We start from the raw sequence: 127,798 nt of genomic DNA on the forward strand, positions 1-127,798 counted from the left end.
GGGTCCGGACGAAAAGATACGTCGTCCGGACGGATGATGTTGGTCTGTCTAGCGTCCGGACGGTATGACACGTCGTCCGAACGAATGGAGCAGTGGACAGATGGGTGTCCGGACGGGATAACACGTCGTTCGGACGGCTGACAGGGAATCTGAAATCTTCTATCTTTTTCATAGTGCAGAGTCTTCTGAAAATGCTCTGACAAGTGGAATCCATGTTTACAGCATCTTTACACATAAGTGATTTTGTCCAAACACAGAATGAGGCCAAAATACTAACAATTAGATTTGTCATTGTTGTTACTGATGGATGTGCAACGCACATCTACTATTATTGCTAGACGCACAGTTACTATATATTATTGCTGAATACGTAGCTCTCATTACTTCTGGATGCGCAGCTATTGTTACAGTTGGATGTGTAATGCGCATGTACTGTTATTGCTGAACGCACACGACAAAAAAAAAAAACAAAAAGGATAATTATGGACGGATTTTTTCTAGACGGTTTCTAAAACCATCTAGAATTAAAATTTTACAGACAGTTTTTAAACAACCATATGTAAATAAATAAATATGGACAGTTTGAGTAAACCGTCCATAAATGAACAGACGATTTGAAAAAAGCCGTCCGGAAATATAAATTTTTAGAGGGTTTTGACTTTTGATCAAACCATCTATAAATTTATAGACGGTTTGGAACAAACTGTCTGAAAATTTACATTTCTGAACGGTTTTTTTCAAACTGTCTGGAATTGATTTCAGATGGTTTTTCTGCATTTCTAGACTGTTTTAAACCGTTCAGAATCTGCTTCTTTTTTCTTTTTTTTTTTTCCTTTTTAGTGTAGTGGCGCATCTACTATTACTACTAGACACGTAACTACTATTACTGATGGACACACAACTACTATTACTAATGGACACGCAACACACATCTACTATTACTGTTGAACATGTAATTATCATTACGACTGCATACTGCATACGTGCATCACTATCATTGTTGAACCCGCAACTACCATTATGTTTAGTGTGCTTCTACTATTGCTAATGAATGCTCAATTACTGTTACTGCTGAACATGGCTTGCATCGTTATAACTGTTGAAATCATCGATATTGCTGTTATTGAACATGTACGTATTCTCGCAATCGAAACAACCATTTTCATTGCCATTGAGTCTATACTTATCATTATTAATGGAACTACAATTACAGTTTATCTCTGCCGCTGCAACTAAATATGAGGACTATTGATTGCATTCATATGGGTTTTCTTGTTTTGTTGGACTTTGAGCTTGAGTCTTTTGCAGGCATATAGTGCTCCGGTAGCCGCCAGCTCTTCTAGTTGGCTTGAGTTCCGTGTTAAACTCACACTCTAACAAACTCAGGGACAAAAGAGTTGTCTACCTGATTTTTGACATTCGGACAACGACAAAGAAAAGTGTCTCTAACACTGATCACATCATTAATCTTCACATTCCATACTATGTAACCAATTCATATTAAATGATAGGAGATACGGCAAAGCTGATTGTTAAAGTTTGAATTTCAAATGCATGATGTTAAATGGTAATTGACAGCACTAAATGTTCTAGCTAGTCATGTATCTAAACGCATATGCACTTGCTTGTACATTTTCTCAACGTTCATTTTGGTGGCACTTGCTTGTGTTTTGAAAAGAATTATTTGAAAACACAACTCTCAGAGCCCTCTCATAATGGATTGGAATTTCCTGAAATTTTTTATCTCAAATTTCTGAAAATTTGTATAGTAAATAAGAGAGAGAACCTTGGATCCCAAAGTGCTGAGCAAGTGAGATTTGCATCCGGACAATCTAGAACTTGTCCGGATATCTCAAGATCTATAATTTTCTCTCTCATTATCTGCCCGAATTTTGAGCAGAGAACTTTAGAGATCTCTATCCTCTCATGACATTCTTGTTATTTTTAGATCGAGCATGTAAGACTTTATGACCCCTTCCAATTTGGTGAAATGAACGGCCATCGCCAATATATACACCCATGTCCAACAATTTCAGGGATCTTTATCTTCTGACAACAACTTAGGGACGTTCATTTGGTTGGATTTTTCTCACTCATTATCTGCCCGAATTTCGAATTTTCGAATTTCAGGAATCACTATCCTCTCATAACGCAGCCTTGTTATTTTTAGAAAGAGTCTGTAAGACTTTTATGACCCCCTTCCAATCTGATGAAATGAGCTGCCATCACCAATATCCGGCAACAGACCACAAGAGAATTAAATGGAAAACAGTACTGGGGCAAATGTAGCACTCAGTGGTGGCATATTATTGGTTTCCTAGGAGGGGTACTTATCTGAAAGACAGCTGGGATGGTAGGGAAAAGACCCCATAAGGATGTGTTTGGAATAATCTTTTGGTAGGGATTGTTTGTTTGGGTAGGTGGTGATTGCAATAGACTCACAAGAAATGGTGTGGAAGAGGGGAGGCAGCCCATGCTAAAATGACCCATGATAGGGTTTGGGGTCCCCTACCCTGCCTTCACCTTCACCTTTTGGGGTCACATTTTTTTTCATTCTCATTTATTGGGATATATTGAATGCATTTGTTCATGGGACAAGAGACCCATATGCATGTGGATCTACACATGTATGGACACTAGTAGAGAATTCAATTCCTAGAGCTCATAGTGACAGGTGGCTTCCTTAACTTCATTGGGGGCCAAATGTGGCAATTGGGTTTATTGGTTTTGGTTGTAAAATTGTACAACCAAAAATGCCCAAATCTTTGAGAAGATTCAAGGTTCTGGAGATCATTGTGGGGGTGTCCTTAAACTTAGATTGGAAAAAGAGTTGTGAAGGACCATGTGTCAGATCCCCGTACAGATCTGGGAGAACCGACAACCAAAGCAATAACAAAGCTATTGGGATAAGGCCAGATTTGATAGCCTGTTTACCACTCACAGACTTAAATTTTTGGACAGTAAATTGTTGGAGATTTCAAATTTCAATCAAAAGATATTGTAGTTTTGGTTAAGGTCTTTGATATGGTCCGTGGTAAATAATGGATCAAATCTGGCCATATTATGTGGGGCCTTATTCAGGCAGTCCCACAAAAAAGGGAGGTTAAGAGGCCATCTCCCCAAGCTATTTAGGTAAGTCAACCCCACAGCTCTCCTATATAATTTGGGCAGCCAAATTACAAGGATCCTTCCGTTCCTTCGATAGGATTAGTGTGATGCCCCAAAATCCCTTGCAATTTCTCAAAATAATAGGGCCAATAGAAATCCAAAATGAACTGCCTTGATTGAGCCACATCATCTACAAAATAGTTTAAAGTCAAAAAAATTATAAAAAATAAAAATAAAAAGCCCCATTAGGTGGCTGGACTGCCACTTGAGGCAGTGGCCGACCACCTCAAGGGGCAGTCCAGCCACCCTTTTACTTTACAATTTTTTTAAAAAAAGATGACGTGGCTCAATTAGAGCTGTTTGTTTTGAATGAACGACTTAGATTTCCTGAATTACAAGCCCTGCAATTCGGGGTAATTATAGGAGATTAAGATCCATAAATTTTAGATTATCAAATTATGTGAATTCCGACAATTTTTTTATATCGAATAGCGTAAAAAATACTATATATTAAAGATATGACATATTATCGAGGCAAAAAAAAAAAAAAAAAGTCATTCCAAAAAGCTTTTTCTTTACTTTTGAAGAATCGATGCTTCTTCTTTACTAAACCAATAGACAGTTTTTTGCTCAAAGCTTTTATACGACATAAAATATAAGAACCTGATAAAAGTATACTCGATTCTCATTGCTAACATGTCATATTTTTAATATGTAGCATTTTTCATGCCGCTCGATGTATGAAACGACCTAAATTCACATAATTTGAAAATCTACAATTTCAAAGAAACTGTAAGGGATCATAATCCATTACAGGGACCTGAACGAGGGTTTATACATTCGTCTTGATTTGTTAACTCGTAGCCTTGTCCAATCAAATCCTTCAGAGGTAAGAAATTCAAGATTGCTAAAAACAGATGCATGAACTTGTCCCTAATCTAAATTAGTTTATACCACAAATCCAGCAAGTTGGAATTAAAACAAAAACTGCTCAAGCAGTCTATTTCAACTAGCAAAAAGATACTTGGCATTATTAATTATTCTTTTTGATACACCACGATTTATTGCTCTCATGATGGTGCATAAAGCAAAAACTGGATTCAAAGAACTCATGCCAGACCAAAAATTAGCATTATATATACCATTCATTTTTGCAAGTGGCATGAACAAGATTTCGAGCAACCCCTATGAGCTACAAATATTGCTGGTTTACAACAAAAAAATGAAACCACAGTTCAACTGTGGCGCCTAGAAACCATTTGTTCTAAGCTGATGAATGACTTGTATAACTCAGTTGTCTTTACAATTTCTTGTGTAGCTCAAAGACAATCTGGATTGTGACTGAAAGAAATCAAATGGTGTTCCTGATCCAAAAGACCTTCTAGTATTTGGAGAATCTGATAGTAGAGGTTCATAAACTGGATTCCTGTTCTTGGGTTGGGTTATAGACAAAGGAGAAACTTCTTTCTCTAAAGACCTTGCCTGTGGTTCGATGCTCCCGAGAGACAAAATAGGCCCACCCAGGCGTTCCGCCTGCTGAAGTGTATTGATTTTACTCGGCCTGTACGTATATCGGAAGTACTTGAGAGCTAGAATTGGACCCATCCCAACGGCAACTATGAGCTGCAATCGAATTTGAAGTGTCATCAATATCTGCTTTGCACTAATAAAATGTGTCATGGCAGAGAAAAAAAAAAAAACATTAGGCAGAAAGAAAAACTTACAAACACAGTTGTCCAATAAGATGGTTGTCTACACAACCTAAACATAATTGTGTACATCCCTGATGATGGAAGGGCACTGAAGATCCAGTTGATGACATAGAAGGCAGCCAAATTCCCCCATATGGCAATATGTTGAAGTATTGTAAAGGAGCTGCATGTGTCAAACGGAAGTTCAAGCAGTAGAGCAACTCGAATAATTTTTAAACTGTCTAAAAAGGTTTGAGGAAAGCTTTTGGGGCATCAAATCATGAGAAATACTAATCGTTTCCATATGAATGTAGAAATTAACCACAGGAATGCTGGTCTTCCATTCGTGGTGATTGAGGAAATACTATCACAGCCCTCTTTTCACGCTGCATTCATTTTGATGTAAATTGTTCTCTGGAAAAATTTTCCACATAAATATTTGCACAGAAAATAAATCTATTTTCCCTTCTTTGGTTGGAACATAGAAAACCAAAGAATATTTTTTTGTTTGCTCTTGCCTGAAAAACCTTTTTTGTAAATACTGAAAAACACCAAAAACATTAAGACTGTGAGCAGCTGGCGGCATAGGGTACGGTGTGAGAAAGGAGCAAAGTGGAGGTGGTGCAGAGAAGGTAGTCCCAGAGAACAGGTTTGGAAAACGGGCAAATTTTGGAAGGTTCGTCAGATTCCAGCAAGTTATCACTTGAAAAGCGCCGGGTGAGATCAGCTTTTGAGGCCAGAGGGCCAATCCAGCCTAGGCAAGTCTCAAAGAGATGAGAAAAAGCTCGTGGGACTCGGATCTAACTCTACTCGGTTAAAACCAGTTGAGTTAGGCTGCTTTTCCGGTGAGATTTATTGACAGTGAGGTTGGTGATTGACAGCAAAGAGTCAGGTGGCTACGGGCCAACGGCAGCCCATCAAAGGGTTTTGGAATTCTGATTGGAGAGTGAGAGATAAAGGGAGATGGTATGTTAAATCACGACTTATTTCAAAAGCTCAAGTTGATAGGTATAGTGAATTTAATAATTTAATTAATATTCTAACATTCTCCCTCACGTTTGAAACCAAACAAAACGTGGTATTTTAATTGAAATGGGAAGTAAACTATAGAGTCAATGTTCAATCTCAAAAGAGAAAAAAGAGAGTTTGTTAGAAAGAGAGGACGCAGAATTAGGGTTCCTACTCCTGCTAACATATTATTTATATTAGTGTTAAATACACAATTCCATAATTGCCCTCTAATAATAATGATAACAATATTATTAAAATATTACAATACATCAACATGGTGTTGGTGTGAAAGAGAAGAAAGCAGATGGATCTTGAGAGAGGGGAAGTAAGATCTGAAAGGAAGAGAAGAAAGAAAAATCTAAGAGAGAGAAGAGAGGGGGATGTGAGAAAAGAAAGCGAAGAGAGGGATGGTGCACTAATGCTTGAAGTGTTGAGTCGTTTTTCCATTATTGGATGTATTTTCCATTGACCATAACAACATTTTCTGTAGACTAACGATTTTTGGTTGCACCAAAAGTGATTTCCAGAAAATGTTTTATATTGAAATAAACAGAGCCCTAATTTTCTATTGAGGTCAAAAGCATCTAAATATAGCCTACTAGCCACCTTATATGAGGCCATATTTAGTTGAGGACTACTGTGATAGGCATTTGCAACCATGGGTAATGAGATTGAAGCTTACTTGGTCTCCAATGCCACAACAAAGGCCTGCAACCAAATACATCCAGAGAGTGCCACCATGGAAACCTCTTCCATTTCACTTTTTTCATAGGCATACGCATGTATACTGATTACAAATACAACAATTGCCTGCAGATCACAGCCAGCATTAATAGGTATAAAATTTTCACAAGCAAATCAACTCATAAGGAGCTCAGGAAAAAAAAAAAAAAAAAATCAACTCATAAGGGCAGAAACTTTAGTTGCTTCTGCACCAATTGGAGAGGGGAAAAAAAAACTCTTACATACATCATGAAATGATCTCAGATGAACTTTTTTCTTTTTCAATGAGCAATTAAACATTATAAAAAATAATGCCAAGAATTGTAAACCCTTTGTATGCAGGAGGCATACAAGAGTAGTACCAGAAAAAACGAGAATGAATGAATTCAGTTTTCTTATTTAAACATCTATCAAATTGCACAGAGAAAATAGGGGGCACAACTCTAGTACACATGAAATTAGTAAGAGAAACACCAAAAGTGAAAGAAAATATGCTCAAACTAAGCTAACAAACCATGGGTGCAACAATAATAGTAACAGAAGAAAACTAAGCTAGCAACAGAACTCACATGAAACAGAGATCTCCCAAACCATCCAGCGAATGTGCTAGGATTTAGTAGCCTGTTTAGAAAATGATACCGTGTCAGGAAGCATAATTTCCTAATACAGAAACTCTAAGCACACATTCCAACAAATAAAACAGTTATAGAATCAACTATACGAAATGTAAACAAATAACGTGGATAACTCCATAAAATCAAACCTCCCCGCTTGGCAGTAAAATAAAATTTGTGGGTGCTGCATGACAGTTTCTTCACTAAGATCTTTGTCAAGGGCACTGACTAGAACGGGAATACTAGTGTAGAAAACATTATAAGCCATCAAGCTGACAGAGTTGAAAAGGCTGGTTCCAGAGACACCAGAAATAAAAGAGAAACTGAAAATTTTTGAATGTCAGTTCATCAGAAAAAAAAAACCCGAAAGAAGTCCGATCCACTGATGATATTGGAGCATGCAAAATTGTAAAGAACCAAACAGAGAAAATCATGAAAACAAGGGACAAGGGACACTATATGTGTAAACTTACAAGATTTGGATGAAACAAATTAGTAGGGATTTATAAAAGGAATACTGGGACAGAAATGCTGTACGGTTGTATGAGTACCGCCCATGGACCAGTATCAACCTTTTCAGAAACCTGAACTCTGGAAACGAAAAGCAGTCTTAATCAAAATGCAGATTATTCAATTTGACGAGGAATGAATGAAATAAGATGAAGGCAAATGATCCTATGCAGTCAAAAAAATTTAAGTCATCATATTAAGAACATTTTCTTAGTAGTGAAGTTCTAAATTTATCCATCATAGAATCCCAAAAAATATATAATTTTTTGAGAGATAACAAGAGACATGGCCCTAAATATGGTCAAGTGGCATAAAAGGGTCCATGTAGCCAACCCCAAATAGTTGGGATTAAGGCTTCATTGAAACGAGTACAAATTCCCAAAAGAGAAGGAATGCTCGCAAGGTTTACTTCCAAGAAAGATCGGCTGCATTTGGAGGAGCTAAAATATGTCAGTAATATAAAATAAAATCATGCAAAAGACATTGCACTTATTGGTTTACGAAATATTGTGGCTCACTGGATCTCCTATTCACAAAATCTTCAGGTTTTGACAGGAAATTCCGAAATGAACTTCATTTCCAGTACTACACCACAAGCATGAAATATGCTCAGCAGACAAGACTTAATTTACACGATAATCACTAAGTTACTACTATTAGCCCACATGGTAGATTCACAATCTGATGTGAGCGAATAATTGCTTCTTTTTTTTTCTTGTGTTTTTTTGAGCAATATTCATTGTTGACCACTAGCCAACTAATTCTATGTAGCTTTAGTTCTGTAATAACTATTGGAACAGTGATTGTTATCACTGCCTGTCATAATCTAACTGATACGGTTCAACTCGGTCAAAATATAGTTTTTTTTTTTTTTTTAAATTTTTTTACTCAATACAAACTTGAATAGTTTCTCTTATGCTTCCCGGTTTTAGCTCAAATATGTTGAGTGCTTCAAAAATCAAACAGGCATCAACAAATCGGTAGAGCTACAGAGAATTCATTTGAAATCTGCAAAATATTTAATTTTTCAGAAAGAAAGCATCGAAACTTCAAACAAGCATCAAGGATGTTCATATGCAAAACCAATAAGAATAGCCACTAACATTTTGCGTTCCAGATTCCTTTTACAGAAATATAACAACTCAAGAGTATGTTAAAAGATATTGGTAATGCTATGAACGAAAAGCTCAAATTTATAGAAGTTCAATACAGGTAAGTTGCCTACAAGTTTCTATCTAAAACAACTTTCTCATACAGATATGCACTCAAAACACAAGCAGGCATGCATGGACAGCTATACATTAACTTACTCCCAATACTATAATCAGCTGCCCTCGCTGCCTGCAGTCCTTCTCGTCCACTAATGCCAACACCAATATCAGCTTGTTGTATCATCCTCACATCGTTCCCACCATCCCCAATAGCTAATATTCTATAGTCACATGATTTTAAGAGCTCCACAAGCTGCAAAAATTTATGTCAGAAAGATTAAGTGTCCACATCACTGGACTGAAACAGTAACCTTTACAGTTGGTGTTATACATATGAAAATCTCCCAAAATTGGCTCTTTTCCACGAAAAAAATAGTTGATAAATGTAACGAACACGATTCAAAAACTTTTCAAGATCACTAGGATACAGAAGATCTTAGCAATATACCTGATATAGAGGATGCAGTATCAAGAGATTGAAAGCACTTAGTCAACTGAGTCTTAAAAATCTTCAAATTCGTTTTGTTTTTTAATATGGGAATAATACATTAAAAAGCAAAAAAAAAGAGGGGCAAACCCTATAAGAAAAGAGACACCAAAGGGAACAGAGAGAGCGTAACATCGGATATTTAGAACATCCAAGAATCAAGCAAAGAAGTGCAAGTGAAGCAAAACATAGCAGCCATCCTGTAACGACCCACCCCCAATGACACAATATTGTCCGCTTTTGGCTCTCCCGAACCAGACTTCCCAGGATGTCACCCATCCTGGTACTGCTCTCGCAGAAGCACACTTAACTGCAGAGTTCTGATAGTTTCATAGTCATCACGGCTTTAAAACGCGTTGTGTCATAAATGGTGCATTTATACATATAAACACATCCACATTCCCAAGCGATGTGGGACGTCACAATCACCCCCTCTTTGGACCTAGCGTCCCCGCTGGCGTCCCTCATTGGCTTGTGCACCCTCCCACTATCTCAGGCTGGGCAATGGCTCTGATACCATTTGCTCTGATACCATTTGTCACGACCCACCCCCAATGACACAATATTGTCCGCTTTTGGCTCCCCCGAACCAAACTTCCCAGGAGGTCACCCATCTTAGTACTGCTTTCGTAGAAGCATGCTTAACTGCGAAGTTCTGATAGATTCATTGTCATCACGGCTTTAAAACGCGCTGTGTCATAAATGGTGCATTTATACATATAAACACATCTTCATTCCCAGGCGATGTGGGACATCACACGTCCACTTCAAAATCTTCAAAATTTTCAGCAATCAATTATTCAAGAACAAGTTGCAGCCATCTAAGCATTAGTATCAAAACTTGCAATGAAACATTCGTGGCCAATCCATAACTAGAAGAAAAATCGTGTTCTCTTTCTTGCTTTTTCTTCACTTCAGACTCCACATCCCTAGTAGTGACCACAAAAGAAACTCTTGCAGCAAAACAGTTGAAACAGAAGATATACACCATATAATCAATTGGTCTAAACTTAACTTCATTCTCCATCTCCATTGATGCTTTAGGTTATGTTGATCATTACTAGACATGATCAACCATCCATAACAGATTTTCAATACAGGTGCGTCCCTAGGCCCGGGAAAGGCAAGGTTCATGTTTTTTAGCAGCGGGCATTCTGTGGGTTTCGGGGTTTTAGGGTTTTAGGACTTTTGGGTGGGTTCTATATGGTGTTGGGTTGTTTGGGTCTTTAGTTTGCTCGTTCTTGTTAGGTGTTCCCATTGTATACTGCCCATAAACGTAGGGGCGCCTTGCGCTTTTTTTTTTTTAATAAAATTTTCTATTACTTATCAAAAAAAATAAAAATAAAACTAAAAATTCAACACAATCATTTATTAGATTTAAATAACTTGGGGAATATGTGGAATTTGTTTCTCTTGGGGTTTAGTTTTTAGGTTAGAAGATCTGGAGAGTCTTGGTCTTAGACTTTACGTATAATTTAAACCCTTTGATTGCCTTAGTTCACAATCATCATCTATTTGAAGCTTAATCCATCTTATATTCACATTAGTACAGCAGAGAACCTCAATAGGGGAGAGGAGAAAAAAAGATAAACTATAAGAGCAAGAAAAAAGAATAAAAACAGAAATAAAATCTTTAAATATAGAGTACTCAAATTGTATGCAGATAAAAACTGAACTTAACAAGCCAAAATAGGTAGGAGGAAAATGAAAATAGAGCAAACAAAAAAGTTTGATGGTGCCACCTGTGCCTTTTGTGATGGCGTCACACGACAACATATAGCAGTCCTTGACAATATTGCCAATTCGGTAAAAGCTTTCCGATAATACGTAAGTGCAATTTCAAGAGCCCAACCATCAACAACAAATGCCACATCCTGTTTAAAAAAAAAAGAAGCAAAAATGAAACAACTGATTATTATAACCTTTAATGGGAGCCACTAGCAAAGACAAATTACAAGAAAAAAATTACGTTAACCAAAGCACAGCTTGCTTAAAGTTGATACAAGAATAATTGTTCCTCCTCAATTACCTTAAAAAATGCAACAAACCAAGATAACCATCATCACCTTGCTAAATGTAACAGCTCCCTCCAAGTGGTATGATATTGTCCGCTTTGGGCCAAGCCCGTACGGTTTTGTTCTTAGGTTTTACCCCAAAAGGCCCCATACCATTTAGAGAGAGCATGATCTATATAAGCACATCACATTTCCTACACCTAGGCAATGTGGGACGACACACTAAACATATTCAAATTAATTACAACTTAAATATTACATCTTCCACAAATATAAATGCAATATAGGCAAACCTGTTTTAGAGTGGGGTCAAATTCGATATAGTGACTCTTACGATTCTTAAGTAATTAGATTTCTATAACATAAAAAGAGTCTATCCCCACCTCCCTCCACATATAAAAATATACAAGTCTCCATCGGAAAAATAACCTTTTTTTAAAAAAAAGAAAAAGAAAAAGCCCCACTAAAGGGGAAAATAAAAACAAAAAACCATACAGGCCTAACAAACGTAAAAAGAAAGGATTACTTAAGGAAATATGTGTTACTGTTGCACTAAAGGTAGGATTAGCAGGAGCAGAGTTTGATGAAGCACACATAATGGATGGTTTAATGGAAACACCACTGTATACCGAACCTCTACAGAATGGTGATCTTTCCTTGAAACTCTCCAGATTTTACTTTCAGTGTAGATTCATTGTCCACAAAAAGGAAACATTTCATGGGTTCTGTTCAAATGTCTTTTTCTTCAATGCACTTTCAGATACCTGCCTCTTGTATAAGTTTTGCTAACTAGAAAATAAAATTCAGCTACTAATTTCACAGAAGTATTAAAACCTTCCTCCACAACATGAAACCATACCTCCCCTACCCATTTATCAACTTCCTCCTTGTCATTGAGAACTTCCATCCGATATACAATTGTGGAACTGCTCTTTTAGAACCCACAACTTTTTTTTAGAATTTACATTACATCGAGCACATTAATCACCCTATCACTTATCAAGCACCCAGACTGAGTCATCAAACCTACCAATGCTCCCTTAAATGATACGTTTATTTTATAATTGGATGGACAAGGTTTTAATAGGTTTTTTCCGACAGAGGGTAAGAAAATATTTCCTGCTGATTACATAAGAGCTTTCATCTTTCCTTATGAAAAAAAAAAAAACAAAACAAAACAAAACAAAACACTTTAAGATGTAAGGAATCCCTTCAACATTGGATCTTTCCTGTTCCATTGTACATGAATGCAGCCATCTTAAGCATGATCATCATAGTACAATGAACTCTGAATACTTTCAGCTCCTCCCACTGCTCAGATGTAGATGGTTCAAAACATCAATAAAGTGACACCTATTATCTCGAAAGCTCAACCTGAAATCAAGGACCATGATTCCCAACTTAAATCATCTAGGTTGTTTCCATGCACCCAATGGATTATCTTATATATGCCGAGTGTTGGTATAAATAATTTTGCCCCCTCATCAGAATGTTGGACACAAACCACTATATACCCAATTCCATTCACAATGTTGTGATTCACATGTTTATTAGATCCAGATCCAATTCATATGGCAATCAATTATTAGAATAAGAAACATCAAGTACTCATTCACTAATAAATTACTTAGATTTTCAATAAAATAGCTCCAAAATGTAAATGGAAGCAAAGAACCCGTGACTTAATTTGAACTTTTGATTGACAAAGTGAATAAGCTATACCTTAGGTTCTGACGCTGTTATCCTCATTGTAAGTAGAACTCTCTCTAAACTTGTACGAACTTCATCTTTAGTTTTTCCATCAATTGACAGAAGCTGACCTTTTGGCTCTGTCAAATTACAGACAAAAAAAAAACAAGATTTTATGGTGCATGTACTTGATAATGTTATAAAATTATTTATATCTAATGAGAAGATTCAATCATTCCACCTAAATCTTTCAAAAGCAACAACACATAATGTAGTACATGTTAAACTAGAAGCAAAAGTACCAACGAGATCACGTATTCATACATGCATGCAGGAGAGAAATAAAAAATTCTACCTGGTCCACACCCTGAACCTTCCCACCCCCCACCCCCACCCAAAAAAAAAAAAAAAAAAGCCACTACAAAAAAGAAATAAGAGGAAATTGCTGGAAAATAGAATATTAAAAGTTCAGCACCTAGAACACCAATTAAAAGAGTAAGTTGAGCATAAGGGCACTTTGTTCCAGGGCAATATTTTAAACAATAAAATGAGGGGGCATTAAAAGCTCAGCTAGATGTCACATACTCCTTTTAAGTTTTACGCTGAGTTCTCAATTTTCATAAACTTACTCATTAGAAAAAAAATAAAAAAATAAAAAATAAAAAAAATCCACAAAAATATAAAATTTGAATCTGTACCCTTAGGACAAGTTAAAACAGACACAATTTGTGTCAAATAGGGAGATGGATGGACAGAAGTGTAGACACCCAATACTTAAAAGTCAACAGGTCAAGCCTTGTAACAAGAGAATCAAACAATGCTTAATAGTTTGGATCACAGCTTCTCTCATTCACCAGCATATCTCAAAATTCAAAAGAAAAAAGGGGAAATACTACAAGAGAGTAACTACCTGGAGAAATAAAATTGCATGAGAGAGCAATCTGTATGGCAGTATTCTGCTTGTCTCCAGTCAGCATCCAAAAGTTTATTCCTGCTTTTCTTAATGTTTCTATTGTTTCTGGTACACCATCCTAAATTATAAATGACGTGTCAGAATTTAGAAGAGGATAAACTAGGAAAGCAATACTGTTTTTGAAAGTTAGGCTTCAACTGTCCAACTACAGAGATTCACCTGTAGACGGTCTTCTATTGCAGTTACTCCAAGAATTTCCAAATCATGTTCTAACCTTTGGCAAACATCAGCAATTCTCCACTGCAAAAGTTGGCAGATTTAGGGAAGCACATGTTGATATAATTGGATAAACCTAACTATCTATCTATCCACACATAAATATGTGTGTGTGGTACAACATGCATACATATACGTTATGTGTGTGTGTGTGTGTGTGTGTGTGTGCGTATTATCTATATATATATATATATATATACACAAAATCTAATACATTGAGATGTACATTTTACCTCCCTATCAACTAAGGTGCTACTAGCCTCTTTATACAACAAAGACCATTCTCGATATTCATCTTCCCTTAATTCACGCCAAGCCAAACACAGTGTACGCAGCCCCAATTGAGCATAATGATCCACAGCTTCGATAAACGCCCTTGTTTGCTGTCCTGAAGTGAACTCAGGGTCACCAAAGTGATATTGATTAGTTGATATTTTCTCTAGAAACAGTAAAAATAGCAGGGTATTCTCAGCTAAATAATCAATAAATTACTATCCAGAATCCACCTTTAGAATCTCCACACACACAATAGTCATGCCTAGCGAGACATAACAAGGCACCACTTTCTTTCTTTCTTTCTTTTTCTTTTTCTTTATTTTACAAGTCAACAGAGGAACCAGATTAGTATAGCAGCATATAACTGATTCCAAAGCAAAAGAATAAGTCATGCAAATGCATGGAATGTATGTTTTGGTCAAAAGGGTAATAGTAGACTACGCAATATGACATAAGCCTTATCCTCCGAAATCCCTCCCCTCTCATGGGTGAATTCAATAACTTCCCTTACATAGTTCTAGTGATTACATTAAAATTTTGAAAATCAGTACTTCGCTACCACTTAATAGTTGATGTACTACCGTCCATCTCCAACAAGAATGCAACATAAAAACAATCAGATTATGGCAGCAGATTACAACACTTTCAACAGCACCCATGCAAGGGCCATCAACCGCAAAGCCCAAGCAACAGAATTAGAGTTCTGAACTTGTAGAAAACTTAGGACAGACTGAGACAGACAGCACCATATGAGTTTTAATCAGCCATTCATTCCCTTTCCCAGAAAGAATAAACACCACCAACATTGCTGCTTACCATAGATTTATGACCCAATTTATTAAGATAAAATAGCATCTGCTATTCTGTTCTCTAATGTAAGAGAGTTTATCAACTTTAGGAGTGAGAGAGAATTCAAGGTTTGATGCTTTCTATTCTATATGTTAGAATACACGTTATGTGACACCTCAGAAAGCCCACATTGAATGGGTGAATTGCCCACATTGAATGGGTGAATTATAAAGGTACTCATGAATGTTAAGTTCCATATTGATACCTTACTAGATGAGACTGAGCTTTATAAGTGATTCTAGGAAGCTTCAATTATAACTTGACAAGTCCTTTTGAGTGATAGTATAGATGTGGCTAGCACTTTCATTGGGTCGTTACACATTAACTTTTACTATCCAAATAGAAGTGATTCAATATATCAAACCATTCATGTTTCTCTTCCTCAAACTACATAATAAATTATGTTTCTCACATGGAACTTAAGTTTGGAAGGAACTTCCAAACTACACATCTTATAATGTTTCCCTACAGCTAGGGACGAAATTGGGGGGTAGCCGGTGGGGGGCCATGGCCCCCCTCAACTCTATCCCGGTTAATAAGGCCCCATGTAACTCATTTGCATGTGGGCTTGTGATTATCTATCTTTTAGTGAATGATATATGGAAAAACATGTTTCCCAAGATCTTAGCTCCAACTTCCAATGCTTAAGTTCTCACTAGCTTTTGTCTAGAGCAGTAAAGACTTGATAATAGTCAAAATAATAATTCCCCCTCTCCCTTTCCCCTCTAAATTGCTTTGAAAAAAAAAAAAGGTCAAAATAATAAGCATTGGGCTTATATATATATATACACACACACACACATTTGGGCTTAAAAATTAGGCTTTGTTTCTATCAGAACTAGACTTTGGCCCATTATTTATGCTTTGGTTTAGCTCCCCTTGAAAAAAAAGTCCTGGTTCCGTCCCTGCCTACAGTCCTTGTGGAAGAGAAATAAAAAGCACCAATAGGTAGGGGTTACCAGCACATGCATGAGGTAGAATAGATTCATCTGCTCCTTTTGTCAAAAGGAAGATCTTTCCATTCTGGCAATCTTTCACAACTACAGACATTCTTTTCCTATCATAAGTGAACTCGAGAGTCTCCAAGACTTCATATTGAATTGTTGAAGTATTGAACTTGATCTCTGCAATATAGTTATGTAAACCATATCATTAACCCCATTATGAGCACCGTCTTTCTATGACAGCCAAAAGCAAATGACTTTTACCAAGAATATTTGCATTCTTATTTACAAAAATCATATGCAACCGAGCAGCAGCACGAACAAGAGCATCCTCATCCTGAGACTGTGCCTTGTACAATATATCTCCACTTTTGCTATAGGCAACAAAAGAAACAGACAGGAAAGATTTCAAAACTACGAAATATGTGCACGTAAACCTAAAACACATTAGGGTTTTAGGCTTGCGCTCATCTGCGCTTTTTAATGAATTGAATTACTTATTAAAAAAATAAAAAACCTAACACACTAAAATGAAAATGTTCCATGATTTGAATCTAGGGTAAATCTCAAAATCCAGCAAGAATTTAACCACAAAATGAAGCTAAAATGAAAATGTTCCATGATTTGAATCTAGGGTAAATGTCAAAATCTAGCAAGAATTTAACCACAAAATGAAGCTACGCACACCTTCGTATCGGTATAACGGTATTACATATTGCCATAACCGTAAGAAAACGTATAACATCTGGAGAGCCACTGGAAACAGCATCAAGCAGCTCCACATCTGCGTATGAAAACATGGAGCTGATCAGAAGACAAAGTTTTGCAATCTAAAAGAGTTTCTAGATGTTTGAGACACACAAATACAGGAGAATCAAGAAATTACAAAAGTAAATAAACAGCCAAGTTTGATGAATTAATCTGTTAGCATAAAAATCCTACATATTCCTATAAATTTTTTTTTTATCTGTTATGTTTGTTGGATGGATAAATCAAGGCATTATAAAGTGATAGATTCAAGCTCATAATCCAGAGAAGTAAACATGTTCATGTGAAGCAAGTAGTCAAGTGACTCAATCTTACAAAAACAAAGACTATGAAATTTGGTGAAAGGAAACCGATTGAACAAAGAATCAAAAAGCAACAATGAAAAGCTTCAGCATAACTGAAGGCTGCAACATAAGATTAACACAGCAATGCTTGACTTAAATTAGGCCCAACTACTTACAAAAAAAAAAAAAAAAAAATTGCTTGGGGTTGAAAACATAACAAAAGATCCAACTTCATACCTAGACTTTCTACTTGGAACAGAAATACGAAACTCAAATTTGGCTGTAATGTGAACCACAAGAAAGAACCTATGTGTCATTTTATATTCTGAAACAGTATTGCGCCCTTCAGGATAGGGATTCCAGACAGGTCAATCAATATAAGACAGAAATAACTTAGCATGAAAACATATCTAGGAGTAATATTGACTTAACTATATCTCCTAAAACCCCTTTTTGATTTCTGTACAATTACATGGTGTATTGAAAAAAGTTTGCCATGCAACAAGTACATGTGACAGAAAACAAGGAAGAGCTCCATTGCTGCAAAGTTAAAAACCAAACCTTTCAACGCATCCCCACTCTCATTCCCATAGAAAACACCATTGATGCAACATCTTCTAAAGATCATTTTATTTTCAGTTAGGGTACCAGTTTTGTCAGTTAAAATGTACTCAACTTGTCCAAGGTCCTCGCTTATTGCTGTACTGCCACATATAACAAAAACCTCTTAAAAATATATGCAATATAACTACATTTTTCATATAGTTAACTTCATTGAAACTTTTACCTCATATCACTTACTTTGTTGCATGGGCTGGAGTACCACTTTCTCGGTCAATCATCTGGTTGTCCCAATCAATAAATTTTGCATATAAGCTCTTCACAAGATCCAGAGATACCTGTCAAAAGTAAACACTTCAGTTTGCAGTTATGCTTGTGCTTCACATCTATACATAACCTCATAATGATCCTTAAAATCACTCATTAAACAAACCTACACAGAGCAAATTAGTCTAACTGACAATTTGCAAGTTAGTACCATGGTCTCCCTCTATTTAACTAGCACTAGCAAGAATATATGCAACGCCAAGGACCTATCCTATACGGAAATTATACAACTTAGGTTTGAGAGGATCTTCAACATGAGTAATATTTCATTGAGACCACAAAAATTGAAATATTCATCACCCTCCTCTCTCTGTCTCTCACTCTCTAGCTTTATACTCTCCAAACTCCAAAGAACTACTTCTCTCATATTGCTGAATTTGTCAAATATCATTTAGCTTCATGTTAAAACATAATAATAGCAAACATGCCAAACCATGATAATGGCAATGTAGATAATCTAAGATTGTAAGCATGATATGCAACATCTTACCTTAATTGATATGGGAATCATGATGGAACATAGAAGCTCAAAGCGAAGAGGGATAACCAACAGTTCAAACCATGGGCCTTCCTTCGGATATTGTACATACCATTGCTACGAAAAAAAAAAAAAAAACATGAAAGTGGGTATACGTTTCAAGATAATAGTTCTATCCATGAAAATACTAAATATCAAACTCATCTAAAATTTCAGATTTCAAGTAGAAGGACAATGTGCTTCTGGATAATGACATGAATAAAGAGTTGCATATGGAGTAAAGGAAACTAAATCGAGAGAGGAAAACAAAAAAAAGAATGAACAAAAGAGGTATTGCAAAGAGGGCAAATCCCCACTAATGGAAACAACAAGAAAATAATAAATGAATGTCCGGAATTATAAATAAATTAAAGTCACTGTACAGGACAAACCAGTTCACTTTGATTCTATATTACATGGACTAGTGTATGAGCATCGAGTTATGTGTCTAAGTGCCGGACTCATCTAAAACTTGGGACAAGGGGACAAGGATACAAAATGGGTACACGAACTTGGATACGCCATGTCAAAAATACTTCCACAATTTTATTTCCTTTAAACTTATCAGTTTATATATCTTATAAAGTACATCGTCTTTATTTTAGGGGAACTTTCTATTTAATTTTATATTTGTTTAGCTTGGCAGAGTGGGTAGTTAAAATTTTAAATCATTTTACTTGAATATTCTAAATGATCCCACTTTTTAACAATCTCAATTATGGTTTAGATACTTTTTATTTATTTAGGTCATATCAGATTTAGATAGACACAACAATCAACTAAAGAAACAAAGAAAGAAAAAAGATATATGATATCAGCCAACAGAATTCAACCAAGTGCTGCAATAGGTTGGAGCTCACCACATTCGATCATCACTTTTACACAACTAATGCAGTATGCATGAAACTTCTTATTCGGCTAAAGAATTCATTCCTAAACCCACCAGATTTTGCAGAAATTATACTCCACATTGAAGAAGAAGAAAAATCAGATCAAAGGCAGTGCAACTAGCAAACATTACATAGAAATCCAGCAATTACACGCAGTATTCTTGGTCCATCATCCTACTCAAAATTACAAGATTATCTTCAACAGAAGCAGGGAATAGGTCCTTTCAGAAGCCAAAGAATGACAAATGCAAGGTATTAGTCAACGTCACAATCAGTAGCACAACTTATTAAAGGACATACTAACAACTAACAAGTCGCTATTCAACAAGCAGCGGTATAAATGCTTGCTATCAGGGACAAGTCTTCAATAGAGGAAGGTTCAATGAGGTTGTTATAATGGATGATTGAAATGCCGAGTGGACAAGAAAGACAAATACTATACATCCCTGAAAGACATGCAAACTCTTATCTAAAAATGGCATTAAGTTCACATAAAATAGATTTAACTGCATAAGAAACAAAAGGATAATTGTGACATACCTTCCTTGCTTCAGTGTCCTTCCAAACATTACCAGCTATGCCTAGAACAATAACAACCACAATCTGGAAAACAAATATAGCTCCAGTCAACTTGTCAATCATGGCATCCACAGCTGTAAGCTTTGGTTCGGGTATCCCCCTACTCATGCCCAGCTTGGTTTCATTGCCTGGAAAAATAGAATATGTAGAAGTTTGTAAATCCAGCAATTGCTGCAACTGCTCTTAACAACATCATGGCAACTCATGGGGTTCAGAAATTGTTCCAAGCCACCCACAGCAATTTTCAACTTCTCTAGAGGTTGCATACATCCAATGCTGAACAACCCCAAAGTTCTTCAGATATTGAAATTGTCACTTTGATTCAGGACGTATATTACTTGCTTGAAAAATGAAAAGGTGCAATGAATCGATTATGTATTTGTCATGTTGACGGTAGCTACAGTCCAAGGTAGACAACATTAGATTTTATACAAGTTTTGCTGTTTTAGAATATTATAAATGCTTTTGCAGCATCCAACAAGTCAGCAGAAACAGCAACCAGAAACCCCAGTCCTTTTATTCTTTTTCTTTGGGAGAGTATCTTGCTCATTTGTTTACGTTATTAACAACTCCTAAAATAATTAAAGGGCAAGGAATCAGTATGCTTTCACAACTTTTTTACTTTTTTTTTTTATAAGTAATTTCATTATCATTCATTAAACGCAGAGGGGTGCAACCATAATACACAGAGAGTATACAAGCGTACCCTTAATCTGAAGAAAAAGAAGAACAAAAATTCAAAAAATCTGCAAAACTAGAAACAAACAACCTATGATGGGCAAATATCCAAGCATAGAAAGTATTGAACATAATCTTCCGCAACTTTGTCATGTTTGCTGCAATTAAAAGCCTCATTCTTGAGCTCCCTTTAAGATTGAACTGTTTCTTTTGTTCCTAATTTCTCCTCTTTCAATCTTGTAGATTTTGTTATAATCTTCGAGCGTGTTTGATAAACCCTTTTGTAGTGTTCTTCTGTTTTTTCACAAAGGTTATGCTACAATCTTTGTATGCATCCTTTCCAGTCTTCTTCTCCAGCTAGCTTTCCAGTTAGCTTGTTCCTTGGTCCTTTATATGAATTCTTTTTACTTCTTTCTTTTTAACACTACTGTCTGGTTATTGTCCTCACCATGGGCAGAATCTTTTATGTTGAATAGAAGTCGTTTCAATTTTAATTAGATTTGGGGGGTAAATCTTTATGTCTCAAGATTATCGAGCGGGGTTTAGGCTCTGTTCATTCAGGTCAAGAAGGCATCTTCTGGCTTCTGTCGACGATAGAGGAGGTGGCAAGGTTAGCAAACAATGCGGGCTTCTTTTGAAAAATCAGAACCACACACAACGTCTTCCTTTGCCAAAGAAGCTACAACAATGTTTAGGGGGATTACTTGGCCATCGAGGAGTTCAATGGAGGAGGGAGGCGGGGGATTATTCTGCTCCCTAAAGGCAGAGAGAAGTGGGGTTGGTGTGGCTTTGGGAAGGGGCTGCGTTTTATGTTGGAACCATACCTCACTGTGAAACAGTTTCCTTTGGCATTTCATGAAGATCCCTGCGTTGGCAAGCCCTTCACTCAGACAACATTGGCTATTAAAACTCCATTCACTTCTGCAATTCTTGGTGGATCTCCTGGTTTTGGTGCTACGTGGAGCTCGGATACAACGCCAATGGTGGATGGCGAGTACTTCAAGACAAAACCAGAAGCGGCCATGGAAACACACTGCACTGGGAAACAGTTCCCTCCAGCTGTTCATGGTGATCCCTGCATTGGCATGCCCTTCACTCAGTCAGTCTGGGTTGCTAAAACTCCATTCATCCCTGCAAATCTTGGTGGAGCTATTGGTTCTGGTGCAAGGTCGAGCTCGGATGCAGCATCAATGGCGGTTGGCCAGAACATCAGGACAAAACCCAGACCAAACATGAGGACAAAAGCTCAATAAGACCCAATACCGAGAGCTAAAAACAACGTACAGATTCTGTTACACTCAAGAAGGACGTGGCTTTCCATCCCAAATTTCATTCTCGCCCATGTCACACAAATTCTGGAGCTAGCGTTGGCATAGAGACAACAGGGGAGGTAGCAAAAAGGTTGGGGCAGTCATTTTCCCTGCTTGGAAGATCCTCAAGTCCTTCAAGGACAGCTGTCGCCCTTTCGTGGGTAGCAAATTACAAATCAAAGTGGATGGGCAGGGTGTGAGACACAAGTTCGAAGACACCACATGAACCCCAAATTTGGAGAAAAAAGGCGCAGAGGCTTGATAAATTGGACTTGGTGGTTTTTTCTGAACCCAGCCTGGGCCTCTCTTTGGGCTATACGAACCTTTGGGTTCCCACAGTACTAAGACAGGGCTCTTCTTCCTTGGGCCAGCCTTCTGACTGTTCAGCCACCAGCGTTGGGCCTGATGCTTTAAGCTCTTTTTCTGTTTCTGTCCCACATCAGAGCTATCCTTACTTCTTGGATCAGCCTCTTCCCACTTCTAGTGGCGCTGGCCCTCTAACCCATGACTCCTAGTCTCACATTAGTGATTCCTGGGACCCTTTTGGACTTCCTTCGTTGCTCCAAAATCCAGTGGGTCCAAACCCATTTCTGGTTTCAGGTTCTTTCTCCTCATCGGTAAGCTTTGGGTCGAGGGTGAAGCCGGCTATTATGTCTTCGTCTTCGGTAATCCTTCCGATGTTGTCTCCAATGAGCTATGGTTTGGTGGAGAAGCTCGTGCCTACGAGCTTGGAAGCGCTTCAGCGTGCACTAACGAGCTTGGAAGCGCTTCAGCGTGCGTTGACGAGCTTGGAAGCGTTTCAACATGCACTGATTTACTCTATTGTGATTTCTCCAGCGAACAATGGGTTGTTGGTGTATCTTGCGCCTGTCCTTTTGAATTCTCCTCAGAGTGCGCCGATGAGCATGTAGCCGGTGTTTGCACTTCATTTTCCAGTGAGCTTTGGGTTGATAGAGAAGCCCACACCTCTTTGTTTAGATATTCTTCAGAACACGCCGGTGATCTCATCGCAGGCTTCTGTTTGTTGTTATCCAACTAGCAATGGCTTGATGGAGAAGCTCGTACCTACGTGTTTGGAAGATTCTCAAAGTAGGAAGAATACTTCAGAGAATGGGCCCTCTCACACATCAGTGACGGAATCTTCAAAATGGAGCACACGACCGTTGTATACTTTAGAGAAATTCTTGGGTATTTCTTATGAATCTGCTTCAGAGCAGGAGGCTCAAATTCTTTTCTCTGAAATTAAATCCAGACGTAAGGAGCACATCAATTCCACCCTGGCGAAATCTCCCATCAAACCTTCTGGAGGTCTCTAAAGGTATTAGAGAACTCAACAATCTGGCTAGCTCAGTGAATTATGATTCCAGTAGTAAACGTTCCATACCCCACTCTCGTGCCTGTGGTAAGGCCTCCTCCCCGTTATGAATTTAAAAATTGTTAGTTGGAATGTTAGAGGTATTAATGATGCAGGGAAAAGATCTAGCATTAGCAATCTTCTTAAAAGTTGGAAGCCAAATGTGGTTTGTTTACAAGAAACAAAGATGGAGTCTATTCCTATGGATACTATTCGAAGCGTATGGGGTGGTCCTTTCACTGGTTGGGTGGTTCTTCCAGCTTCTGGAACCTCTAGTGGTATTCTCTTGATGTGGGACAAACATGATGTGGAATGCATAGATCAGGCAGTAGGCTCATTCTCGTTATCCTGCAAGTTCAAGTCAGTTTTGGATCAGCTTGTTTGGGCTTTCTCAGGGGTATACGGCCCTAATGATAATTCTGAGAGACTTCTATTTTGGGAAGAATTATTTGGTGCATTGGAGGTGACTTTAATGTTACCCGTTTCATGAATGAGCGTGTTGGTGTTCCCCGTTCAACGCCTGCTATGGGGGAATTTCCAGACTTTATTTCTGAGCTTGGTTTTGCTGGATCTCCCATTGACTGGAGACTCTTTTACTTGGCCACACAATCAAGTCCCTCCATCCATGTCCAGGATTGACAGAGTTTTAGTTTTCCTCCTTGGGAAGAGCATTTTCCAAATCTGCTTCAGCGTTGTTTGTCGCGCCCTTTGTTCATTTCCCTATCTTGCTTATTGTGGAGGTATGACCAGGGGTTCGGGCTCTTTTAAGTTTGAGAACATGTGGCTGAAAGCTGAAGGATTTGCAGAGCTTGTTAAACAGTGGTGGGATTCTTATCGTTTTTTTGGCACCCCCTGTTTTGTCCTTGCCAGCAAATTAAAGCAGTGAAGGTTGATTTGATTTGCTGGAACAAAAAGGTCTTTGGGAATATCGAAGTTCGGAAAAAGGCCTTGTTGGAAGAGATTCAAACTCTTGATGGTTCAGAAGAGGAGAGAGAGAGTTGGCAGCAAATGAGAGAGATAGGAAGGAAAAGGCTAAAAATGATTTGGCAAAAGTGGCCCTTATGCAAGAAATCTGTTGGAGGCAGAAATCTAGGGCTACTTGGCTTAAAGAAGGTGACAAAAACACAGGGTTCTTTCATTTTCTTGCTAATTCTCACAAAAGACAACTTTATCTCTAGCCTGTGCATCGATGGCAATGTCACTTTCGAGATAAAGTTGATTAAAGAATCTATCACTTAATATTACTCAAATCTCCACACCGAATCAGCACCTTGGTATCCCTCTTTAGATGGTTTAGCGTTCACTTGTTTAGATTCATCCAAAGCGGTTTGGCTGGAAAAACCATTTCAAGAGGAGATTTTTCAAGCCTTGTTGAGTATGGAGGTAGACAAAGCGTCGGGTCCGGATGGCTTCACCATTGCTTTTTTTTTTTGTTCCTGTTGGTCTATTGTGAAGGCGGATCTCATGAATTTCTTTCATAATTTTCATGAGCATGAGAGGTTTGTGAAGAGTCGTAACGCCACTTTCATTACCATTATTCCAAAGAAGCTTGGTCAATTGGAGACCAGGGACTTCAGACCTATCAGCCTGATAGGGAGCGTTTACAAGATCATGGCAAAAGTTCTTGCGAGTAGATTGCAGCTTATAGTGGGAACCCTTATTTCTAATAGTCAAAATGCTTTCATTGGGGGGCGTCAGATTCTAGACTCAGCTCTTATAGCCAATGAATGTCTAAATAGCAGATTAAGATCAGGAATTCCTGAGGTTTTATGCAAACTTGACCTAGAAAAGGCTTTTGATCATGTTAATTGGGACTTCCTTTACTATATTTTGAGGCGTACGGGATTTGGCCCTCAATGGAGGAAGTGGATTTCAGCATGTATTTCCATGGCTCGCTTCTCGATCCTAATCAACGACAGCCCGCATGGCTTCTTCGGTAGCTCTCGGGGTCTTCGCTAAGGGGACCCTCTATCTCCTCTTCTCTTTGTTTTAGTCATAGATGCCTTCAATTGAATGCTTTCTAGAGCAATGGAGGGGGGCTTTCTTTATGGCTTCCGAGTTGACAATCTCAACAATTCCCCCTTGGAAATTTCACACATGTTGTTTGCAGATGATATTCTTATTATGTGTGATGTTGACGTGAATCAAATCCTTAATTTGGACCACATTCTTTTGTGCTTCGAGGCCATTTCGGGTTTAAAGGTTAATCTTAAGAAATTAGAAATAGTCGCAGTGGGGGAGGTCCCATTCATTGAGGAGCTAGCGAATATTCTCAATTGTAATATCTCTTCTCTTCCGTTGCGTTACTTGGGTCTTCCTCTTGGTGCTCCCTTCAAATCTAAAGCCATTTGGGATGGGGTGGTTGAGAAAATAGAAGAAGAAAAAAAGGCTAGCGAGTTGGAAGAAGATTTACTTGTCCAAGGGACGACGCCTTACTCTCATCAAGAGTACGCTTTCAAGTATTCCCACTTATTTTATATCCCTCTTCCCCCTACCAACTGGCATAGCCAGAAGACTTGAGTGTTTTCAAAGAGATTTTTTGTAGGACAACCCAGGCAGGGACCACAAGTTACATTTGGTAAACTGGAAGATTGTTTGCTCCCCAATTGCAAGAGGAGGATTAGGTTTCAAAAACCTTATTCTGTTTAACAAAGCCCTTCTCGGTAAATGGCTTTGGAGGTTCGAGAATGAACAATATTATTTATGGAGGCATCCGATTGCTTCAAAGTACGGGATCCAAAGAGGGGGTGGTGCTCTGGAGGAAGCGCGAGGTTCTTATAGAGTGAGTCTCTGTAGTTTGGGGAGCTTTTTCCAATTATGTTTCCTATAAGGTTGGGGATGGCCTTCGCATTCATTTCTGGCATAATATGTGGTGCGGTGATAGTGCTCCAAAGTGTTCTTTCCGTAAATTCTTTTCCTTTGCTCATAACAAAGAGGCTTTGGTATCAGAGTACATGGATCGCTCCAGTCCCCACACCCTTTGGAATCTCAATTTCATTCGAGATGTTCATGATTGGGAAATTGAATCTCTGGATTCTTTTCTCACTCTTTTATACTCTATGAACTCACTTCCGGGAGCTATGGATAGCTTGATGTGGACTCCTTCAAGCCAACATAGTTTTGCAATGAAGAGCTACTATACCATGCTAAATTCTCCTAGCAGTGAAGAGCTTAGTTCATTCCCCTAAAAAAGCATTTGGAAGGTGAAGGCCCCTCCGCACAATGCTTTCTTCTTATGAGCTACAGCTTTAGGTAGAATCCTCACGGTGGACAATCTTAGAAGGCGGGAGTTTCAGCTGATTAATCGATGTTGCCTTTGTAAGAAGAATGAGGAAACTATTAATCATCTTCTCCTTCATTGTGAGTTTACCGTTGACATCTGGCACTTAATGCTTAACAGCTTTGGGGTCTTTTGGGTCACAACTGGTAACATTCTTCAACTTCTCCATTGTTGGAAATTCATTGGGCATGGACATCCTAGAGAAACTATCTGGAAAGTTATTTCCGCCCTTTTAATGTGGAACATTTGGAGAGAAAGTAACCGTCAGCTCTTTGAGGATAATGAAACGAATGTGTTACTTTTTAAATCCTCCTCCTTGAGATCTGGAAAGTTATTCCTGCCCTCTTAATGTGGAGCATTTGGAGAGAAAGGAACCATCGGCTCTTTGAGGATAATGAGACCAATGTGCTACTTCTTAAATCCTCCTTCCTGAGATCTCTTCTAGATTAGGCCCTTGCTCATGTTCATAACTTATCTTCAGGGGATTTGGGAGATCTGATTTGTTTTCTAGATTATAATAACAGCTAGTTCTTTGGTGCTCTTGTTTCTCTTGTATCGCAGCTAGTTCTTTGGTGCTCTTGATTTTCTTGTATACTCTTCGTGTACGAGGAATTTCCCTTTTCTTCAATAAAATTATTATTATTCATCAAAAAAAAACTGTCACCTAAGTCTCTACATCTTCAAAGTTCTGAGCATTTCTCTCTCACCAAAGACACCACATTAAACACAATGGAGCCAACCTCCATACTTCCATAACTGTACCGCACCCAACCTGCCCTCCCCAATTGACCAACAAATCAATCACCTGTTAGGCATAAGCCACTCTACACCAAACAAATTAAGAATGGAACTTCATAACTTGCTACTTTACAATGAATCAGCAAGTGATCAACAGACTCCCCACTCTTTTTGTATATGCAACACTACTCAACCACCACAACATTCATTTTTCTTGAATTATCGTGCATCAATATTTTCCATAATGCATGTATACAAAATTATTTTCCTGTAACTACCCTTTAAAAAAATCATACATATGCATTCTTGTCCAAAACCCAGTAACATTTCCATCCACTGAAAAATGTTAGGACAAAATTTTGGCAATAATCTTTGGACATAGGAAGTATGCCCTATTAGGTATGATCTGATACAGCCTATCTACCAAAGCTCCTTAGAATCCACCACAAAATTGACTGGAATCTGATTAAACACATCACAACTCCTTCCTAAAAGAGAGTCTCAGGCAGAGCAATTTTACCCATACCGCGTCATTAGTCCGAATGGTCACATAAAACCAAGAATAAAAGGATGGAGCAAGCCTAAACCTCCAGATCCCAGCCAAGTTTAAAGCGCTGATGCCATAACAGAACTAGATTAAGTCAATAGTAAATTTGTCCCACTAAGATAGGTCCAAGTAATTAACCCAACGTCCTGCCTCACTGCTATACCAAACTTCTAATATTACATGCTTATTTTGCTCCCATCTTTGTCAAAAAAATATCAGGTGAAAGCATTTTGCTGCTTAAGTAACCATTTTTTACCTTTTTTTTTACCCTTTTTTTTTTCACTTTTTCAAATTTTCAAAAAAGGATAGAAAATAAGAGGCACACATAAGAAACAAACTAATATGTTGTTAGCTATGACCTTGAAGTTTCTTATACATAAGAACTTACCAGTGTAAACAGCTACTCCACAAGCCCACTCTGTATTCCGCAAGTAACATGACTGGAGAATTGTGTTTTTTATTGTTAAAGGGCACACATCATTATCAAGAAAGGGGGGGAACAACCTAAGATTTCCATCAAATCTCCTAATGTCCTTATCTGGGCTAGGACACTCAATAACACCCTGTCAAGGAGAGAGAATGAGAGCAAGAATATTATAATCACCAAGGGTTGCAATATGAGGGTAAATTAGCAACATTAATGAGTTACTAGAAACTTGCCTTGATCTTGTGCAATAGTTCATAATCTATTCCCACACAAGCAGAGGGTATAACCCTTGTCTTCAAATCAGTTTCACCATCTAGGGCAGCAGTCTGCAAAACATTTTACTTCGTCAGATACTGGAAATGTTCAAAAGGACATCCCAACCAAAAAGAAACCCCAATACTATCCTTCACAGCATAACACATAGAGGCTCCACTCAGTTATATTCAAAGTTACGGGAATATGAACAATTTATCTTTTCTCAGATATTGCAGGACTGTAAATTTGTCAGAAGACATGAGGTATTAGAGAACATAAAAAATAATAATAACAACAAAATAGGAACCCTAAGAGCCTGGCCACAAATTAAAATGAACAAGCATAATTCTGCCACAGAAACTTAATTTGGGCTGAGATCAGATGATTCTTAGCTCAGCCCAAAAATGCCCAACTTGCAATCTAATCATCCTTGAATATATTTGGCTATGACATTGTCAATCACAGTTTAATCTACAAGCCAGCCACAGAGTTTCTCAATCAGATAAAAAAGAGCAACTATGATACGAACGAAATGTAGAAGAAATGTAACGTCACTGAAAGTTACTATTTTTGTAACTGTCTAGTACTATCATCTAACCAACAGAACCTAACAAATGCGAATTACAGGCTAGACTGCATAACAAGAACAGATAGCAGCATTAATCCTGTTCCAACTTCCTCCACCACATTTAGGGCTCACATCCAGGTCCAGGCCAATTACTGCTGTCACAGTTGACTTGGACAATCTTAATGAAACAACAGTTTAAATAAGGTCCGTCAAGCCTTTGCTGATAAGCAGAAGCCACAAAGAAGCATTAAAATCCATATTGATCACACAACAAAGCACCATGTAATTGTGGTTGTTCGCTACTTTCATACTTTAGTGGTTAATTATATGGCATTAGAAAGCAGTGATGCTCCACAAAAGCAATTTTGACACCACATGCATCATGATGAGCATAGGATACCAGCTATTTCTTCTAGATACGCAACATCCACCATTCAAGCAATCAGAATCTAGTGTCCTTAAGATCCACATTATATGGGGCCTTGATCCAAAAGCAAGCAGCACCAGAAGAGTCTTACTCTTAAAATATAGATTTCTTCTAAAATTCAATTAAGAAGCAACAAAAACAACACCACCTTTTTCAACTAGAAACAGGGACAGGCAAACTGAAAGAAAGACATGCATCCAAGAATTCGAATTGATGTAATAATATAATATGGTGCAATTCTAATTTCAATGTCCTTATTTACTTTCTATAATCAGGTAACACTTTTAATAGCACAACTTTCAGAATTGACTTTAACAAAATCAATAAGTGAAAGTAAAAACATGACTTTAACCCTAACCAAACTCTCAATCAGAATGATAGATGGAGCAGCAGATTTACCTCTATATAGCAAAGGCCCTGTGGATCTGAAGTACCAATCAAAACAAGATCACATGGTACTTCATCATTCTCCCGGATCCATACAATATTACCTACATGAACGTCCTGTGCTTGGACCTACAAGTAAATGCACCAATGAGAGATGACCAACGTACAGTTAGATTCACAAAATTTAACAAAAAAGAAATAGCATATGCCTAATCCAGGAGATAATTAAATTAGACAAAAATCAGTTCTTTTTCTGGGCAAATTAGACAAAAATCATTTGAACAACTAAATGATTGGACCATCTCACCTTCATAATGTAATAGTGTAGTTTCCATTTGAAAAGCTTATTTAACTCTAGTAGTTAGGAACCAAATATGATCTACAAATGGTCATTTTAGTTTTGCCCCACTAGAGAGAACAATAGGGGTGTGCAAAAAACCACACCACCGACTTCTGACCCGGCTCCGATCTGGGTAGATCAGCTTCGAACCAAAGTTGGGCTAGAAGTCGGAAGTCCAAATTCAATTCCGAATCAAGTCAGATCGGAAGTCAGGAATGGGTAAAAAAAAGTCCGATTACTTCGACCCGACTATTAAATTTGATATTTAAAAAATAAATTAATAAATAATAACTGAAACGGCATCATTTTGTACTTAAGTTTTGAAATCAGCCAATAAGACAAAACGGGCTGTAGAGTATGATCACTCAGTAGCTCTAGAGAATTGAGGCATGATAGTCCTCTTCACTCCAGTTAATATGGTGTAGAGTATGATGTTGCAGCAGGCTGTAGAGGGGTTTACTTCTCACGCAACTAAATGGCTCCAAGGAGAACCTTCACATTTATCCCCTCTTTCTCAAGTGTAGCTTAATGTTTTGTTTTGTGATATATCTATAAGCAACTAGAACATAAGGGTGCTTTATAGTGTTCTGAACTAGTATCTCCTCTCCCCCTCCACCCCCCACCCCAATTTGCAAGAGACTGGGAGCATGTCAACAAATTCATTTACCATATGTTGATCATTAATTGTTTTGGTTCTAAATAAAGGATGACAGCCCATAACTTTGATAGCTAACACCCATTAATGAACTTTACTAGGAACCAGTATAAGAGGTTTGCTCAAAGCATTATTGTACATGGCATAAAAGTTCATTTTGCTCCATGTTTTAGCTTCTGATTATTGGCACATAAATGACGTCAGAATGGCTTTAGGACTACATTTTAAAGGAATACCGGTTGCAGAGACTAAATAATTCCAGAGTGGGAATTGTGAGAATGCAAGGCTGTAGGTGTGGCAAAAGAGAACAGGTTCCGTACCCTTTACGCTATCGCTAAAATCAGGAAAGGTGGATTGGCTTCTCATAACTACCAGGAAAGTTATTCTTGGTTAAATATTTCAAATTTTATGAAATGGAGGACAGGAGAGATCATCAATTTTTTAAAGTTGGTCAATGACATTTGCAGTTATGTTACAGGCAAGATAGTAAATATTAATTCCCAAAACTGAGGGGTTGTTTCTCAGACCGCTTCCTCAGTTGATATCTGTTTTGAGTGTTGGGAACTCCTTGCAGACAACACCATTTCTCTTTTAATAAAATCCTATTACTTTTACTTTTATGTCTCATAAAATACACTTTTTCCTTTTGGTTCGCTCCTCCGTGTAAACAAAACACAATATTGTGCTCCTTGGAATAAAAAACACCACTCCATTTTGTATACCATCTAATCAATTATCACTAAACAGATAAAGTACTTCAGTTATAGCAAAAAAGAAATATGCAAAAGCATGTAAATCGCTGGTACATGAACAGATCTATGCACAAACATAAAGAAAGAATCCCTCCAACGGCAGTCCTAATTTTTCAAGTTATCTCCAGCTATGTGCATTGATGGTATCATCCTGAGAAAAAAAAATCCACTCCAATGTACAATGAAAAAATAGATGATGTGATCTTATCAATGAACCAATTAATAATAGTAACTGACTAACTGCTAATGCAGGCATCTCCAAGTAACTACAGAGTAGAAGAAGAGGTGCTAGGCAAGCCAACCCATTTGATCAATTGCCAACAAATGCAAGTTAACTTTGCTCGTTTATTTGAATTTGAAATGTAAATAACAAAACAAACCACAAAAGGAGAAAGAAGATTTAGGAAAAGTTTCCATACAAGTTTTCTCATCCCCTGCCTAACAAGCCAGACTTCCTTCTCATTTGCCTTCTTGTCTGATAGATATCTATTGTAGTCATCCCATGCCTCTTTTGTCGCAGAGACTGCAAAAATAAAGATAAGGGGACCCCATGTGCTGGCAGGATTCACCGGAGTGATTAGTGGCCATAGCTGAAGGCAAGCAATCAACAAAAAGTATTGGTTCATGAACCGGCTGAAAACAGAAGAAATCAAATTAATTAGATTACGGAGCCAAAGAAAAGAGGAAAAAATAACTCTTCGTAAAATCATACTAGATAAATAACTATTCTAACACAAAAATATGCACTTGTTTTTTTCCAGAATATACCTGACTTGTGAAATAACAAACTGTATTCTAGACAAATCTTGAAAATTCAGAAGAGGTGCTAAGCAAAAGAACATGTGATTGGCTCATGTTCCAAAGAAATCTTTTGAACAGTCCGTCATACTCGGCCACAAGAAATGAACATCATCACATCATGGCCAAATGATCTCCACACATATAAAGAATATAACCAAAAACTTAAATGCTATAAAGGATGTCCAAGATATCTAGAGAAAGAGAGTGTGTGAAAGATGATTAATAGAGTACACTACCCAAGCAAACTACCATAGAAGTCGGGATGCGAATCAAAATGAAATCAACAATCTCAATCAAAAAATCACCTGAACTGTTCCCATAGATTTTTTGGGAGGAAGTTCAATAAAGTATATTTTCTGTTAGATATGCGGTTGTCACAGTAAAGATCATGTGATGATTCATCATCATTAATGTAGACGTAACGCTTCATTGTTAAATTAGAAGCATCTGATCATGTTTAAATGCTCTTTCCAGGTTCAATGCAGAAGCTCAATTGAAGTTCAATACTTTGTATCCTGCAAAACCAACGAAAAAAAAAAAAAAATCATCTTATATAGCACAAATCACTATTTTCATCTATATAACACATAACTGGGGTTTATATGGGATCAAAATAGTTGGAGCTGAGTTATCGGAATCAACATGTCAGGCTAGCTATGTGCATGTGGTGCATAATTTTATAACTCTATGAGTACATCAAAACACCATGAATCTCTCTATGGGAATTTTAAGAAAGTACTTTTCTCAATGAATATGTCTATTTAAATACCATTTCCATTTAATAGAAGGAAAGTTCCTTTAAATGCCAATGCAAAAAAAAAACCACGTGTTGCAAAACACATGCAGGGATGCTTAAGCTTATACAGACACACATCACAAAAGATAAACAATAAAATAGAAATTTACAAACATATGATTAGAAATGCATGCAATTGGAATCATAAAAGATTTGAGTAAAAAAAACAAACAAACAAAGAAACAAATTGATTACTCCGATTCATTCAAGGAAAATAATAACACTGTCCTCGGGATTCAACTAGTTTTAAACCTTCTTTAAGTTTCCAAACTACTCTAAAAACTCTTGAAAATAGTTCCTAGGCACAGTGCTGAGAAATAAAAAGGCAGGGGGAAAGGAATTTATTTACACCCATTAAGACAGTCAATCACGCAATTCAACTCAATCGCAGTTTCTTCAATTTGTATGTCACAAAAGAAACGGAAAGACAATGCAATAGTATACTACAATTAAATATTATAACCCAATCTTGAAATTATTTTTAAAAAAAAAAAAATATCACATTCAGATTCAGGTATAAAAGTATTCCAAATCCCTATAATGGGTCTCAGACAATAGCACAACTGCCAAGCACCCAAATCATCTACATCAAATAACTCTAAACATTCCATAGGAACTATCATACAGGCTTAAAATCTCAATCACCAAACCTTTTTTTTTATAACACGAATTTCCAATCACCAATATTTCCTAACATTTAAGGGAAATAAAGCAACACTTTAAAAACAAATTAAAAAAAAAAAAAACTCCCATAATTTTAACCAAGAAAGAACCCCATTAATTAAAATTAGTTTCCATTAATGGGTCATCGAAATTTGACTCAAATTCGACCCAATTAGATCCAAATGCAACGAAATTTCATCGAATCCCTCACTTGGGTACTATGTTTTCGGACCTAAAACTGAAATATTGATTCAGATAGATATATGGAATGGTCAAAGATCAAACCTCTGTTGTTGTTATGCTCCTTGTTGGTGCTGGTTTGGGTCTTTGGTCTCTCTCCCTTCTCGCAATTACCTCCTCTGTTTGAACGAGACGGGCAAAGCTAGTGCGCCTCTGTTTCTACAGATTGACTTGTGGAAATGCACTATGCACACCCTTGGATGCCGTGGAAAATGGGGGATAACCCAGTAACCGTCTGATATCTGATCAAAAGTAACAGATATATTTATATACCTAGATCTTGCCATGTCAGCTTGCATTGACTCTTTCTTTTTCTTCTTCTTTTTCGGGCGATAAGAAAAAATATGAACATTTCTTTTTCAAAAACAAATAATAATAATCCCTTCAAAAAAATAAAAAACAAATAATAATAATAATTACTAAAGGTCCAACCGTTTAACATTTGAAATATGTTATTTGTACAACTCTTATATAACAATTATACAACAAAGCTGATGTGTCCAACATTTTGTTTAAAAAAAAAAAAATGCAGAACACATTAGCATTGTTGTACAGCTAACATATCTCTTAACATTTTATCCACTTTGGTGCGGTAAAAAACCTATGAGATGTATTAGTTGCACAACAATTTCGTACAACAATTACACAGTAATGTTGATGTGTCCAGCATTTTTATTTTATTTTTATTTTTAAAAAAAAAAACGTTGGATACATCAGTATTGTTGTGAAAGAGTTGTGAAAATAACATATCTCAAAACCTATAGCGTAGTTGTCGTAGTTTTTTCAATTGTCAATATCTAGTTTTAAGTATTTTATAAGAAAGAGAGAAAATAAAAGCACCTAAGCATAATCCTCGGTATGACTTAAAACACATAAATCACTTCTTAAGATATGCATTGTTATCAAATCACTTCTTCCCTTAAATTTTTTAAAGGTATATTAAATTAATGGTTACGTCATATTCAATAAAATTTCTCATACATATATGTATTAACTTTGTCGCATCATTTAAAATTATTGCATCAAAAAATAAAAAAATTCAAGAAAAACTAATAAAATAAATAAATAAATAATGTAGTTAGCGGTGGCAGAGTACCACCACCTTGGTGTTTGCCATACTAGCCTTATAGTACAGGCTAATTATACCAATATCCATCTACAAACTATAGGAAGATAGACCGCTAGGATAGCAAAAACCTTCTTATGGTACATTTGACATTGCAATTTTAAACAAAATTGTAAAAAATATATGATTTGGAAGTGTGTTTTTTTTTTAAAAAAACAAATGTGATTTAAAAATGTAAATATATATATATATATATATATATATATGTGTGTGTGTGTGTGTGTGTGTGTGTGTGTGTGTGTGTGTGTGTTTTCAATCGCAATCGTGTGTTTTTAAAAACACAATTTTAAAGATTAAATTGTAATTTTAAAGGTCAAACTATGATTTTATCAAAAGCTTAACTATGTTTTTAAAAATTACATTTTCAAAATGTATGTTTTAAAATCACTATTATTAAATCTCATATTTTGAAATTGCAACTCAAACGAACCCACAAAGAAGACACTTCCCATACCCACTTTGAAACAAAGAAGGTATGAAGGGCTGCCATTTTTAAGACATTGGAAAAAAGCCTCATATAAATTGAAAATGGATTCAAAATTGGTAAATTGTGTGGCAAAATTATACTTCTTTGGCAAGGGAAAACATAAACACCTTAATGTGTTGTTAACAGAAGAAAGCCTGAGATGTTAAGTCAACAGTTCTCTGCTAGATATAGGTGTGTTCAGTAACCAACACATCATTTACTTCTCTTATTTTCACTTTTTTTAAAAACAATCAACTTAAAAATATTTTAACTTTTTTCACTTTTTATATCAAATTATAATTTTTTATTATTATTCGAATAAAAAAAATACACTACAAAATGAAATTTTTTCACTTTTCCATACAAATTATTTCTACTTTATATCACATCAATCACTTCTTATTACTACTCAAAAAAAAAAAAAAAAAAATTCAACTCACAATCTTTACCCCACACATCCACTAACAATCTAGAGTATGGAAGAAGTCATTGTGTCTTTAACCAATACTAATATTTATTATCAAAGACCATCACCGGTAGACTTGAGAGAATATGTAAGGCTGTCTGTTATGATGGACACTTAATCCAAGAATGGTGTATAGATGAGTTGTAGGAATTAGGGATGTACAAGCAGGGCGGTTTTTAACCAGAAATAACTGGTAACCATTAATAACCGCCAACAACCGCTAACCGGAAAAACCAAAAAATCGGAAATAATGACAACCGGATAATCAGGTACCCGGTTGCGGTTACCAGTTATAGCATATATTTGTGTATGTGTGTGTGTGTATATATATATATATATAACAAACGTATCCGCAATTAAACCAAAGAGAACAAATTTGATGTTTGAACCCAAAAAGAATGAAGAAGCAACATGCACATTTTTAAGCATAACCACATGCCACAACAAACTAGACAGGCGGTCTAATTGAGCCACAAGTCTCGATTGGTTTATGCATTAAAAATGTCGTGCCATCTGATAGCTCATTACATTATATTTATTAAGTACATACATATAATTAACAATATTTAATTGAATCAACGTGACTTGTCGCAAACGAGAGCTGCACCAAGTATTAGCAGTCTTAATATTTTAAATAACTTTTTAGTTAACGTTCAATCTAACGAGCGCTAGAAGGTGTGATCAATTAATTAATGGGTTATTGGTTTTCCTTTAATTAAATTTATTAGTTGCTCTTGGTATTATAGGAGGCCTCCGAAATGGAACATACCAGTCATGATTAAGAAGCCATGCTCATGATTGAGACGAAATGTGATTCAAGGTTTGGTTGTTAACTTTGGACTACAACACAAGAAAAATGGGAAAAAACGAGGTTAGGAAATTGCAGTATTTATTTGGGAAGGGAGAAAGGCCAAGCTCATCTTACATGATTTTATTTGCAATCATTTTATTTATATTGAATGAATGGTGACAGTAATATTTACTATTTACTATTTAGCATTGAATATTGAACGGCCAAATATTGGATTAATAAAAGAACAAAAAAGATTCAACAATATATGAAAATCATTTATCCGGTTAATAATCGGATAACCGGCGATTGGTAAAAAAGCAACCGGTATAGCCGGTTGTGGTTGCAGTTGCGGTTATTGAAATGGGAATAACCAAGTACCTTGATTGGGGTTACAAATGCGGTTATGACCAAATAATCGCAACCGCAACCGATTGTATACCCTTAGTTGAAATACTGGATTCTAAACAGCTTAAGGCATATGATCAAGCATGTCTTTGCTCTAAAATTGAATGCCAATTCTAATAAGAATATATATATAAAGGATGGTGGGAAAAATACCTCTAAGAAGAAACAAGAAAATTATGTTAGAAATCTCTTAATTATAAAGTGTGGTCCATATGTCACATTTGATTTAATTAATCATAGTTAAAGGTGTTAAATAATTTATTCCATATAAGAAATTATTTGTGAAATCAAAATCAAAATTATTTCTTCATGTGAGGAATAATTAAGGAAAAGTTTTAATTGAGGGTCCTTGACTTAGATTATAAATATAGAGCATATATACTCCATCGAGAAGAAATTAGTGAGCATAGGTTAAAAGACACCTCCATACTAAATATTTCTTCAGCCTTTCTATTATTGAGGTTCTTTGATTCACTTTAGCAAATATTGTTAGAGGTAATTATGAATCTTTTCTGTTGCATATTTATAACACCTCTGCCTAAACAAGAGTTAAGAAATTAGTAATTTAGATCCAAAGGTTAGTGGACATCAAAGTTGAATTAAAATAATGGAAAAATATACCCAAAATGACACTAACGTCATTTTTTGAGTTGGTTATCGATCACAAGGGTGGCATGATATGGGGTGATCGATCACAGCCCAATGATGTGTGATTTCAAGTGATTTTAAAGCTCTTAAACGATGGTTTATGCCTATAAATACCCCCCACCCCTTAAGCTAAACCTAGCCTCAATTTCGTTTTCCTAGCCTCTTGGAGTGTTCTGCTGTGACGCCCAAAAAATTATATCTCTTATAATAAATGACAAACGCCATTTAAATGATAAAAAGATATTATCATTAGATTTCTATGTGTTTTGAACATGCTATACAAATAAGAGATTGATACGGCTATGTTTAGGGGTCATAAGAAAACCAAAGTAAATGTGTGACCCGAATCTTTGGTCACACGAAACAACAGGCAAACAAACTCCAATTGCTTTGAGGAAAGTGATTTTATCGCCCTCAAAATTAAATAATTATATTTATTTAACTTGGAGCATTACTCGTAGTGTCATCAAACTAATTAACTGGTAATTTTCTGCATTCACTACACTACAATAATTATCAAAGTATACTATAGCATAAAGCGGAATTAATAATTTGAAAATTATAATAGTAAGTCTTTAAGCGAAAAATGTATTATCAATCAAAGACTTAGAGCTTCCAAACAAATATTTCCATCACAATAACAGTTAACCATTACTAATTGAACCTGACAATATGAGCTATTCACTTGGCACCTTTATCCTAGCGAATTTCTCACTCTACTGCCTAACAACCTGCTATTCTTCAAAACGCCGAGGTATTTCATAGTGGAAGAGAATAATTGTGTAAGTCTATGACTTTGAAAGTAAATTATTACAAAATCAGTTATGCATTAAGCCTTTAGGTGACAGTTCATAACTCTGGAATATTAAATTTGAGTTTTCACAAAAGCCTCTGCTATTATGCCATTAAAAATGTAGTTTCATTTTTAAAGAATGGTGAGGCATGATTCCGGTAAAAATCATTGATATTTTAATGCATGAAAATCATGCTATTTAAAAATGTATACATATTCATTTAATTATAACTATCCTCCATATGGTCTATTCAAGCCCTTAACCTCTTCTTGGTAGGGTTGGCGCTGTCCCGAGGGACACGTAGTACAATATCAGTGCCTCGGATATTGCTGCATGCCATCTTATACTAGCAACCCGACCGAATCCAACCACAGATGGCCACACTACTAGCAAAGCCATAATGGTGACACCATCCATACATGTGGCACCGGTTACAAAAAAATCATTAGATCTAAGGCCAAACATAAAAGTAAGTTTCTTTGACCATATGGTCAAGCTCGTATAATAGTAAGTCATTTACCATTATACCACACGGACTGGTCATTTCATACGATGCAAATACTATTCATTTACTTTAAGAAAATCATATATAAGCATTTATCCATTTGAAACAGTAGAAATATGTTATAAAATCAGTAAGCTCATAACATATTATTTTGAAAAGTAAAGCATGCTCATTCTTCTGACATATCACATGTTAAAGTGAAATCAATTTCGTTAGCATTTACTTACCTCAATCGCGCATCCACAATCTGGGACATCGTAATCATCAAATCACTACAAATCACACTTTATTATTAGACACAAACACGTTAGAGGTCCTAATCTCAATATGCAAAACCCTAAACAATCGATAAAGACCCTAATCCTTCATAAAAATTATGTAAACGTATTCTTTTAGATAGGAACGTTTGTTTCTTGATATTCGAACGTTCGTTTGCTAGCTATCGAATCGTTCATCTATATGGGTCAATCGTTCATTTCCTAGTAGAAACTATAACTTAACCTCCTTAATTATCTATTCCCTGGCAGGTTTGATCGTTCGTTCCTCAAGGGTCGAATGTTTGTTACCCTGGATCAAGAATTAAAACTTAACCTAAACACCAATATACATGCAATAATCCAACTTCTCAGAACATAGAGGTTACTACTATCTTTTAGAAAATGAATAGCATAATATTAAGTCCTCATATTCCCGTGTAAAAACTTAATAACAAAACTATTTTTATCAAAACCACATGTTTTATTTAATCAAACAACTAAGCAAGTCGTAGCATGTATTTAAATAGTAAATCACACATGAAAAAAATAAGAGATTGAAGGTGAGGTTACCCTTAGGTAGGAATCCTCCAAGCTTAGAGAGATCAAAACCTCCAAAAGTACCCTCCTCTTTCTTTCTCTCTCGTCTCTCTCACAGTCTAAGGTAGGCTGAAAAAACTAATGGGAATGGTCTAGAGTTCATATTAGCCAGTCTTATAGGGAAACATTCGCATGTAAGGTCAAGAATGGTCCCCCTTCTTTTTTTAGAAAAAAAAAATTACCTGCGTACGAGCGATCGTTCGAAGGATATTTTGAACATTCTTCAGCAATCGTTTGAAGCAAACTCCGAACATTCTCTGTTGATCGTTCCAATAAAACTTCGAATGTTTGTGCGTCGTGGCTTTTGAAAAATAAAACAATTTAATCTTCTTCTTTGTAAGGAATTTGCAGTATTTGAAACTTATAAAAATTTGTGTAAGGTCATTTTATTCTTTCATAAAAAGGTTATTAATTATTTGGGATATTATAGTCAATTTACATTAGCTTAAAGAGTGACCTAAAGGAAAAAAAAATATATATATATACAATTTGCTTCAATAGGCATGTGATATTTTTTACACGACACTATTAAAAACAATTGATTCCACTAAACAAAAGTGACTGCACTTTAATATGTATTTTTTATTTAATGAATTAATCAATGTGACATACTTATTTATTACATATTACTTATTACATATTACCCATTCGTGAAATCATTCTGTAGTTAAATCAAAGTCCATATACTGCTAATTTGTTCAATTCATCTTTTTCTTGATAACCTGATTTAATTACATGATTATCCTTTTGCACTCTATGAGATGTCATCTCACCTTTTACATATAAGTTTTAGTAATCCCACTGAAACACTCAAGCCGGAGCTTTAGAGTAATCATTCTCATTAAATGTACATTAAGTGAAATATTTCCTATCACTTTGTTGTTGTCAAAAGATTTGGATTCCTTCTTGAAGAGGATGTTCCCACAATGCTACATGCGATCATCCAATGGATGGAAATGTTAACAATGGAAAGATCTCCCTCATGAATACATCAAAATAACCTACACTTTACATCTGAATTCACAATCATCTCAGAATTTAGAATAACTATTTATAAGTCGCCATACACGTACACCACTCTTTATTATGGTGTTAAAAGAATGATAACTCACATAGTCCGTTTGGTGTATGTCACTACCTTGCTCTTATACCAATATATCAACCTGAAGCCCTACTTGCTTCTCCTAATCAAGACAAATCATTGAGGTTGACATGTTATAGTCTAAGTGGATTTCTCAATTTCATTTACAACTACGAACAATCTTTTATAAGTTACAAGGGCCTATGACTATGATCTTCTGTGTGATAATTCCTTTACTCAGACCATAGTGAAATACAATGTAACTTAGGTACCTTATATGTATATAACATAAAAATATTCAAACATATATGTACATGTAAAACATTAGTGCATATTTCAAATGCTCAATATTATACAATTATATAAAAACATCATTAAACCAATTGAAGTTTTGGACACTAGTCTCACCAAAGCAAGTAAATTGTGAAAAAAATTTAACAGAACTTAGTCTAATTAGAACCATGCCTCTGTATTATCTTCATAAGAAATTCTCCCTAAGAGATATCTCTCTTTTGAGATAACACTTGCGTCTCATTGAGCCCCAAAACACTTTTGGTCTAGTATGGAGTTAACAACTCCCTTGTTGTTATATCTCTCCAACTTATTATTTCACTTACAAAAGTAACCACTTTTATTTTTTAGGCAAACCACTATGAGAACTTTTCAACAATCCATTCAAACAATGTCTGGATTTTGACTGTTGATAGTATTGATACATTATCATCAATGATAAGGGTCTTATCAATACTGGATATTACCGTTTTACTTGATATCTCATGCACTCATGGCTATATCATAGTTTTGACCTAAAATTAGACTTATTAGATCAAACTTGATATTCAATACTTGAATGCATGCATAAGTCCAACAAAGTACTTTTGCATCTTGCATATTACATGAAATATGCATGCTTACTATGCATGCATACTTGGATACTGTCATATCTTTTTGTTGGCATATTATTTTATATATGAAATATGCATACTTACTACTTGCATGAAAATATTTTGTAAACGATGTGCACTCTAAGGATGTGCTTATATATATATATATATATATATATATATATATATATATTCACACCATTCTTGACACAACGCGTTTTAAAGCTGTGATGTTAATGAATCTATCAGAATTCCGTAGTTAAGCATGTTTATGCGAGAGTAATACCAGGATGGGTGACATCCTAAGAACTCTGGTTCGGGGAGCCAAAAGCGGACAATATTGTATCGTTGGAAGTGGGTCGTTATAAATGATATCATAGTTATTGCCCAACTTGAGATGGGGGGAGCGTGCACAAGCCTATAAGGGTCACCAGCTGGTAGTTGCTGGAATGCCAAAAATGGCGTTATCCTATAATGGTTGCTAACGAGGACGCTAGGTCCCAATAGGAGGTGATTGTGACGTTTCACATCGCCTGGGTATAGGAATGACGATGTGCTTATATGTACATTCGCATTATTCTTGACACAACACGTTTTAAAGTCTTGATGGCCATGAACTTATTAGAACTTCGCAGTTAAGCGTGCTTATGAGAGAGTAGTACCAGGATGGGTAACATTATGTGAAGTCTGGTTCAAGGGAGCCAAAAGCAAAAAATATTATGTCGTTGGGGGGTGGGTCATTACATTTTGGAATGTGAAATATTGAAAGGATAAGAAATGTCATGTAAGTATTTATCATTGCATTCAGGTAAAAGATATGGATAAATTGCATAGTATGACATGACTTTCATGCATGCATGACAATCATGAGCTTATCATTATCCAGGCATGACCCTATGGTCTAGATTATGTTTTTGTTTTTGCCACTTGGATCAAATAGGCAAGATAAGTGACCGACGCAACCATTTACTGAGTTTGAATGTTTATTCAGACCATAGTCAAATACAATGTAACTTATGCTATGTTTGTTTCGGCGTAAAATGATTTCGGCATTTTACGGTGTTTGGTAAGGGCAAAAATAATGATTAACGAAAATTATTTTCAGTTTGACCGTAAAAGCTTCTTTAATTTTTGGAAAAGGATTTATAGTTTTAAAAATCGTAAATCGTTTTCCGAAATTAAACTCTTCGTCCTTGCACGCACGTTTGATATTTGATTGCCGGAATCCGGCAATGGTCGGTCGTCGAAATCTAGGCAGCCCCGAAATCCGCCAACATCTGGCCACAGGATTACTGCCGGCGTTGGAATTCGACAACATCTGGCCACCGTCACCGGATGTCGGCAAACTAGATTCCGGATGAAATTGGCCGGAATCCGGCCATGGTCAGAAGCCGGCCGAATCTGGCCAAAATGGTCGGGATCCAACCGGATCTGACTGGATCTGGCCAAAATGGCCAGGATACGGTCGAATCTGGATGGATCTGGCCAAAATGGCCAGGATCCGGTCGGATCTAATAGGATCCGGAGGAAATGGCCGTATGCTGGCCAAAATGGCCGGGATACGGCCGGATCTGACCAAAATGGTCGGGATCTGACCGGATCTGGAGGAATCTGGCCATTTTCGCCGAATCAAGCCAAACATATGAGCCGAAATCAGGCAACGGTGACCGAACGTTGCCGAATTCCGGCGGCAGTTGCATTTTCGCCTTTCGTAATTTTTTTGTACGAGTCAAACGCCGAAAAATATTTTCAAGAAAATCATTTTTTCTAAAAATGATTTCGTCAAAAATATTTTACAACGGAAAACCATTTTAAGTCGAAACAAACGGAGCATTAGGTACCTTACATTTATATAATATGAAAATATTCAAACATATATGTACATGTAAAACATTAATGCATATGCCAAATGCTCAATATTATACAATTATATAAAAGTATCATTGAACCAATTGGAGTTTTGGACACAGTCTCACCAAAGCAAGTAAGTTGTGAAAAAGACTTAGTCTAATTAGAACCATGCCTCTGTTTTATCTTCAGAAGAAATTCTCCCTAAGAGATATCTCTTTCTTTTGAGATTACACTTGCGTCTCATTGATTCCCAAAATACTTTTGGTCTAGTATTGAGTTAAGAACTCCCTTGTTGTTATACCTCTCCAACTTATTATTTCACCTACAAAAGTAACAACTTTTATTTTTTAGGCAAACCACTATGAGAACTTTTCAACAGTCCATTCAAACAATGTCTAGATTTTGACTGTTGATAGTACTGATACATTATCATCAATGATTAGGGTCTTATCAATACTGGATATTACCATTTTACTTGATATCTCATACACTCATGGCTATATCATAGTTTCGACCAAACATTCGACTTATTAGATCAAACTTGATATTCCAATACTTGGATGCATAGATAAGTCGAAAACATTCAAGCTTAGAAAGCTTTCTAATCCTGCGACAGACGCAACCAAATGAGCAAGATTAGAAAGCTTTTTACTTTTATTGAACTCAAATCATTCTTATTTTCTGTGATTATGAGAGTGATGATTATACAACGGGTTTAATTGACATATGATCAAGAGGGTTAGATATGCTATATTCAGGGAAGACGGATCGTACTATACCCTAGTATAGTGTAATTTAGGTAGACGGTTCGTGCCAGCTGAAGATGAGTTATACCATTCCATTGATTATATGTATCCTATTAAAGAATTAGATAATCCATATCTAGGGAAGACGGGTCGTACTGCATCTTAAAGGTTAGGTGAGCAATCCGTGCCAACCGAAGATGGACTATACTTATTCTTTAATAAGGTACTTTCTTGTTTATTTATAGCATGCATAGAATGAATTTATTTGATTAATCATTGACGTGCAGATAGCGGTGAAGTCAATACTCTACTCTCTCTCTCTCTCTCTCATATTTCAATTCCTTTTTGCATTCATTTTATGCACTTTAGTCAACAACAAAATCAACAATCTCTTCTTAAATTATTTTTAATCTTCATAAACTTGATAACAACACCCTTACAGTCGTTGAGATTTGACACTCTCTCTATAGCCTTATCCTACAAGGATTCGTTCTATTGCGAGTGGTAATTTATTATTGATATATTCTTGCTTGAAAAAAACTACATCATCATGCTATACATGCTTATCATCTATTTTCGTCTCATTCTGGTGCCGAGGGACATGTAGCCCAATGGTCTTTCGTTTCATTGTACCTAGGGGTACGCAGCCCAAGGGTCTTTCATTTCATGGTGCCAAGGGGTACACAGCCCAAGAGTCTTTCGTTTCATACTGTCAAGGGGTACGCAAGCCAATGGTGTTATTGCATGGTGCCTTGGGGTAAGCAGCCCAAGGGTCTTTAGTTCAGCGTTTTGTTCCACGTACATGCTTGTGCTTTCGTGACTTACATCATACGTGTTCATGCTTTCAGACACTTATGCAATTTTCAACATTTCATGCTTTTTACATCATTCTCATTGTAACATAAATCCTTAACTCATTTGAAATCATCTTAAGACATAACTTAATATAATTGAAGGTATTCAAATCAATCACAAGCATATATAATCTCAAAATATTATTGGCTCGGTTTTATCATAAATCTAACTTTCATTTCATCGTAAAAGCTTCACAAAAGGTAATATCTTTTCTCAGTGAGTCGAATACTCACTTAGGTTGGTTGACAATTGGCTATGAAAAAATCTTCCTTGTAAGCCACGCAATGTATCACTGTACAATATATTGTGATAACAATTAATACAAACATATAGTATTTTATAACTCTAAATTTCCAATTAGTTCTTGAATTGCACAAGAATTAAGACCCATGGAAAACCCACAAATTTATAGGGTTCCATTTGACAACCCCTTAACTAATAACAATAGCCCATAAGATTATCTTAGGGTTAGAAACACAAATTGCTAATTTTACAACACTTAGAAAAATCTAGGGTTTTGGGTCTTACCTTGCTTTCTCACCAAAAGTTAAACCCAATGCTTGGAGATTGTGTAAAACACTTCAAAATACACAATACCTAAAGAAACTTGAGAGATCAAACTCAAACTCTCAAAAATCTACACAAAATCTAGAGGAACTAGGATTTTCAGAGTTACTTTAAAATGATCGGAGAAAATGTAGATCTTGTAGCAATGATCACGTTTGTGGTGTCAGATTTGAGTTTGGAAGCTTCAATCTACCAAAATCTAGGGTTTATTTTAAACCCTAGGAGAGAGGATGGAGAGAAATCATTTGAGAGGAGAGAAATGGGGAAGAAATGAGCTAAAAATTCGCTTCCGGCAAGTTCTACTAAGGCCTGTCTGGACACTTTAATGGGCTGTCCGAACACTCGCTAAAAATACAACTTTCTGCCAAGCCCGTCCAGACACAAGATTTGCTAGTCCAGACACGTGCCGAGAAGTGAACCTACTACCTAACCCGTCCACAAGCCATCCGGACACGCCAGGGGACATGATTCTACTGCTTGACCTGTTCGGACACAAAATTGGTCCATTTGGACGCATAACTCAGAAACTCAATTCTAAATGTTTCCTAAGTGTTTTTTTTCCTTATTTTACCTAATTAATCACTTAATTACTTTAATTCATATTTTTAACACTTAATTAACATCTTTGACGTTACATCTTCAAACTATATCATGTGCCAACAAATGGCCAAAATGAAAGCCAACAAAGGGCTGAAATGAAGCCAAGTATAGCCTTAAATGGGCATAGGTCTTTAAACAATGCCACAATGGTCAGGCCAGGGTCATTAAACAAGACCAACAATGCCAAAATGTTGGGACAACAAAAGGCCAAAAGATGGGCCACATGGGCCAAACATATGCCTCTTGGGCCTTTTTTATTTTATTTTATTTTTTTATCGATCTTCTTTTTGGTTTTTCATTTTGAATGAAACAAAACCCTAAATAAGCCTACAAATTGTTCAAAATCCATTCTAGCTATCAATAACATAGTTGCTTAATTGGATCCACAAATTTAAGGGCAAATAGAATTAGGTGCCAAAAAGAAACAATTAGGTTGATAGATGCTGAAACTCGAGTTGAGTGGTTTGATGATGCAGCCAAACCTCAAATTGAAGCAACTATTCGTGAAGAACAGTAGGTCTGGCAGAATGAGAAGAGGTGCTGGGTCAATACGGTTTAGAGACGATGACATGGCTACTAGTGCTAGAGCCGGAGATAATAGTATAACAGTGTTTGAGAAGCCTTCACCAGCTACTGAAAGTTGCAGCAGAGTAAGTAGGGTAGTTGCTAGCGAGGAGTGAGGACAAATGAAAACAGTGGATGGTAGTGCTGGGCCATGGGCGGTTGGCAAAGACACAACAACGGTAGACCGTAACGGCAAGAGGATGGTCATTGGAGGAAGCATAAGGCTGCCGGAAGTGGTGTTAGTTACTCTTTGACCAGACGAGATTATTATTATTTTTTTTCTTCAAGAAAACTTTATATGTCTTGTACTTTGGGCATGAACCCAAATTGCATCTTGTGTGTGTGGTCAAGGACTGACGAGATAAAATGAAGAGACACAAAAGTGAAGCAGAAGGATTTTTGTGTCTTGAAAAGGAAAATGAAAGAAAAGAGTGCACAAGACTGGGATCGGACATTGACTTTAGCCTAAGGCTATGATACCACGAAATAAAATTGAAGTGGAATAAAAAAAGTAAACACAGAGATTTATGCGATTTGGTCTATGGCCTACATTCACAGGACAAAGTCCTAAAGGCTACATTCTAATTTAAATATATTCAAATATGATTTGATTTGATCACAATCAATGCTGAAATCAATCCCATAATATAAAATCAAATTTCGTAATATATTTTAACATGTGGAACCTGTAAAATGGGGTTACATCAATGCAAAAAGAGTTCAAAGCCCTCATATTCTTACACGCATGAAAACCCTACTTTAAGTATGTTCGAAAAAGATAGTTCCCTATGAAAAAGAATAATTGTTTGTGTGTTATCCATGGTCACTAGTGGCTTAGTAATTCTTGTTTTATTTTAGTTCAACTGGATTTGGCTCCAATTTGTGGAAAACATATTGTTTCATTTTTTTATAATACTTTCAAAACTATGCAATGTTGACTTCCTTTGGATGATTGTATGTGTTCCAGATCAAGTCTATGGCCTAGAATATGATTATGGTCATTTTGTATTTTAGTTCTTCTGATATGCATAATATTATTTTTGTTCATTAGACTGACAGTCAAAAAATTGCAGGATTTCTTTCCACAAAACAACACCAGAAAGTTGTTATGGCAAGTATTTGGCATAGAAGCTGTAAGCATGAAGAAATGATGTGGAACACATTCACCATGTAGGTCCTAACAACTATATTGACTCATAACGAATCAAAAAGACACAAACGTTGTAATAACGTAAGTGATTGTCGCCACTCTCTTAAAAGCCAACCCAACAAAACAATCAAGAGATGTTATTTTATATCATTTTACATGTGTTGTGTATGCAAATAACATTTTGTTACATACACCTTTCTTTCCCACCACATTTCTTGCAACTTTTTCCTATCCTCCCTCTTCATCTCTCTCTCTCTCTCTCTCTCTCTCTCTCTATATATATATATATATATATATATATATATATATATGTGTGTGTGTGTGTGTGTGTGTGTGTGTGTGTGTGTGTGTGTGTAACAAATCTCCCCACTATAAAAATCCATTGAGATAAAAAGTTTGTTAACGAACTGTGGAAAGTCGAACCATGCCAGCCTCCACAGCCGGGTCTCCGAAGAAACCATTGGAAAAGATGACTTCTTTGGGTCATTTTCTTTATTTGTTTCTCTTCTCCTTCTTTCTTTTGACAGGATTGGCCTCCTCTTCCACCTTCATTTCAAGTAAATTCTTTTTCTTTTCCCATATAATTTGTATACATATTCTTTATGAGTTCTTGAATATAGAACATAATTAAATGGCCATTTTTTTAATGATTATTTTTTCTTATTTACTATTGCAGAAGAAATATTTGAATCACGTGGATCTGCTAGCCGTGCTCTCCTTCAGATCAAGAAACGTACCATTTTTTTATAACTATTCCTGTTTTGCTCTATAGTTTTCGTTTTTCCATTTATTATGATACTAGTGATGCAACTGAAAATATGTGCACTAATTGTTTACGATGAATTGAGATCCGAGGCAATACATTTTATTTGGGTTATCCATTTGAATTAATAAACGGCCCAAATCGTGAAAATAATTTTAAAAACAAATAAATAAAGACCAGATCGTAGTTGTGAATATTGGGTGGCCAAACCACCCAAACGAGTGGTTTAGCCGCTCCTAAAGGGTGGTTTGGGAGTGGTTCTTGGCCACATGGTGGTTCTGCCACCCACAATGTCTGGTTTAAGGGTAGTTGAACCATCCACTTGGCCAAAAGGGATGGTTTGGCCACCCCCGATGGTCGATTTAGGGGTGGTTGAACCACCCATTTTGTAACATCCCCAAATTAACCCCTTGCCTAATCTCCCTTGGTACTTAATGGTTTATTTTATTCACTTTTCCTAATTTCCCCTCAGTATCCTCTAAACCCTTAAGTAGTAAACTTAATCATTATGTTTCTAAGTAGGGTGCTACACCCTTGGTAAAAAAGGGTGGTTTGACCACCCCCGATGGTCAGGTTGGTGGTAGCCGAACCATTCCTTATGGCCAATGGGGTATTTTGGCCACCTTAACAATCACACAGAAGCTCAACATCTTTTTTGTTTTTTTTTTTTTAAAAAAAAAGTAATAATTATTGTCTATATCTCAGCCATCCATTGTAAATGGACAATCTAGATAAAGTGTATTACACCGGATCTCAATGTGTTGTGAATGTGGCTCTCCTCTCTTGGGTTCCTCATTGATAAATCGATCACAATTAAGGATGATATGTTAAATTTTTAATGGTCAAAATAACATTGGTAATATTGTTGAATAATTTTGGATGGTTTAATTTCTTATTTTATTCATTCTCTCTCTCTCTCTCTCTCTCTCTCTCTCTCTCTTTCTATCTATCTTTTCCTTCTATAGAGTTTAAACTACATTTTCTTTGACATAATATGTTTAATAATGTAAAACATTTCCTGTTGAAAATATTTTCTAAGAAAATTAATAATTTTCAAGTTTTTGACTATCATCCTAAAAATATTTTATGTAATTCTTTTTTCGTGAGGGAAGGTTTGGAAAGAGCAGTTTTGAACAAAAAATGTTTTTGTCTTAAAAAAGTGTAAATTGTTTTACGAACAATAATGGGGTGTTTTACGGCTGACTATGTTTTTTAAGTGCAGCCAAACACCAAAAAATATTGAAAATATCTATGGAAAATGTTTTTTTGTCGAAAGAAAAGGATCTCTATTGTTGACATATAATCTTTATTGTCACTAGAGAAGAGGAAAAAGAGGATGTGGGCCTATGGTTATCTCTTGCTTAATTTATAATTCGCATCTAATCCATTGTATCTAAAATGTAAAACTTAACGCATTTTGACAAATACTTGAAATATAGATATAGATTCAAGCATTCAAGATACTTTTGTTAAGTTTAAGTAATGGATAATGAATATGTTTTGTCCATGAAAAGTTATCCAAATTTCAAGTTCAGCTCTTAGAAATTTCACGGGCCAAGTTGGTTCTTATGTTTTTTTGCATGGTTTCATTTTGATAGTTATGTCTTATACCATTTAATGAATTGACATGATAATTTTTTTTTTTTTTATGTGTCACAATTTTAGTACTTCAGAAAAGATAAAAGAAAAAAGGAAAGTACCCGCAACGTTTTGAATTTGGATGCTTTATCTTCCACTTTACGATAAAAAAAAAAAGTATTGTAAGAAAAAGCAAAAAGAAATTGGAAGCAAATAGAGTGTTAGTTTTGACTTTATAATGTCATTATAACATGATTAGGTTAGTCGAGGAATTTCATGTTTCATTATGTGCAGCATGCAGTGTAGACTTTCAGTTTAAGAACTATACAATCCTCACAAGCCAATGCAAAGGACCCAAATTCCTGCCAGCAGGTTGTTGTAACGGTTTCAAGGACTTTGCATGCCCTTATGCGGATGATATTAATGACATGACAAATGATTGCGCCATAACCATGTTTAACTACATCAACCTCTATGGGCGTTACCCACCAGGCCTATTTGCCAACATATGCACAGAAGGAATATTTGGTCTTGAATGCACCACAGAGATAAGAATCTAAAATAAAATGTAGTTTGACTTATGAGATATGTGATATGAGAACGTGAGATAATGTGATAAGTGAATATGATTGGTATATGTATTATGGAAATAAGCATGACATATGCTATGTATTGGTTTAAGTTTGAAATGATGTTTTACATTATTATGTTATAAACTGTTTTACTGCTCTATTTTATGGTATGTGGGGTTATTTACATAGTAAATAAATTGCGAAGGAAAATATGTAGTTTTATTGTTATGTATACACAAACCTCTAGGCTTGGTTTGCAAACAACTATGACTTTAGAAATAGACCCTTTAGTGAAAACCCAACTTTGTAATAGTTGTTTAGTAAACAAAAGTTAGAGAAATTTTCAAAGGTAAAGGGAGCTCACATCACACACATATTGGTCAGAATGATTATGCTTGTTGATCCGTGGACTCACACATCCACCTCTAAAATTGTGGTAATTTTACAAATGTCGCCATGGAGGCATTTGGCGTAGACCCATACGCATGTTTGGACTTTTGTCTATGAGGCTATCAGGAGTCCTCCATTTTAAGGGTTGACTTACTATAAGTCAAATGAAGTGTTTGTCTCATCAAAAATCGTGTTTCATGATAGGGATGCTTGCTTAAGTCCATAAATGGACATTTACAACTTGCATACCATATTTTACTGGTTCTCAACTACAAACCCATCTGGCTGCATCATATAAATGACCTCATAAAGTGCGCACTTAGAAAGGCAATCTTGATGTCCATCTGACAAATTTCATAATTGAGTTGCGTGACAATTGCTAAGAGTATTCATATTGACCTAAGCATGGCTATTGGTGAAAAGGTTTCCTCATAGTCAATCACTTCTTTTTGAGTAAAACCTTTTACAACCAACCTAGCCTTGAAGGTTGTAACCTTCCAATCTACCCCTCTTTTATTCTTGTAAACTCATTTACAGCCAATAGGTTTAATGCTATTAGGAGCTTCTACTGTTGGGAATCGGTTTGCAAAAACATGTTTTCGCAGCGGAAAATAAAAAAATTCTCAAGCCAAGATCGAACTTTATGAAGAACAGGTGAAGAAAAATGTTATTTTAAAAATAAATTGTAGAGCAGAAACACTTACTTGAAAATTACAGCCACTCCTTGACTTTAGGGCAAAACTTTTCTTCTTTGATCCTTAAGAAAAAACGTGCAATCTTTGGGATCACGAGCTTTCATATCTTCTCACCAATGACTAATAATAACCAAGAGTATGAGCTCTCAACTTTTTTTTATTATTTTTTTTTCTCTTGAAACTTAAACTTTTTCTCTGAGAATTAGCTCAAGAAAATTAGTTCTTAAAAACTTAATAATTATGTAGATCAGTCTATAATTATATTTAAAAAAAATTACATTTAAGCCTCCCAAACTACTAGCCGTTTTTTAAGTAGCCCCTAAACTACTAACCCTCGTACTGTGGCCCCTCAAACTACCAAATAGTGCCAAAAAGAACCATTCGGTCAAAATATTCCTATAATACCATTACCATGTGTCATATAATCAATTTTAAAATAATAAAAATTAAAACAATTTAAAAATTAAAAAAAAAAATGAAGGGGTGGCTTTCGGTCAAATTTTGGCCAATGGGGGTGGCCGACCCCCCTCCATTTTGGCCAAAGGGTGGCTTAGCCACCCTCATGGCCAGTCTAGTGGTAGCCGAACCACCCCCGTGGCCCTTGGGGGTGGTTCGGCCACCCCACAAGACAAAGAGAGAGAAAGAAAGAAAAAATGGATGAGGGTATGGCCCTTGGGGGTGGTTTGGCCACCCCACAAGGCCAAAGAGAAAAAAAAAATGTTAAGGATTTGGCCATTGGAGGTGGTCGAACCACCTCTAGGCCAAATGGGGGTGACCGAGCCACCCCCAAGGCTCTTGGGGGTGGTTTCGGCCACCCCCATTTTGCTTTTTGGGGATGGTTCAGCCAACCCCAAACCGGCCATAGAGCCACCCCTCATTTTTCTTTAAAAAAAATTTTCTAAACTTTTTTTAAAAAAAAATAATTTTATTAATTTTATTATTTTTTAATTGAATATATGACACTTGGCAATGTTATTATTGGAATATTTCGACAAATGGGTCTTTTTGGTACTATTTGGTAGTTTGTGGGGCCATTGTGCTAGGGTTGGTAGTTTAGGGGGCTACTTAAAAAACAACTGGTAGTTTTTGGGGCTACTTAAAAAACAGCTGGTAGAGTGAGAGATATAAGCAATGTAGGACAAGTAGAAGTAGAAGTTCTCGTTGAACTAGAACTCTAACTAGGTACATGACGGATACGGCCATGGAATAATTCCCTAGCCCATGCGTCATCTCTATTAATGTCCTTGGGCTTGGAGTAAAGGCTTGGGTTTTACTCCAAGCCCAATCTCCCATGTTGCATCTTATGTATAGTTTCTCTCTAGTCCATATTTTAATTAAATAAAACAAATGACCTAATAAATAAAAAGCCCAACTTGGTTAAATTACTTTAGCTTGGTGACGAACTCCAAAAGAAAAAAAAAAAAAAAAAAAAAAAAAAAAAAAGGCTTGTGACCCAGTTAACTCTGAAACTATCACCAAGCTCCTATTTAATTACATTTAATTCCACTAAAGAAATGTAATTGAACTCTAGTATTTATTTATTTTTATCAAATCAATTAATCCCTTAAACTTACTTAATATTAACTTTTGATTCCTCCATGAAATATTTCGTACTAGAATTAAAGCCAAAGATACTATTATTAATTCTCTACCTCTTAATCCTTGAGTTACTGATTTTATCCATTATTCTCGTACTCGTGAAAGACTTATCACATGTACATTGTATTTTCGTATTTCATACCAAAATACTTTGGCTAGAGACTAGAATAATCCAACCCATAAAATGTATCTCAAGGGGAAATGTCTTATCCTTTTTGATAAAGGACTTAGATTCCTTCTTGAGAAAAGATTTATCACAATGATAATTGTGATCACCCAACGCACCGAAAATGTTGACCATAATATTGATCTTACTCATAAATGCATAAAAGTGATCTACACTTCACATCTAAGTACACAATCCTCTCAGAATTTAGAATCAATATCATAAGAAGTCTTGTGAGTATTAGTCTTTCCTATTGTCTGTTCAATGGATAACACCTACACATCAACCTGAAGCCTCTAACTTTGCTTGATTAAGATAACTCATAAAGATTTTATATGTAACGGAATGCCCAATTCCATTACCAACTACGAACTATAAAATTTTTAAGACTACAAGGATTATGGGCTAAGACCTTGTGTGATAACCTTGTTACTCACACCACAGGCCATATTCAATGTAATCCAATGACCTTTCACATGCATAATATACAAAATCATTATTAAGCATGTAAAAGATCATATGCCATATGCTCAAAAAATAGATCAATGAAAAACAAAATTTATTCATAACAAACTCATATGTCAATAGTGCATTGGGATCTAGGACATAAACCCCAACATTTACAAGAATCCAATCTTTGTTAGAATACATGGATTCTAACTCGGTTTCCATGGCTTTGACCCAATGGTCTGCATCCACATCATTTATGACGACCTTTTTTATTTATTTTTATATTTTGAGAATATACAAATGAGTGATCACAGTGGCATGACTACGTGTCCTTGAGCCAACTCATACTTTCATAGTACACATTCTTTAACGTGTACCTGATATATCAGAGTAAGAGAAGTCAAGCAACGGAATACAAAATCTAACTGTGGAAGTCAACATCATAAATATAAACTGTTCCTTACACAAAAGTGCCAATTAACGTCTATATGTTTAAGGCTTATGCATAGATTATACATAACAAAAGAATGGCTATCATCTAAGTGTTACAAGTCACACTAGCCATATACAAAATATACATCAAAAGAGACTATCCAAGTCTACCACCCCTACAACTCAACCGGCAAGCATTAGTTGTAGTACTCCAAGAAGTTTGCAACGGAGTCATCCTCCGCATCACCAGTACCTGCATCCAAAGGAGCTCCATCTATACGGTTGTGGTGATAGCCACATCCGTACAGGTGAAAGTATGAGTTTACCACCTTAATAAGAAGTACTGAGGCCTCAGTGGTATAAGACTCACTAAATAAACAATGCACACAAACATAATATACATGCAAGATTCAATAATGTTATTCCCAAATCATTAAGTCCACACATCATCAAGTACAAGTCACACCGTTTATCACACTCTTATATATTATCACAGTTTCCAATAACAATAAACCACACGTGCCATAAGCAATACTCCGGACTTACCAACTTCGCAACAAGGAGCAACAACTCTAGACTTACGCATAGAACTTAAGAATATAGACTCACATGTGCTAGAGGTTGCATCCATCCGGACGTCTCAGCAATGCTTCTGGACGCTCATTAGTATTCGACAAGAAAATGGATTTCCTTCTCAGACACAAACATAAGAAGACAGCTGCATCCATCTGGACGACAGGGCAACACTGTCGGAACGCCAATCCTTATTATGAAAATTACGTGCAGTAGAAGTGCAACTGTTTGGACGTTAGGACAATACCGTCTGGACGAGGCCTTGATATGGTATCGGTTGCACAGTTGTCCGTCCAGACGCTTTCAGCTACCATCCCGATGCCGCCTAGAGAAATCCGTTTCAGACTTGTTTTAGGTCTGCTGAGCCTAAAAATAGAGGTCTCTTGGCATGTATTATTTACAGAATTAGGTATTGAATTCTTCATATCTTAGAGAGTATATTTTAGGGAGAAATTGTGATGATCCGCTAGCTCTCAAGTTGTTGTTGTGCTCGTTATTGAAGTCTATCTTAGGGAGGAGCCTTAAGGTAAAGGAAGCCATAATATTAATTATTAATAACAATAACTCACATTAATAACTCAATCAAAATAAATACAATTATCTTCAAGAACAAAACAAAACGTTTGTTATGATTAATATCTTTAGTTTGATATGTATCTGTTTTAATTCTACTCTTTCTTCAAATAGTTTTTTCTTCGCCAAATTGCTCGAGGCCTACGCTTTTTTGAATCCAATCGTAAACATTATGCCAGTAATACCTGTGCTATTTTTTCTCTTAGCTTTTGTTTGGCAAGCTGCTGTAAGTTTTCGACGAGATCTTGAATACTGTCCTAGAAAAATTCATGATTTATTCTAAAAAAAAATTTCTAAGAATTGATAAGATCATATAAGTCTTATAGTATAAAGCTTCGATTCAAATATTGAATTTCTTGTATCGCTTTACTAAGTTTGGAGATCACCCCATTTACTAATTCGGACCCCTTTTTTACACCGAAAGAACCTATTAAAGCCCCCCACAATTAGATACTGTGGATATGAAGAAAAAAAAATTGGTTATGAAAGACTTGACTCATATTACATTACAAATGAATTTCTGAAAATTCTTTTCTATTTCTAGATTTCTAAAAATTATAGATTTATAAAAACCATTTTTTGGTGTCAAAATAAGGTATATGTGGTATAAAAATGGAGAATCTATTCTCTTTTTTATTTTTTTTTCCCAAAAAAATGATCTTGGAGATTGTGTAATGCTTACTCTCAAACTATTTGTTTACACAGTAGTGATATTCTTTGTTTCTCTCTTTATCTTCGAATTTTTGTTTTTGTAGGTTGGTCCAGTCTATTGCTGTTTCCTTGTGCCTATTTCGACTTAGGGGGTTGGTTTATAGGTACAACCTTTGTAACTTCATGGTATGCACACGAATTGGTGAGTTCCTATTTAGAAGGCTGCAACTTCTTAACCGCGGCAGTTTCTACTCCTACTAATAGTTTAGCACACTCTTTGTTGTTACTATAGGGTCCAAAAGCACCCAGAAGAAGTGTAGGAAGACCTCAAAAGTTTGGGCCCATTTTGATGCACTTCCTTCTATAGATCCAAATGACACAAGGATATGGGCAAAATGCAAGTTTTGTGCTCATAAATATATAGCTAACAGTTCACATGGAACTGGAAATCTACAGAAGCATATGAATGTTTGTGGGGGGAAAAATGATCATGATATTCAGCAAATGCTCCTATCTAGAGATCAAGGAACCCTGTCAGTAAGTGCCTCAAAATTTTGTTCTAAAAGATATAGAGAATTATTGGTTGGTACGATTATTAAGCATGACTTGTGATAAGTGCTTAAAAGTGCATAATTTCTCTATTAAAAAAAGCATTATCATACCATGTTTTATCATAATTCTTGCATTTAATACTTAATTGTGGAATAATGTTTAATTATTAAATTTGAGCTTAAATTGATATAAATGCAATGAATTGTATTTCTTTTTGTAGGAATTGTTGTAGCTTTCAAGCGACTGGACCACTTGGTGGAATTGACAAAGAAGCTGGGAAATAAGATTGAGGCAGCAGCTCTACACGTTATTGGCAAAAAGGTTTTGGAAGAAAATCCTTCAAATTCCAAGATTTTAATGAAGTTGGCATTCTCACTTCGGAAAGATTTAAAGTCTAAATCAAATTTGACTTTAAGAAAAGAGAAGTCGACAAAATCTTTTATTTAGGAAAAGAATCCAGATTGAGCACGTCACTTTATTTTCATCATAACTTTCAGCTCAAGTCTCAGATTGTATTGAATTTGGTAGCGTTGGAAAGCTAATAAAAATGAAACAAATAAGTCTGAAATAGGTTTTTCCTATTTCGGACTTTTACTATGCCCAAATTGCTCTGCAATAAAAGAACGCAAATCTGTGCGAATTTAGAGTCTTTTTCCTACTTGGATTGGAATTTCAAAGGATTTGTACAACTAGGGGACCATATCAAGCAGATTTCTTTCCAAACCAATTGCCTTCCATGCACAAGTTCATATTCTTTCCATATATACCTGGTGATGGACGTGTGGAGCACAAATCAGAATGACTTTACATGATTTCTTTCCATAATTTTTACCAAGTCACACATATTCAAGATCTGATTTATTTCCATACTCGGGCTGCTGTGCAATTAACGCAAGACTTAATTCTTTCCTTAGCTGGACCACCAAGAAAGTACCAAAAAGACCTCACAAGCACTATAAATACCATGTTTTGGTCTTAGAAAAAAAGCAAGCGGAGAAGCGAAAGGAGCCAAGAGGAGAGGAGCGAAGGAGCACAGAAGAGCATAGAGACGCCAAGTTGGAATTTTATTTTCTTTGTTTTTAATTTATGTTTAGTACTTTGATTATAGAATTTATTTTCATAAACATGAGTGGCTAAACCTCTAGCTAGGGTTAGAGGTGAAACCTAATATTTTTATTATGTGTTCTTGAGACTATGTTGTTTGTTCTTCATAGATGAATGATTAAATTTTGGGGATGATTTTTTATTTGAGAGTAATTTAATGGGACCAGTTTATTTTGATTCCTTATGATTTTTGTTTATATCAAATGCTTACTTTGTTTGATTTGATATGATTCGAAAATATATGGAATGCTTAATTTATTATTTCATGTTTTTGAAATCAAATTCTCAATCAACCCATGTTTAATCTATTTTATATTTTTTTATGTCTCATGAATATATAATAAAAGACTAGGTGGATCCTTGAAACCCTAGTCTTTTCCAATATTACTTCAAAATCAAATTTATTTATTTTAGTTTTATAGTTTATTTTTTAATTTAAATTATATTCCTCTACTCCACTTTCGAGTGGAAACCAAATGCAAAAATTCCTATTTTTTTTTATTAATTTTCTTTTCTGCAAAATAGTAAGAATTATTCTCTCGTGTCTAATCATTCCTTGTGGATCGACCTCGAACTTACCGTGATTTATTACTTGCGAAAACCTACACTTGGGTTTGCACCCTTTGTGGTCCAACAAGTTTTTGGCGCCGTTGCCGGGGAATGCGTCTAGGACACTAAGTTTAATTTCTGTTATTTATTTTATTTTATTTTTAATTTTCTTTTAGTTTTGAAATGCAAGATTGGTGGAGCAATCCTTTTTCAGGTGTGTACCCAAGATCATTTGGCAATCCATACTCACAAACGTATAATCACAATTGGCAAAATCGCCCCAATTTCAGTTGGAAGAATCATTCATTTTTCAATGAGTCCCAAGGATTTCATTATCATCATCCTTTTGTGCCACCACATCGAAATACATTGGAGGATACATTCCAAAACTATCTTCAAGTCAGCAACCAAATCCTTCAAACCAATATCAAGGATGATGCAGTGCAAACCAATACCTTGGAGGAAACATTACAAGCCTTCATGAAAGAGCAAGCCCAAATCAACCAAGAGTTGAAAGACGCACTCTATAGAATTGAGTCCTATTTGAATGATGAGATTGAGAATGAAAATTTTTCTGACTCAACGACTCAATATGGGGAGAATGAAATTGAAAATCCTCAAATGAACGATGATGATATGTTGGGTGATGTTGAGGAAGATGTAGATGTCCATAAACTGAAGTTGGTTGAAACGCTTGAGTAAGATCACTTTGATATATCTTGTCTTTATGAGCCTTTAGAATCTTGCTTGACTAACTCTTGTGATTTGAATTTTTGTGAAGATTGCACACTTGGATTGGAGGTGAACACCTGGAAGCCATTTGAACTGCCACCTCATGAGCTCAACCCATTGCCATAAAATGATATTGTGCAAAAGGATAACTCAAAATCCTTGCCAGTAGCACGCAAGTATGCGGAATTAAAATTCAAGGATGACTTTCCCCAGGTAAGTTCATCCAAACTTGATGCTTTGCAAGGAGATAAGTCATTTGATGTTTTGTATGATTATAAAAGCATGATGGGTTGGAACATTGTTGATAAGAAAAAAATGAAATAGAGAATCATTTTTCTTTATTTATTTATTTTATTTTTTTAAAATTATGTTTGTGTCATAGTTTGGGTTTTCTTTGTTTTTGTTTTGTTTTTTTTGTTTTGTTTTTCTAATTTTTGCAGGTATAAGTTTAGTTTGTTTTCATCACTTCAAGGTACTCTTCTTAATCTATACTTTTGTGCTTTATTTTGTTACATTTGAGACAATATAAGTTTTAGGTTGGAGGGAGGAGCTTGATGCTTGATGCTTGTCGTTATTTTTGTTGTTTTGCTTATTATATTATATATATTTAAAAAAAAAAAATGATATTTTCAAAAAAAAAAAAAGTTTAGTTTTTATTTATTTATTTTTGGTGTCTTGTGTATTTTATTTTATTTTTTGTCTCAATTTTGTTTAGTAAAAAAAAAATAAAAAAAAAATTGTGTTATGTTTTTGATTGAGCATGACTACATCACAACTGTGGTTTGTATGCCATTGGCTTGTTTAACATGTTGAATACTGCATGTCATTAAAAATCTGAATCTTTTTACTTACCTGTTGGATTAGAGAGACTTCACTTGTTTGAATTATTTATCACAAGCACATTAGTGTTGGTTTTGTGAGGTATAAGATTTGAATTGAGGAATGTGTATCTTAAGATTTGTTGGATGAAACCTTGACTTAAATTCAAAAAAAGAAAAAGAAAAAAGAAAAAAGAATAAGAATATCATCAGTTCTTTTTCATATGTCGACTATGATGGTGTAAGAGAAATGCATAGATACTTGCGTAGTGATGCACCGTTAATTAGTAGAAATATTGCTAAGGCTGATTTGATTAAGATGCATATGTTGGAGAAACAAAAGGTTAAGTCTTTGTTAAATATTTGTCCTAAGAGGATTAGTTTGACATATGATTTTTGGACTTCTTTGACAACCGATGGGTATATTTGCCTCACTGCACATTTTATTGACAAAAACTGGGTATTATCTAAAAGATTATTAAGCTTTTCATTCATGCCTCCATCACATAATGGTGCATCTTTGGTTGAAAAGATATATAGTTTGCTAGAAAAGTGGGAGATTGATAAAAAGGTTTTCTTTATAACATTAGATAATGCTTCTGTGAATGATTTGTGTGTTGTGAATCTCAAACCAAAATTAAACTTGAAGAAAGACCTTCATTGTGAAGGTGAGTTGTCTCATATGCGTTGTTGTGCCCATATTCTTAATTTGATAGTGCAAGATGGATTGAAAGAGATCATTTATGCTATTCAAAAGATTCGAGAGAGTGTTAAGTATTTTAGAAGATCACAAATGAGAAAACAAAGTTTTCTTCAGGCTGTCAATCAAATGTCATTGGACAGTAAAAAGGGGTTAAGACAAGATGTGCCAACGAAATGTCCCACAGCCACTCTATACTTTCCCGTAGTTGCATTGATTTATGTGAGCTTGAAGCAAGAACTTATGAGCAAAGATGGGTATAGGAGATTAATGGCAAGTCAAATGATCTCTAAATTTGAGAACTATTGGTCAGAATTCAGTTTAGTATTGGCCATTGTAGTTGTCTTAGATGCTCGTTACAAGCTACGCCTTGTAAAGTACTACTATACGAAGATTTATGGAGCTGAATCTCAAGAGTATGAGAATGTGACGAAAACGTTAACCAAACTTTTTATGGAGTATAGTGCTCCTACGAGTTCAAGCTCCACAGTTGTTCAGCCCCAAGAAGATTCAGATTGGGAAAAGGTAAATAATATCACAAGTTTCTTAGCTTGTTAGTAACTTAGTATATATACTCATAACCACTTACTAATTTTATGTTTATATTATCTCTTTTCATGTAGGATTTCTAGCATTTGATGGAGTCGATGTTGATGCACAAAAGACTCAATTAGAACTTTATTTGGATGAACCCAAGTATTTGGATAAGAATACGACATTTGACATCCTTTCATTTTGGAAATGAAATGAATTTTGCTATCTTGAAGTAGCTGCCATGGCTCGTGATATTTTGAGTATTTCTGTTTCTACTGTTGCTTCAGAATCCATTCTTAGTATTGGTGGACGTGTGATTGATCAGCATAGGAGTTCACTCAAGCCTAATATTGTTGAGGCATTGGTTTGCACTAGAGATTGGTTATGTGGAGAGCAAGGCAATATTAGTTATTTGCATATTTAATTTCTTCATTTACTTGTATTTTTTTGTCTTCCTTTAATGACAATAATTTCTTTTATCTTTTGATATAAAACAAACTTTAATGAAGGTGGATAATGAAGAAGATGATGTTTTGATATTAGATAGCATTAGTTCCTGTGACATTCCAAGTTCATCTGGAAAATGAGCATATTTGTGGGTCATTCAAGAGTGGACAATATGGGAACCCAATTTGTATTTGTAAATTTGAAATGATGATGTAGTTTTTTTTTTTTTTTGGTTATTTGATTAGACAATTAAGCATATTAAGTGATTTGGTGCTAGCCTACTAGGAGTTTAATTTCTAGAGATGAATTGCTAAAACTATTATTATTTCATTTAAATACAAAAAAAAAAAAACCAAAAAAAAAAAAAAGAAACCCAAAATTACCGTGTCGTGTCAGGTCGGGTGACTCGTGAAAATTACCGTGCCATGCCGTGTCTGAGGCTCCGACCCGTTAATATAAACAGGTCGTGTTTGGGTCTACCTTAAACGTGTCGCAGGTCCCCACGGGTCGACCCACATACCCGTTTTGCCAGCCCAATGATAAGGCAAGACGTGGAGAAGAATTGCAACTGTCCGGACGTCAAGGCAACACCGTCCAGATGCCAATCCTTACTATGAAAATTACGTGCAGCAGAAGTGCAACCGTCCGGATGCTAGGACAATACCGTCCGGATGCGGCCTTGATAGGGTATCGTGTGAAGCGTGTTATGGAAAGTCGGTTGCACAGTTCTCCATCTGGACGCTCTCAGCTACTGTCTGAATGCTGCCTAGAGAAATCTGTTTCAAACTTGTTTTAGGTCTACTGAGCCTATAAATAGAGGCTTCTAGGCATGTATTATTTACAGAATTTGGTATTGAATTCTTTAAAGGTTAGAGAGTATATTTTAGGGAGAAATTGTGAAGATCCGCTAACTCTCAAGCCGTTGCTGTTGTGTACTGTTGCTGTGCTCATCATTGAAGACTATCTTAGGGAGAAGCCCTAAGGTAAAGGAATCCATAGAAACCCCTTCAAGTAAGAGACTTGGTTAGGAGGCGTTCATGTTGGGTTACGTGTCAGAGTCTTAGATATGATCGTTGCATCAGGTTACTAGCTTTGTCTTCTAATAGTGGATTTTCTGGGTTTGGTTACCTCGGAGTGGTTTTTCTCTTCATTGAGTTTCCACTTCATTAACAAAATATTTGTGTTCTTTAAATTTCATCTTTACAATATTTTGTTACACATTGTGCACACACACAGAGCAAATTAGAAGTCTTCTAAATTTTGAAGCTACAAACCTCTGGCCTACCAACTCACAAGTGCTAGAAGCTACGACTCTAAACTTACCTTGCTACACCCATAAGGCTACTACCCGTAGGGCACGTCACTCAACCAAGAGCCACAATCCTATGGTCTACCACTGTGCCTGAAGCTACAACACTGGACTTACCATCTATCAACTACCAAGTTCTCATACATCTTTCTTTCAACAATTCCAGAACAGATAAACACTTTAACTTTCTTAAGTATTATGATATCCCTCAAAATAGAGGTATAACCACATTTACCCAATTGCATCACATAAATCAAATTTAAGTGTATGCAGCGTACATAGAGACAGTTTGGTAAAGTTAAAACCCTTGAACCAAAATACAATTTAACAATTCTATATAGTAAACTTGAACTCTTGTTCCCCCTCAAAGTGTTAGGCACATATCTCCTTTACTTAGTTGATTGGTTACCAGGAACCCCTACAACTTATTGCAGACATGATTAGTATAACACGAATCCATTCACTAGGAACCCATGGAATCCACCACCAAACATGTTTCAACTAAGAAGGAAGATTTTGTACCATGACCAATGGATGGTAGAAACTTGGTGTAATTTCTATTCTAATTCCCTGCTTCACCATAATGAAAACACTTTCCACTTGGATCCATCTTTGATCTCTTTCCAACTTTACTCACTTCTCAAGCAACGAACTTGCTAGCATATTTGGTATGCTTCTTTTTCCAATCTTTCGGCTTAGAAGTAAAATCCCAAGCCATATGCATACTAGCCTTGACTTCCAGGATGCTAAATGCTACAACTGTGTCTAACAGGGATAGGAGGATCTCATCCATCCTAAATTGACAATCAATCTTTGCATCCAACAACTCCAGTTTTCTTGTAATCACATTGCAAACTGGATTTGTAGTAAACATCTCTTCAAAAAACCCATGATCTCAGAAGCAAGTGAGATATCCTGCATTTCATTCGAGATTACATTTGATGCAAACCCATATTTATTTCTTTAATTCTAATTATTTTATTCACGTAATTGAATTGTAATAAAATTCCTAATTATCTTCTAGGGCATTACATCCCTCCCTCATAAAAATTTTGTCATCAAAATTAACTCTTAATAAACCGCATGCTTACCACATTCTCGCATGCTAAGGGCAAACCCATAAATAAGAACACACTTAACACATCGTAGAGCATACTTGAAATATAATGCATAGCATACTTCAACTATAATGTAAATAGTTTCATATCAGAGATTACTCAAACAAATACGAATATTGGTTCTGCATCCAGCTCGAGTTCCCACGAAGCTTCTTTGACATCATGGTTCCACCATTGAACCTTCACTAGTGGAATAGACTTCATCCTCAATTTTTGTTCCTTGCGATCCAATATTTGCACCAGGAGCTCTCTTTATATATCAAGTTTGCTTGAATATCAAGAGACTCGAAACTGATAATATGCGAAGGATCATGAACATACTTTAGTAATTGTGACACATGGAATATGTTATATTCTCCATCCAAACAAGGTGGAAAATCAACTATGTACGCCACCTGATCCCCAATTTAGGGTTGGCAAAACTGGTTGGTGTATTGGGTTCAGGTTGACCCACCAACCCGAACCTGATATGATTAGCTAAATGGATTGACACCCTAAACCCATAAATGACACGTTTATGAGTCGGGTAACCAACACGACAAGACACGATTGACCTGTTTAGCTAATGGTTCGTGCCAGGTTGACACAACCTAACTAACCTGATTTGTTTTTTTATTGAAAATATACTTGAAATTTTTCATCAACCTAACTCTATGATTTTCCCAACACACACACACATTACCAAATCCCTTACTTTTTCATTCAATCATCTAAAACGAATTACATTAAAAAATTCCCAAATTACAAATTTTATTATAAATATGTTAGATAATAGGAGAAGAAGAAACAATTGGTCACCAAATGTTTACCTTTCGGACGAGCTGCGCTGGAGTCTGGAGAGGAGAGTAACGAGCGGCTGGGCAGCGATGGACAGTCAATAGGAGCAATGAAGAGACTAAGATAGAGGGAGAGTAGACGAGACGACGGCCTTGGGGGTGGCGATATAGAGTCACGGCCTTAAGGGCAGCACTGGACGGTTGGAGATGAATTTGAAGGAGGGAGGGAGGCACTGCTGGAGGAAGACAAAGAGATCGAGAGAGAGGGAGAGTAGCAAAGACGATGGCCTTGGTGGCGAGGCTGGAGAGTCACAGCCTCACATGCACCGGGTGGTGCTGGACGGCTAGAGACAAGTTTGAGTGAGGGTGGTGCGGTGCAGTGGAGCCTAGAGGGACTAGGGAGGGTTAGAAACTGAACAAAATGTGATGTTTTAGGGTTAGGAATAGGAATAAGAGATTACGAGTCTTTTGGTTTCATGGGATTCATTTTTATTTCCTAAACGGGTAAACCAGCTTGACCCGCGGGTTGACCCGTTTGACATGATTGTAAATGGGTTGACCCGTTTATGACCTGAACCCGATTAATATAAACTCAAACCCTATAACTTCGTGTCGGGTTTGCAGGTCGTGTCAAAAATTGCCAATCTTAATCCCCATCACTTGAAAAGGTCCAACATACCTTGTACTGAGATTTCCTTTCTTGCGAAAATGTATCACACCTTTCATTGGCGACACCTTGAGATACACATGGTCGCCAATCACAAGCTCTAGCTTGCGATGATGCTTATCCGCATAGCTCTTTTGTTGACTTTGAGTAGTCAGCATTTGTTGCCGAATAAGTGCAAACTTTTCTTTCGTGTCTTGTACCATTTCCGGTCCTAGCAGTTGTCTCTCACCAACCTCATCCCAATACAATGGCAATCTACACTTGCGTCCATAAAGAGTTTCATATGGTGCCATTCCAATTGTTCCTTGGTAACTATTGTTGTAGGCTAACTCAATTTGAGGCAAATACTAAATCTAGCTACCTTTAAAGTCGAGCACGCATATGTTGGGACTGGTGTCCAAAACTCTAATTGGTTGGATGATGCTTTTTTTTTTTTCTTTTTAATTGTATAATATTGAACATTAAGCATATAAATTCATGTTTTACATGTACATATATGTTTGAATATTTTCATATTATATACATGTAAGGTCCCTAAGTTACATTGTCTTTGACTATGATGTGAGTAAATGAATTATCATATAGAAGATCATAGTCATAGACCCTTGTAAGTTATAAATGATTGTTCGTAATAGTATCGAGACTATAACATGTCAATCTCAACGATTTGTCTTGATTAGGAGAAACTAGTGGGCTTCAGGTGGATATGTTGGTGTAAGAGTAAGGTAGTGGCATACACCGAATGCATCATGTGAGTCATCATTCTTTTAACACTGTAAAAAGAATGATGTACGTGCACGATAGCTTATAACAATTGTTCTAAATCCTGAGAAGATTGTGAACACATATGTATAGTTTAGGTCACTTTGATGTATCTATAAGTGAGATCTTTCTATGGTCAATATCTCTGTGCATTGGGTGATTGCATGTAGCATTGTGGGAACACTCTCTTCAAGAAAGAATCTAAATCCTTTGTCAGAAACAAATGATAAGAAAGATTCTCCTTCATGTAGATTTAGTGGGAATGATTATTTTAAAGCTCGGGCATAAGTTTTCAGTCGGATTTATTGAAACTTCTATGTACAAGGTGAGATGAAATCTCACAAGGTACAAAAGCGTAATTATGTAATTAAATCAGGTTACAAAAAAAAAATGTATTGAACAAAGTAACAATATATGGACTTTGGTTCGACTACAAAATTATTCTATGAAGGGGTAATATGTAATAAATACGTATGTTACATGGGTTAATTGATTAATCGAAAATAGATATTAGAGTGCAATCACATTTGTTAAGTGAAATCAATTGTGATTAATAGTGTTGTGTGAAAAGTGTCACAAGCATATTGAAGCTAATTGTACTTTTTCCTTTAGGTCCCTCTTTGAGCTAATATAAATTAACTATTTGTTTTAAGCCTCAGTTATATATTTATTTATTTGGATTGTTTTATTTTATAAAACATGAACCAAAGAATTTAATTCATATGTGCCTTATTATTTTGAATTTATTGGGATTATGAATTTAATTCCTAAAAGACTTAAGCAACTAAAAAGCTTTGGGCTCAAAGGTTTTAATGCTACAAGCTTAAGCCCAAGTCTTGGGCATATTAGATAAGGGGTAGGGTAAAACCTAGCTCTAGGTGGCACATGGAGGGACTCGGTCAATCCGCTAGTGATGGACGGTAGCGTACAATATTCGAGGCACCAGTATTGTATTACAGATCCGTTGGAACAGCACCAACCCTGCTAGGAATGGGTTAAAATCTTGGGTAGACTATATGGAATTGAACTAGGACATGATACTCTTGCTACAATATATACTATATCTATATTGCATTCAGGATCATTTGTCAAATGAAGTATTGTAATTGTGCATTTATGTGTGTAGCTTATATCTAAATATCTGGGTTCACTTCATGATAACATGTGCATCATGTATATTATTGCTTACTAAGCTGTGGACTTACGCTTGTATCTTTTCACCCTATAAAACATGTGTTGTTTTATAGCTAGTTACCTAAATGCTGATTCCAGATAGGAGGATGGTCTGTTTGGAGGACTTGATCCATATGATTCTCTAGGAATTGGACACAATTCAGCTTAAGGCTATGTGGGATGCGGATGGAAAAACCCAAGATAGCATGATTGAGATTATCTATGCACTTTATCTTATCAAGACTAGGCAATGACTCTTTTGATGTTATTTTCATGACTTCTAGTATTAAGTTGTAATATTTAAGTGATTTCAAGGCTGGTCTTCTGACCCTGAAATTTGGTGACTATCTATGTTATAATGCTTTAGTTTCGCTTTAGTTGTTATGTGATTGTGAGTTTTAATTGCAATCTTATATTAAGTAAAAGTCTTCTACTGCAGACTCTTTTTTCAGAGAGGATGAGATCCTTGTAGTCTTATTCTTCTTAGAATAAGACTATGAGGCGAACTACAAAGTTAACTAACAATTAGTTAATTTCATTGGGGTTTTACACCTACCAAGGAACACAAGCCTATAAATAGAGGTCTCTAGTGAAGGCAAAAACACATGTTGCGATTGCAATTCACAAGTCTTGGAATTTCCAAGACACTCTCACAAATCAGAATTTTTGATACAAAAAATTCTCTAATGCTTTGCTTCTAGTTTTCTCAAGAATTTGAGAAAACGTTTGAGAGCCCACTATCTTGGTCATCTTTACTTATTGAAGAGAATACTTGAAAGTCTTTTAAATCCCCTAGGAAGTCGTGCATCACAAAGAGGAAGAGAAGAAAAATCAAGCAAGCACACAACAAGCCTTGGCTGATTCTGAGGGGTATATGCACTCTCTTTGTATTTTTTTTTTTAATTTATTTTTACGAACGATTTACTCTATTTTCTTTTGAATTTTTTCATGGTTCATGGCATCTTATTCCAATGCACACTTGATGCACAAGTTGAATATCAACATATGGTATCAGATCCATTTTCAAAGAAAATATGGTTTAGGAAGAAATTTATTTTCTAGTATACATGCATAATCGGCCACAATGTGTTTTGGGATTTGATTCCAACAACCTTAAAGCTTTCGAACGATCAATCTTGATCATATAACATGTTCTTTAACATGTTAGGATTATAACTGTATCGTTTCAAGTCATTTGGGACCTGTTAAATATTTTATTTTATTTTTCCAAATGAAATAGTGTTGCTGTAAAAATTACAATGAAAGTACTAAGCTTTTAGAGACCTGTTTCTGCATGTAAAATTTGGAGATTAGCTCATTTGCCATTAATGTGGTGTCTTGGGAGAGAGCGGAACACAATAAACTTCAAAGATCCCGAGACTATATGTTAGAGTTGAAAAAGATGGTGTTCCAATCCCTTTATATATGGAGAGTAGCATGAAATATTTGCTTGTTTTTAATTTTTTTTTTAGCTTTTTAGAATTTTGTTTTACTTTTTCTATACTTCAGGGGTTCTTTTGTATTTTTCCTTTGTACTAGGATTGTGCCACTCTGCACTATTAATGAATTTGCATTACTTATAAAGAAAAAAAAATTGTTTCAAATCCTTGAATAAAATCTAAACCATTTAATTTACAAATAATAATTAAAATTTTAAGAATTCTATTATAAAGTTACCCTACAAAATCTATACATTCTAAATCCATTATTCTATAACTTAGGATAACTCTACTTAATGGATTTGGCTTAGAGCATTCCCAACAGTTATCCAACCATTTTTCCTAAATATAAGGAGCAAAACTACTTTTTGCTTTCCTATCAAAATACACCGCACAATAACTCACCTTTACCTTTTCCTATATCAATTAAATATTATTTCTTTACTTCTTCTTTATATTTTTTTTTATTCATTTAATTCATTAAACAATACTTCCTCTCTCCCCCATATTTTCTCCTTCTTCTTCTTCCCCTCCTCAACGACACACTCTCTACTTCCTTCAATTCTATCTCTCTCACTCACCAATTTCTTCTCACCTTCAATCGGTTTGTGTTGGTTGCAGAACTTGATAAGAGCTGAATGTTACACATTCAAGCCTTTTAATTTACATATGTTAAGCTCTTAGTTTTGTTATAGTTTGATGTTTTGTGTTTTCTTGTATTTTACAGGTTTTGGAAGAAAATCCATCAAATTCCAAGATTATAACATAGTCAGCAAACTCACTTTTGGATAGATTCAATTCCAATCAATTTTAAATTTAAGAAAAGAGAAGTCGGCAAAAATTCGTTATTTTTGGAAAGAATCTAAAATGAGCATGTCTCAGTAATTTAATGATAACTTTCGGCTCAATATTGGATTGCAACAAAATTGGTGGCGTTGGAAAGATAAGACAAAATGCAACAAATATGTCAGAAATAGGTTTTTCCTAATTCGGATATTTACCATACCAAAATAGCCCCGCAATAAAGACCCGCAAATCTATACGAATTTTGGAATCCTTTTCCTACTTGGATGGAAATTTCATAAAAGGAAAAGACTTGTAATTATTCTATTTGGACTAGAAGACCTATTTATAATTGTTCTAGGATTTCTAGAGTTTCTAGAGTTTTTAGAGCTTCTCTAATCCCTATTAATAGGCTTTTAACCTTTGAAGAGAAATACACACAAGCTTTGAGGAAGAATCAAAGGCTACATCATGAAGGAGGTTCTTTCTAGTTTTTATTTTCTTTCTTCCTTTATTTATTTTCTGTATGTGTATAATTTTAGTTTATATTAGTTGTAACTAACACTTTAGTTAGGGCTCGATTGAAGCCCTAATCATGTCTCTTTAAGTTTTTCAATTTGCTTTGCTACAATTTATTTATTGATGATTAACTTGATTAATTCTAGTTTCTTGAATTCCTTGCATGTTTATGTTTGGCCATCATATGCATGTGGTATGGATTTGTTATTTATGTCAATTTGGATGACTAAGTCCTGAGCATAATAGAGTAACGAAAGAACCCCGACACAAGTTCTTGGATTAATCAACATAAAGACAATTGGAATAGATACCATATTCCAATCTGAGTGTGTTTACCAATTTCCATAGATTTATGCTTTCTTGAAGAACAACTTAGTAGATACCATGCTAAATCCTTCAAAGAAGAAAAGAGTTAGAGTAGAATCGTGCCTAACTCGTTGCTTAGGGAAATCAATAGCTTTAGGAGAAGATATCATTCCCTTGTAGCTGGTAAACATTAAGCATCATTTTATGATTGTAGTATTGTGCATATTGCGAATCTTATTTGAGTATGATTAGTGGTGAATATTGAAGCCCTACCTTATTTTCTTATTATTTTTAATTCAATATTTTATCCCGTCTTATTCAACGTATCTTTTTTTTTAAGAATTTGTCTTTAAATACAATTTATACCAATCCTCGTGGGAATGATCTTGTATTTGCCTGCTATACTATTATTTTGATCTTGTGCACTTGCGAGTAAAACGTACAAGTATTTGCCTATTTATTTAGGTAGATATTTGCACAATAGAACTCAAGTATTTCCTCTTCCTTTGCTCTCGATACCGATACGTTCTTATCTGAAAATGGGTTGATCTTGGTTTCTTTCTCTTTCCTTCAATTCTCTCTCTCTCTCTCTCTCTCTCTCTCTCTCTCCTTCCAATTTTGTTTTCCTCTGCAATAGTAACCGAAACCATGGCCAACCTAACTGAATCCTCAGATTCGTAAGCCCCCAACCCAATTCCCGGATCCCCATTTTTCTTATTTCTCTTTGATCCACATGCAAAATCAATCAACCCATGTGAAGGTGAAGGTTGTAGAAATGGCATTTTTTGACCCCGATTTTTCACTCTTCTTCGTGGACTTCGGTGTTTTCACTTATTCAAAGCAAGCTTCTTCGACATTGTTGATCGACTTCCAGGGCGTCTTTCGAATGGATCTCTCTCTGATTTTGTTTACTTTTCTTGGGGTTTTTGCAGAGTCCTTGATGGGGTTTTTGATTCCATCGTCACATTTGTGGGGATGAGTCTGCGAGTGTGGAAATTTTGAGAAGAAGGGATGACGATTTGTAATGTTCCATGTAGAAAACATGTTGAGCATATAGGGAGTTGTGAGATAGGAGAAAGAGTATCCCCTTCTTCTTTTTTCAATATGCATTTGATATGCTATAGTTCTACCCAATGCATTGGGTAGAACTGTAGCATTCCTGGTGTTTAGGGAATAGGTAGGGAAGCTACAACAGGCCCAATTTTATAGTTTATTTTTAGATTTTCCCTATATATAGGGAACAAGAACAATTTTAGGGTAACTGCAGTGAATGCTCTTAGGTGTTGCAAAAAAAATTATATTATATGTATTGTAGTTTTTTCAACAGTGTAAATTTAATTTCAAATTTTTAATGAGAAAATGAGAGTAAAATTTAATTTAAAAGGTTAAAAAAAACTACAACATTTTTTTTACTGCACTTAAGCCTAATTCTTACTTAAATACCTAAATCAACATAAAAAAAAAAATGGTATTTCTCAGGTTGGGCTTACTACATTTCAATTTTCAGTCCAAGTCCTTGCTTCTGATTTTCGAAGACTCTTCTTGTCTTACTTGCTTATTGTTTCAGGATGATTGTGAAAGAAATTAGGTAGGTGATTGTGAAAGAATTTGGACATGTGATTCTGCGAAACCGCTTATAGAACTGATCTGATTGGATAAGTGATTAGGCAACCCAATTTTTATTTGGTCCGGTGAGTTCTATGATCTCACAATAACATGCCAAATTTTCACAAATTTGAGCAGATAATTTGACAAATCCTCATCCATCGTTTCAAGCTTTGAGTTTAATGAATGAATGCCATCAGCGACACGCGCCGACTTGAGTTTGCTACCGATATCACATTTTCCCTTTTTTTCTTAGGAACCAAACAGAGGACTGGAAGACTTTTCTACGTTGTTTGGTTGAGGCTAGTGATGGTGAAGGCAAAAGCCGAGAACAAGGGCTTTGGAAAGCGATGGAGCTAGGCGGTGGTTGGAGCTCTTATCGCCATCTTTGTCGCTTTGGCTGTGTCTTGGAGGACCTTTCCAATTTTCTCACTCTTCGGACTAACTAGCACGCCTAGTCACTGTGCTAAAGTTGATTCTTCTCCTTGTTTTGTTTTTATTCTTTGGAAGTTGTAATTTTTTTTTTATTTTCTCAAAAGTTCTATTTGGCTATTGAGAAAATTAAGGAAAATGCATTAGGAAGAATGAAAATATGTGACTCTTGGGAAGACTTTAGGACAATTGAGCTAAATCGATTTGTATTATGCATGATTGAGTGAAACGGTTTTTCATTTCTTAGTCCAAAATATTTTATAATTTCAAAAAAATTGATCAATGTTTCAGCTTTTCTTCGTATTTCTACCAAATCAACTATATTTTGAGCTGATTTTACAATTTCCCCTTTTTTTTTTGTTGTTTTGCTTTGTTCTGTTAGGCCTGAGTTGGAAATTAGAATTGAATTTGATTCAAATTAGTCCTATACAATTTTTTTACTGTTAATTGGTTTTTGGTTTTTCAAATTTGCAGTATAACGGGATTGTTGAAGATTGTTGTTGTGATTATGAAACTGTGAACCGTCTTAATGAGGAAATGTTGCATCCATCGCTCCAAGAACTTGTTAAAACCGCGTTCTTCCGGTATTTCAAGGTACTCTAGTTTTTGTAATGTATTGTTTAGGAGTGGGCTTGTTATATGAGGAACTATTACGTGGTCCTTTTCTGTTGTATTATTTTTATGTAGCGTTTAATTAGGATATCAAGAAAATGATTAGCATTATATGAAGACTTTACTGATGAAATTGTTTTCTAGTTTCCCTTCTTTCTTTCTTTCTTTTTTATTTTTTTTTATTTTTATAACTAACTAATAAAAATGGTCTTTACCAATCACAATACTTATAGTTTGCAAGTTGTCTTTACTTAAAAAGAAAAAGTTTGCAAGTTGTTTCAAAGAGTTAATGTGCTTTTAAACTGAATCGTGTGTGTGGAATGAAATGAGATGCCTAGTCATATTAGAGAGCCAAGGGTTGTTTGTAAAATGGACTTAGAAAAAGCTTATGATCATGTTAACTGAGATTTTCTATCGTAGTTGCTGAGAAGATGTGGGTTTGGTGGAAGTGGTGTTCTTGGATAATTCATTGTATTTCTTTAGTGTGGTTTTCTATTTTGGTGAATGGTTCTTCAATAGGCTTCTTTAGCAGCTCTCGTGGCTTAAGGCAATGGGACCCTCTATTCCCTTTGTTGTTTGTTCTAGTGATGGAGGTGCCGAGTAGGATTATATCAGCTGCGGTGAGTGGAGGTTTGTTGTTTGGTTTCTTTGTGGGGATAGGGGTTGATATCTCTCATCTTCTGTTTTCTGATGACACTTTGATCTTTTGTGGGACTGACCCAAATCATCTTAGCAATTTACGAAGCTTGTTCTTATTATTTGAAGTTGTGCTTGGTTTGAAGACAAACTTAGCCAAGTCGAAATTGGTTCTGGTGGGAAGTGTTGACAAAGTGGTTGGGTTGGCTTGGATTTTGGGATGTAGGGTTGGATCCCTGCTTTTGAAGTATCTTAGTTTTCCTTTGGGGGCTTCCTTTAAGGCCAAGCATATATGAGACGATGTTATCGAGAAGATAGAACGTTGGTTGGCTAGTTGGAAACGGTTGCATTTGTCCAAGGGTGGTAGGATTACCTTGATCAAGAGCACCCTTTCCAATCTTCCTACGCACTTCATGCCCCTCTTTCCTCTCCTTTCGAGTGTTGTAAACTACATTGAGAAGCTCCATTGTGGTTTCTTATGAGGTGGGCTTGGAGACGAGTTCAAATATCACCTGGTGAGTTGGCAGAAGGTGTGTACGCTGATCTCTGAGGGAGGGTTAGATTTGGAATCTTTTGAGGTTTAATCTTGCTCTCTTGGGTAAATGCCTTTGGCATTATGGGATGGAGAGGGAGGCTTGGTAGAGAGTGGTGGTGGATTCTAAATATGGAAGTTCGTGGGGAGGGTGGTGTTCTAGCGAGCCTGTTGGGATGTATGGAAGAATATTAGGAAAGGTTGGGGGACGATCTGTAAACACATCAGATTTCAAGTGGGTGATGGCTCCAAGGTTAGATTCTGGCATGACTTGTGGTGTGGGGATATGACACTGAAGGATGCCTTCCCAGTTTTATTTGGCATTGCTTGCGCAAAGGATGCTCATGTTGAGGCTTATATGGAACTTTCAAATGGTGCCATTCAGTGGAATGTCAGCTTTGCTAGATCGGCTCAGGATTGGGAGGTGGATGCCTTTGTCTCGTTTTATAGGTTGTTGTATTCAGTAAGTTGAGATGTGAAGGGATTGACAATCTATTGTGGTTCCTTCCAAAAGAGGGTTGTTTGGTGTTAAATCCTTCTACAATGTCTTGGGTTGTCTTGATGATATTCATTTCCCTTGGAAGAGTGTTTAGAAGACTAATGTCCCATTGAAGGTGGCCTTTTTTGTGTGGTCAGCGGCCCTAGGGAAAATCCTTACCATTTACAATCTCCATAAGCGGAACATCATTGTGATAGATTGATGTGTTATGTGCAAAAAGAATGGAAAGTCTGTGGATCACATTTTTCTTCATTGTGAGGTTGCTTGTGCCATGCGGAATGTGGAATGTTTTCTTCAAATGTTTCGGGTTATCTTGGGTTATGCCGAGACAAGTTGTTGACTTGTTTGCTTGTTGGTGGACTGCCAGCAGCACTCGGAGTGCCGTTGTTAGGAACATGATGCATTTGTGCCTTTTGTGGCGTCTATAGTGGCAGGAGAGGAATAGTAGGTGTTGTGAGGAACGTGAAAGGTCTTTAGAGGAGTTGAAATCTTTTTTCTTAAACATCTTATACCTTTGGACAACTGCTTATATTTCTCCTTTAGTGATTAGTTTTCATGATTTCTTTGTTATTTTTGCCTCTTTTACATAGGTGGCTTCTCTTGTATACTTCTTGTGTACATGGGACGTTTTATGTTTTTAATGATATTTCGATTAATGATATTTATTGTTTTTGTTTTTTTCTTTTAATAATGGAACTTTGCTACAATATTAGTATAAATATTGGCATGATACCATGTGATGTCCCGAATATTATCAACCATTTTAAGAATAAAATTTAATGAATAAATGACTAAAATTGATTAGACAACTGGAAAATACAATAGGACGCGCAGAAAATGTTTTATAGTCCAAAGAAATAAAGTATATAAGAGGAAAATATGAGAAAATGAATTAGAAAGGGATGGAAAATTGAAAATAAAGGACATAAGTAAAATTAATGTGCCGCGTCCGAACGGCACAAGAGGCTCGTCCGGACAGTACCTTATCAACACGTGGTGGATGCCTCATTTCACGCGCATCTGGACACCTAACTTAATGAGTCCGGATAGCTTGCAATGGGTGGCGCACGCCCACTTAAACGATGTGCGTCCGGATAGTGGTTAATGCCCATCCAAAAGGCCTTCTTAAATGGCACACGTTTGGATGGTTTATGATGCCCATCCGGACGAGGTCGTTTAAAAGAGGGCAGATCGCCCTTTTCTTCTTGGCAACTCCGAATTTCTCTCTTTTTCTATACGGTTTTCATCTAAAAACCGTGATATCTTGAAATCCAGCCGTCCAATCTTAGATCCGACTTCGATAACGTAATCCTCGAAGCCCGATTTACGTTTTGACTGAACGTTTTGAGGTAAATTGCTAAACTCGCATTTTTGGAGATTTTTAATAAATCATTTAGAAATGAGTTTAACTTGGTATTTTCTCTAGATTTTGTATGGTTTGGAGTTGCTAGGAGCTTCCCTGGCATTTGGTTTCGGCGTGGCGAATTTTTGGTAAGTTTTCATAGACCCTAGTTTTTGGGTATTTTGTCAAAATGATATTTTATTGTGATTAACCCTAAGTAATGCTTACAGGTTAGCAATATTGTGGTTATTAAGTGATTAGAAATTATGGATACATATTTAGGAATTTTAGGGTTTTATAGGTAAATTAGCAATGTGGCTTTTGAGCGATTCAATATGCTATCTAGTTTGTTTATTGGTTAGAGTACTAAATAATACAATGTATTGTGATTTTAGCGGCACTTTACGGTTGAACTTTGAGTCGTTTGGAAATTGGGAGTATAAGCGATATGAGGTGAGTATTCTACTCACTGAGAAATTATATTTTTATGTATTATGGATTGGTATAAATATATATATTGTTTTATGAATCTGAACTGACCATATGATAAATATATGTTTTGGTTAATTTGATTAGTTTCGATTATGTTCTATTATATCAATGATGTTTAAGAATTGATGCATGAGTGAAATGTGTTGAATGGATTTAAAGTGTTTGAGTGTATGTTGTGGTTGGGATTTAAATTATGCAAATTGTTTGATAACATGTCATGTTGAAACTGTTTATGTTTTATGAAGAAACTATGTTTTGAATGATTTCAAAGTGTTTGATGAAATGTTGGATTTGTTTAGTTTTAAAAGAACGTGATTTAGCAACTGCATGATTTTATAGCATGATACAGTAGTGAAACATATACTGGTCAAGCACAGAGCATAGAGCATGTAGTATAGAGCATACATACAACAGCAATACAGTAGTAACAAAACGCAATAAAACAGCAGTAAACACAGTTAAACAGTAGTTATCAGCATTGTGGGGGACCTAAGCCCCAATAAACCTAGTTTCATGCATATCATGTATAGCATTGTTTTATGAGTGATGTTTTTATGATATGAGTAGTTTTTACTAGACGTGTTGATATGCATAAGCGTCTTAAATGAAAAGAGCTTATGTATATTTCTATCGGATAGTCGCATGTGTTAAAGAAACATTGAACTTGAATGTACATGGACTCATGACTGCCAAAGTGCGAGTAATGACATGTCTATGAGTAAGAAGGTTGACTGTTATTGTTCTTCAGAAAAGACTTGTTAGCATAATTGAGTTTAACTCTAGTGCTCTTATGATCTACTAACGTTCAAGGCATGAAGCTGAAATACGATTAGAGATGGTGTTGCGAGTATTATGTTGAAGGATGATATCCTAGTATGAAAGAGTAAGATGCCATGTTTTCTTGCTTAAGACCTAGCTATGTGTAGGCCTGATATTTGTAATGGAGTGATTGTGTGCACATACGTCTGAGCCACCATTGAAAAGTATTATTATAGACGAGTCTATCTGTAGAAACTTCTAAGGAGGAATGATTGGAACTTCTAAATATGTTCACTGCTATATAATATGTTTTAAATGTTTTTTGGATAGTTAGTGTTTACTGTATTAGTCATTGCTAAATTGTGGCTGATATAGTGCTCGCATGACTAAAAATCGAGTAAAGGTTGGTTCTTTGTGAAAACTCAGTTAGTTTAATATCACTGAGGTCTTAGTATATTTTATACTGAGATTGTGGACTTATTCTTTCACCTATGTGGATGTAGATACTACCACAACCGTGTAGATGATATTCCTATGATTGCAGGTACTCCTGAGGCGGATGATGATACGGTAACTTTCTATTTGGGTTACTACGATTAAAGCTCGTAACAACAGTCGTAGTGGGATGGACTATGGTGTCCCTATTTTGAGTATTTTTGTATACGGCTTGTGACATATGTGTCCCGTATTCTTTTGTGTAAGCCATTCTTTTGTAATAGTTATATGTTGTTAAGCTTTAAACAGTTAGACTTGTGTTATGGCTCACTTTTGTATAGACAACAGGTTTATTTATAGTTATGCTTTTTCGCTATGTTTGATGGTATCATGATGTATTCCGCTGTAGATATAAGTCTGTATATCAGGTGCATGTTATGGACATGTGCCATATTGTTGGCTGAGTAACACGTAGTCGTGCCACTGCGACGACTCGTTTTACTTTTTAAAAAAAAAAAAAGAAAAAAAAAAAAAAAAAAAAAGATAAGAAAAGGAACAGGCCGTCACATACCAAGGTACCATCATGAAAAACAAGTCATGTCTTTGCAGATGTTTAAAGTTTTCCCTGTCCTGATATACCAAATACTAACCTACATGTTACATATGTAAAATCCCTTACCATGAATACAACCTTAAGTCTTTCTTATCTAGCTAGAACATAAATTGATCAATGTAAATATAGTTTTTCCCCCCTTCAAGCATTGTTACTTGCTTCTGTTCTTGAAATGGTTGTTGTACTTAGCTGAATGCCCTTGTGAATATGATAATTGTAGGTTAAGTTGTGGCGTGACTGTCCTTTCTGGCCTGATGATGGTATGTGCCGTCTGCGGGATTGCTGTGTTTGTGAATGTCCAGAAAGCGAGTTCCCTGAATCCTTTAAGATGCCCATGGCCATTATGCCTTCTCACAAGAGGATCCTATCTGGCAAGAGGGAAAGCCATATGCTGCTGTGGACGGTGGACCGTATAATAGATGATAAAGCTTTCAGAGGCTGGACAGTGGACAGTAACAGACAATCCCTGGACAAATGATGATGAAACCGACAATTGTTCGTACCATATTTGAATTAAGTGTTGATGTTAATACGTTAGTTGTGCATTACATTTGTTGTTTTGATAATTTTAATACCTGAAGATTGTAGGCTTACAACTGACATTCCATCTATATTTGCAGCTGAGATGACATATATATGTTAACCTCCAATTGAATCCTATGTGCTAAACTGGCTACACTGTTCCATCCGCCAGAAGGATAAATTTTATCGAACATTCATCTAACAAGGCTGACGTGACACTCTCAACTAGCCCTTAGATTAATCATTATTAAATAAGAAAAAGATCTAATGTTTGATTTCAAGTGCCATGTCAAAATTGTTGAATAATTGTAGGATAAAAATATAATATCTAGCATTGCTCTTTTTTTAATGGTTTTCATTAATGTTAATATTATTATTAAGGAAAATTACATTAATCTCCCTCGAGCTTTCACAAAATTACGCTACTTTTCCTCCATGTTTTGAGTTAGATACTAACCTACCTGAAATTGAAAATCTTTATACATCAATCACTCTTAAGCCACTAAAATCCAAGTTTTTCAAATTATTTTACTGATTTACCCCCCCAAAAAAAAAACCAAGCAAAAATAGTTTTTTTTTTTTTTTTTCAAAAATTGTTACTGACACTTGATTTCTAGTTTTTTCAACTTTTAATAATTCAAAAAATAGATTAATTTCGATAATATAAAAAAATAAAAAATAAAAGAAAAAACCAAAACTTTGAGATTGAATGACGAGCAACAGGTTTGTGAGAATATTAGCTGAAATAGTCCAATTGGTTGGGACTAAGCTTCCTTAATAATTTTGGCCCCAAGTGGTTAATTAGTGCAATGGTTATTAATTAAGTATCATATTGTTGCACATTTAAATGCAAAAGTAGTATTTTATACAGTCTAATCAATTTCCAATTGACATTTTTATGTTAACAAAAAGTTTCATTTATTCATGTAATGGATGTTATTGCCTTGAGGATGATCAGTGTATAATATTTTCCAGTTTATGGTAGCCTGCTGTCTAATTCAAAACAAGTGGAGAATGTTGTGTAATTTTGTGAAACCTCGAGGGAGATAAATATGGTTTTCCTTTGCTATTGTTGTTGTTGTTGTTGTTATGCTCTTTTTCTATTTATTTATTTATTTTATATGGCTGAGCTGAGTAGTTATTTTTATTGAACAAAAGTTGCTAAGCTCTTGCCATAGAATATTGTTGGGAGCCTGTTCCCCTTTACCGATTGCACTGGGAAGATCTCGAATGATACTCTTAAATTGGTGATTAGTGTCCCTGGTTCATCGGTATGCTGGGTTCCCACTGCAATCTTTGCTTCGATCTGTTTATTTTCAGTGCCCATTGAGCTCCAAGAAATGATTTTTTATTTCTGATGTTGGATGTAGGACATAGCACATTAGCATGTTCACTTTCGTTGAAGTTTCGAAGAATTAAAACTTGTTTATTTTTTATTTTTTCTAATAAAATTAGATATTGAAGTCTATGATATTTACTTGTTATTGTTAAAATACTGGGCTTCATGATGCCCGTTTAGTGTTGCGAGTTTATATTCAATCATCTGGTGGCAAGTTGTAATTGTTAGAATTTAATTATTGTGTTCTTTGAGAATCCATTCATTTTTCTAGATATTGAGCATTTATGATGCGAGTTCCCTCGCTTCTTAACGAGATCCTTATTCCAACAATTTTGTGCTGATTCAACTTCTACAGATCCATCTGAAGAGTCAATCCAAGAGGAAAAGGTTTTGTACAAACTAATATCTGGTCTTCAGTCATTGATTTCAATCCATATAGCTGCTGATTGTCTATTTGATGAAGCTACAAACTTGGTACAAATTCTAATCTATCGTATCCTTAGACACTTTATTGAGACAAGAGTTACAAGAACTCAAGAGATAAGGTCATAAAAGTTACGAGCACTCAAGAGACAAGAGTTACAAATTAAGAAATTAGATTTATTGTTGTTAATATAAAACTAGAAGAGTCTTGTAACGTTTAGATTATTTCTCTATAAAGAGAAAGCAAAGGAAAGAAGCGGAGGGGATGAGAATGATTTTCTCTTCTTTGGTTTGTTGAGAGAAGGAAAACGATAACATTTTTCTTTATTTGACTTGTATTCCCTTATACAAGGGAATATGGTGGAATGGAGAACAAGGGGCATGGTGTTAATTTCATGGTACTGCTTATTTTACTACTTATTTGATTGGCTCATCCCTATGGCAATGATGTAACAATTTGGAATTACCATTGCAGTGCATTGATGGACTGTGTGGGATGTGAGAAGTGTCCTCTGTGGGGAAAGCTTCAGGTCTTTGGTCTTCGTACTGCATTGAAAATCCTCTTCTCTGTCGGTGGTCAAGAACACTTGGCTCAGACTTCATTTTGGCATTTTTTAGAGCACAAAAGTGCGTTTTGGCATTTTTTAAAGCGTAAAAATTAAAGAAGTACTTTTTGAGGTTTTTATCAAACAGACCTATTTTTTCTTTGCATAGCTTTTTATGTACTAAAAGTACTTTTTAAGCTGGCCTTCAGCTGCAGCTCCAAAGGAATGAAGTGATTGCCTTGATGAACCTACTAAATCGACTGTCAGAGTCTGTCAGATTTGTTCATGAAATGGGACCTTCAGTTGAAAGGACCATGGAAGGGCAGATTTCTTCACCCAGTGCCCCAAATAGCCTATGGCAAAAGATTTTGGTATTCATAGTTAAAACCAAGGTGTACCCCACTCTGTTTTGCATATTTCTTTTAGTTTGGCTCTTTGCTTTGTGATGTAGCTCAGCAGAATTGTGTTCATGTCGAGAAAACTTCACTTATAACCCATAATCTTTCATCACTTTTGCAATTAAATAATTAAATTTTAAAAAGTGTCAATTTAGTATTTTAAGAATTTTGACTGGATTTAACAAAAAATTATTAACACTTTCTAAAATTTGAGTACTTAATTGCAAAAGTGATGATGGATCAGGGATTATAAATAAAATTTTTCCTGTGTATGTTACTTGCAGGTAAATAGTTGAACTCGATTTGAAACTCTCTCAAAAGATTACATGCTAATCTCTTGTTGTAATACAATTTACAAAGGGATAACCAAAATCTTGGCTAATCAAGTAATGAAAACTTCCCTCAACAAAGAACTCCCCCTGCTTTGTTCTCGTTCCACGGCCAAGGAGTACTGCCACGCACAGGCGAAGCGGCGTACTGAAAAAAGAAAGGAGCCATACATACATTACTTCCGATAGATAGATAATTAGGAAGAAAAATGATATTTTTACATCTTTTATACATCTACATACTGTGACGTCCCACATCGCCTGGGAGTAAGGATGTGCTTATATGTATAAATGCACCCTTATGACACAACGCGTTTTAAAGCCGTGATGGCAATGAACCTATCAGAACTCTGCAGTTAAGCGTGCTTCTACAAGAACAATCCCAGGATAGGTGACCTCCTGGGAAGTCTGGTTTGGGGAGCCAAAAACGGACAATATTGTGTCATTGGAGGTGGATCGTTACACATACTTAATTGTATGTAGATGTACAAGAGATATATAAGAAATATATGTCATTTTTCTATTAGGAAACTGCAGTGTGAGTTTCAGAAAGAATGGCCATGGAAGGGAAGTATAGAATAGACGTGTATAGGACTCATTTCAAGGCATGTGTAGATGGTAAATTTGCATTAATTTTGTCGTAATTGAAAATTTTTAAAGGTGAAGAGCATAATAATACATGCTGCAATTTCTTCTTTTTCTTTATTTCTCTTTGGTTTGGTGCAAGTTAGGTGGTCGAATTGCGAGTAATATCTTTACTCCTCAGAGAATGGGTTTATATAAGGTTTCTCAATCTTTTATGTTCCCCTCTATTATTATTAATTGGGAAAATTTCACTTTATACTCTCAAACTACTACTCATTTTACACTTCTAAAAGGTTAATAATTCATCGAGTGCTTCATATTAGGCCTAAATTCATATTGATAACTAATCAAAATACATAAATTAGCGGCTAATGCCATCTTATTAGGCCTAAATTTGAAACCCTAAAATATAATATAATTAAAAGAAAGGAAAAAGTATATGTCTCCCTCAAACTACCACATAATTGTCAATATCTCTCCTAAACTACTACTACAAACAAAAAAAAAAAAAGAAAAAAAGAAATGGCAATGTAGAACGACAATTTCCCCTTATAAACGTTGGAATTACGAAATGTTTTTGAAATATATAATTGTAGCCCTATGAATAAGCTTTCCAATACAATCAAGTTTGTTTCAATCCTATGTTGGAATTAGAAGATATAATTTTTTTTAAGTAAAATGGGCATGACAAAAAAACTGGTAAAACTGGCATGCATTAGATCTCAACTGTGTAGGCTAGGATTCGATGACCCAAATTGTGTAGAATGTAGATGATGTTATTAGAGGACATGAGTGGCATGTAGAATTCTGATGACTTCTTGTTTAGGCGCATCGACAGGGGCTCAACAGAATGGTTCTAAATGTTTGAAATGGAGGAAGTTGCTCGAGGAGGTGAGCAAATTAGGGTTTGCATTGAAGGGATGGAAAGTGAGCTTGGTGGGAGGGTAGGGGTGGTCGAAGGATTACAATATGTTAGAAAAAAAAAAAAAAAAAAAAAAAAAAAAAAAAAAAAAAAAAAAAAAAAAAAAAAAAACAAAGAAAGAAAAAAAAAGTTTGTATTTTTAAGATAACAAGGATAAAATTTGTAGACATGACTAATCATTAAAAAGGCAAATGATATTTGTACACAAACTTTGTACATATACTCACATTTGGTGTGGGACCTATGCATGTGAGACACATCCTATCAGAGACGGAGGAGAGGGGGCTAGCAAGGGCCATGGCCCCCCCACTTTTTTGAAAAAAAAAAAATATAAGGATAAAAAAAAAATTCTAAAAATAAAAAATAAAAAATTAGCCCATTGGCCCCTTCTCAATTTGTTGGCCCTTACCCAATTAATTTTTGTTCCTTAACCAAATAAACCTATAAAAAAGCCCAAATTCACAGATTTGTTGTAGACTTGTAGTCTCTAAACATCAAAAGTCGGCATGCACTTAATTAAGGGGGACGTTTCCAGTTCCAACACAGCCAAACAACTCAAATTTTGAAACAAAAATATTTAATTAAAAAAAAAAAAAAAAAAAAAAAAAACCTGAAACAAGAATACCTCTATACTCTTCTCCACCCCTCAGCCGACTCACTGCAATTTCTAGTTTGCACACCAAATCCAACACCACGGCCAAGCAGTAAGCACAAAATTATCGCTTTGCACACCAAGTCCACGGCAGTGATTACACCATGGTAATCTGCTCATTTTTTTGTTGATAATAACTATTTATGACTTTTTCTTTTGTTTGCTTTCGCCTTTATGAGGAAGGAGAGGAGACTAGGAGAGCGAGAGAGTCTAACTCTTGAAAGTTGAAAACAACTATTTTTTTATTTGTTTTATGGAAGTCTCTGGACTAGAAAATTGAAAGATAATTGTTTTCAACTTTGTGACTTGACTTGTCAAAAAACTTTATGCTTTTGCGACATTTGTCCCTAGAGAGTCAGAATATAAATAATTAAATAATTTAAATTCAAGCTTTTGTGGGATAATGCCTTCACAGAGTGTGTACGGATAAAATTTTACAAAGCTTTTTTTTTTTTTTTGCTTTCTTTTAATAGGTTTGTTAATTGTTTTGTTTAAGGATAAAATTTTGAAAATAGTTGATTTAATCTGATTTTTACGATACAGAACAATAATTAATTTGCAACACAGAAGCGATACAGAATCACTCAACGCAGGTCCCACTTTTTGAGGTTAGTTTTCTAAGCTCAATTCCTAATATAAGTGGTATTATAATTAGAATATTATGGTTATTAAATATTGAAAATATTTGTTATTATAGTTTATAAGTCTAAACAATTAATTGGAGAATTTGACATGTGAAAACTATTATATTCTATTATTCTTTATGTGAGTTCATTAATTGTTAACTTACAAATTTTTTTTTCTTACTTTTCTAAAAACTCCAATATAATCATGTAAATTTATTTGTAGATGATGGGAAAGCCAAATACAATACTTGACTTTTTCAAAAGAAAAAATGCACAAAGTTCAAATGCCAATGTTAGTGATACATCGTCACCAACTTCTGATATCATAATTTCTGAAAATTCTTCTAAAAAATCTCGAAAAGTTGACGTCAATGAGTTTGATATTAGTTCATTGGAGTTTGATCCTGGATTGCGTCGTCAAATATGGGAGTATAATGTTAATCAACAGGATGAAATTCGACGAGCTTACATTCAAGCTGGTCCGTACCAATTTATCCTTAAAGAGTACCCAAAATCTGGAAATCCAAATCATCTTCGTAGCTTTCAACCTTCGTGGTTCAATTTATTTCCTACATGGCTTGAATATTCGAAGAAAAAAGATGTAGCATTTTGTCTACCATGCTTTTTCTTTAATAAGCCATCTGAGCATCCTACGCAACGTGTGTATTCACTATAGATGGATTTAGGAATTGGAAGAAAGTTAGAAATGGAAAAAATTGTGCTTTTCTCAATCATATAGGAAAAGATCCTAATTCATTTCATAGAATTGCTGAGAGGTCATATGAAGACTTGAAGAACCAGTCTCAACACATACAAAATGTGTTTGAAAATTTCACTTCTGAACAAATTGCAAACAATCGACTACAGTTAAAAGCTTCAATTGAAGTTGTTCGAATGCTGGCATTTCAAGGTATTGCTTTTAGAGGTCGGGATGAAAGTGTGGATTCAATGAATCGTGGAAATTTTCTTGAAATATTGAATTTGATAGTTTCATATAATGAACAAATTGCTGAAGTGATAGCTAAAGCTCCAAAAATGCCTCTTACACATCACCAATGATACAAAAAGAAATTTTACATATTTTTTCAACCAACGTGAATGAGACAATTCGCAAAGAAATTGGTAATGCAAAGTTTTGCATAATTGTTGATGAAGCTCGTGATGAGTCAATAAAGGAGCAAATGGCTATAGTTTTAAGATTTGTTAACAAATATGGTTTTGTGCAGGAACACTTTTTTGGGCTTGTTCATGTCTCTAATACTGCGGCAGTAACCCTACAAAATGGTATATATTTTGTATTGTCTCAACATAAGTTAGCGAATGAAAATATTCGAGGACAAGGATATGACGGTGCAAGTAACATGCGAGGTGGGTGGAATGGGTTGCAAGCTTTGGTTTCAAATGATTGTCCGTATGCCTACTACATTCATTGTTTCGCACATCGTTTGCAATTAGCATAAGTGGCGGCATCAAAGGAAGTTTTCTTGTTCATCAATTTTTTACTAATTTGACTTTTGTTGTCAATATTGTTTGTGCTTCGTGCAGTCGATTTGAAGAATTGTGGATTGCCCAAACTGCTGAAATTTCTTACCTAATTGAAATTGATGAGATTCAGAGTGGAAGGGGACTTAATCAAATTAGTAATTTACAACGGGCTGGAGATACTCGTTGGAGTTCTCACTTGAGATCAATTTCTAGCTTGATCAAAATCTTTAGTCTAGCTTGTGAAGTTCTTCTTAAAATAATTGATGTAGGAACTACTTCTTCCCAACGAGTAGAAGCAGATTCAGTTTATCAGGTAATGACTTCATTTGAATTTGTCTTCATCTTGCACCTCATGAAAGAAACAATGCAGATCACTGATCATCTATGTCAAGAATTGCAATCAAAATCTCAAGATATTTTAAGTGCCATGAATCTTGTCTCATCCACTAAAGCATATATCTAACAACATAGAGATGATAAATGGGATGATTGATTTACCAATGTGAAGTCATTTTGTGAGAAACGCAATATAGATGTCCCAGATATGAGTGCTCGTTATGTTGAGAGACGAGGTCGAGTTCGCCATCAACAAACCGACTTTACAATTGAGCAACATTATCGAGTGGATATTTTTTGTGCCTCAATAGATTCTCAATTGCAAGAATTAAATCGCCGGTTTAGTGAGCATGCAGTGGAGTTGCTTATTCTCGACTCCGCTCTTGATCCTCGAGCCGCACGTGAATCTTTCAGAATTGATGATATTTGTCAATTGGTAAACAAGTTTTATCTGCAAGCCTTTACTGATCTTGAAAAGGAATAATTGGAAATAGAACTTAACCATTATAAGCATAATGTAGTTCAACATTCGAGTTTCCAAGCATTGTCAAATATTTCTGAATTCTGCCAATGGTTGGTTAGTACCGGAAAATCAACTATCTACCAACTTGTTTTTCGAGTTATTGTACTTGTGCTTACTCTTCCCGTTTCTACCGCAACTACAGAACGAGCATTTTCAGCCATGAATATTGTCAAAACTAGGCTTCGCAACAAAATTGAAGATGAGTTTTTGACGGATTCTCTAATGGTGTACATCGAAAGTGAAGTTGCTGCAACAATTAGCATAGATTCAATCATAGATGGTTTTCGGGATTCAAAAACACGACGGGTTCCATTTTGATAGGTGTTTTGGCTGAAATTTAATGTATTATAAAACACATATTTTGTATATTTTCTTTTGTTTATTTTTTTTTTTTTTGTCAAAACTAAATTGATGTTAATTTCGTCTTTATATATTTATTTCATCTTCAATCTTTATATATTTCTTATTCAAGCTTTGACCCATACTCCTATTCTAATATATTTGTAATTTATGTCTTGACGGCTTGACCCCTGCACAAAATACTTTCTGACTCCGTCTATGCATCCTATATACATGGGTCACACACCAAATATGAATGTGTATACAAAAAAGTGTGTACAAATAACACATCTCCATTAAATAATCCTGAGATTGTAAAACTAGCCACTTCTAAAACCCATTAATTGATAGCATAGTGGGATTCAGAAGGTTTACATCAAGATCCCTTGATTTGAAAATGAAAGACTTGATGTGACTAATGAACTCCCAACCAAGAGGTATATTATGAGGATCGGGACCCTACAATATGTTGGAAATGCAACAAATCGAGTCTCTCTAAATGCTTTCGATTGAGTTTCTTTATCTGACCTACTTGCTCGGACAAGAGGCCCTATTGAGGGGGCCTTTCAAAGCCCCCTGCTCAATTATAGGAATAAGAGAATTCTCATGATACCTTACGATTCTCTTTCCAAGATGAAGGGGATTATAAGGAGTTGTGAGAAGTCTTCGATGGAGCTCCCCTGCCCAAGTAACCTAATCAGACATAATGCCAAAAGAAAGAAAGAAGGAAGGAAGGAAGGAAGTATACTATGACATGATAATGTTGTGCACTTTATGCTTTTCTTTTCTTTTTTTTTTGGAGGAAATGTATGGATATTATTGGGTGTATATATCTTGATTATCATGATTGTAGCATTGTGATATAGTTCAATGTAGGACCTATTATATATTACTAATTATGATTGTAAATTGCATCTTGACTACAAAGAGAAGTTGGTATGTTTAGCTTTTTAATACTTAATGTTGATTATTAAAACTTAGGGAAAAAGACACTTTGCCCCCCTGTTTTATCCACAGCTTGGCGATAAACCCCCAAATGTACCAAAATTTAGATATGACCCTCCCGAACTTGTCAACGTGTGGCAAAATTTACCTTCCATTCACTCACCCGTCAATTTGGACGGAAATTCAGTCATGTGCAACTCACATGACCTTTTAATGCATTTTGTCTTCCAAAAATGCCCCCACCCAATAAGCCTTTATACGGCCTGCACGTGTCTGCGTGAAAATTCTTAATCACATATTTAAGAACCAGAATGAAAAGGATAGAAAGCAGAAATATGGCATCAACGTCAACTTCTGATAGTCGTCTCTTAATCGACGACTACTACTTCTCAGCTCTCAGCTTCAAAAGGCTCTCATTTCCTCAACAATCTCTTCAACAATGAAAAGTGAATCACGAGTGGAGGAAGAAACTGGTGAATCTTCTCAAAGCTTCTATGCGATTTGCATGGATAGGAAGCCAACCAGGGAAATGGTCATCGACAATAGTTGCTCCCACTCGTTTTGTATACAGGAAAATATATCAAGGCTAAAGTGGTGGAGTCTACAAACGAACCAGGATAGAGCTCTGTTCTCTTCTGTTTTACCAAACGGAAACAGAGGAGAAGTGGTGGAGTCTGCAAAGGTGTTGTGGTCGTAGAGGGAGTTTTAGGCTAAATGGTACAAGTATAAAATGACCAATTAGTGAATCTCCACCGACCAATAACTCCACGTCATCACCAGATGTTACATATGTCAAAACCTCCAGCTACACGTGCAACTCATCCTCAAGTGGGACTCTACATGACCAACAACTCACACTAGAAGACACGGTCACCATGGCAATGGCGGCCATAAGAAATCCAAGTCGGAGTTTGGAGTTTGGCGGTTGTAAAAGAGGTAGGCCAGAAGCTTCTCTGAATGGAAATGGCGGCCACAAGAAATCCAAGCCGGGTTCGTCTTCTACTCGGGCTATTCGTGCCACTCCCATTTCTCTCTCTCGATTGGTACCATCCGTTCCAATCAATCTACGTCCTTTCAAGCCTCGGGCTCACGGCCAGCAACGTCTCCTTCACATGCTGCCAAACTCCGGCTCTTCCAAGGTATTAACTAGAGCTACGATTAGGAATCTTCCCCACATTCTAGAACCCGTCTTATACTAGAGCTACGACTAACTGAGAATAAAACTACCCACTAATAACATATTGCATATAAACTACCCGCCACTAAGGCCGCATGTAAACTACCCTGAACGTGACTCCACGTGGTTGCACATTGCTATGCCACACACACACGACTGCTGAAATAACCTAAACCACTTGGGGTTCCTGTAATTTGCTTGCCATTGCTTTTCTAGTAGTTTTTAATTTGTTTTCCCCTATAACTTAGGATAATTTAAAATGATTATCGATGGTAAGAATCTGGGTTGTGGACAAGAATGTTGAGATTAGTGATTTTTTCTTTTCTTTTCTTTTCTAATTTGAAGTCTGTTCTCCTCTGGCTGGAGTAGAAGGGAGGCATAGATTTCTAAACCTACCACAAACCCCACCAACCACATAGAAAAATTTTGAACACCGATTAATGGTTCAACTAGGATTTCTGTCTTAACCAGTGCAGAGAATGACAACTGCATGTACGTATGATCCAGTGGCGTTGGGCAGCACATGACTCCATTACACAATATATAATATCCACGAGTGGTTGCTAGTTAATAAAGTGCAAATCCACTGCTAAAATAAGTCTTTATGGAAATAAAATAAGCCGATCAAAGCAAAGAAACACATCTTTGAAATGAAGAAAAAGAAATCAAAGAGAAACTCCTGCATGCGTTGAAAGAAATTTTTGACCCGTAAAAATATTTTGAATAAGCATTTTTCTCTTATTAAAAAAAAAAATGACTTATAATAATTTTTGAAAAGGAGAAACATGAAATCCAACAAAAGCATGAAAGAAAAAAGAAGAACCAGGACGTACGGTACCTAGAGAGACCCAAAAATCAGAAACGGAGAGACAAAAAAGAAAGAGAAGAAGCACTTAAAGCTCTTAAAGCTTCAGCATGACATAGCATATCCTTCATCTCATTGTTGTCGACTTGCATTTGTCCTTGCAAGATGTCTAAAGCTGTAAAACCCTTTGCTCTGTTACACTGTTTTATAAGGGAAATGATAGGCAGGGGACACTCATCCGTCCCCTGTCCTACTTTTAATAATAAAATAATATATTATATATTTTTTTCATTTATTCTTTCTGATTTTTTCACTTTTTGTTTATATAATATATTATTTTATTATTAAAAGTAGGACAGGGGACGGATGAGTGTCCCCTGCCTATCATTTCCCGTTTTATAAAGCTAAAACAAAGGAAAATTAAGATGGCATGGCATTGCACTTCCATCCTGTTTCCATTCTTTAACTCGTAGGAAATCTCGCTCCTAATTAGACCTACGATCAATGGAGAGAAGGAAATGATGAAGGTGACGAGGGTGGTGAGAACGAGCTGAAAACCCCAAAGAAACTCGGAAGGTCGACTACGGTATCCTTGCTGTCCAGCTCGTCCTCACCACCCTCGTCACCTTCATCAAGTTTTCGCCCACCAAGACCCCACAACACACCCGTGAGAAGAAATGGAAGTTGAAATAATGCACAGAGACAATATAATTGCACCCGTTCACGCCAACTTACATGACTGTTTTCTCGAGCTTATGAAACGTGATGTTAGAAGGGTCACCAACCTTGACGAGCTTAGCCTTCTTGAGAGCGAGCGCCAAGTCGGCGTCCATGCGGGAGTGGAGGTCCTTGGCGGCCGTGGCGTTGTGGAGGGTCTGGCTCTGCTCGTACGCAATACGGAGATATTTTTGATTCAGGTCGAGAAAAACACTTATTAGAATACGAGTGAAGAAGACATGAACTGAGGGAAGAAGACAACTTCTCAAAATGAGCGTTTCCGTCCAAACTATATGCACGTGAACATTAGTGAAACGCTGCGTTTTTCAAAGGGGCATTTTTGGAAGAGAAAATGCATTAAAAGGTCATGTGAGTTGCACGTGACCGACTTTCCGTCCAAACAGACGGGCAACTGGACGGATTGTATTTTTTGCCACGCGTTGGCAAGTTTGGGGGGGTCATATTTAAATTTTGGTACATTAAGGGTTATATTGCCAAGCCGTGGATAATTCATGGGGGCAAAGTGTATTTTTCCCTAAAACTTATAATTTAGAAAGCAACAACAAATCTTTAAACATGATTACATACAATATTTGTTAGCAAAGAATAGTATTCCCATACTATTTTTAGAGGATGTAGTGTTAAAAAAAAAAAAATGGTTTTAAATTACTTGAATGGACAAATTATGTTATAGGATAATAGGTAATAGACAAAATATTTGAAAAATAATACACAAACTATTTAGTATTCTTGTTTAAAAATGTGTTATGATGTGACATAGAAATAAAAATTATTTTTGTGTGTTTAAGAGTATTTTCCATTTTGAATTATTTGTTAATGTTTCATCTTGAAAATGTATTACAAAAAAAATTGAAACAAAAACAAACATTATCGAAGATTTTTCCTTATTCGTAGTTGAAATTCATCTACCACTTTTCAAAAATTAAAAAGACATGATCTTACAAATAAAGTCCTATTTTTAAGTCGTGAATTATTACTTATACCAGCAAATATAAAAGATAAATTTAGGGAAAATTTCACTTAACGTTCTAAATTGTCGTCGTTTTTACAATTATCTTTCTAAACTTCAAAAACTCTCAATTTATTATATCTATCTTTCAATTTCACTCATTCACAGATTTTTTCGTTAAATCATGTTAAAATTCTCAAAATATATTTTTTTTAAAAAAATAATATATATATATATATATATATATATATATATATATATATATATATATATATATTTTTAAAATATTCAAGTGTGAATATTTTTACAAATTCCGTTAAATTCTAACTAATATTTGAATCAAGCAGTTTTTTTTTCCTAAAAAAAATAAGTGTATTTTCAAAATTTTGATAAATTAAAATATGGATACATTAAATTAATATTTTTTTAAATTTAATGAAAGTTAAATAAATGAAATGAATTTTCCTCACAAATTTATGCATTAATAAAACAGAAAAGAAAGCAAAGGAAATAGAGAAAGATAACGGAATTTGTAGATAAGGAGTCCGTTAAGTCACCTCGAACGGTACGCTAAAGGCGCCGCTACAACATGCTTAGTCATGATACGGCATAGCACGGCAGGGGCCCACATATTTGCTGGGGCGGTGGGGCAGAACCAGAGACAATTGCCGCCAGAGTCAACCTTTGGGCTTTTGACGATGGTCGCTCATTAACCTGATGACACGCGGCGAGTGATCTCGCGCCTTGTGCGATTGGTGGGACCCAACAGCACAACTAACCCAGCGCGTTATCCACGCCAACCCTGGCGGCAGGCCTTTTTGTCTTCATTCCTGGATACGTGGCAGTTCTTCGTGGTTTCTAAGAACCGTACTTGGCAGTTCACGTGATGTGATGGGTCCACCTTCAGAGTTTTCTGGCACGCGCGTGTGGTGAGCGTGGAACTGATAATAAAGGAAATTCCACGATATCTATTTTGAAAGAAAAATGCCCATTTAAAGGTAATAATCATTATCACATAATACTTCGTCATTAAAATTAATTTTATGCACTTTTCTTTTTTGTAAAAAAAGTAATTAAAGGTGTGGTCTAAATGTTTTATGTAACTTCTCATTGTCTATGATTTAAATTTAAATTTCGATTAATGTTATATATTACACTTTTATTTTATCTTATTTTAATTCGTTGATGTGATAGCATTCATCAATTCTTGAATTAGCTTTTATTAAAAAAATAATAATTTAAGAGATAATTGATACTGTTATATCAACCTAATAAAATGGAAGTGGAATGTGGTTTTAGTATATAACATTTCTCTTTAATTTTTTCATAACTTTTAAATATATATATATATTGGTTTTTTGCATAATTAATGAATGAGTATCCTCCTAAAAAAAAGAAAAAGAAATATTATTAGAGTAATTGTGTGTTAATACAATTTTTGGTATGGCGTGAACACAACTCTTCCTTTTAGATTCTTCGAGCTTTCTCCAAGAATTCGGCAAAATAAGCAAAACGTTATTTATTTATTTTTTGATTTAGCAAAATAAGCAAACTTAAGAGACCCTTCTGGGGGTCCTCTCCGATACTTAATTAAGTTAGCTTTTGCTAAAAAGAGTCTGCTTAGTCTCTAAAAATTCAATCTGAGTTTATACTTGAAGTTGTGGCCTATTTATAGGCTGAAATCTGCACTATTGCTGCTAAGATTTCGGGATTCTTGCCAACAAATTCAGGATTGAGGCTAATCCTAGATTTTCGGGGACTGGGGCTGATATCTAAGCCATAACTTCTACCTTAGTTCGTGGGATCCACATTTGGAATTCCTGGGATGCGATTGATGCCTGATTTTTCGGGATTGGCTTCTCCCGGGCCTTGACTAACTAACTAGAATCTTGGTCTCGGGATGTCTGTATTCCCGGGACCTAAGGTGATTATACCTCTATCTTGCATTCTCGGGAATGGCTGCTTGGTGTCTACCTCTTGAGATTGGACTATCCTGAGAGTCCTGCTATTTTAGCTGCATAGTACCTGTCTCCCAAGCGAGATTTTCCCGAGAGTTCTGCTGTTTCTCCTTTTCTGAGTCGGTATTGACCCGAAAGCTAGTCTGAATGGAATTATTCCCAACAGTTACTCCCTAATTCTCTTATCTGATGCATGTCGGGTAATGGGAATTCTGTGTCTCTGAATGTCCAAGCCTTGTGTCCTTTCGAAAACCTGCAAACCTGAGGGTGAAATCTGACCCCTTATTACCTTCTTGTTTTTTCTCAGGATTTTCTCTCTATCTTTTGGGATGGCTGATTCCTGAAAACCTACAAAACTGGGGGTTAAATTCGACCCCCCATGCCTTCTTATTTTTCTTTAGGGTTTTTTTCCCTATTTCCTAGGATAGAACTATTCGGGAGTTCTGCTGGCTAAAGACTTGTAACCTGCAGAACCCGAGGGTTAACTTCGACCCCAATTCTTTCTCTTTTTTCCTGCATGGTTGTCTCACTGACTCTAGGTGTAGGACTAACCGAGAGATTCCCTTTTGCCTTGTTTTCTCTACAGGGTTTTTTCCCTGGCTCCCGGTGTAGGACTTATCGAGAGACTTGTTTCTACCTTATTTTCTCTGCAGGATTGTCTCCCTGGCTCTCGATGTAGAACTAACAAAATAATAATAAAATAAAAGTAAAAATTATAACCTTATAATTTTGCATAATAATAAGAACAGATTTTAAAGAAATTTTAAATTTTCAAATTATGTGAATTCAAGTCCTTTTTTTTTCATCGAACAACATAAACAATGCTACATATTAAAGATATTATCAAGGTAACAAAAAAATAATCATTTTAAAAAGTTTGTTCTTCACTTTTGAAAGAATTGATTTTTCTTTAATAAACGAAAACACAGTTTTTTTCTCAAAGTTTTTATACGACATAAAATATAAGAACTTAATAAAAATATATTCAATTCTCATTGTTAACGTATTATATTTTTAAATGTGATATTTTTTATATTAATAAAACAACTTAAATTTACATAATTTAATAATTAAAAAAATTGTAAGAAATCCCGATAAGACCGGATGACCCAAAGAGAGAGAGAGAGAGAGAGATTTTTGGGCAAACAAAATAACTTCCACAGGTTGATTCCGCCGACGCGCAAAAGACCGGGTCCCACACGAAAGTGGCATCGGACGGCACCACGTGGTCCCCACGACCGCTCTCTCTTTAACTCTCTCGTCTACGCTTCCTAACACTTACCACGAACAAACCGCATAAAATAAAATACTTTTTAAAAAAAATAATAAAATAATGAAGTGGAAGGCAAAAAGTAGAGGTGCCGTCCACCGCAGACACGCGCGACATGCACCCCGTCAACACGGAATTCCTTTCGTGGGCCCCGCTTATCGTCCTGATTTACTAGCCATTGTACTGTAGCGATGTCCCCGCCGTCGGTGGGGGACCGTTTCTGCGTTATCCTCTACGACTACGAGAATGCTAACGGTTGCTTTGCTCCCATCAAAAGTTATACAAAAATATTTGCTTTCATTATCTTACAATTTTTTTTTTAAAATCTCTATATATATATATATATAATATAATGTATAAATTTACTATTAAATTTAAAAGATCTAATATAATCTCATAAATTTAAAAGAAATTATATAAATACATATTTTATCCATTTTATTTTCAAATTTATTGTTAGATTTTTGAGATTCACATTGGGTCTTACAAACTCAATGATGAATTGATTTAAAACTTGGTGGTATGAAAATGTGTAAAAAATGTATGTGTATTATTTATCTAAATTTAATGGTAGATTTTTAAAAAAGATGTACAAAAGACGTAAAGGAAAAAAAAAAAAAAATCTCAAGGTTTTATTATTAAAGGAAAAACTAAACATTTCTTATCAAAGTAGTGTTTTAAGTATTGTTTATTACGACAAGAAATATAAAAACTCAATAAACAAGATCATAAGAGGTTTTCAAGTATGGAGGCTGATCATAAACCAAACCACCTTAATTCTATGTGTCTCTATTTTTGTTCTCATCTCTTTCTTAATATGTGATCTTACATTGGTAAAAAATTACTAATTAGATTCATTTTTTATTTCTCTCTCTCTTCTCTTCTCTAATAAAAATAATATGCTTGGAACCTTTTTTTTTTTTTTTTTTTTTTTTTTGAGGGTAGGCATGAATTATACCAATGACAAGATATAACAACTAGCAGAAAATAATTTGACAAATACTAGCTTAATAGAAATAATGCATATTAAACTTAATTATCATGAAATTCCAAATTACAATCAACATATTGTTGAAGAAAGAATAGAGAATGAACATTTAAATGGAATAATAAATGTGGATGCTTTAGAAAAGTGAAGAAATAAAATTTTAATTACTAAGAAGTTAGTAAAATGAGAGGTTACAACATAAACAACTTGGAGAGAATGTTATAGTTTCTCGATCTTGTTAAAGAGAAACAAAAAAACACATCAAGCCCAGACTAAATTCCTAATTAACTAATTTAATTACTTACATCACTCTCCAACAAAAACAACTTAATTTGCTTTGCAATTATCACCAAATTAATCGTCCATCGGGGGAGCAAGGTTAAGATCAAGATTAAGAGGTTTCTTTTTTCTCGGCTTGCAATCAACGACCGACGATGAGTCCGAGTCGCTCTGGACCCCACCGGAATTGACCTCCGCCGGACCAGCGTCGAACCGGACCGGGTAGCTCTGAGTCACAAACCCCGGCCTCCCAACTCCGTCAAAAAACAAAACCGGACGCCCGTGAGGGAAACCCGCCACCACCCCGACATACGGCTGCTGATTAAGGAACGGAAAACGACCCACAGCAGCAGGAAAAACACTCTCACCGCTGGGGCGCCTGGCATCACGCGCCGACTCATCCCGGCTCGAGGACTCCACCGTGCTGCTCTGGCTCGGGCTGCCGTTAATGGGCGATTCCTCGTTTCTCAAAGGGAAGTTGGTCTTGGCCTTGTCGCCGCGGAATTCTTTGGCGGCGGCGTCGTAGGCACGAGCGGCCTCCTCGGCCGTGTCGAAGGTCCCGAGCCAGACGCGGCTCTTCTTTCCCGGGTCTCGGATTTCGGCGGCGTATCGGCCCCACGGCCTCTTCCTCACGCCCCTGTAATGCACCTCTTTCTCATTGGCACAAGCCTTTCCAACTTTGCTTCCCTTTTTAACGCCATGTTTCTCTTTGGGAGCCACCATTTTTGCTTTTCCAGCGAGCGAAACAAAAAGAGGTATCAGATTCAGGGTATGAAAGCGAGTCTGTGATCGAGAGAAACGGGGAGGGGTTGTATTTATAGGCGGTGTTCTTTGTGGTTAAGATTTAATTAATTAATTGATTAATTAAGGAGGTGGGAGCAGTCAACGAGGGGTTTGACTGAGAAAGAGGCGCCGCCCAAGGGCAAGAGAGTGGAAGTAGGGGGGTGAGAGATTTATGATGATGTTGTCTGGGGATTACGTGGCACGCAGGAATTTCGGGGCAAGCGGCGAGTGGTTGGTTTGCCGGCTTTCATCCCAAACGGTGCCGTAGTTGCGGCTTGTATTGTGGTTGGTGTGCTCACGCTTTTGGATAAGAGCGTATATTAGCAGCATATATTGACGTAAAAAGCAATATTATATAATCCATTTTTATTTATAATTATTTTATAATGATGATGTGGCAATTTTAATTAAAGGTTTTTTTTTTTTTTAATACAAACTAATTTGAGGGCCAATTTAAACTTATAACGTTAATGTTACAAAATAATTATAAAATAAAAATATGATTTTTAGAATTATTACTCGATAAAATGAAGGCTCCAACCAAATTTCCTTATTTAAACCTTGGGCTAAAAGTGGGGTTTGATTCTAGTTTCTGGTTCTTCATGGAAAATGTTTGCCGTTAAATGATAAGGTCCAATGGTCCAAATATAAGGCTCGTTTGTCAAATATTTTTTAGGATTAACAAATAACTTATTATATAAAACACTCAAAATTATTTTTACTTTTATATCATATAACAATAAATAAAAAAAAAAAAAAGTGACATGCTATACATTTTTTAATTGTCCGTCTCACTTCTTCCCACTTTTGAAGATCACCACCAAATCTATGGGGCCATGTGTGAGACATATTTAATGATAATTTTAAAAAAAAAAATGTGAGAAAAACTAAAAAAAAAAAAAAAAAAGTTAATTCTTATAAAAATAAAAAAGAAAACACATTTTAAAAAGCATTAACAAATGAGCATGCTTTTCTCTCATGAAAATACGTTGAAACATAAAATATTATACTTATTTACGAAATTCCAAATTAGAAGAGATAAAGTAGCGTGGTTTATACGCTCCTTTGTGAGATTTTGTATAACGTACGGCCATTTCCATAAAATTGTTTGTATTATCCGCCATATCGCCGCCTCTCTCTCTCTCTCACTCTCACACATATTCCTTCGGGAGCCTTTTGAATCGCGCTTTTGGACCAACAGGTGGCGATCGAAAACCATTAGGCAAGCGACGCGTGTCCTTGTCTTGCGGCCGACGCGTTCGCCCTGACCAGCCGTGTCGTGCGCATCATTATGTTTAGGTGCGATCACCTAATCAACTTCCTTTGTCTTGGTCTTAAGTTTTGCTTTGTCTGTGCGCGTTTTTGTATCATGTTATCCCCCACGCCCCTCTCTTGTGCGTGTATCAACCCTGTGGAAGAGTGCCGTCCGTGGGATCAGGGATGCGAGAGTGGGGAGAGTGAGTCCGGCAAGCGCGTGAGGACGGTATGACAGTTTGTTAAGAGTAATCTAGCCGAAAATGATGATAAGTTAAGATTCGTTCATAAATAGTAGTAATAATAAATAAGGAATCACCCGACAGATGCTCTTTATTCCATATTTGCTATTAGCAATGTGATTCTCATTTTCATATTTTACGACATTTCTTACAACTTTCCTAGAATAATCATCTCACAAGTTAATGAACCTTCCCACTTTTTTTTCTTTTTTTTTTTTTTTTTATAAAAAAAAAAAAAAAAATCATATTTTTTGAAACTGATTTTTGCACAAGTAGATTAGGTTGAGAGCACCTGCAATTGACAATCGAAGCCAACTATTTGACAATCCCCTAAGCGAGGCTGAGGCCCATATCAACATGTCATCTCCAGATTAAGAAGAAGAGGGAAAGATGGAGCCCCATGATTAGGCCCAACATTAGCCAAGTTGGCATGTCCAAATGGCCCACGATAATCCCCAGCTACTTGTTGATGGCGCGACGTCAATATATAATCACCCGATGAATAGTCCTTTCACCAGATCCTTCTTCCTGGTCTCTCAGATTTCCTCATTCTCTTCATCGAGCTCCGGTACATATGGCTATTCTCTTCTTTGTTCACAGGATTCACAATGGGGGGAACAATCGTTGGTGTGTGAGACTATTCCGAATTACGGAGAGGCAGCTCCTGATTACGGAGAGGCCCCTTCGGATTGCGAGCAGCTTGCAACGCAGCATTCTATGCTATCAAGTTTTCTACACTCTTCTGCATTTGGGCAAGTCACTCATTCAGGGTGGCTATTGTGGCTTCGAGGTTGGCAGGATTGGTACAATTAGAAGCTAGTCCGTCATCATGGATATTCGATAGTGTAGTCGCCATTGCGGATTTGTTTTATGTAGAAAACGATAAAACGTTCCCACAGACGACGCTAAACTGTTGGTACAGTTTCTGATTTGGTGACGTGTTGTCTTTTGATTCACCTTCTCCAAAATCTGCAAAATAGTAAACAACTTGTCGGGGGTGCCAACTGAACCCACTCCAATGCCTAAGTTAGATTCTGTAAACAATTTAAGGGAGTAACGAGAGCAGAGTCAAATCAGAGAGATTAGCCCTTTTTCTTTTTCTTTTTCTTTTTCTTTTTTTTTTTCTTTTTTTCATACTTGGGGTAGTAGCTTATTTATAGGCACGCAGTTCTGAGATAGTTGGAATGCTCTGATATGATTCAAGCAAGAGTCTGATCCCTAGTTCGCAAGTGATCAAACTTATCTTTCTGGGGATCCAGTTTGGGTAGGATACTGCCTGTCAGCTGATTTCATATAAGTATCAGGTATCTTATCACATATTTTATGGGATAAATGGTCTATCCCGGAAAACCCAGGATAGAGTTCTTCTGTAGATAATAGCCTATCCCGAGAAATTCGGGATAGAGTCCTTCAGCACCTTGCTAGGAATTTACGGGATCAAAGCTTATCCTATAAATCCCAGTAGTTATCCTCAAGCATTTCAGCATGTGTTAGTAGTTTATATTGGCAACATTCTGGTTGACAAAAGCACTATATGTAACGGTTGCTTTTTAACAGGATTATCGGTTCTATTCAAAGTCTTCATGCAATATGGACAATGTCTCATTTCATGCCATTATTACCATGTGTTGGTCGCAAGTTTCTAGAAGATGTCCATGAAGATTTCATGCAATTTTCAAGTCAGAACAACCGGTTCCTGTGCAACCGTCTGGACAGGCCTTTGAAGGCGTCAAGATGCCCCACAGTGTCTAGAAGCTTCAGCGTTGCAACTATCTGAACGATTGAGCTACACCATCCGGACGCTAGATCAAGCTACTTTGGAATCTTTATGGACATCTTCTTAGAAACTTGTGACCATACACATGGCATAGAAAGAATGCCAGAATTTATGAGTTTTCAGTTCAACTAGTGAGTTGGTCAATTTGACCATCTTAGCAAAAAAAATCTCTCTCATTAGAATTTTCAGAAGTTAAAAGTCAGAGACAAAAAATGTACCGTAGGGGAGCCTTGGATAGTGCAAAATTTTTCATCGCATGAGAAAAGCAACTATCTAACATTAAGATGAGTTCGAAACGGAGTAGGATTTCGGACGACACTATTTGGGAAGGTTTTGCCAAACGTCCAGACGATGTGGCAACACGTTCAGATGCTACCCAGTGTTCCAGAATATTCCGGGTCTCCTTTACAGATGCGAAAATGAGTGACAGCCTTGATTATCCGGATGCTCAGTCAAGCTGTCCGGACGAGGTCCTGTTTTGGGAAGAATTGCGCTATTCTGGAAAGGCGGTCGCAGAAGATCGTTTGGACGCAGCTAAGTGACCGTCCGGACGTTACTCGCCAGAGTCCGAATTTGAACAGTATTAGGTTTTCTGTAAGCTTATAAATAGGTGGCTCTAGGCTTGTAACTTGAGAATTCATTATAGAATTCCATAGTGCTTAAAGAGGGTGTTTAGGGAGAATTGAAAATCTGCTAGCTCTCTAGCCGTTGCTAGTGTGTGCTCAACTGTTCGTGTGAAGGCTATCTTAGGAGTTGGCCATAAGGTAAGAGATTCCATTGAAGACCCCTTCAAGTAGGAGACTTGGTTGGGAAGCGTTCACAATGGGTTTCATGTCAGAGTCATAGGGACGATCGCTGCATCGAGGTATGTGAGTGTTAATTTCTATGTACTAGTTTTGCCTTTTGAATAGTGGATATCCTGGGTTTGGCTGCCCCGGAGTGGTTTTTCTCTTCACAGAGTTTTCACTTTGTCAACAAAATATTTGTCTCTTTTAAATTTCGCAATTTAAATATTTTGTTGCACACTACCACACATTTGGTAAATTAGAAGTCAAATTTATTTTTCAATTAGTATCAGAGCTTGGTACAGTTTAAAATTTATTTCTTGAGTGTGATCTTTTTGACTTCTCTTTTTATTTTTATTTTTTTATAATGTCTCAATCTCTTCATTGCATTCCTGCCTTTGATGGCACGAATTATGGATATTGGAAAGCTCATATGTGTTTTCTTTTTAAAATCTATTGATGTTTGGCAAATTGTAGAAATTGGTTGGATTAAACCAGAGGCTACAACTGCAGAACTATTTGTTGCTCAAAATAGTGCACGACTTTGTAATGATAAAGCCCTTCATGCTCTATGTTAAGCTTTCCCCATCTGAATTTGCAAGAATTTCGAATTGTGAATCCGCTAAAGAAGCATGACAAATCTTAGAAACAACATATGAGGGTACTAAACTTGTTAAATCTGCCAAGCTCTAGATGTTGATTTCTAGATTTGAAGAAATTAAAATGTTAGAGAATGAGACATTCGGTGAGTTTTACACTAGGATCAACGACTTGAGAAACTCGATGGTGAGTCTTGGGAAAAGAGTCTTTGATGTAAAACTCATCAAAAATATTCTAAGGTCTTTGTCAGAGCCTTTCAGGATCAAAGTGACTTCCATTGAAGAAAGTAAGGACTTAGTTTCTATGAAGATTGAAAAGTTGGTGGGATCTCTTCAAACTTGTGAGTATTCCCTACCCCCAGTCAAGAAAGCAAAGGGGATGGCCTTCAAAATGGCTAAAAGCAGAGTCTCCTCTGATGAAAACTCAGATAATGAAGAAGAAGATGAATTAGCCATTATCACTAGCAGGATCAATAAATTGATGAAGACTGATAAATTCATTAAAGGACTGAGGGAAACTCCCAGTGAAGCCGAGCCAAAAGAAGAAGAGAAGAAGGATCCTAGAGGTCATAGATGTTGTGAATGCTCCGGCTTTGGGCACATGAGAACTGAATGTACAAATCTTAAGCAGGCTAAGGGGAAGGCCTACATTGCAACTCTCAGCAATGAGTCTAAGAAAGAAGAAGAATCTCCTGAGAATTTTCTAGCCTGTGTGGCTCCACATGAAGACCAGGACAATCTTCACTACTTTGAGCACAGTAACGAAAAACTAAAAGAGGAATATTGTGTCTTGTACATGGAACTCATGAAGCTGAGAGAGTCCAATCAGAAGAAGGTGATGAAGCTGAACACTATGAAGACACAAAGAGACACATTACTTCAGAAGATCACGAACTTGAAAGATAAATTGATGGATGCACAGTTATAGTTGGAGAAGTTCTCAGACAACAAGCTAGCTCAGATGCTGATAGGTCAGAAGTGCTCATCTGACAAAATTGGTCTCGAGTATGTAGCTATTGATTTCTCCAACATTGCTTCTACTTCCAATACTATGTTTGTGAAGCCCTCAAGTTCAGAGCCTCAGAATGGCAAAGGTAAGGCTATTATGGTTTCTTGTGAGAATGATAATACTACACTTGCAAAATCTGAGCATTCTACAGAGAGAAGCCTACCTACATGTCATCATTGTGGGATGGTGGGACATATTAGACCAAATTGTGTTCAGTTAAAATTCCCACGAACTTGGAATAAGAAGAATGCTCCTAAAAAGGAAAAAGATGTTGAAGAACATTCCAAGACAAAATATGTTCCTCCACGTAGGAGACAACCCACTCAAAAGTTTGTCCTTATTTGCCATCACTGTGGGTTGAGCGGTCACATTCGGCCCAAGTGCCCACACGTACTTATTCAAAGGTCTAAAATGAAGGAGTTGCCAAAGAAAGATTATGCTAGCACCAGACCTCCTAGGAAGCATTAGGCTCAGAGGAAACTATCAAGGTATGCTCCATTAGTGTACAAAACTCTCATATGTCACTAATGTGGAGTTAATAGTCATGTTAGACCCAGGGGTCCTCAGCCTCAGAAGGACCCATCTAGAAAGTCTGGACCTCATGAAAGATATCTTGCTCCAAGGCATTAATGACAACGACAGAGGTTTGTTCCTGTAAAACAGGCCTGGTTGCCAAAGAAGAACAAATCTCAGCATCATGAGGAAAAGCCGCAAACTCTTAAAAATGATCCATCCTATGAACAATTGCCCATTGTAGGCAGCTTTATGTGGAGCTTGATCAGATATATGGAACTGCAGCCGAAGGATGGAGGACAGAATAGGCACACTCACTTCCCAAGGGGGAGCGGACCCTCCTAGTAGGTGAGGTCACACATGTCTAGGATTGTGGTTCCTAAATCCTAGTGCATGTTAGGTACACTTGCATTACATCTTTTATATTGTCATATCCTGTGCATGCTTTGCATATTTTTTATGGTCCATTTTGTCTATCCCTATATAGTTTCTCTTGTTGTCCTGAAAAATTTCTACAGGTATTTCATAGGGATGACAGACAAAGCACGTTGGGCGATTGCTTTTCTGTCTTGGTATAGGTAAACCTCTCTCCCTTATGTCAGGTTTGCCCTTACCCTACATGCTTGGACTGATTGTTTTTCTTTTCCTTTTATGCATGCTGTTTATTATTATTATTATTATTATTTAAAAAAAAAACAAAGGGAAAGGTGCAAGGTTTTTCTTCTTAGTCTTTTAGCTATCTTATGGATCGTTATCTACTATTTCAGTTATTTATGCATTGATAGAATATGCCTACATATTATTGAGATTCTAAGATTGATTTGTGCTAAGTTTTCCTCCTGCATCTATATTAGATAGTTGCTTTCCTCATGCGATGAAAATGTGCACTGTCCAAGGCTCTCCTAAGGTACGTTTTTTTTTCTCTAATTTTCTGCCTCTGAAAATTCTTCTAAGAGAGATTTTTTTTTGCTAAGATAGTCAAATTGACCAACTTGCTAGTTGAACCTAGACCCCAGAAATTCTGGCTTTCTCTCTAGGTTGTAGTACCAAAAAGATACAAGCAGTTACACTTTTGAGCTTATTATTATATGAATAAACTAATTGCTTCTGTGCTGACTCAGCTATTAATCTTGTCCTTCATGGTGTAAGTAAAAAGAATTATAGTGCTGCTTTTAGGGGGAGAGCATCAGATGAGGGTTTGACTTTTGACTGTTCTAACTATGAATTTCTCTCTTATTTAGAAAATTCAGTTGCTTTAAATCATATCAGCGAATATCATACCTTATTGAGAAAGACTTCATACACACACACATTGCATGAGTTAAGCTGACTATTGAAAAATTTCTTTCTGCAGGGAAATTTATGCTCATTGATTACTTTAATTTTCTTTATATGTTTGCGTATTTTTGATGAGCTATCTAACTGTTTTCTCAAGTTTAGATACATGAGTGTGCTGAATTCTTGTTGAAGCCCTAACTTTGTTATCTTCCTTTGTTTGTTTCTTTGGAAATGTTTGGTTATGGTTTTTCTCTTATACTTTGTTTACCCTTTGTCCTTTTGAAACAAAAAGGGGGAGTATTTTTTATTTTTGGACCGGGAATGTATTTCCAAACTGGTCAAGTGATTTTTATCTCAGAATGGCCAAATGGGGAGTTTGTTAGTATTTTATATTAGCAACATTCTAGTTGACAAAAACACTTGATGTAACGGTTGCTTTTTAACAGGGTTATTGGTTCTATTTAGAGTCTTCATGTAATATGGACAGTGTCTCATTTCATGCCATGTGTTGGTCACAAGTTTCTAGAAGATGTCCGTGAAGATTTCGTGCAATTTTCAAGTCAGAACAGCGGGTTCCTGTGCAACCGTCCAGACGGGCCTTTGAAGGCATCCGGATGCCATGCATTGTCTAGAAGCTTCAGCTTTGCAGCTGTTTGGACGATCGAGCTACACCATCCGGACGCTAGGTCAAGCTACTCCGAGTTCGACATGGAGTTGGATTTCAAACAATACTATTTGGGAAGGTTCTGCCAGACGTCCAGACGACGTGGCAACACGTCCAGACGCTACCCAATGTTCCAGAATATTCCGGGTCTGCTTTACAGATGCAGAAAGGAGTGGCAGCCTTGACCGTCCAGACACTCAGTCAAGCCATTCGGACGAGGTCCTGTTTTAGGAAGAATTGCGCTATTCTGGAAAGACGGTCGCAGAAGACTGTTCAGACGCAGCTAAGTGACCGTCCATACGTTACTCGCCAGAGTCCGAATTTGAACAGTATTAGGTTTTCTATAAGCCTATAAATAGGTGGCTCTAGGCTTGTAACTTGTAAGAATTTAGTATAGAATTCCATAGTGCTTAGAGATAGTGTTTAGGGAGAATTGAAGATCCTCTAGCTTTCTAGCCGTTGCTAGTGTGTGCTTAACTGTTCGTGCGAAGTCTATCTTAGGAGTTGGCCTTAAAGCAAAGGATTCCATTGAAAACCCCTTCAAATAGGAGACTTGGTTGGGAAACATTCACGATGGGTTTCGTGTCAAAGTCATAGGGACGATCACTGCATCAGGGTATGCGAGTGTTAATTTCTATGTACTAGTTTTGTCTTCTGAATAGTGGATATCTTAGGTTTGGTTGCCCCAGAGTGGTTTTTATCTTTACAGAGTTTCTACTTCGTCAACAAAATATTTGTCTATTTTAAATTTCGTAATTTCAATATTTTGTTGCAGACTATATCACATTTGGTAAATTAAAAGTCGAATTTATTTTTCAGCATGTTTTATCCGTATCGCTTCGTGGTGATCTCGGGAAGGTCGTTCCCAGGATCAACTGGATATGGGCCTCCAGTGTATTCTTCTAACACTCTCGCGAAGATGATATTCCGGGACAATTCAACCATAAGATCCTTTAGTGAATATCAGAGACCTTGGTGACCAATCGGGTCTTACCGGGTTGGTCAGACCGACTGGGCCCCCGGTTCAGTCATGGGCCCACTTGGTTTTTGGAATGATAATTTCCCAACAAACGTATACGCATGAAACAGTAGTGTGAGCAATAGTATGACTGAAAAAAGACAAATTTTCTGGAATTTTATTTTCTAATTTTCCTACCAACCAAACAAAACCCAAATCACAATGATCAAAGACAAATTACATGTATCAAGAGCTGGCATCAAAAGCACCAAATATTTCACAACAAAACTGGCAATCTAAGAAAATAAAAAGCAAGGGAAACAAATTCCCAACGAACCCACTAAATTTTCTAACAAAACTGGCAATCTCGAAATAACGAATCTTTAAAGCTAAAAATAATACTCAGCTGAAAAAATTAAATCTTTACCAAAAAATTTGAATTTTTTCATACAAAATTTGTTACCGGTGTAATGGAAGTGCAAATTAGAGATAAAACTTATGACTCGCCAGAGAGAGTGAGATAGAAACAAAAAATGAAGACAGTGAGAATTTTACAGAGGAAAAGTTAAGGCGCGAAGAGAAAAATGAAGCGCATAATTTTTAGAAGGCAAAGGAAGATGAAAGTGAAAATTTAAAAACTCAATGACGATAGAAATCTGTGCACCAAATTTGGAAAGTTTTTGACAAAAGCCAATTTGAGGAAAGAACAGAGAGTTTGATAAATAGTTTGATAAATAATTTCTGACAAAATTACATAATAGAGAGCTTGTTGGGGATGCTCTAAGTTTGCTTCCAATGTCACTTTTTGCTAATTTTTTCGTAAAAATAAATTTCATATTTCCTTATATTATATATAATATAAAGTCATGCAAATTATGTGACCTACTGTTATGAACCTAAGTCCGCAACGAGATAGTTTAGGTTCTTAGAGGGAATCTGAACCTCACAACACAAGGTTGATTTAGTTAATTCTTCTCTCATTTATATATATATATAAACCTTTAAATAGATAAACTATTACAACGTCCCTAAAGAAAATTAGGGCTGAGTCATCAATCAAGTGACTCTTATAAAAATACATAACTAGTATGGTTAGAGTTTACTTTTACTACTTAACGTGGCATATATTATTCATAGTTTGGAAAGGGTCGTAACACCTACTCATGCAAATTTGGGCGTTTCAACTTCATGATTTTTATGTTTGTAATTAGATGCAATTTGTTGGCCAACAATCCTTAATCCCACATATCATATATATGAACCCCAAATACCATAAACTTACATTTTTTTAGTTTTCCTTAATACTTACGTTATTCTTATATAAAAAACATATATAGCATCAAATGGAACCAAGATAGATCACAGAAAGTGAGCTATTACATTATTCATGACACAATTACTTAGATTAACCATAGCATAAATCAAAGACACATACACCCCTAAACATGATATCCTTCAAGTTCAAGGCTGAGAAGTAGTGGTGATATTTCCATCAATTAACCATGCACGTTAAAGAAGAACACCGACGGACTATTCTTTTTGAGATGAATTTCGGTGGCGTTGCAGCATAAATGTATTCCGGCGATGTAGCATAGGTTGTCGCCTTGCCTGATGTTTGTGTCGAGTGCCACGACGACAGCGCTTTTCTGATCATGGACATCATTGCGGCCCAAGGTGGTCATGCTTGTAGTAATGATTGCAAGAATTGTCACCAGGAATACAAGTTTTGGAGTCATCGGAAAATTGCATGCATTTGTGTAGTTGTGCCATTTTATTTATATATATAAGTCGGCTGATTTTAATTGCTTTTCAAAATGATGTCCATCGTTGGTCTTGAACGCAAGGTGACTCTCGTTTACGAAATGCAATCCAATCATAACCAAAGGGAGACATCCATTTACTTTGTTATAGGACTAAAATCGTATCCATGTTGCGAAAAGGTAAATGCTAAATGTATGGGAGTTAATGAATTTTTATTTGGATTATTTTTATCACAAGTGAACCAATACAAAGATTAAACCAATTATTATACCCATTGTGGAGAGCCAAAACAGATTTGGCTAATGTAAATTTTTAGATAACCTCTTCTTCTTTCTTTTTCTTTTATGTTTTTCTTTTTGTTTTTTTCTTTGGGCTACATGCATGCTTTACTCTTGAAAACCTTAAGTGGACTGTGGATGAGGTACCTTTGTGGGTCTTTCGGCCTATTGCTCAATAAGAGAGATTGGTTTCCTATTAGACTCATACTTTGATGCGATTATTTGGCATGAGAAAAACCATTTATTGGTAAATGAGAAACCATTTTCTGGCATCAGAGAGAGATTTGCAAAGAAGGTTGTGTTGTTATGGATTCTAGTATGTTCTTTTATTGGTAAATTATTAATTTATTGTGAAAACCATGATTGTTAAGTCTTGGGCTTTATTGAATATTATGTAGATATGATTTACACGTTGCATTACAATCTGTTAGAGTATCAATTGAAATATTAAATCAACTATTTCATATCAGCTTAAGCTTTTGGGATAAATAATAGGGTTAAATAAATATTTGCCCCCTGTGCTTTACGACCTTTATTTTTTGCCCCCTCCGTTTCACTTTTTATCAATTTTGGTACCTGTGGTATATGAAAAGACGGAAATGGTACCTCCGTCTGATTTCCCGTCCAAAACTAACGTCCACCCACGGCATTTTCTGTTATGTTGTTGTCTGGATGTTGTTGGAAACGATGTGTAAAGAATTGGGTTCTGGGCTTCAAATTTTTAGATACCCAATGACGAGGGTGGACGTTAGTTTTGGACAGAAAATCAGACGGAGGTACCATTTCCGTCTTTTCATATACCATAGGTACCAAATTTGATAAAAATTGAAACTGAGGGGGCAAAAAATAAAGGTCATAAAGCACAGGGGGCAAATATGTATTTAACCCTAAATAATAATTTTACATGATATCAGAGCAAAGATCTTGAGTTCGAACCTTGTCTTCATCTATATGGATTTTACACGTGATGCTTCTACTAATACCTTATAATATTGTAGCAAAAATAATCACTAACAAATTTTTCTTTTCTTTTAACGTCACAAAAATCATCTCAATAAAGACGCTGAAGTTTCTATATAAACCAAAATTTAAATAAATATTAACATTATTATTACAAACTTTAAATACATGAATCTAACATTGTTTATCAAAAGGTGTCACTGACGGCACACCAAATATACAAGTAACTGACTAATAAAAGTCAGCCAAACTCAAAAGATTGAGGCTTATAGTCAGCCTTAAGCTCAAAACCCAGAACAAGCATAAGGGTTTTCATCCTCCTCCTCACCTGTAGTATCTGTAAAATTACCACAATTTTACAGGTGAATGTTTGAGTCCACAAACCAGTAAGTTTAATCCAAACTAACCATTTGAAATATAATCCACTTTTAGAAAATACCTCTAACCGGTGTTTATATTAACAACTATTTTGTAGTTTTCCCCAAAACAAAGTTTGCTACCAAAATATCACAACAGATAAGATAACCACACTCATAAAGAAGTTTATATACATATATACAAAATTATCTTATTTTCTTTTGCATTTTATTTACAATATTTAACTACACATCCCATAATATGGCCCAATAAAATAATTCATAAAGAATCTAAAACATAATAAATCTCATACTATAAATATGCAGATGCAACAATTCTGGTTATCTACTATGTTTCTTTTTTTTTGGTTCTATTTTCTACTTCTCTTATCTGGTTCTCTTTTTTGTTTGAAAAGTATCACTGCTCTCACTTGTCCAATGGAGTTTGCCAAATGTATAACCACATTTAACCAATAGGTTGCTACAGTTTCTCGCTCCTATGAGTTGCAGGTGTTAAATGTATATATAACTCCATTTAATTGATGGGTACCATTAATTCTTTTCATATAATAGTATCATTAATTTGTTTCTCATGCAATATCTTTCTTTATTTTCAACAATATGCAATAATATGACATTTTACCAAATCTCGTTTTCCTTCCAAAACTCAAACTTGTTTGTAAATCTTTTCTTTTAACACATAAAAATTATCAAAAGTATTATCATATGCATGTGTAAAATATCAGGGCTTAAAAGTAACATATATCTCATGCTTTTCTAAAATAATGTAGTAGGGTCAGAATGTAATATACTTACAGCTTGGCCTTATACTCCTTAATAGAATCCATAAATTTTGATTTGTTAGTTTTTAGGCTGTCTAATTTAGTGTCCAAAACACTTTGGTGTAATTTGGATTTAAATTAGATAATATGTACTTAGGATATTTTTTGTAAAGTTCAAATTTGGGGTCTCAATTTGAACTGAGAATTTACTAATTCATCCGTTCCAAGCTTCATCCTAAGTCAGTTCAAGCTGACGATGTTTCAAGAATTCACAAAACCTTCAGTTCCAAGTCTCCTCTCAAGCAGTCTGGTCTATCTGCTTTCGTTGGTGAGAGGGCCTCCATAGATCAATGCCACAATCGTTTGGGTCATCCCGCTTTTCAAATTTTTCGTAGAGTAATTGCCTTCAAGTGAAAAAATAATTTGAATGTAAGTTGTAGTTCTATGGAGTTGAAACGAAGAAAAAACAAGAGTTGAAGATTTAGATCAATCAAATTCAATTTGTATTGATCAAATTCAAATTGGATCGATCAAATGTTTCTGGACATTGAAATGTTCGCATGATGAGATCACAAATTTGGATCGATCAAAATTTCTATAGTGAAATTGTACCCGAGTCAAATTTGCTCAAATAGCCTTGTATTTCCCTAGTTTATATAAGCATCATAACCCATGACCTTAGTTAAGGAAGCAAGGCTATTTCAATATTATTTTGGAGAGTTTTCTTCAATGTTCTTGAGCCCAAACAGTGCCTAAACCTCTTATTCATGTGCCAAGAGAAGTTTATATCTTGAGAGCTTTCATTGCTTATTCTCTTGGATTGCTTTTTTCAAACCACATAGTTCATCATTCATTCATCTGTTGAAGTCTATCAGAGTTTCGGTAAAGGAGATCAAGTAAAAGAATTGTACAGAGGTTTTATGAGAACTACTATGGTAGTAGGCAAGCAGGTTGTTTGCTTAGTACAAAGTTGTGTGAATTGCAAATGTTTTGTAATTATGAACATCTTGTAATTTCTCATTCTTCTGTAATGGATTGGTTTCATGGATTTGCCTTCCCCGGAGTGGTTTTTCTCTTTAAGGTGCTAGAAGGGTTTCCACTTTTTCACCAAATTACTTGTGTTGATTGTTTAATGCTTTTATTATATTTGATGAATATTTGTGTGGTTGCTAAATTTCAAATTCTGCATTGTTTTTATAAACACCTTCTCACCCCCCCCCCCCCTTCTAGGTGTTTTATTGTTTTTACTTTGGTCAAATGTAACCCTTATGTTTTGGCCTTCAATTTTAGACGGGACCTCTTCATGTCCAAATAGCCCTCATTGATTTCCTTTATCTTCCAATTGTGCACTTGTCAGTGATTTGATCATAACTTTTGCTAGTGTCGGAATCGTGCAAACAAACAGAATTCGAAAAGTTGTTTTCAGTGCGCATGCTATGGTAGCCTAGATAAAGCTCGATGAGCTCATTTTTAGCTCAAAATTCATTATTTTTTTTCCTCCAAAACCCCATTTTACATTATCCTTTACCAGTTTCTTTCATACTCGATCCTATTTCGTCCTGTTTTTAATCCTTTTTTATCCCATTTTTCTAAGGTATTCTAGTACCTCAAAAACAAGTTTTTTTAGTAATTCATTTTAATGCACGTTTTTCTATCATTTAATATGATCATTTAATAGAAAAACACATTTTTCTATAATTTAATATGATCAAATTTCTCGGGCATTACAATTAGGTAAATTCTTGACCTTTCCTCCTCATGAAGAAATCAATTTTTGTTCAATGTTTTATCTATTTTTATGCACTGCAGGATGCATTTTGGCCCCTATATTCTCTTCTTTTTCTTCTTTTCCTTGCATTGCTGCTGCTACTCTGCATTTCCGCGACGCTTATATTCTTTTCTTTTTCTTCTTTTCTCTACAGTGCTGCTGCTACTTTGCATTTTGACGCCGCTGAATGCACTTGATCCCAATCTTGTGCACTTGAGCCCTTATGTGGTGCGCTCGAGCTCTTCTGTGTTGCGTTCAAGCCCCTACCTTGCAGAATGCTGGAATTGTATTTTAAGCTTAAAAAAGTTATGAATTTTCTTGTATTTTTCCTTAGATACCTAAGAAAGCTTAGAACACAAACAACACAAAAACATTATATTACAAAGAAACTAATGGGCTAACATATACGAGTTAAGGGGTTTGAATATGTAACATTCAGAGCTTATCCTGTATTGTAAAGCTCCATCGTAAAGTTCTCTTGAGGCTCAACAACTTTGAAATCTGTGCAAATACCTTACAACAGTTCTAATCCCGAGCTAAACAAGCCTTAAATCCTAAATAAGCTTGAAATAGGCTTTCTGCCCGTTGGTCAAACGTTCGGCCTCGACATCGAATGTTTGGATAGAAGGATCGAATGTTCAACCTCGATATCAAACATTTTCCAGTGCAAGATCGAACGTTCAGTGCTGGGACAGAATCTCATTTCTGAACCTAAAAGCCACAAAACCACTTTTAAGAAAGTCTTAAGGTCTTAAGGTCTTAATATGATATCTGAAAGAGTCGTAAGCCTCAATAACACCTTCATGCAAAACTTGGTTCATTAAACCTCATCTTACTACTAACCAAACACTAATATAGTATTAAAACCAAAAACCAACTAGAGATACAAAATCATAAGGTAAGCCATGAAAACTAACAAAACATCATAATAACAACCTAAGAAACGAGTTGGGCTAGGAATATTACCTCCTTCGAGGAGCAAGAACTAAGAGAGCTCATTCTCTCTCTCCAAAACACTCTTTCACTTTCACTTTAGGATCATATTGAAGAAAGAGGCAGAAATGAGGTGAAAGGGGTGAGGGTGGGGGGTATTTATAGGGATCTTGTGTTTGAAGATAAGGATGCATGAGCTCTTCTTACACATTTTTGCCAAACGTCGAACGTTCGATTAGTTTTGTCGAATGTTCAGTGTACTGTTTATCCAACGATTTTAGGTTAGATCGAACGTTCAATGTACCTTTTGACATACATACCAGACGCGTGGGTTTTACTTCTGATATACGTCGACTATACATATGACAAATGTTCGAACATTTTGACTTCCAACATCGAACATTCAACATTAGAGTTGGTCTCGAACGTTCGGCTATCCCACATCGAATGTTCGGTCAAGAACAAAAGTCAACATTCTTGCTTCCAACAATCCCTAATGAACATTAAATCAAACCCTTTAGGCAATTCAAAGCTCAATTAACCCTATATAATATTTCGGGGTATTACATAAAGTTAGCATAACATAGTAGATTTCTATATATGTAATCTATAACATACCAGTACCCTGCCACGAGGCACCGTAAATATACTGGCTATGCCGTTGTATCGGCACCCCTTTACAAGTTAATCATAGCCCATATCGAAGACCTGTAATCATACAGCCACTGTAATGCATACAAACACCTCATTACAAGGTAGGTATATTCATATCGGAAAACCCACCATCGAGTAATTTGTAATGCATACCAACTCCCCCTAAGGGTAATTGTAGCTCATACCGGCACCTTCATTGGGTAACCGTAAATCTCATACTCATACTGACTCCCTAATCAGGGTAGTCTTAAATCTCATTACATACCTTTTAACATTTCCATCATTTTTCATCATTAAAACATGCTTGGTAAATAAAACATCATTTGGTTTTTGAAACATAAATCATGCAAATGATATATGATTAGGGCTCACATTATGTCAGAAAATTATATGTTTTGATGCTTTGAGAAAGTCTCTAGTTTTCATTTACAATTTCATGCATAAATATTCTTATCTACTTCATCAGTTCACTTAGCTCGAACGCTTAGATCCAATCTTTGACATACTGAAATATCTAACATCGTGAGCTTGCAAAACGGATTGAAAAAACACAAATATGACTTTGGAATTGACAAAGAACATCAGTTTCTGGCTTCTTACAAGTCTCCCCTTCACTCTTAAGCTACTGGAGGCTGTATTTTCAAACTAATGCAATCTCCTAGGTTTTTGAGGTTAAAAACAGGCCGAGGGTCGAGTTTCTAGGGTTCTGTGCACCCAAAATCAAGTTTCTGTCGCAATAGGATTGATCCTCCTAGGTAGAATCGATCCTCATTTTTTTTTGAAAAAAAGAAAAGAAAAGAAAACCACCAAATCATTGTTGCAAACGAAATTTGTTTTGAAAGCACATCGATTTCAAAAAAGTTTGTATTTCTAAAATAATTTTATTTTTCAGGGTATTACATTCTCACCTCTTTATAAAATTTGTTCATCAAAATTCATTAGGAATTTTAAAACCAAGTTAAAATGAATAACTAGAAAAATCACACATCATACATAATACACCAAAAAGTTAGCCAATAGGAAACATCAAATACCATCATCCAAAAAAAATTCAAACACATCCAACCAAATTGGTGCTCACATGTACGAGTAAAAGCAACAAAGGAATATGCATGTCGATTCAATTACTTGTTCTGAAGTACACGAGCGATCACTAATGTTTGGTTTGCGCCGAGTAAATTAACTTCCCGACATAGATATTGTAGACGCAATGAAAACGCCAAGATAAAGTTCTCGGCCTTTTTTTCTACGCTTAGCGCTTAGCGGTGTTTAAAAAATGCCTCTAAATACATTTCTCCTAGACAAAATAGGAAAAAAGAAAAAGAAAAAGAAAAAATCCTTTCATTTTGGAAGAGAAAAACTTAAGAGTCTTTGTTATTTACTCTTTGTTTTACATTATTAATTAATAAAAAAAAAAAGAAAAAAAAAAAAAAAAGAAACGAAGTGGGCTAGTGAAACATGATTTTACTCTTTGTTTCAACAATTTAATGAAAAATGTGAGGCCATTATATATATAGCTCTTGAATCAAACAAAAACTTGATTTATTTTTTTTTTTTATTATTATTTTTTTTAACATGGCCCCTGCTGTCCTCTTAACAGACCCGCCACTGCAGTTCCCAGCAACTCAATATAAATATCAATATCAAACGAATACTGACAAAATCACTTTAGAGGGAAGAAAATGCATGTAACCTCACTCTTGGCTTTCCGTCTTCTCCAAGTGCATGCACCTCTGCTTGTTCCACGGGGCGTTGGCGTTACATGATGACACCAACAGCTGGTTTACTTTTATCCTAATAGCAGCCATTTTAAATCATTACATTTTATTTTGATTTTGCTGGGTACGTTATTTCAACTTTAAAAAATAAGTTGGTAAGACAACTATATGCAACGAAAATGCATGGGACCTGAAAATTGAGACCCTAGTAAGACATGTTGCTATTTAAAATAAGGAAAACGTACATATATCCCACTTAAACTATTACTCAGTTGTCATTGTGCCCCCAAACTACTAATTGTGTCAATGTTCCCCTTAAACTACCAAATAATGTCAATGTCTCACTCAATGACAAAAGTACCCTACATAAAATTATAAAAATTCTTAAAATTACATTAATTTTTTTTTAAATGAAAAAAAATAAAAAATAAAAACCAAGGTTTTCATTTTTTTGAAATTTTTTAAAGATTTTTATTTTATATAGTTTTCAGTTTGGGCCACCCCCCTTGGATTTTCATTTTCTTGTTTTTTTTTTTTTTTTTTTTTTCAATCTTTAAAAAAAAAAATCGTTTTTTCCCCTAATTTATAAGGATATATTTGTCTTATTGAAATTTTTTTAAGATTATTTTTGTCTTTGTTGGGGATAAATTCCACTCAACCCGATCCAAGGAGAAGATAGACATTCAGCAACTACTTCAAAGAAATCAGGTATTAGTTATCTCAGTAAATTCGGATTAGGACTCTACTCTAAGTTGAATTGGAGTAAGTAGTCGTAATCCGATCAGTACGTGATCCTATCCCCAAGAGAATTGGGATAGGATTCTAATTAGTCAAATAAGAGATCAGATAAGAAGAATGATTAGATTAGAGGTCTAATAAGGATCAAAGTCTAATTAGAACTCTAGCAACAGTTCTAGATCAACAAGGAGCAGGATTTCTACTTCAGGTTTGACACTACCTCTTTGTCTATAAATAGGCCCATACCCCAGGTATAAACTAAGACTCAGTTCATACCCTAACTTGTTTTATTAGTTTTATTAGGTTGATATCTTATTGCTTATTTGCTGTTTAGTTAGTTTTCGTGACCTAGCATATGGTTTTGAACCTCTAATTGGTTTTTAGTTTTAATAAAAGATTAACGTTGGTTTAGTAGCTTGATGATGTTGGACGTACCATGTTCTGCATAGGAGTGTTATTGTGGTTTAGGACTGTGTTAGAGATCATATAAAGACCTTAAGTCATATCGGGATGAAGTATGGAACAAATTTTGGTTCAGAATAGTTTTCTGCCAAGAACTGAACGTTTGACCCTCTGTGGCTAAATGTTCGACATAGAGACGAAACGTTTGACTCCTTTTGGTTGAAAATTCGATGACCAGGCAATAAGCCCATTTTAAATAGTTTAGGAATTAGAATGTTCTTAGCTCGAGATTAAAGGCCAATGCGAGGTCAGATTTCGGTGTTATAGAATCTAGAGATGGTTTGCATAGGAGTGTTATTGTGGTTTAGGACTGTGTTAGAGATCATATAAAGACCTTAAGTCATATCGGGATGAAGTATGGAACAAATTTTGGTTCAGAATAGTTTTCTGCCAAGAACTGAACGTTTGACCCTCTGTGGCTGAATGTTCGACATCGAGACGAAACGTTTGACTCCTTTTGGTTGAAAATTTGATGACCAGGCAATAAGCCCATTTTAAATAGTTTAGGAATTAGAATGTTCTTAGCTCGAGATTAAAGGCTAATGCGAGGTCAGATTTCGGTGTTAGAGAATCTAGAGATGGTTTCTATGGAGAATTAAACGATCAAGGTAAGCTAGCTATCTTGTGCTAGTATTTTTATAAATAATGACCTGACCCATTTTATGTATAATGTTTTCAAAGACAAGCCCAAGTCATCTTTTTTGCATCTCTTGAGATAAATGAAGAATATTTTATGTATAAAATATGTGACTTGGATTACCTTTTCATAAATATTGTCTCAAATGATTCATAACATTATTCATAGACTTCTTATTTACGTTAATGATGTGATATGAAATGAATTGCTTATATGATTATGTGTAAAGATTATGAGATAATAAATGAGGCCACCAGTACCGAGTGTGCATGTGTGTTCTAATAAACATCAGAGGCTGGGCAACACACCCTTAAATGGGATGTGGCCTCATTGACCGTTAGTCCTAAAGGGCCTAGGCTGACATGGTTCCTGATGAGTGCCAAAAAGTGTATATTTGGACCCCTTAATTTATATTAGTTAAACCTTTAGCTTTGTTACTTTCTGATGTTTTGGTTAGTTTTAGTGTTTTTGCGTTTTGCAGGGCAATAAGAGAAAAATGACAATTTTCAAGGCAAAAATACATAGAAAAGCTGGATTTTCGGAAGTGCTGAAAAAGTAGATCGATCGAATATTAAGTAGATCAATCGAAAAGTAGATCGATCGATTTTAAAATTGATCGATCGAATTTATGCGGAGCTGGAATTTCAGAAACCCTTGCTAACTCTATAAATACCATTCTTTTCTCTTTTGTTCGAAAGAGAGCCACGGAAGAGGCCGCTTAGGAGTGCCCTAGGGGCCGATTTCACTGTATCTTAGGGTTTTTGGATCGATTTTGACCTAGAACTTAAATCTTTTGTAAGTTTATTCATTTTTAATGCATTCTTGTAGTTTATTTATGCTTTCTTTGTTCATGTCTAACTAATACTTTCATCTAGGGTTGATGATGAAGCTCACCAGTGAATAGAAACTGAGTTTCATGCTTGTTTATGCTATTTGAGTTTATGGGCTTGATTTCTCATTGTTCTATTTCGGTTTTTGAGATTATTTTTGGATATCTTTTATGATTTTCGGATACAAGTGATGATTTGATATAGTTTCATTAAATTGATGGCTTGGGTTTTCATGTATGTTGGTTATTCATTGTGTTTCATTCTATGGATACATTTGATGATTTAGTTGAAACTAGATATCTTTTGTGATTTGTGGAAGAATGGATTCATTGAATGATTTAAACAATTTTTGAAGCAAAAGTAGAACAAATATAATATTTGTATGATGAGAACTTCAAATGGTGTAGATGAGCATGAGATTAGGTTGCTATGATTTGGTGGGTGTGGATTCCAAAACCCTAGACCCCTTTTTTTTCATTAATTTTGTTTATGTTTTCTTTCATAAAAAACCCCTAAATTTGAAACTAGGTTAAAATAGGATTAGTTTGAATAGAGATTAATTTTCACAACACAATTTCTCGTGGGATCGACCTCGCACTTGCATAACGCTATATTGCAAACGATTCGTGCACTTGCGAGTATTATAATTTGCAGTTCCCTAAAGAGTGGTTGAGTGGACCAATTCTTGCCGAAAGGTGATGTGCGGGCCAAGCACAACCATACTCTAGTGGTTAAATAAAGCTAGAGATATTTATATAATAACCTGGCTTTGATTTCGATCTAGATGGCACAAGTAGTTATAAGCAAATCAAGGACTAACCTTGCTTTGTAGATGGCACAAATAGTTGCAACCAAATGAAGGACTGACCTTGCTTTGTAGATGGCACAAGTAGTTGCAAGCAAAGTAAGGACTGACCTTACTTTATAGATGACACAAGTACCAACAAACAAAGTAAGCACAAAACAAATGTTTATAAAAAGTTAATATGAATGAAATGAATATGCTTGCAAAAAGAATGATCATAGTAAATGTTTTAAGAGAAATGATTTAAAATATAATGCTTTTATCTGCATATGAATTGTTCACAGTCACACACTAGCACCAGCGTACTGAGTAGTGACTTAGCTCTTACTTTCTCCACATGTAAAACATCTATGTTGTAAAACATTTATGTTTTACAGTGAAGCCAATTAGGTCTTTGAGATGGACCTTAAGCCTAATGTAGCTGTTTGGAGTATTGATATTGATATGGTTGCGCTTGAAGACATCTTGCAGAATCTCGGAGGTCGCTATCGTAAATAGTACTTTCGGATGATGCTACGGACTGTGTGTATATGTGTATTAAAGGTTTAGTATAGAGATATTAACGATTTCAATTAATGTGATGACTCTTAGTAAACACTCTAGTTGTAATTATTAATATTGATAAAAATATCATATGTTTTCGTTGCGTACTATTCTTTTTTTGAGGAATAGAGATCCCTCAATCTTATTCATTGTAGAATGAGATTGGGAGGTGAACCGTAAAGTTAATTACCAATTAGTTAATTTGTCGAGGCATTACAACCCAAGATACTAACCAATTTTTGACAAGGTTAAGGTAAGATGAAATCTCCTAGGGTGCAAAAAGGGTATATCATGTAATTAAATCAAGTTATCAAGGAAAAATAAGTAGTGAACAAAGTTACAGTGTATTGACTTTGGTTCAATTACGAAATGATTCCATGGAAGGGTAATATGTAATAAATAAGTATGTTACGGAGATTGATTCATTAAATTGAAAATACATATTAGAGTGTAGTCACATTTGTTTAGTGGAATCAATTGTGATTAATAGTGCCATGTGATATTGTCACAGACCTATTGAAGCTAATTATATTTTTTCCTTTGGGTCCCTCTTTGAACTAATGTAAATTGACCATTTGTTTTGGGCCTCGATTATACAAATATTAATTTGGATTGTTTTATTTGATAAAACATGGGCCAAAAGAATTTGATTCCTAAGTGGCTTATTACTTAGAGATGATTGGGCTTAGGAATTTATTTCCTAAGGGCTTAAGATATTAAAGAGCTATGAGCTCTTGGAATTTATTCCAAGAGGCTTAAGTGGAGATAAAGGAACATTGGGCTTAAGAAATAAAACCCAAGTCCAAACTTAAGAGTGTATAGTAGTGGGCTAAATTTAAAACCCTAGGGATTAGGTCTAATAGTCCTAACCCTTCTATGACTCCACTCCTAGTTCTACTATGGATCCAGTCATAATTCTACTATGGATCCAGTCTTAGTTTTACTGTGGCTCTAGTCTTGATTCATCCATGACTCTAGTCCTAGTTCTACTACAGCTCCTTGTTTTTATCTCTTAAGCCAATCATGATTATAAATCCAAGTCTATAAATAGAGGACCATAGTGAAGCATAAATTTGACCAATAATTTGTGAGTCCACACTCATGGCTATAATCAATCATCAAAGAGAAGATCTGGAGGTTTAATCAAGAACACCAAAAACATCAAGAATATGTTCTTGATCATTCAACATGCAAGGAGAATTTCAGCCAAAGTTAAATAGCCCTACATGCATAGGAGAGACCGAACTTGATTGTAAGTACTCCGAGCTTGTGTATTTGATTTATCTAGCCTTGTTTATCTTGAAGTAAAAAATTTTCTGGAATTGGTTTCTGCTGCGCTTACTCTGTACGTGCATGATCCCTAACAATGCCGTAGTCCTTATCCATAAAACCTTTTGACTTCGTCCCTGGTGGGCCCTACTTAATTTTCACACGTATGGGTAAAATACAAGACCCCTTAAATAGGGAAAATGGAACCCAGCACAGAGGGCTTTTTCCTCTCCCTAACTCTCTCTTTCGCTTATTCTTCTATGGATCTCTCAAAGCTGGCTCTCTTAAGAACTAAAAGCTATTCTCTTTATAGCTAATGTTCTTTTCACACATAGAGAGAGAGAGAGAGAGAGAGAGAGAGAGAGAGGGGAAGGAAAAAGAAAAAAAGAAAAAAAGGAACAAAAAGAATGAAAGAAATATATCTTACTGAAAGAATGTCATTTTGAATCTTATCTTTCTTTCATCAAAAAACCGACAGTAGCTTGTGAAAAATAATAATGCTATGTTCTGTCTCTTCTTTTTTTCTCGTCTGCCTTCCTTTTGCTTCAGCTGGCTCAGGGAGGAGGGAAGGATCACATTTCTTCCCTCTTCTCCTTCTATTCTTTCCTTCATGTATTTTATTGTTGTTTGGCAAGAGGTTTGTCTAGTCATCCTCACCTTTTTGATGAGGTTTTATCCATCCGTCGTCTTGTATTACTTATCCCGCCCGAAATTGCAACCTCAGTGTTTTGGTTTCTCCACTGCGCCGTTCACGTTCGCCGCCGTCCTCCCCGCGTTGGTGGCCAGTTTTATCAAAGTTCTTAGATCTGGTTTTTTAAAAGCTAAATCTACATTCATCTGGTTTTATCAAAGTTCTTAGATCTGGACTGCGGTCTCACGCGCCGGCGCTGTGTCCCTGGTCTTCCACTGCTCTGCCATCGCATAAGTTGCTATTTTTTGGGCTCTTTTGTTGTTTATTTGCTTCTATTTTTAATGTTACTTGGGTTACTTGTGTTGGTACCTTTCTTTCAGTAGTCCTATTTTCGGACTCTAACAGTGCTTTTACCGCTTCAATGCTTGCCCTATTTTGTTCCCCTTTAGCTTCTATAACTGTCTTGTGCGGTCTCTTGAGAGGATCAAATCACTTATTTAATTCATTTCCTACCTTTTGTAATTATTTCAGCGCTATTTTATAAGTTTAGTTTGGGTCTATTGTTGGGAAGCCCACTCCTTTTTCATTCATAAGATCGTCCACTTCTTCTTTCTTTTGGGTCAGAAGTGGGAATGATCATCTCTTGTAATCCTTTTCCTTATTCAATTAGGAAAAAAAAAAGAATGTCATTTTGCTTGATACGTGAACATGTAGCTTATCATCATATATCCATGCGGCCCTCTTCTGTTGCTTCTCTTGAAAATTTAACAATGTTATTTTTGTATCCGGGCAGGATTTGTTTTCAAAAGTTATCAACATTCTCAGGGAGGCTGCATGCATAAAGCTATGAAAGAAGATCCCTTATTACTTGCCAACACAAACCAGAAGGATCCATGTTTCTGAATTCTGATGGTAATTAAGGCCAAAGAATTAGGTGAAGAGGAGTCTGTACGTTGTTGTTTTAGCATGCAAAAATGCAACGATATCTTTGAGATTCCTTGAGCTACACAAAACCCATTTTACATATTCCCATTTACAACAAATTCTAGTGTTGTCTCCAATTTCATTCATATATATTTATATATTAGGCTATAGCAATTGCTTCCAATTTCATTCATTCCAAAATTCTCTAGTTTGGGATGTTGTGGTTACACTGGGGATCGGGTACTTAGGATTCTGGTCCATGGGATCAAAATTTAAATAAAAATTAACTAAAAATATTAAATAATATACCTAATTAATGAAATAAATTAACAATTTAACAAAATTTGGTTATCCCCACCCACGTGGTCGTCATCTAGACCCTTTCAACCATGAAATCTTGGTCTTCGATCCCCACACGCTCAGGCTCACCTAGTTCTTCTATTCCTTCAAAAAATAAAGAAAATTTTGACATTAATTGAACTTAGAATGATAAGAGAGCTAAAATTGAAAATGATTTTAATGGCTCTATTTGGGAAAGAGGCTGTAAATAATGAGAGATGGGTTCACTTATTTCTAACAAGACTTACAAATTAGATGAATTACCGCAGGATTGTAAAACCAAAGGTTGTAAATGGCTCTTTAGAAAGAAAATCAAATCGAAAGGAAAAATAGAAAAATTCAAGGCTAGACTTGCTCCAAAAGGTTTTAAACAAAAAGTTCACTTTTTTTTTTTTAATTTTTTTTTTATTTGGTTACTAGAATAATATCCATTAGATTATTGATTTAGTTGCTGTAATTCATGATTTAAAACTCCACCAAATAGATGTTTTGATGGTATTTCTCTTGATCGGTCGCATTATATTGATTTTATTTATTTATTTTTTAATAATAATTGCAAGCATGTTGTTACTTCTAATGCCCCACCTGATAAATATAATATTCGACAATATTTACATGATGCTACTACTACTTTTCTGATGAACAAAGCAGTGGAAATACTTTCTTTCTTTTTTTTCCAACTTTAACTACAACTTTGCATAAATACTAATTCACCAAAGTACTAAATTCTCGTGGTATAATAATATTAATACATATCATATCAATTTCATCCTCATGGAAATCATGCATTCTAAATCTATTCTAAAATTACATGCAGCTTACACTTCATGTCCTGTTACTCGGACTCCAATGCCTTTACATTTTCTTAGTCTGGTTCCTCCCCTACTGCAGCTACAATCTCTGTTTTCAAAAAACAATATTTACAGGTGTAATGTTGAGTCCACGACTCAGCAAGCAAAAACCCTACAACTTGAATGTGAGGAGAGCCCTCGTTTGTTTTGATAAAACCTCTCTCTTTTGTATAACTAAAAATATAAAATACAAAACTATTTTTCTCTATATGTCAAGGCAAAATTTTCCTTAAATAGATGCTCAATTTTATGAAAACTTAAAAATATATGATGAATCACCTTTGAGGTAAATCTACCATTTTAAACAAATTGTAGGGATCCTAATCACTAGGGAGACCTTAAAAAACTAGAGTCCTTGTCAGAGAATGTGTAACACCCTCACCTTAGGTTGTGGGCCTTGTGTGTTTATGGGTTTATAGTGTTGGGCTTTGTTGTGTGGGCCATTAATTTTAGGCCTAGTTAACTTAAATAAAAAATTGGATCAAAGCCTATAAAGAAGACCATAATTACTAATGGAATTTCATAATTTTAGTGTTTTTGTCCATGGCATATTTTAAACCCGGCCTAGTGACATTCATAATTTAATATATGGCATATAGGACAATAGGAATTAAAATCCTATGATTTGCACTCAAGTTTTGGACTAATGAGATGATTTACATGCATCAACTATAGTTTTAAATTAACTTTAACATGATTTTAACTACTAGATTTAAAGACAAAATCTACTATTAACTACCTAGATTTGAAAAAAAAAAAGAAACTTTACATTGTTTTAACCCTTAGTTTATGAAACTCTACATGTTATTGACCACCTAGATTTTGTAAGAAGAATAACTTTACACTATATTATCTATCTCTTGGATTTCAAGACAAGCTTATACCAACCTTTAACCATTGGATTTCAGTATATAGAACAACCCCATAACCCTTTGGTTTGAATGACAAGCCTATGAGTTGATGGAAGAGTTACTTTATGGGGTCTTACACCCTTTTTTTTTTTTTTTTTTTTTTTTTTTTTTATTTGGCACCTCCCTCCCCATTCACACGACCAACCCCGTTCTTCTTCCCCCCATTCTTTCATCTTTTCACTTCTTCTCACAAGCTCGCTCATAACCCCTTTATCTAGAGCCAAAAACACCTATTAGGCTCTTACCAACCCATTCCTTTATAATCTACCACACCACTTTGCAAGGAAAGATCTTCATCAAGTTCTCATATTTCTTAAAATCACATCATTGTAAGTAACCCATCCATTTTCTCTCTTTTGGAATCTCCATTATATGATATGCTTAAAATGTTTTATGAAAGTTTTATTTAAATATTATAGAAACCCATTTGACCACATGAGAGAATGATTTTGTTGCTATTACTAAATAGGGAAAATAATTTCAAGTAGCATTAAACCTATGTATATTCATGAGATTAGGTACTAACCTATTCCATGGAAAACATGTATATTATGCTTCAACCTATATGTAAATTTTTAAGAGTATTGAAAGAAAACTATTTGAGCCATAAAAAAATGACTATGATGCTTTTATTTAATGTCTATATATTTTGTTAGGTTGTTAAAAGCAAGTGCTCATAAACCCCACAATTTTCTTATAAAAACTTGCGAATTCATAATTAGTAACCAAAATGCATGATTTTTTTAACATGAGAGTTTATAACCTAATAATTACTTAAGTTTATGTTTACAAAATATGTTTTTCTATTCGTAGAAAATACTTGTCCTTAAAAATGAAAACTTCATAATGACCCTTTAATAATATTCTTCATGGAAATGATTTAGGATTCATACCAAAAGTCCATAGTTGTATAATGATGTGAAAAGTGATTTTAAAAATAAGTAGTGAGTATGGATTTTGGATTAGGTCATTATCTTTTATAACAAAAAAGTCTTATAATATGGTTCTTTTGAGTGATAAAATATTTCTAAACATTAACACTTAAAGTGATGTTAAAATTATTTTAAGGAAATATGTTATTTCTCATATATGGCATCAAGAAAGGCTTTGATTTAAATCTGAAAAATTTGTTTTCATGGCATGTTTGAATGGGTATTTGATCAAAAATTTATTAAGTGAATAGTCTTAGATGTGCTTTGGGCCAATGGGCCAAGTGACTTAGTGTAAAGCTATAGTTAGGCCCATTTAGTAAGATGTGGGTATTAGTTAGTTAACCTAGTTAAAAGAATGTTCAAATAAGCCATTTTTGACTCATGCCCCCCATTTAAACAATTTTGAGACTTTTAGAGAATAATTAAATCATTCTTTTTTAAAAAAAGTGAAAGTCCAGGATTAACTCTATTTTTTTTTTTCTTTATTGAAAAGTATAAAAATGTTAACAAAATAAGTTAGACTAGAATATGATACTTTTCGAGAGAAAAAAAAAAAAAAAAAAAGAATGGAAGAAATTATCGGATATATTCCTTATCTTATTTCTAAGAAGAAAACATTTTTAAAAATTGGGAAAATGTCAGAAATGTCAGGTAAGTTAGGACTGACTTCTAATATGGATTTGTGTGCCTAACATAAGGCTAACTTAATTAGGTGAACCTTACTGTTTAGGTTTAGCAGTTACCGCATACCTTTTAGTGTAGTATTGAGGTAAGTGGTACTCCTTACCCCTTCTAAGTGTATTTCAATTAAAGTAGTTAACACTTTCGTATCATGGACTTTATGGTAAAATTTCTTTTAGCATTTTAACTATCATGAAAAGTTTTGTTTTATACTTGAATAAGTAGTAATCTCTATCTCATTTGAATCTATTTAATTCTCAATGATTATGATAACATGTTTTGCCTTAAAATATTTAAATGTTACACATTTGTCATTTTGTTTACTACAAGTTGTCAACGTACACTTCATGTTTTTTTTAAATGTTAACCCATGATTTAAAAGCTCGAGGTACGAAAGTGTTTTGCAACTAAGTTGTTACTCAAATTTGGGTACAAATGTTCATTTATGAAATGAGGTTTCCAAAAATCAAGAAAAGTTTATATTTTAGTAATTTTTCCCAAATGAATAAAAGTTTCCATCTATGAGAAGTTTTTAAA

General features: G+C 35.6%; 4 protein-coding genes and 1 long non-coding RNA gene across 6 annotated transcripts; 2 read left to right on the plus strand and 3 right to left on the minus strand.

Moving 5' to 3' along the window:
• Positions 1-4,203: 4,203 nt before the first annotated feature.
• On the minus strand, positions 4,204-34,673 carry LOC133860937 (phospholipid-transporting ATPase 2). Its single transcript, XM_062296612.1, has 25 exons — positions 34,507-34,673; positions 33,068-33,277; positions 32,381-32,594; positions 30,227-30,343; positions 28,811-28,903; positions 28,539-28,713; positions 20,205-20,371; positions 18,748-18,852; positions 18,171-18,268; positions 17,931-18,073; positions 17,005-17,101; positions 16,582-16,691; positions 16,333-16,497; positions 14,482-14,636; positions 14,192-14,272; positions 13,970-14,090; positions 13,093-13,199; positions 11,098-11,229; positions 8,968-9,121; positions 7,621-7,738; positions 7,297-7,470; positions 7,103-7,154; positions 6,493-6,620; positions 4,833-4,983; positions 4,204-4,731 (listed from the first exon to the last, which is right to left on the minus strand). Exons 2-25 carry the CDS (start codon positions 33,190-33,192, stop codon positions 4,399-4,401), a joined length of 3,315 nt encoding a protein of 1,104 aa, XP_062152596.1. The 5' UTR covers positions 33,193-33,277; positions 34,507-34,673; the 3' UTR covers positions 4,204-4,398.
• Positions 34,674-49,285: 14,612 nt separating this feature from the next.
• Positions 49,286-51,800, plus strand: LOC133859411 (GPI-anchored protein LLG1-like). The gene is made up of 3 exons (XM_062294813.1): positions 49,286-49,373; positions 49,493-49,549; positions 51,452-51,800. Exons 1-3 carry the CDS (start codon positions 49,286-49,288, stop codon positions 51,715-51,717), a joined length of 411 nt encoding a protein of 136 aa, XP_062150797.1. The 3' UTR covers positions 51,718-51,800.
• A 9,463-nt stretch (positions 51,801-61,263) lies between these two features.
• Positions 61,264-62,345, plus strand: LOC133860271 (zinc finger BED domain-containing protein RICESLEEPER 2-like). The gene is made up of 2 exons (XM_062295906.1): positions 61,264-62,238; positions 62,337-62,345. The coding sequence occupies exons 1-2, from the start codon at positions 61,264-61,266 to the stop codon at positions 62,343-62,345; spliced, it is 984 nt and encodes a 327-aa protein (XP_062151890.1).
• A 35,157-nt stretch (positions 62,346-97,502) lies between these two features.
• On the minus strand, positions 97,503-98,435 carry LOC133861139 (ethylene-responsive transcription factor 4-like). The gene has a single exon (XM_062296855.1). It carries the CDS (start codon positions 98,357-98,359, stop codon positions 97,712-97,714), a length of 648 nt encoding a protein of 215 aa, XP_062152839.1. The 5' UTR covers positions 98,360-98,435; the 3' UTR covers positions 97,503-97,711.
• Positions 98,436-113,357: 14,922 nt separating this feature from the next.
• LOC133859453 (uncharacterized) lies at positions 113,358-116,415 on the minus strand. Of its 2 annotated transcripts, none has more exons than XR_009898751.1 (4): positions 116,119-116,415; positions 114,955-115,044; positions 114,370-114,829; positions 113,358-113,681 (listed from the first exon to the last, which is right to left on the minus strand). It is a non-coding gene; the product is annotated as an uncharacterized LOC133859453 (long non-coding RNA). The 2 variants fall into 2 exon arrangements; XR_009898750.1 differs by having other exon boundaries at positions 116,072-116,415.
• Positions 116,416-127,798: the final 11,383 nt, after the last annotated feature.

Source organism: Alnus glutinosa, chromosome 2, assembly GCF_958979055.1.
Source record: "Alnus glutinosa chromosome 2, dhAlnGlut1.1, whole genome shotgun sequence".
NCBI lineage: Eukaryota > Viridiplantae > Streptophyta > Magnoliopsida > Fagales > Betulaceae > Alnus > Alnus glutinosa.

What these genes read in the sequence shown, in the direction of transcription:
- LOC133860271 (XM_062295906.1), top strand. Translation starts at nt 61,264, where the DNA reads ATGCATAGATACTTGCGTAGTGATGCACCGTTAATTAGTAGAAATATT.
- LOC133861139 (XM_062296855.1), bottom strand. Translation starts at nt 98,359, where the DNA reads ATGGTGGCTCCCAAAGAGAAACATGGCGTTAAAAAGGGAAGCAAAGTT.
- LOC133860937 (XM_062296612.1), bottom strand. Translation starts at nt 33,192, where the DNA reads ATGAAGCGTTACGTCTACATTAATGATGATGAATCATCACATGATCTT. An exon ending in GAGTGGGGATGCGTTGAAAG is followed by an intron (nt 17,102 to 17,930) that starts GTTTGGTTTTTA and finishes TTTCATACGCAG; the next exon opens with ATGTGGAGCTGCTTGATGCT. An exon ending in ACCGTTATACCGATACGAAG is followed by an intron (nt 16,692 to 17,004) that starts GTGTGCGTAGCT and finishes TGTTGCCTATAG; the next exon opens with CAAAAGTGGAGATATATTGT.
- LOC133859411 (XM_062294813.1), top strand. Translation starts at nt 49,286, where the DNA reads ATGACTTCTTTGGGTCATTTTCTTTATTTGTTTCTCTTCTCCTTCTTT. An exon ending in CTCTTCCACCTTCATTTCAA is followed by an intron (nt 49,374 to 49,492) that starts GTAAATTCTTTT and finishes TTACTATTGCAG; the next exon opens with AAGAAATATTTGAATCACGT. An exon ending in TCTCCTTCAGATCAAGAAAC is followed by an intron (nt 49,550 to 51,451) that starts GTACCATTTTTT and finishes CATTATGTGCAG; the next exon opens with CATGCAGTGTAGACTTTCAG.